This window comes from Nothobranchius furzeri, chromosome 17 (genome assembly GCF_043380555.1).
Source record: "Nothobranchius furzeri strain GRZ-AD chromosome 17, NfurGRZ-RIMD1, whole genome shotgun sequence".
NCBI classification, from domain to species: Eukaryota; Metazoa; Chordata; class Actinopteri; order Cyprinodontiformes; family Nothobranchiidae; genus Nothobranchius; species Nothobranchius furzeri.
The window spans coordinates 42,846,315-42,990,493 of NC_091757.1; the positions used below are offsets into that span (position 1 = coordinate 42,846,315).

General features: G+C 41.1%; 3 protein-coding genes across 6 annotated transcripts; 2 read left to right on the forward strand and 1 right to left on the reverse strand.

Moving 5' to 3' along the window:
• Positions 1-359: 359 nt before the first annotated feature.
• si:dkey-40c11.2 (drebrin-like protein A) lies at positions 360-47,479 on the forward strand. 3 transcript variants are annotated; one of them, XM_015972470.3, is made up of 17 exons: positions 360-682; positions 30,607-30,662; positions 30,808-30,920; positions 33,829-33,903; positions 40,754-40,897; positions 41,064-41,141; positions 41,534-41,685; positions 41,775-41,829; positions 42,008-42,082; positions 42,361-42,466; positions 43,128-43,652; positions 43,760-44,179; positions 44,311-44,409; positions 44,497-44,630; positions 46,595-46,646; positions 46,761-46,903; positions 47,339-47,479. In XM_015972470.3, the coding sequence occupies exons 1-16, from the start codon at positions 591-593 to the stop codon at positions 46,895-46,897; spliced, it is 2,313 nt and encodes a 770-aa protein (XP_015827956.3). In that variant the 5' UTR covers positions 360-590; the 3' UTR covers positions 46,898-46,903; positions 47,339-47,479. The 3 variants fall into 3 exon arrangements, with proteins under 3 accessions (XP_015827956.3, XP_015827955.3, XP_015827959.3); XM_015972469.3 differs by lacking the exon at positions 47,339-47,479 and having other exon boundaries at positions 46,761-47,033; XM_015972473.3 differs by lacking the exon at positions 47,339-47,479 and having other exon boundaries at positions 43,790-44,179; positions 46,761-47,033.
• A 72,470-nt stretch (positions 47,480-119,949) lies between these two features.
• Positions 119,950-124,983, forward strand: LOC129155859 (uncharacterized). The gene is made up of 6 exons (XM_070546615.1): positions 119,950-120,135; positions 120,216-120,475; positions 121,802-121,992; positions 122,089-122,182; positions 124,304-124,503; positions 124,659-124,983. The coding sequence occupies exons 1-6, from the start codon at positions 120,046-120,048 to the stop codon at positions 124,847-124,849; spliced, it is 1,026 nt and encodes a 341-aa protein (XP_070402716.1). The 5' UTR covers positions 119,950-120,045; the 3' UTR covers positions 124,850-124,983.
• Positions 124,984-125,232: 249 nt separating this feature from the next.
• Positions 125,233-128,554, reverse strand: LOC139061589 (uncharacterized). Of its 2 annotated transcripts, none has more exons than XM_070546617.1 (6): positions 128,238-128,554; positions 128,039-128,167; positions 126,726-126,919; positions 126,447-126,594; positions 125,973-126,119; positions 125,233-125,731 (listed from the first exon to the last, which is right to left on the reverse strand). In XM_070546617.1, exons 1-6 carry the CDS (start codon positions 128,448-128,450, stop codon positions 125,462-125,464), a joined length of 1,101 nt encoding a protein of 366 aa, XP_070402718.1. In that variant the 5' UTR covers positions 128,451-128,554; the 3' UTR covers positions 125,233-125,461. The 2 variants fall into 2 exon arrangements, with proteins under 2 accessions (XP_070402718.1, XP_070402717.1); XM_070546616.1 differs by having other exon boundaries at positions 125,915-126,119; positions 128,238-128,537.
• Between the last annotated feature and the right edge of the window lie 15,625 nt (positions 128,555-144,179).

Here is a 144,179-nt window from a genome sequence, read left to right on the forward strand (position 1 = left end):
AACTAAAACGAAACGACATGAAAGCTCTTTCAGCCTCGCTAAGCAACATTTTAATTTGAGTGGAAATATTTAAATTGCACCAGAATTAATAAGAACCTTTAATGTTTAAGTTGCTTTTTATTTGCTGGCTAAATGGTGAACCAACAAAACCCTTCATTTTGTGCGCAGAGGTTGCAGATTTCTACACGAAACTAGCTGACTGTGAATATTAGAGCACGCAGGAGGTGTTAAGATCAGAGGGCGTTGCTGATTGATTGACTTAGACGGTGTAGTGAAGTCATTATGCTTTCCACTCTCTCAACAGGAGGTGGGGCTTTGCAGTGAAAACTTATGCTACCCAGCTGCACAAAGACCAGAGCGCGCAGTCCAAGTCTTCTGGCGCTGAGTGCGCAGCGCCTGCACGGATCACTCTCGTTTGCGAACCACGCCAAACCTGCTTAAAGTGCTGCTTTTTGAGTCCGACCTCCGTTTCTAATCCGATTTTTCACTGGTAGTCCTCCGTCCTGCAAACTTTACAAGGACTTGTGAAGACTGAAGCTGCGGGAGTGGTCTGGAAACTTTTTTTTTTCCTTTTTTTTCTCTCAGACACCATGAGCAGGCAAACGGTCAACCTTGACACCTACAGCCTATCGCTTCTCACGGCCAAAGAGGACATCCTCAACCCTCGATCCTCCACTAACTGGTAACTCAGAGCCCCTTTTCTGAACAAACACACTCATTTCATCAGTTCTGTTTAGTAAAACAAGCGAAACGTGGCTTTATAACGGTGCATTAGTCTAACGAGACAACAGGAACACATACCCCCCCCCCCCCCCCCCCCCCAACTCAAAGTATTCCTCGGTTAGGTTTTGCAAAATAAGTCGGTTTATGCGCAACCACAGTTGCGTAATCGGTGGTTTGTTTTGAATTGATCCATTCGCGGATGCAGAAGTGGCCCACAAAGGGGCAGCACGCAATATTACGCATCATACTTACAACTTCCTCAGTGTCAAATAGACAGATCTAGAGATAAGGTGATGCCTTTACGGTCAAATATGCATGATGGGATCACCTGGAACCTGCAGCCAGCTGGCCTCACCCACCATGGCCTGGCGCACTGACACATCCTCCCCCAAGAGCTGGAAGCTCTCGTGTGGGATCGCGTTTCTGCTGATTTACTGATCGCTGACAAGACTTGTCTTTCAGGGAGAGACTTTTAATTTGACAGATTGAGCTGCATGTGCAAGAAGCGTTTACAAAACCAGCACACGACAGTAATTACAAGATGCGCGCGAGAAATAAAGGATGTGAAGTGCAGAAATAGAAGCAGCATCCAAACCTAAAAGTATGAGCAAGAACAACATGAGCTTTAGTTGGAATTGAACAGATTTGAACTTAAAGTTCTTAAAATTCTTACAAAGTTGATGCAACCTGATCACCATACACTGCTTATTCTGTCTTTTTGTCACACAGATTGACTGCTCTGTCACCATGGTGACACATGCATCTTTCCAAACAATACCAGTGTGCATGGCTCTAATCTTCTATGGTCCTTTCTTTTTCTGTTTCTGTGTGGATTTCTATCATGTCCTGCTACAGATACATCATTACTAGTTAGTAAGAAAACTTCAATACGCCCATCTTCGTCTTGTTTCATCCTCCTCTGCATTTCATAACTTCAATGTTTCTTTGCCCACGTTCATCCCACTTTCTTCCTGGCATCAATTTGAGACTAGTTCCATTCAGGAAATGAGCTTCCCTCCTCCATTGGGGGAAAAAAGTGCAAATGCAACAGCTCCACGCTGACACCTGATCATTAAGCAGTTTCTTGATTCAGAGCATTTCCCTGATGTTTGCCTCTGCTTAGCCAACAAATAAGAGTGGAGAAAAAAAATCGAAGCAAACATCCCACATCTTTAGTGTATGTTAAGGACTCAAAGGATGGGAAGAGGCCTTGGTGATGTCATACTGATGCGACATGAGCCACAACCAAGTTTGTGTATTTTGGAAGGATTTGAAGGTTTGCAAAGATTTATTTTCTAAAGAGCAACTTTGATACTCAAAAAAAGATTATTGGCCTAAGTAAACACAAGCTAATACTTTCATATATGATTTAGGCTAACTCCGGATTTCTAAATCACAATTGTTATTTACCAAAACAGAAAAAAAAAGAAATATCAAATATTCTAAGATTATGTTTATGTTTATTTATTTGGCAGATGCTTTTATCCAAAGCGACTTACAATTTATAACCTATAGGGCATGTTGTGATCTGTGGGGCAAACCGGAGTACCCGGAGGAAACCCACGCATGTACGGGGAGAACACGCAACTCCACGCAGAAAGGCCACAGCCGAGTTTCGAACCTGCAACCTTCGTGCTGCGAGGCAACAGTGCTAACAACTGTGCCACCATGCAGCCAAGTTATAACCTAAACCAAGCTAGCCTGACCAGCCATGCTTCCTTATGGTAAGCATGGGGCTGGAAACTCTTCTATTCAAATAACCCCACCACCTGAGAATTCCAACCGAGCCAGTCGGCGATTAACAGCGTACGTCACACAACGCAACGCTGAGTTTTCCATAAACACCGAAGATGACATCTGAAGCTGAGTTCGCTGCGGCTCCTTCCTCTGTTCTAAATGACTTAAACGTTACTTCAAAACCACAACAAGTAGAAGCGCTAAAAGCCTTTTTTCTAAAAAGAAAAAAAGAAAAAGAAAAAGATGCTTCCGCTGTCGCCAGACGCCATTTTTGACTACAGCTGAAAAACGATAGCATCGCGGGATGCAGTCAGTATTTCCGCCTTTTTTCTGATTGTTTATTTTTGAGCTGGCTAGTCCCGCCCCTCATGTGCCTCTCTGCCTGTGAGTAACCAGACTAGCTCTCTGTGCAGAGTTAAACAGGGGACGAGTCTGGCAGGCCAGGCTAAAACCAAGCATGTTTAGTAACCAAATCCCATTTTTAGGACCTTTGAAGAATTTGCTGGGGGGCAGCAAATCCCCAGTGTGTCACTTGTACTTCATTTGGGCTGAAGAAGAAAAAGAAGGAAACTCTGCATGCACCAGATAACTTTTTAATGTAAGATTTAACTAACAATTATAAAACTGAAACTGTTATTTATTAAAATAGTTAAGCACAGTTCTAATAAACATAAACATTAGAACAGGTTACCTTTAAAGTGGGTATTTCATTGACTTTATGTAATACAACTACATGGGAAATTTACTTTGGAATTAAATTACACAAAGTCTACTTTTTTGACCAATCCTTTTTTCCAGTGCAGAGATAACGGTGGCAAGCTCAAGATACTAGGAATTGCATGGTGAAGAGTTGGTGGGTTGTTTTGTTGAAAGACACCCTCCACCACACACACACACACACACACACACACACACACACACACACACACACACACACACACACACACACACACACACACACACACACACACACACACACACACACACACACACACACACACACACACAGTGTGTGACCTTGGGGTTCTTGTGTGTATTATCTAATGATCTTGAAAAGGGTCTTAATGTCAGCGAGACTCTGAAGAAAAGAAGAACAATTTCAATGCATCCTTCATTCAGAGCCTTTACCTTCGGATACAGCTTTGGAGGTCTCTGTTGCTCCGACAAAGTGAACACTGTGATTAACAGTTGGCTCGGAACATACAGCCAAAAAGAAACGGCTAAGATCCAAGGTCTGCACGATTCCTAGCAAAAAAAATGTAAATTAATAATAAATAAATGCTTTTTAATTTCTTTATTCGTGTCAAAGTCTTAAAACAAAAAAAGTCTTGTGTTTCTAGGCCAGTTTAAATACATACAAAGCTGCTCAAATGACTTGGGATGCCCTCCTGTCTTAAGAATAAAGCATTTTTTTAGCCAAATATGTAAAATAAAACTATTGTTTCAGTCTCCCAGAACACACCAGTCAGGATTTTCTATCCTTTTCTTGAGCAATGCCTTAGAATGGCAGATGATTATACGTAGAAATCTTTGGGCCATGGCGAGGTTGTACACATATTCCTCAAAGACGTCTTTCTTGCAGACCACTTTGATTCTGTGTGCCAAGTTTGTGGAAACTTTTCTCTGGTAGAGATTATTGCAGTCAGGCACTGACACATAAAGTAAATATCTGATTTCATTAGAGAAACACGGTTACTCTGTTTAAACAGTGTACTCACACATCAATCTAATTTTCTCCTTCTAATCTGTTGTTGATTGAATGTTACATAAAAACCTTCTAACCACCTTTTTTCTTTACGATTTGCTTCCAAGAAGCCACACAGTTTCTTATAATTTCTTGCAAGTTAGAACTGATATTCAGACCAGGCTTTGTGCTTAAAGGATTTTTTTTTCTTTTTGGACAAACAGAGGAGAAAAGACAAAGTGGCAAACGTTAAAGTACCTTTGAAATATTATTACCACAAAGAAATCTTTAGAAATGGCAAAACAAGTTGGGAAAATGCTACAGAATGTGAAATGTGTGCATCTTATTTGGTAAAATAGCACCAATCATTGCACATGAATAGGACTTAAAGAAGTTGAATATGTGACATGCTGCTAATGAGAAAGTGCTAAAAGACTGATCTGGAATAGCTCTTTACTTAGCTTGTCTGGTATGTAAGTAGACAAGGATGATTCATTCCTTAACTCAGTGTGCTTTTCTTGGGTTGGATCTTCATTAAGCGGCTTCACAAGCAAATACAAGTGCTGGACTCTGCAATAAATGGATTGAAAATAAGAAATCAAGCAGCCAAAGTCCAAACTGAAGGTCTTTCTCTAATAACTGAGGTCATATTGGTGAGATGTTGGATTTGGTTTTTGACAATGAGATGATATATGATAGAACATAAAAATACATATTTTTTATGTTTTTTGTTCCCACAGCTACCATAGTAGGTCTTTATTGTGACAAATTTTATTTTAATCTATAAAATATTGAGAAATGTAATTAAGTATTGTGTGGACAAATTCCCTCACATGTGGTTTAGCTTCACTTTTTAATGCTCCGATCACCTTTCGGAGTCTTCTGTGAAGTTGACCCATTTGCTTTTACAAGCCATCGCTCTTCTTCACCTCTCTGATCTCCTGCACTAACATTTTTGATAAATGGAGGACCTTCTCTTACAGAGCAGGCCTGGGGTGTGTGTGTGCTGCTCCTACTTGTCAGAATTTCCACAGGTTCATGCATGATTAACTGATATCCAAAGAGTCACAACGTTTAAAGTTACTTGTTGGGTGGAAGACACCTGTGGGTTGTGTGCGCGTGCATGTGTGTTAATGCTCATGCTTGAGCGTTTCTGCTTGTCTATAGTTACACATCGGGACACAGTATCATCACAAAGCTATTTGCTGGAACTTCCTTCCACAGGTTTTGCTTTTTCTCAGTTATGTTAAAACCACCTTGTGACCCACGAAATGTTGGTTATCATTGTACTTTAAAACCTTTTTATCAACTGAAATGCTATGAAACATTCACTTCCTTGTTAAAATAAGGGTTCAATGACTGAATAATCATATTCGTGTACCACGGAGAGAAATTCTATCAATTGTTTTTTTCTGTAAGTCTCCATCTTTGGCATCATCTTAGATTAGCTATCTTAGTAACATTCACTGACTTCCATCAAAGTATTCCTGTTTCCACCATAAAATCCAAGCAAAACCAGTTTACAGTACTTTGCTTGCTTATGTAGGAGCAAACTAAAGCTCTATGCAGATGACTTCCTTTACTGATACTCAAAGCTGATTTTGGCAGTTGAGCCATTGGCATATTTTTGTTGTGAGAGCATGTTACAAACCGATGCAAACAGACGTCTTATCAGGGCAAATATCTTCTGTTTTGAAGATTTAAAGATACCGAGCTTCACCAAGCAGTCTGTGTGAGCCAGTCTTTGGGTGGCATGTTGGAAAATGATCGTGATAGAGCCATAACAGATATTATACAATCCACCTTTGTTTGGATAAACTTAGAGAAGGATTTCAGCAGTTATCGCTTAACAACTGCTTACTTCTTTCTTAACTACTGTTTAGATTAGCTGAAGTGTCCATGATGGAGTTGCAGCATAATTGCAGGTTTTAAGCATGATGAGACATGACTACGAAGTGTACCTTGGAAGGCGTGGGGTGTGTGTTTATCTCTAGTGTTTCTGTTTTGGTGGAAGACCAGAAAATGACAAAAGTGTGCCTGCTACTCGGAGGTACCAAATGGTAGCTGATTAAAGTTTCATGACTTTGTGGTGCTCCTGTCTGCCTTCTTTGTTCTGGACTCAAATGTCTGTTAGGAAAATAAAATAAACACATCCTGGCTCAACTAAAGGCATTTTATCCAGCAGGTGTGGCATTTCTGCTTTTGGTGTTGTGCAGGTTTTATGTCAACAAACTAGATCATTTATTTTTTATTATTATGTATGATGATAGCCCAAAAAGCTACAGAAAATACGTGAGTTCACTGTTATTTATTTTTATTTTTTTTTTCAATTATACACGAGTGCAATGCTGCCAAGAGTGTCTAGTAAAACACCTTTTTCCTTCCCCGGACTGTTCCATTTGAAGCCTTTTGCTTCTCTTGGATTTCTAAGTTGCTGCGCAGGCCAGATCATCAACAATAAAGAGACTTAATGAATGTTGTGCAAGTACCAAGTGCATTCTGAAGCATTCTGTCATTTTGACTGCCTGTGCCAAGCAAAACACAAATAGCATTCAGTACCGTTTCGCTTGTAATTGCAAAATTACGAAATCCTCACACACTCACACTCACACATGCAAAAACATACACTCAGCAGACACAATGTCAAGTCAGTGGAGACACACCCCTCTCTCATTCCCATGGCTGTCCTGACTACGTAAACTGTCATAAACTTTTTTTTTGACTTGTTAAATTGCTCATGTCACCATGGTTACAAGACAACATCCTCACGGTTAGCTAGCATCTAACACCAAAGTAACGCTGAAAGCAGGGCCTTGACTGGGAACTTCATTTACCTTTTCTTGTCGTGTTTGTTCACTGGCTGATAGTGGGGTTGAGATGTGGGTTCTTGTGAAGAGCCCTAGGGGGTTGTGTCCCGACGACCTGCTGGGAAAGCTGGGTTGTTTGCCAAAAGAGACTGAATGAATTGAGGGAGATGAGTGGAAATGGATGGGAAAGACTGGGCTTGTAATGAATAGTCAAGGGCATTTGGTTGGAAATACTGGGGCTGACATGGGGAGATGTGGGAAAAAGAAAGAAAGAATAGAAGTAAACTGAAGGCAAGATTTTGGGGCTTTTGATCTGGATGAAAAGGTTAAAGTGGAGTCATGATAGAATTAACACGGCACATAGCCCTTTTTTAGAAGACACACCATGCTGGCAAATAAGTGTAATACTGCCGCCACGGTGTGTCTTATGAACGCACCATGCTGGCGTAGAGTTGCGGGAAGTTTGCGATATTTGTGCTGCCACGCTTGGTAGTTATATTGCCACAATTCAGGACTTGTGAATGCATATTACGCCTTGGCACAACAGAGGGAGGCGTCAAGATAACATAGAGTTACTGTCGAGATCCGGTCGGAAACTATACAAAAAATGTAAGTAAGTAAGTGGCAGTAAGTTTCACTTTTGTAAAACTGTATCGATGCAGAGCTCCATGAGCTTCTCTCCATTTGATCTGGAGGATTGTGATTGAAAAAATGTAAGGAAAGGGTGAGAGAAAATGAATAGGAGAGAGGGAAATCGGTGGATCCTGGGAAAGACGAAATAAGGGCATAATAAGGAGAGGGTGGTGATGAAGGTCACGCAAAAGCCAGCTTGAACAGGTGAGTTTTCAGCTGCTTTGTACAGGAGACCTCTGAGCCCACTGATCTCAGGCTTAGGGGGAGAGAGTTCCAGAGTCTGGGGGCCACAGCAGCAAATTATCTGTCACCTTTGGTCTTTAGCCTGGTGCGCTGCACAACCAGTAGGCTTTGATCACTGGACCTCAGGGACCTGCTGGGGGTGTAGGGACTGAAAAGATCACCAATGTAAGATGGTGCTTGTCCATGTAAGGCCCTAAAAACAAGAGCCAGGATCTTGAAATGAACCCTGAAGTTGACTGGCAGCCAGTGAAGCTGGAGGAGAAGCAGGGTGATGTGGGTGTGTTTGGAGGACTTGGTCAGAAGCCGCGCACAGGCATTCTGAACCACCTGTAGACGGTTCAGGGAGGTTCTGCTCAGACACGTGAAAAGAGAGTTGCAGTAGTCTAAGCGTGAGGAGAAGAAGGTGTGGAGAACTGTCTCAAGTTCAGAGCGGGACAGAATGGGACTCAGCTTAGCAATGTTCCTGAGATGGAAGAAGGAAGAGTGAACAAGAGAACTGACATGAGAATCCAGGGTGGGAGCTGGGTCAAAGGTCACACCAAGATTCCTGACAGAGGGTTTGGTGTGAGAAGAAAGCTGACCAAGAGAGTCTCTGACTTTGGGAACCAGCTTGTCTGCGCAGATGAGGATCTCAGCTTGTATCCCAGACAAGGTGGTTCCTTACAGATTACAGCTTGTGAAAACCCCAAATTCAAAATCTCAGAAAATTAGAAAATTAAATGAAATCAGAAAAACAAGGATTTTAAACAGATGTCAGACTTTTATGTCAGACATCTGAAAAAGCACAGTCATGCATATGCAGCCAGTACTTGGTTTGGGCCCCTTTTACTGAAATAAATTAACTTTTGCACAACATTCAAAATTTTCAGGTTTCACCTGTAGTATGAACCAGAAAGTGAACATGATAATTCAGGTTTTGTAGGTTAGAATAAATATAAAAAAAAAGATGTTCTTTTTGGTCTTCTTGGTCTCTAATAACAGCAATAGAGTAGAAGCTTTTCTGTGTGTTTATGTAGGACAGCATGTACAGGAAATGCCAAAACAATCCCAGGAGACCGTCATTTTAGGGAATTTATCATAATCCATGCTTGTTTTCTCCCTCTAGCTCTCTTTGTGAGCACAGAAAAAAATAGTTTCCATCTCCGTAGCTCTGTGAATGAACCACATACATCTGAGTCATAACTATTTACCCCATGTGGACACCTCACATCTACATCCATGTTTTTTTTTCATCACAAACACTTGCCCCTGTTAACCATTTCTTTGTGGTCTTTGAAGTCTCCATCACACTCCAGCTCTTTCTCATTGTGATAGCTTTGTTAAATGCTTTCCTTGTGGCTAACTCATTTATACCTATCTAAAGCTCCTGGTGCTCCTCATCATTTTCCCAGTGGGAACACTTGTGTGGCTCCCCCCCCCCCCCCAGCCTGAAGGTATTCCTCCCTCCTCCTATGGGCCCTATCCCATCTTTGAGAGTCAACTTGTCCCAATGAAAGGCCCAGTTTGAAAGTGTTGTTGTGACATAGGGGGTAAATTGTACTCAGCAAGACTCACAATACAACCCCAGAAAACACTATTAGGCCCAATAATGTGCCAGTATAAGTACATAATTGGTCGTTGGTAAACTTAAAACTTTTCAAATTAAAGTGACTCTAGTGACTGTTGAAGGATGTTAAAATATTGGGACATGATGAGGAATGAAGTTGAACACCACTGAGATGGCATCCAGTGGTCGAATCAGTATGTATTTAAAAGGAAACCAGGTTACAAAACCTTGTGGTTCTTAAAAGATAAATGTTAGTATCAGTTATATTAAAGTGGTGTAAAAACCTTCTTAATGTCTTCATTTTTATAAAACTAAATGGTAAATGGTAAATGGCCAGTATTTGATATAGCGCCTTCTAGAGTCATGGAACCCCCCAAGGCGCTTTACAACACAATCAGTCATTCACCCATTCACACACTGGTAGGGATGAGCTACGATGTAGCCACAGCTGCCCTGGGGTGCACTGACAGAGGCGAGGCTGCCGAGCACTGGCGCCACCAGTCCCTCCGACCACCACCAGCAGGCAACGTGGGTTAAGTGTCTTGCCCAAGGACACAACGACAGCGACAGACTGAGCGGGGCTCGAACCTGCAACCTTCCGATTACGGGGCGAGCTCTTAACTCCTGTGCCACCGTCGCCCCATGCTTGTAAACTAGTAAAAATAGTTTAACTCGTAGGTCACCATTGTTGTTAGCGTCGCAATGCACTCTGGGTAATGACGTCATATGGTTGTACCTCGGTTGCACCACCTGTAGTGACTGTTCAGCCACATCAACATGTCATCTGTTCAGCCTTTTCAATTTGAACCAGAGTGAAGCATTAATGAGGACATCACTGATGGTGTTTCACAAAACGAGCATCAAAATGAAGAGCAAGAAGGGTGGGATGGTGAGTGCAGGACAAAACCGGTGGTGCGTGTGCGGTAAATGTGTCTCCATGGTAACAGAAAGGGAGAGTGTTTGTTGTCAAGAGCTCACATTTGTGTCAGCAGAAGTTAATGGTAAGCTAACGTGTGATCCAACTTATTCAATTATGAATGCTTTTGGAGAACATTAGCTTCCAGAGCTGTCGTGTGCTTTATAGATGATTAGGATATTCAGTGAAATGACTTTAATCATTTTTGCAGATATTATAAATTTGGAGAACACTGTATTGCTACACTAACTGCTTGTTTTACTGACGGGAGAGGTGAATGTTCAGCTTAATCCGTGATGAGTGGCATGTCCGATGGTTCGCTGAACGTGACAAAAGCGGCAGCTGCAGGAGCGGGTTGTCGGCTCAGGAGAGCGTCCAGCATCTCTTGTCTCTCCATGGGCTTTTAGGCTCCTTGTGTGGGAAATTGGTCGGTAAAGCATTTAGTTTCCGCCTTCTCTCATACCCAGCTGCTCCGGTGAGCTCTGTAAGTATTTGTGGTCGACTACAAGCCTCAAACGCATCAGGAAAAAAAAATGTTGGGAACACAGCCGCGGATCTTTGGGAAGTTGTGTCTGTCCACAGGCATCTTCCCACTGCTTTCTCCTCAGTGGGAAAGCGGTGTGAACTCACATCACTCCCCTTGTTCCCATCTGACTGGAAATTACATCCAAAAGCAGCATAATGCAGCATTTTACTTAATTATTAATATGGTGAGCGCCTAAACAAACACTAGCGTCAATAGCTACTCTTCCAAGCACAACCAATATACATCATCGCCCCTAGAGTGCATTGTGTGCGGAAAACATGGCGTACTACGCATGTCAAAAATGTACTAAATATTATAGATTTATAAATAAACAGCTATGTTTTGTGTGTTTCTATCAACATAGTTTGGTACAACAGAAAACTTGTGGCTTATTAGGGCATACACGTCCTCATAGCCGGCGTTCTTTTTAAGAACAACTTCACTTGCGTTTGATTCCTTGTGCATATTTACATGGCTACCAAACAATAGTTAACAGCAACTCCATTTGCCAGTTTTCATAATAAAAAAAAAACACACACTATGGGGTGGTGCATTACCCATGTTAACAGAAAAATGCTTCCATTGTATTCACCAAGCCCAGATAAATAAGTGCAGGGAAATGTGTCCCTTCATCGAGTTGTATCCCACTTTGCACCAAGAGGCTGATGCTTCACTCATTTCAGTTCAGTTAACTTATATACTGCCAAATCACACCAAGAGCCAACACAAGACATTTTATAATGTAAACATTCTAAGTGAACTTACTTATCAGTGCATTGATGTCAGTTCATTATGCCAGTTAGTTAAACGTTTCCAACGTAAGAAAACCCAGCAGATTGCATTGAGTCAAAGACTTGTTGTGTAAGAGACTTTACAGCAATCCTTCAAACTTAGCAAGATTGTAGTGATAGTGGAGAGCAAAACTCCCCTTTAACAGTAAGACGCTAAGACTTAAGTCATTTGCGATGTAGGAAAATATTAATATGGCAACATATCGAGAAAAAATATTCCTGCAATAATATATCAATATTCAAAAGCCGTGCATCAAATTTTTCGAAGAATTTACATGTAAACATTTGAGTATTTTCTTTTCTTTTGGTGCAATTCAAACACCGACTGCTAGTTGGCAGCAGTGCACAATGGGTTTTGTTTCCACCATTGAAATGTAAATCCCTCTATTATGGTTCAGATACCTTATGTTAAACATGTTACGTATCAGTTTGAGCCGTTTATTGAATTTTTCTACAATGAATTCAATCTAAAAAAATTGCTAATATTGTGAATGTATCGCAATATATTGTGATATATCATATTGTCTGCCCTGTATTGTGATACCGAATCACCAGAATTTTACCAACACACATCCCTAGAAGTCATTGTACTTAGCCCTGGCATGTTTGCACGCACCTTTGATGCTGTGGACCTGGGCCCTTTAGCGCCTAATGTGAAGACCACATCTGAAAATTGGGAGTACAAATGGATTCGGCCCTTAAGTTACATGCACAAATCAACCAAGTTGTGCGATCGTGCTTTTTTAAACTTCCGTCGACTGGTCAGAATTAAGCCCCTTTTGTCCAGAGTACATCTAGAGTCTTCACCCATGCTTTTATTCTCTCAAGGCTTGACTACTGCAATGCATTGTATGCCAACCAGTCAGGTCACAGCAGCAAGCTTGCAGCTAGTACAAAATTCAGCTGCCAGGTTTGCGATAGGGACAAAATGCAGGGACGATACCACTCCTGTCTTGGCATCTCTTCACTGGCTATTGCAACATGGGGCAATACTTGGTTTCATTGCCCCGGCCCCCTATTCCTTTTGCTGTATCTTATTGTCTATTTTCACTTCTCTCCTTGAATGTTTCTATAATGATTTTACGATTGTGACATTTTACATTTTATTTGATGGCTTTATGTTCCGCTGGGAGTTTTGAGTTGGGTTTGAAATGATTGGCAGTTGGGCTAGCTGCCAAGGAGCCAATGGAAAACTGAGCTCCAACCAGAACTAACCAATAGCTTTAGGCTATCACTTACATGCTTTAAATTGAAGGATGTACCGTGGCTGATGCAGAGTTGATGAACTTTTCACAGACAAGTAAGTGTTTAAAATATAAATATATGAAAACACAACATGCCATAAGAATAACTTGTAAAACAACGTTTTAGCTCTGTTTGTCGGCTACAGATGCACATTTATAAACAAGAAACGTGAAGTTGCCATCTCGAAAAAAAACCAATCGACTGACTATTTGTGTGATATGCTTGTTATCCACTAGATGATGCCATTGGATAAGAGAAATACTCCAGAAAGATACTTTAAAAGTAAGTAGAACGTAGAGTGGATAGACTTATGACAGACATCCCAAAAATAGGTTCAAGGTGCTTTGTTTGCCATTTTTGCTAAAAATTTAATTTTTCAAGGCTATCAGGGACTTGTTTTGCAGAAGGTCTCTTGATTAATAACACAATCTAAAAAGATCAGTAGGTTTAAAATAGCATACAATACCTAGAATAGTAAAAAGAGAAAACAAAGATTAAAAGAAGAGGATAAGAAAGCATGGAGGCCTATGTAGAGATAAGCTACAAGAGATAAGATAGGTATGGTAAATGAACATCAAACACATCCAACATAATATAATATGAAACAATCAATGCCGCATAAGTGAAATCTAGGCCAATGATGAAACCTCAGTTGAGGTAGTAATATAGTTTATTTTTGCAGTACTAGAAGAAGGGATACATTGGGGTATTGTGGTCCGTGTGCACAGTTCTAGTGAGTTAGAGTATTTTGGAGATTTCAGTACGTGTTTGTGAGATTTGTGTTAGCTTGCTGGGTAGAAACAGCAGTAGAGGCATGTGCTACAGTTAGCAATGCTGTCTACTCTGCTGCCTGCTTCTGAGGTAGTATGGTACTCTTTGTGTTTGAGTGTGCTGTGTAAGACGTGGGTACACATTTAGAATAAAAAAAATAGAATAACCTTTATTGTCGTTGTACAGGGTGCAGCGAAATTGGAGTGCCACTCCGTTTGGTGCGAAAAGAAAGAGAATCAAAAAGTTATACAAAAGTAATATTAATGTAAAATCAACAGTGATGTGTACAGTGTAGCAGCATTTATATTGTAGCAGCATCAGTTGGGTTATGTGCAGGTCACAATTGGGACAAAACACACACACAAAAATTGACAAAATGCTGAAAAGGAAAGATTTGGCAAAGTGACAAATCATCCTTGAGCCGCTTGACTGTTTGGTTCGTTGTGACAGACACATTGGCCTGTTTATTTTTTATTTATTTATTTTTTCATAAATGACCGAAGGGGGTTAACAAAAGGAATGCATCATGTCATACTTGTCATATGGAGTCTTTCTATGGATTTGTTGAACTTGATAAAAAGTGAACACTATGAGCCGCTTCAGTACTTTAAAGAGTCCATGTCTAGTAATATAGTTCTTGTATTGTGTTGTGAACACAAAATAATACTGGATCTGACTTTTGGACAAGACCACACCAAACTGACACACCCTTTTCTGTCTTGATGGTGATAATTATACCACATTGACAGAAACGGCAGTTTTATGGAATCAATGGTTGTGGTTTAGCTTCCACAGTGATTGGCAAGTTTACCTGTGGATTATATATAGGCTGTAACATTAAACCTTTTGCTGTCCACATGGTGTCTCCTCACTGTCATTCTCTTGCCAGGGTGTTTAGCCTGTTTGTTGCATGCTTGTTATCTAAGGACTCTTTGAATTGACATTCAGCAAGCAGAAGTTTACTTTTTGTCTCTCTCGCCCCCTTTGTCCATCCATCCCCCTTCTCATTTCCATCTGCCTCAGCACAGGGAGGGCTGTTTTCTTTCACTAGTGCTTGGCAGAGATTTAATTACTTATTTGTTTAGTTTGTCATTTTCCAAACATCTCTGGTTCTTAGTTTTGCTGAGAATGGAGATTTTCTTCCCTCTTCCCCTCCTACTTTCAGCATTCCATCCAGTTCACTCTGCCCTTCACTTCCTCACCCCACTCTCTGATATTGTGTGCAATCTATTGTTTACATTTTCTTCCATTTTTTCCAACATTTACGTCAGATGCATGTTCTGATCTTTCTTGTAATTTTATTGTTGTCTCGCTCTCTTGTGCTTCCTGCTATTTTCTCTCCAAATAGCTTCATCGGTCTGTAATAGTCTCCAGGGGAGTCTGATTTGCCCTCCACCCCTGTCAAGTATTATACAGATCAGTCAGCGTAACTCACAGGGTGGATCTGAGCAAAAGCTGTTTTGGTTTAAATAGGTGACCCACTTACAGTATTTTTCACATGTGCGCTGCTGTTGATGAATATAGAGGTGAATTGTGACCTGCTTGAGTGGAATTCTAGTCTATGTGTAGGGAGAACTATATTTTCCTAACATTTGAGTCAGTCACTGCTGCTAGTAAGGCCTTTTTTTACACAGAATAAATGTTGATAATCACTGATAAAATGCTTCTACGTCACATGGAAAATTAGCATTCATTGACTCACCCATCTTGGCTCACGATGGGGAAGGCCGTTGATTTAGCCTCCAGGAGAAAGCAGAGCTTAGAGAATCAGCTCCTCTAAATCTGAGACCATGGTCTTGAGTCGGAAAAGGGTAGAATGCCTTTTCCGGGTCAGGGATGAGGTCCTGCCTCAAGTGGAGGAGTTTAGGTATCTCTGGGTCTTTTTCATGAGTGAGGGAAAAATGGAGCGTGAGGTTGACAGGCAGATTGGTGCTGCATCTGCAGTGATGCGGACATTGTACCAATCTGTCGTGGTGAAGAGAGAGCTGAACCGGAAGGCAAAGCTCTCGATTTACCAGTCAATCTACGTTCCCACCCTCTTCTATGATCACAAGCTTTGGGTAGTGACCGGAAGAACAAGATCGCAGATACAAGCAGCTGCAATTAGTTTTCTCCACAGAGTGGCTGGGCTCTCCCTTAGAGATAGGATGAGAGGCTTGGTCATCCGGGAGGGGCTCGGAGTAGACTCGCTGCTCCTCCACATCGAGTGGAGCCAGTTTAGGTGGCTCAGGCATCTGTTTAGGATGCCTGCTGGATGCTTCCCTGGTGAGGATTTCTGGGCTGCATGGTGGCGCATTTGTTAACACTGTTGCCTCGCAGCACGACGGTTGCAGGTTCGAAACTCGGCTGCAGCGTTTCTGCGTGGAGTTGCGTGTTCTCCCCATTCATGCGTGGGTTTCCTCCGGGTACTCCGGTTTCCCCCACAGATCACAACATGCCCTATAGGTCGTAAATTGTATGTCGCTTTGGATTAAAGCATCTGCTAAATGAATAAACATAAACATAAACGTCCAACTGGGAGAAGAAGAAGACGAAGATCATTTCTATAGCGCCTTTCAAGATAAAAATCACAAGGCGCTTCACAAAAACAAAAAATGTAAAAAAAGAATTTAGAAAATGATTAAAATATATTTAAAATGAGCAAAAAATAGACAGTGGTGATTAAAAATGTAAAGAAAAAGAGAGAGTGAATAGGAAAGAGGGAAATCAGTGGATCCTGAGGAAGGTGTAATAGGTAGGTAGAGCAGAACAAGGAGAGGGGGATGAAGGTAACACCAAAACCAGCCTGAACAAGTGAGTTTTCAGCTGCTTTTTAAAGGAGTCCACTGAGTCCACTGATCTCAGGCTCAGGGGAAGAGAGTTTCAGAGTCTGGGGTCCACAGCAGCAAATGATCTGTCACCTTTGGTCTTTAGCCTGGTGTACTGCACAACCAGTGAGCTTTGATCACTGGACCTCAGGGTCCTGCTGGGGGTGTAGGGACTAAGAAGATCACCAATGTAAGATGGTGCTTGTCCATGTAAGGTCCTATAGACCAGAACCAGGATCTTGAAATGAACCCTGAAGTTGACTGGCAGCCAATGAAGCTGGAGGAGAAGCAGGGTGATGTGGGTGTGTTTGGAGGACTTGGTCAGAAGCTGAGCACAGACATTTTGGACCACCTGTAGACGGTTCAGGGAGGTTTTGCTCAGACATGTGAAAAGAGAGTTACAGTAGTCTAAGCATGAGGAGATGAAGGTGTGGAGAATGGTCTCAAGTTCAGAGCGGGATAGAATGGGAATCGGCTTAGCAATGTTCCTGAGATGGAAGAAGGAAGAGCGAATAAGAGCACTGACACGAGGATCCAGGATGAGAGCTGGGTCAAAGGTCACACCAAGATTCCTGACGAAGGGTTTGGTGTGAGAAGCAAACTGACCAAGAGAGTCTCTGATTTCGGGAACCAGCTTGTCTAGCGCACAGATGAGGATCCCAGTCTTATTTTCATTCAGCTGTAGAAAGCTCCCAGCCATCCAGGCTTTAATAGAGTCTAAGCAGGTGTGTAACAGCTGCAGCTTAGACATCTCATGGGGCTTAAAGGGACTTTACAGAGTTTTGAATTTTTATGCTCACAATTGCCCCCTCAGGCCAAAAGCGTAACGGCAGCTTCAATAGTAGGCTTGTGCATGAGGCGTGCATGCTGTACGTGCACACTCCTTAACGAAAATAACAGGTGAGACAGTCCCATGTGTGTGTGTGTGGCCTGGAGGACAGAGGACAGGAGAACGCGCAGCTAATTAATTAAATAATTTGGTTCTGTACCTTTCTCCAGCACAGTCGACAAAGGTTTAAGATGGGTCAGTCCTCCTGCATGCTCAGATCATGCCCTTTCCTTGCTTGAAAAATTGTTCCAAAATGAAAGTTGAACCCACATCTTTTTTATCTGTGAATTCTATGCTGTTCGGCGAGTCTCAAATAAAAATTTGGGCATCTTACTGTAAAAAAAAATATACGATTAATGTAAAAAAGAAATTCTAAATAAAATATGTTCACATCCAGAATCAAACCCAGGTCTTCCGCACAGGAGTCCGCAGTCTTACCGGGTGAGCTATAGCACCAGTAACATCTGTTGTATCTGTAATATTTATATCCTTGATGACAGCTGAAATAACGTTCAAAGAACGGTTCGGAGCAAAAATGGCTATTTTGTTGCTAATTTGCAGGAAATATCTAGAAGAAAGTAGCTAAGGGTCCTCAGAAATGTAGCTAGGTTCATCACTAGGCGTTAGGAACAGCGGCAAAGTCGCTGAGTTGGCACTACCTCACTCTCTGCTGCTAAAGCTACTGATAGCAAATGCTACAGGCTATGCCTGAGCGTGAACGTGCATGACGCAGCCTGCTCGACCCCAGCAGCTCGACCCGAGCAGCTCTCTTTTTCTGTGATTTTACAGAAAAACAGGCAATCACAGTAAAAATGCCAGGGCTCATTCTACAGGACCAGGGCATTGCAGGAGAATGTATGAAGAAGAAATGTATTATTTCTATAGATGTTTTGGCTGTCAAACTTCCATAATGCCCCTTTAAAGGAGATGTACAGTTGGATGTCATCTGCGTAAAGATGGTAGGAGATTTCCTTGAAGGAGCTCAGGATGTGCTGAAGAGGAAACAGATAGTGGAGGAAGAGCAGTGGCCCCAGCACAGAACCTTGTGGGATACCATGGGTAAGAGAGGTGGTGGAGAACCTAAACTTGGAGACAGCCACAGAAAAGGAGCGCTCAGAAAGATATGAGGAGAACCACTCCAGGGCAGTTCCTGATAGGCCTACCCAGTCTCTCAGCCTCTCCAGTAGCAGGTGATGGTCAACAGTGTCAAAAGCTGCAGTCAGCTCCAGCAGGACCAGAACAGAACGGTCCCCTGCATCACGGTGAGTCACAAGGTCATTAGTGACACTAAGAAGAGCTGTTTCAGTAGAATGAGCTCTTCGAAAACCTGACTGAAAGCTATCAGAGGTTATGTTGATCAAGAGCAGCTGTGAGTTGTTTAGCCACAACCTTCTCCAATATCTTGGAGATGAACGGAAGTTTAGAGATGGGTCTGAAGCTGCTATGGAGAGAGGCGTCAGGACTCGATTTTTAAAGAAGCAGATGGATTACAGCGTTCTTAAAGTAAGCAGGAACCTGACCAGAAACCAGAGAAGAATTAATTATAGAGAGCACGCTGGGACCGATGGACTGAAAAGCGCTTTTAAACAAAGATGAGGGTAAGACGTCGAGGGGCTTGCAGAGGTCTTCATTGCGTTAACTAGTTTGGTTAGCTCAGGCAAAGAAACAGGAGCAAAACTATCTAGGATGATGGGCCAGATTAGAGTCGGGAGAGGCAGAGATAAAGCTGAGGGAGAAATGCTAGATCTGACCTTATTGACTTTATCCACAAAGAAAAACTGAAAGTTTTCACAGTCTGCAAAATAGTGGATGGAGGCTGTAGGAGAGGCAGGAGAGGCAATGCTGCTGATGGTGTTAAACAGCACCTAGGGGTTCCCTTTGCTCTGGGACACCAGGTTGGAAAAATAGGAAACCCTTGCATCTCTGACTGCTGAGTTAAAGGATGTCAGAAGATCCTTTAGGTGCAGCAGATGGACATGGAGATGAGTTTTCTTTCACAAGCGCTCAATTTTTCTGCACTGGCGCTTTAGGCTGTGATTGCTGTTGTTAAACCAGGGAGTAGGGTTCACTGCAGGAACTGATCTGGTTCTGACAGAACAGATGTTGTCCAGGATGGAGAGGCAGTGCTCGTTAAACTGAGAAGTTAAGGAATCTGGGTCATTATCAGAAGAACAGGGTGGATCAAAAGCAGCAGAAACATTTCTAGCTGTGCTCTCATTAAGAAAACGCGAACTAACCATAACACAAGCAGGAGGTGGGGATGCAGAAACTGACAAGTTAAAGAAAATGCAGTGGTGATCTGAAATATAAACGTCCTCAGGACAAACACTGTTAGCATTTAGACTTAGCGTAAAAACAAGGTCCAGAGTGTGTCCCCTGGTGTGTGTGGGGCCAGAAACATGCTGGGTAAAGCTGAAGGAGTCCATAAGGCTGGAGAAATTCATGGCAAAGTGGTCTGAGGGATCATCAACGTGGATGTTAAAGTCACCAACATTCACCAGTCTGGACAGCTTCACAGTGGAGGATAGAAAGTCACTAAACTCCTGACGGAAATAATTGTTTGGACTAGGTGGACAATAAACCACAGCACAGTAAAACGGGTGCTTACACCCAACTTTAATCAGCTGCAGTTCAAAGGAAGCAAAGTGACCAGGGGTTGTAGAGCTACATGGAAGATGGTCTCTAAAAACAACAGCTAGGCCTCCACCATGACCAGAACCTCGGGGCTGGCTAAGAAAAGAAAAACCACTCGGGCAGAGTTCAATCAGAGCAGAATAATCAGATGTTTGCTGCCAAACTTCAGTCAGAAACAGAAAATCCAGGTTTTTCAAGATAATTAGATAATTGAGCTGGAAGGACTTATTGTTAGCAGAGCGGGTGTTTAATAGAGCCATGCTGAGTGAGGTAGAGGAGTCAGAAACTGCAGAAACATCTGGAGTTAGTGGACGTAAATTAGTAGGGTTAGATCCACGGTGTTTATAAAAACCACTTATGGAGGGAACATGAGGAGAAACCACTGAAGAATGAGGATAAACTGACCTTAAAAAACTTGGACAGAGAAACTGTGCTGCAACGCGGCTTTGGCGGGAATGCGGAAGTGGCGCTCAGGTCGCCAAACAAAGGACAAGAAGCTAGAAGATCATGCCGATGTTTAATAGATAAACCACACTTTGAATGAAGTCTTATTCTCACCTGGATTCCTGCTCGTTTACCTCTTTTCCTCTGACGTTTTCCGGGGACCGGATCAACATCGCTGGAGGCATCGTGGTAGGAATCGTTTGGCTCTGGGCCAGCGCGCTGCTCAGGTAAATAAACAGGGAGGTAATTACTCGGTGCATCTTGGGCGATCGTGAACGAACGGAAGGACAAAAGAGTGGTGATCATAGGAGATGGTAGCAGGGACACTACTGAAGAGGGTCGAAGACAGGAGCAAGGAGGAAAAGAGGAGATTAGTGAAGAAAAGTTTGAAAAAGTGGCCGGTGACCGCGGCTAAGCCAAGCACAGGCGCCATCTTGTTACCAACCGGAAGCAGAAAAATAGGGAGGATACTCAAGGGAAGACCCAAGACACACTATGTCTCTCAGCTGGTCAGGGAACGCCTTGGGATTCCCCCCGAAGAGCTGGCCCAAGTAGCTGGAGAGAGGGATGTCTGGGCTTCTCGACTTAGGCTGCAGCCCCCGTGATGGATGGATGGAGAAAGCTTGAGTGCTTCTCGGCTAGTAGTAGCTTACTGTTAGAATTAGCAACTCAACAACATGACAGAAGTCCTTCAGGCTTTGTTATTTGTGGAGATAAAGCATCAATGTTACGAAGCAAACCGAGTAAAGTAGCTGTTAGCCAATCGGAGAAGAGATGTCAGAAAATCTGGAAATAAGACTCCAAAACCTGCTGGTTTCTTCTGTTCTCTCCTCTGGCTGACTTCTAGTTCTTGAAACAGGAGCACAAGAGCTTCATTCCAACAGATATTGACTCACAACACAATTGTTTATACTAGATACCACTGCGAATGTGTTGAAACGATTAGTGAACTTGGTGGTCTTCACCATGACACAAAAACAATGTTCAAAGTACACAAGCTACGGGCCCAACACGACAAGTTAAACATTATAACTTCCCCATTTTTACAGATGGAAAAAAAAGAAGCTCCTCTGTTATAAATAATGTAAGACAGCTGCAGACGGCTGGAAGTTGGAACAGTGACAAGTTGATTTATTTTAATAATTTTTACGTGAATGAATGCAAACGGGTAACATAAATGTCAGTTTTGAGTTAGATTTTGTCTTTTTCTAAAGAATATCAGTTTTTTTGCAGCAGTACATTGAAAATTATTATAAAATCGTTAAACCTGTGTTTAGACTGCATTTCAAATCTGTTGAGTGAGACCTGATTTAGTTTTTGGATGTGGCTTCATTAGCCCAATGCTGCAATAGCACCTCTCGGAGTGAGCTTTACTCTGGACACATGGAGGAAACTAGGGTTCTGCAGTGTATGTGTCATAATGAAAACATTTCTCTGCTTTTTGTAGAAAATTATTCTTCACTCGTATAAATGTTGCAATTTCATTCAGCTATAAGAGCACTGCTGGACCTGAAACAAGGCCGAATCTTTTCAAAAGTGAAAGAAAATATGCTAATTTTTACATAGATGATTATCATTTGGCAGGAATTATGTAAAATCTCTTAATCTCAAAAGTATAGCTACAAAACAAAACAGGAGTAATATGATGCAGAAAGAGATGAAAACCCCATGAAAGGACTCGTACCTTTATTGAATTTACCACCAGCAGTTCTCATTAAGTCTCGTCTTCAACAGAAACGCTCACAGCAGGATATATCTTTCTGGTTTATACACCACAGCATTGCTAGAAAGTTATTGAATTGTTTTCAAGAATTTTCCAAGAGCACCAAAAAAAAAAAACTCTGTAATTTATTTTCCCACTTTGTGTCTTTCTATCCATTTTTTTCTGAGCACCAGATTTAAATCCAGATCATTTTTCTCCTATAAAATTTGGTTTCTTTGTTAAATGTGTTTTAAGGTTTTATGTCTTTATTCCACTCAGTAGTTTTCACTTCACCATAAGTGCCTTTCTGCAGAGCACGTGAGTGCTTGTGAGTTTTGAGTCAGACCTGAAGTGTTCCGTTACACTCACGCTCTTTCTGGATGCCGTCCCATCCGACTCTTTCTCTGGGATTTGGGTCGTGTTGTTATTTAATGAACACTGTTTTTGCATAAACACCAATATGAAACTATCCTTCATCACTTCAGCTCACTCACTTGGCTGGCTGCAAGTATTGGTTTAACATTTTTGAGGGTTATAACCATATTGTGTATACATTTTATAAAAAAATAAAAAATTAAGTTTTTTTAATGTTCTCCTATGTCAAGGGCTCTGAAGCAACACAGATTTTTGACAAGTACTCAAAATAACTTGTCCTAAACTTTGTTTGCATGACACAATAATTCGACAAACACACGTTTGATTAAATATATGTGACACTTTCATAGCTTCTATCATAACTCATCAGTTCCACTCTTGCTGAAGGAAGTTTTCCCTTCTTCAGGGCTTTTATCCCCCTAGAAGTAAACATTGTTGAGCTCTGCGTAGATATTTCTTTAGGAACAATGCTAACTTCTGTCAGGTTTAGACAACATAACATTCACGAACAGCTAAAAATAACATTATGTTGGTAAGAGAGCAAAATCCATTTGGAATTCAAGTTTCAGTAAGACAACATTACACCGATTCTCCAATCTCTTCACTGGTTGCCGGATTAAAATTCTTCTTTTAGTTTTCATCTTGGGCTGCAAAGTGGCAAAGTGGTTAGAGCTGTTGCCTTGCAGCAAGAAGGTCCTGGGTTTGCATCCCGGACTGGGGTCTTTCTGCATGGAGTTTGCATGTTCTCCCTGTGCATGCTTGGGTTTACTCCGCATACTCTGGCTTCCTCCTACAGTCTAAACACATGACTGTCAGGTTAACTGGTCTGTTTAATCATCCTTAAGTGTGACTCTGTGTGTACATGGTTGTTTGTTCTGTGAGTCTCTGTTGCCCTGTGATGGACTGGCAACCTGTCCAGGGTGTACCCCGCCTGTTTGCCCGCTGACTAGTGGAGATGGATGAATGGATAGTTTTCAAGTCCTAAAATGGTCAAGCCCCCTCTGAGTATGTTGCTCCACTGCTACAACCCTCCTCGTGCCATCAGGTCAATGGATCAGCTTCTCCTCTCTGTCCTAATGTTGCGGTCTATAAGTGCACCACAACTCTGGAACTCTGCCCCTCCACGTTAGACAAGCACCTTCAATTGCCACTTTTAAATATCGTCTTTATTCGTGTCTTTTTAACTGTACTATTGATGTGATTATTCAGCTTGTTGTTTTTATTGTGCAGCACTTTGGTCAACTGTAATGCTGTTCAAGTTAGCAGACTCCGCAGACACCTGTTAATCACCTTCTGATTTAAACCAGGTGTAATGGAACAGGGACAAAACTAAAATATGCTGGTTAGCGGCACTCCAGGCCGCCAACCCCTGTGATCGAGTGTTTAAATGTATAAACAAATCAAACCCAATCCACAGAGACATCAACCCACAATGTCCAATCATCTTTCATATCCCTTTTCAAGGTTGCAAGTAGTTGGCACCCATGTCTGGAACATGGGCAAGAAGTTGGGTATAATCTGGACAGGTTTACTTAAGTCATCAGGCCCAGAGATGTAAATAGTATTTGCACATTCCCAAAATGATTTTATTGATGCAAAGTTTGTGAAAACTTTAACAGTATGTCTATGCTAATGTCCGGGGGTTCAGGACCTCAGGGTTAAAGTGCTTTGTTGTATTACTGATTTGAGTAGTGTCCCTCTCCCCTTAGATCTTGTTGTTCATCTACTAAATGATGACTCACAGCTATCACCTACAGAGAAAACCCGTAGAATCTGGCTTGCAGGTTTGACTGAAATGACTATAACCTAACATGTCTTTTGTGCATTACCTTTGATTAAATACGGATATTGTTTATATAGAACTGTCATCAGCATATTGGTTTTCGGTTCTTATCTAATGCACACCGTAGCAAAGTTTTTACCTTGTTTTGCTAACTAGCAAAACTAATGTTTGCTGAATAGGGATGAAGGGGTTTACACACTGGATCATTCATGGGACGTGGTGATCGATTAACATTGGTTAACGGTAACGGAAGTAACACTGCCAAAACTCTGATGAAGGCAACCGGAAGGTGCCAAAACTGTTAGAAAAATAAGGTAAAAACTTTGCTACTCTATGTGTTAGATAAGAACAGAAAAACAATGGAACTAGAACTTAAATACAGAAAAAACATAACTGTCACATTATTGCTCCCCTGTGCCTTGAGTTTTTCCTTAATTGTGTCCACCTGCCTCTTGTTACCTGATTACCCATTCCAGTGTGTATATAAGCCTTGTGTGTTGCTTGTGGTTTTGTCGGTTCGTACTCGTTACATGTCAGTTTATGTTCACATCCGTCTACCCTGTTGTGTCTGCACTCCTGACCATTAAAAGGAACCAAATGTCTGCTGTTGTCTGGCCTGGGTTGATTTACCTGCCTGAAGGATCCGCTCTTCCTCCCTCACCTTCCCTCCACATCGTGACAGAACGAACCGACCAAAAGGATCCTGCAGTGAGTTGCCCAGGTCTTCTGGGGATTTCCTGTGCTCAAGATTAAGGAGGACGCGACGCTCGATCGGTGCATCCACAACTCTCCGGGTGGTCGATCTGGTTGTTCTCCTCATCTCCATCTGCTGTTGGCGCTGCTGGCCAGGCGCAGCGTAACCTGGCGCCACCTCTGTGTTCCTGGTGGGTCAGGCTTCGAGGTGCTGCGTCTTCGCCTTCTGGGTCTGCGCTTTCGGTGCGGTGTCTCTCCTCTGGATGCCTCCTCTCCTTCTGGTGGGTCAGAGGGGCGTTACGCCGCTGCTGCTGGATTTCCCCATGCCTGACAGAACGAGGTCTTCTGGGGATTTCCTGTGCTCAAGATCGAGGAGGACGCAACGCTCGATCGGCGCATCCACAACTCTCCGGGTGGTCGATCTGGTTGTTCTCCATCTCCATCGGCTGTTGACGCTGCTGGCCAGGCGCAGCGTAACCTGGCGCCACCTCTGTGTTCCTGGTGGGTCAGGCTTCGAGGTGCTGCGTCTTCGCCTTCTGGGTCTGCGCTTTCAGTGCGGTGTCTCTCCTCTGGATGCCTCCTCTCCTTCTGGTGGGTCGGAGGGGCGTTACGCCGCTGCTGCTGGATTTCCCCATGCCTACTTGTCGTCCTGCTGCTCCTCTGGCTACCTTCGTTACAGCTGGTTAGCGGAGGTTCCTGCTTTGCCCCGCTTGAGAGATCCTGTCTTTCGAGTTTGTATTCCTGTGCTCCTGGTTCCAGTGGTCTCGAATCCCTGTGGCTTTGCCCCGCCCTTGGACGCTGGTCCCCTGACTCTCAGTGACTTTGGTGACTTGTGTTTTTGTGTTGCCCGTGAGCGGGTGCTGCTGGGCGTCAGGAGCCGCCCTTGAGAAGGGGGTAATGTCACATTATTGCTCCCCTGTGCCTTGAGTTTTTCCTTAATTGTGTCCACCTGCCTCTTGTTACCTGATTACCCATTCCAGTGTGTATATAAGCCTTGTGTGTTGTTTGTGGTTTTGTCGGTTCGTACTCGTTACATGTCAGTTTATGTTCACATCCGTCTACCCTGTTGTGTCTGCACTCCTGACCATTAAAAGGAACCAAATGTCTGCTGTTGTCTGGCCTGGGTTGATTTACCTGCCTGAAGGATCCGCTCTTCCTCCCTCACCTTCCCTCCACATCGTGACAATAACAAGCAGTATCATCAGCATAAAGTGATAATGCAACCTCCGATACCGTGGAATTTTTGATGGCCTTATCGAGACTACTCACTGAATAGAGTGGAACGGGCTGACTGGTGGAAGGGTAGGTTTTTAATTTGTAACAAGTTGTAAACAGGAAGTTTGTTGTTTGGCATATTATGGTGGTGTTGCAGCTTCCTAGTAAAATACTAACGATAAAAAAAGGTGTCTATGCTGCTTATGTAATCACGCAGGATGTGTGTGTGTGTGTGTGTGTGTGTGTGTGTGTGTGTGTGTGTGGGGGGTCCATGTTCCCGAAAAGCCTTGAAATGGCCCTGGATGTTTTCTGTTCATGCCCTGACTGGTCAGGTGTTATGGTGGCAAATAAGGATTAACTCGTATAGTTTGGCTGTCTCTTTTGCGTGTATTCAAATGTTCTTAATTATATTACAAGTGTTATGAAAATCATTAAATATGTACCTTCATCATAATAAACAAATACAAACTTATTTAATTATCACATAAAATGTCATTATTTTGACATGTTATACATTGTAAACTTAAACCTCCCGCCTTACCAGTGAACCTCCATGAGTGTCTGAAGTCCTGACTCTGGTAGGAATCTGTTCACCATTGTAGTTACTCCATGAACCGTATTACTATTAAATGACTTTTTCAGCAGTCAAGTCATACTAGGACTTTTTTGACCATGTTTGGAAAGAGGAAATGAGTGAGTTGTGCTTTGGGGACGTCTCCGAGCTCCCCACTCCAACACAGACGGAGAGGTAGACTAAGAAAAATGCTAAAAATAGAAGTGGGAGTCCAGGCTGGATTTAAACAGGGAATAAGGATTTGGGGAGGGAAGAGGAGGGGAATAAAATACAGCTAATGTTGAATGATAGAATCACACATTTGACAAATTAACAGCATGAGAGTTGGAGACCAATAGGAAACATGGTCTGGAATGAGAAATGAAAAGTAGAAAGTTGAAGCGGAGCTTACCCTGGGCACATAATCTTAGTGATAGCTCCGAGTTACTCATTTATTTTCTGGTATATTTTTCTTCATGCACACCTTATCAACCTGCGCTAGGGTGCAAAAACAAACAACAAAAACGTCTCTTATCTCTCCTGTTAGCTAAAATGGAGTGAATAAATATCAGCTCGCACGAGCTTTTGGCTGCAGAGACAACAGTTACATGTGGTGAAGTTAAGGGAGTAAAAAAATGGTGATAAGAAATGTGATTTTGTGAAAGGTATGTGCAAATGCAGCAGGGGTTAGAGTAGAGGTGAAACACATGCTTCTGTTGATGCCAAGTGTCAGAATAACTAAAAACAGAGTAGTAATTGTGACATATTACAAATAATTCTTTATGTTTTTACACAAAAAAGCATAAAAAACTGCACATTTGACGACAAAGTTCATGACAAGGTTCCTCCAGCTCCATCAGTCGGCTTCTGTTGAACTAATCTTAAGAACCCTGAACTAATGGCGAATACCATGTTTGAGGTATAAAAAGGGTTTTGGACGCTCAGAATAAATAATTCAGTAACAATTCCGTAACTTCCTGTTTGCAAACATCTGTGCTCAGAACCTACACAAATGCACTTGAATAGTAATTATTGTTTAATATTTAGCAATACTTTGGAGAAATCACCTCAAATATGCATTCTTAAAAAAAAGTCAGATTATGTCTTTGCTTTTCATTTCCTCGATTCCCTCAATGGTGGCCTCTTTCCCTACTTTTTAATTCAGCTCCCTTCTCTTCCCTCTGAAGTCATAGCTGGCTACGTTTGGAGGTGGGCTGGAGTAGACACAAGAAAGTCTGTTTTTCCCATCTGGTGTGTGTGTGTGTGTGTGTGTGTGTGTGTGTGTGTGTGTGTGTGTGTGTGTGTGTGTGTGTGAGGGGGTCTATCTGGCCTGTTGGCTTGGGAAACTTACTGCTTCTGAACCTGCTTGTGCTACCAAAGCATAGAAGTAATTAAATTAGCAGTGTGAGCTGCAAAGCTTCATTTTGGTTTATTGCTCTTCATCAAATACCAACCGCAAGTTTTTACTATAAGGATCTTTGTCAAGATTTACTCAGAGCCAGAGGTTTTCTAAGCTATCCAATTATAACTTGTTATGTTATAAATAATTGGAATTTTACCTGCAGCCCCCCCTCAAAGGTGTAAATTGAGAACTGTCCTGCTCTGAAACACCTGATTCAGGATGTTTTCTCTCATTTCTGCAGAAGCATGTTAATCAGCCATCTAAAACATGTAAGATAGTGAATCTTGAGGACCCGTGACATATCAGGTGTTCCTGTTTGCAATAAAAGCTGAGTATGACTACATTAAACTCTAATATAGGGAGACTTATTTCACCAGTTAACACTAAACTTCACAGAAAACTCAACAATGGCTATAAATTAAGAATAACATGAAATGTTATTTTCCCAGTGAACTCGATCTGGATCTCACTTGTTTAGTGCATCCTATGGAGTTAAACAGCCAGAGAACCCTGAAGCACTCAATCAGTGCCTGAATCGAGCCTGATGAGCAAATTGTGTTGAATTGCTTTTAGAGGCTAAATGAGAATAAGCTTGTGAGGTGAATAAGGCCCATTGGCTAAAGGATAGAACTCTGCAAACATCGGTCCAAACAGAGAAAAAACTCAGAATAGTATTTAACTTTATCACCTCAACATTTGGCAGAGCTACTATTATTACTATGCTATAGCGACTAAAAATGAAGCTGCTGATTTTTAAAGTGATAGTTTATAAAACTGTTTTTTTAAGTAAGAAGTCCTGATTTTTATTCACTGAATATGTCTTTATTTCAACCCCTCCTTATTTTTATTTCTACCTTAACTTTTGTGTTTCCTTATCTCTATGCTAGTTGAATTTCCGTCAGTAAAAGCTCTCTGACTCTGATTCCGTAATAATTTTTGCCTGCATCAGGTTTTTATCCCCCCCCCCCCCAAAAAAAAAGAAAGCACATAACCTTTACTTGTCATGGTGTGTTTTCATGACGCAATTTTGTTTCCTCAATTCAAACTAGAGAAGTGTCCTAGTGGTAGAGTGTCCACCCTGAGACTGGGAGATCAGGGGTCCGATTCCTGGTCGGGTCATACCAGAGACTTTGAAAAAATGGGACCCAATGCCTCCCTGCTTGGCACTCAGCATTACGGGGTTGGATTGGGGGGTTAAACCACCAAATAGTTCCCGAGCGCGGCTGTGTCTGCAGCTCACCGCTCCCCCAGGGGATGGGTCAAATGCGGAGAACAAATTTCGCACACACACCTGTGTGTGTGACAACTAATGGGACTTTAACTTTTAAATGTGAATATTTCTTCATTTTCAGCACATCGTTTCTGCAAAAAACACTCAGTGCTGATTTTACGTATGAAGAAAGTTACCAAATGTAATGTTTTACTCCAAATTATTGTTTTGTTTGACGTTATGATCGATACACTTATTAGCACCGTCAGAGCAGCAAAAATCAAGAGATAGTCTGCCTTCTCGCATATTGGACAACTTACAGAACAAAGGACACAAACATGTTATTGTGCCTTCAGTACGCTCACACACTGACTTTTAGTGCACTTTGTACAGCGGAGAGCGAGGACAAAAGCTGACTTGTTGCATCAGGAAAAAATAAAGAGATTCAGAGACGCTTGCTGAGTTAACCGTTCTGCCTTCAGCCAAACTGCGGTTATTATGTATGGTGGACCAGATCATTTTACTCATGTTTGTCTCTCTCTTTTCTCACATACACACATGCACACACACACGCTCACACGTGCACAAACACACACCCAACACCTTTGACCTGCTGTAATAGCTGCTCGTGGCCTCTTACTGCTCAGCTCCAGATGTTATTGACACAAACCTACAGAGATTTACACCTACACACACATTCAAGCACACGTGCACATTCTTGGGCTCTCACACAGGCCTACGTGCACAGTTATTCAGTTTATTTTTTTATTTTAAGCGACTTTTCAAAGTGGCTTATGTTCAGACCAGGATAAGGAACATCAAATCGACTCAGATTCTACGATATTGCTCATTAATCCTTTATTTAGCTTCCCCTTCTTCATCTCTCAGTTGTGTTTTGGAAATTTGACGACATTAATCATTGCTGTCGTAACCAAGTGATGAGGCTGTATCTCAGAGGTCTCGTGAAAACACATCACGAGTTGCCACAGCAGCAGTAGACAGACTAAAGGGTAAAGGGTGTGGTAGGGCAGGTTTTCACCTGCAAAATGCCTAAAACCTCAGATCTGTGAGCACCACTGGCTGCATTAGTTTCACACTGAAGAGCCATCCAAGTGTTGAGGCAAACATAATGAATGCTGGTTATTGTGCTGCAGCGCACCTTCCTGTTTTACACATTTACAAAGATACTTAGAGAGAGAGGGAAAGGGCTGGGAAGGAGACAAACGGGAAAAATGAAGAAAGGTTCCAGTGTCACAGTTCAAAATAAAATCTTTCAAATGCAAATTTATCCGTCATGTGTCTTTTCATCTAATATGTTTCTGTTTTTATGCTTGCAGGGCGTTATTTGCATATGATGGGGTTACCAACAAGCTCAAACTGGCTGACTCTGGAGGTAAAGTAAACTTTTTTTAGGCAAAATTAAACTTTTAGCTTTTTAATGTCTGAAAAAAAAATCGATAATTTTTCATTTTGCGTTACAACGTCCTGCGCCTCCAATGGTCTGTCTAACTTTTCTTTACATTTCTCTTTTCCAACAGCCGGAGGAGTGGCAGAGTTGGCGGAAAAGTTTCACATCTCAAAACCTCAATATGGACTCTGCAAAATGAGCAGTGTAGAAGGAGCAGCGCCTGAGATTGCTATGATAATCTGGGTGAGCAGCAGCAGACGGAGCTGTAGAAGTAAATGTCATGCTTTCAAAGTCAAAAAGTGAAAAATAAGTTGTGTACAAATTCAAAAACTGCAAACATTGATTATTTTTTTAACTACAGTCCAGTATAGACAGCATTTTGAGGCAAGGAAACAACATCGGGCTGTGACAGGCACCACTGGTCTGTCAGTGTTTCATGAGACAAGATTGTGCATTTCAGTAAAAATTTATTTTACTGAAATAATATGGTCTAAATATTCCTCTGTCTGTGATATTTAAAACAACCCTCTATACCAGGGGTGTCAATTATGCGGCCCGCGGGCCGGATCAGGCCCGCACACAGTTTAAATCCGGCCCGCGAGATGATTGTGTAAACCTTATTTTCAGACGTTACAATGTAAAGTCTGAAAATAAGCTTTCATTTTTCAATTTTAAACTGCTGGTGAAAGCTAAAAGATGTCAGGTATCAGGAGTCAAAGACATGCATGAAACTGATGTAGCCATGTGATCTGTGAATCAGTTATTTGAATTGCTGAGGAATAGTTTGGGTATTTTTTTTGTGTTTCACATTTTCAAATACACTCCAGCTGTTTTATTATTAATAGTGATGTTGTGGTTAAACTAGTTTGGATACACCGTCCTCAGGCTCCAGCCTTGTTTTATGTTGATCGTATTAAAACAAAGAAAACAATCTGAAGCAGTTTTTAATATATACATACCTGGTACTTTAATTTTACTGGTCTGGCCCACTTGGGACTAGATTTTCCTCAATGTGGCCCTTGAGCAAAACTGAGTTTGACACCCCTGCTCTATACCATGATTGCATTCATTGAGCAGAGACACATTATTATTGGGCTGGTGTCATCTGGTATCTGGCAGTATTCCATTAGCTTTAGCTTAGCATAAACTATGTAAGTGAATGGTAACAGCTAAAGTTACAGCCCCAAAACTAGCAGTTCACTGTCAATAGGGTGAAATGTTATAAATGTTAGTGAAATCTAATGACAGTTACGGTGAGTTTTGGGGCCACTGTGCCACATTGTTTGCAGCTGAGGCTTCTGGCGGTGTTTTGTTATTATGGGCATGTTTCCATTGTCGGATCTTCAGAGTAAATTCTGGGGCGGGAAATCGACAGGGAGATAAGATGACCCGGTCGTCTTAGCTTCTGTGTCTTACAAATTCAGCCCTTTCAGGACTTTATTAAGATGACAGCATACTGCGACTGCTTCGGCAGTGAGTGATGTCACTGACCAGCACCAAAAAGCATCCACAGTAACAATAATAACAGTCAAAACTGTATTCTGTCAAAGTACATCCTAATGTAATCGATTCGCTGTTGTGGGAGAATTCCACTGTGTTTTTTGGTGTTGGAAGTTTAATAATGGCGATTTAAAAGCAACTCGATCTGCGCTTGCTGTCTTTTGCTTCCATTCTGCTTCACATGCAACTCTTGGTGATTTTGGATGGCGTTCACTGATGTAATTTCCTACTGTGTTTCAGCCAATCAGTGTGATTTAAACAAATGTTCCGCTCCGCTATTCCACCAGGCCATTCCGAGTTCCTACTCCTGTTCAGGTACTCTGAAACTTCCTGAAAATGGTCTGGAAAACAGCCTGTTCAGCCAGCCCGGTGAGGTGGAGACATTGGTGTTGCAGGAAGTTTCTGTAAATTTACCCTGAAATTCTGGTAGTGGAAACACGCCTAATGTATTCCCAAGTCTAAATCGGCTCCTGTAATTTCTAAGTGTTACTTAATATTTTCATTTGCTGTCAGTCTGATTATTGAGGCCACCAAGAAAAATTAGGATAATTTTCGAGTAATATTGATCACTTTTTCACACTTAATGCTATCGGTTACCATTCACTTTTCATGCTAGATTAGAAGAATGACTGGGCTGGCTATCCAACTCTGGGGTGTATGGCAACGGACTGAATTTCACTTAGGGGTAGAATAATCCTTTAAAAGTAATGAGAACTATTTACTTTTAACATAACAAATAACAATGAGTATTAATCTATACATTTAAGCAATTAGTGAAACCAGTGCAAATAACTTAGTAAGGTAAATTCAACATGTCTTTTTTAGAGTGTAGATTTTCAAAATGCATTGATCCTTGGACTTAAAGACTTTGAAAAACTGTAGTTTTACTGTTTTCTTCCAGAGGTGTGGACCCGAGTCACATGACTTGGACTCTAGTCAATATTTTAATGACTTCTGACTTGACTTGATAAAATCTGTAAAGACTTATGACTTGACTTGGACTTGAACACCGATGACTTGCGACTTGAATTGACTTGCATCTGTTGACTTGATGATGACTTGAGCATTTTTGATATTTTAGCACAAAAGTGACACGACATGGACAAAAACCAGATATGATTCTTTGTTCTGGGTTTGATGTACTGCTAAATGCAGCAGCACTTAGTTTATAACCACTTTCAGTTGCACTTTCTGCTTGTTTGAGAAAATGAATGAAGCTTTAAGAAGCTTTATTTCTGGAATTTATTTATTATCATCATTAAACTGAAGTTGGATAGATGACTTGATTATGACTTGAAAATTCAAAGTTAAGGACTTGGACTTGGACTTCCACATCATTGACTTTGGACTCGACATGGACTTGATTGTCTTTGACTTGGACTTGACTCGAGACTTCACTGGAAAGACTTGTGACTTGCAAAGCAGTGACTTGTCACACCTCTGCTTTCTTGTTTTAGCAAAGCAAATGCATTTTCTTAGCCTATTTTCCTTGTTGGTTGAGAGCTGAGATGTTAGCTAAACGAACATTTGGGGTGTTAGGATAGAATCAAGGATCTCGCATTGTCCTTTAGTTTCTTTTCCCTTCATCCTTTTTGGTCTTTAGCAAGTTATGACATGAATGCTATCGTTTACATCCTGTATTTGTTTGCAGGTTGGCCAAAATGTGGATGACTACCGGAGAACAGAATGTGTCAGCCACATTCCAGCCATCAAAAACTTCTTTAAGGTACTCTTTATATAGTTTATATGACTAGATCGAGAACTTTATACTTGTAAATAAAAAAATCCACATTTTCCCTTCTTCTAATGATCACATATCTATCTGATGCAGCTTTTTCTAAACCAAATTTCCTATACAGAGCAAAAGAAAAGTCAATTTGGCTTCATCCTTGGACTCCACAATAGGCACTCACAAGTCTATTTATACTTAGTAGTTTACTCAGTATTGTTGTGAGAGTTTCCTGCTCTCGTCTCCTTCCTGTTCATTTGGTGTGCTGGTCTTGTCTGAGCTTCATGCCGGAAGAGATCCGTTAACTCTAAGGCTAGAAGCTCCCTTTTTCACTGTCCAACCTAGATCCACACATGAAACTTCAACATCAACTTGTTTAAAAGCAGCACACGAGAAACCATGCCCTTTGTGTTTGGTGCAATCCATCTCTTCTGACTTTGCCCCTGAAATGGGGTTTATTGTTTCAGTCTGAGCACTTTAGCTGCTGCCTAGATTTTCTAGTTTCCATATAAAGGCATCACCCCATCAACAGCACAGGCATCTGTGGAATGTTTGTTGTTTTTGTGATATTTGTCTGGGGTTTTGCAAGCCTGTCTGAAAACTCACCATTGCACACAAGTGCTTTTGTGCTTTTCCACATTATCATGGGAGATTTAAAAGCTGTAGAGAAATCATAAAGTGGAAAACCTGGAAAAGATTGAAGAATTACACCCCTGCTTCTGTGAACTCTGAGAGAAATGTGACCTTTAACCTCAGCAAACATGCACATGTAACAGCTGGACCGGTGCCACAGCCGTGCCAGTGACTTATTCTCTGATTTAACTTGTGTATCTAACAACGTTAAATTAAAACCAAATTCTTGTTGACTATTATTTAAGGATAAACAGGAAGTATAAGCAAGAATGTTTGTGTTTTTCACTACTTGGAGATTAAAACTTGGATTTGTTGAATATTTTAAAAAGAACATATTTAAAGAAAGTCTTGATAATGGATTTTTTTTTATTACCGTGTGGCTAACATGCAAACCTAAACAATTCTGTTTCTTTTTTTTAATCTCAGAACCACATTTTCCTTATTTCTCTTTCTTTCAAGTGCACATTTGCTCCTGAACAAAATAGCGTTGTTCTGCATCATTTATTGGTCACCGGGCATTAAGATGTTAAGAAAGCAAACAGAGCACATTTCATTACTTTTGACAACAATTTCAGAGGTTGGTTTTTGATTTAAAGTTTGAAAAAACAAATTCTTTCCATGACTGTATTTAATGTCTGTTGATCTTTAGATAGTCAGTATGACAGACGCCACATATGGTGTAGAATGTTTTATGAGACAAGCTGATTTATGTTTTATTAGTAATTCATATTTATCTGTCAGTGATATTTAAAGCAATACTCCGTATGTTTACTGAGCAGGTGTAAGAACATCTGTCAGCATATTTTATAATCAAATTAAAAACACAAATATTCTTTGCATTTTGCAGGGAAACATAATATTGTGTTACATTTTCTTTTAGTTTTTTCCACTTTTTAGACTTTTTCTGATCAGTTTTTGGAACTAAAATATTGGATTATTGTTGTAGCTTTACGTAAAAAAAATAAGAGAAAAGAGACCAAATGAAATACTTTTCACCCGTGTTGCTCATAATAAACAATAAATTACATGAAAACTAATTCATTACATGAAAACTAATCCATGCATGACTTGCTGATGTAACATCTAACACAGCTCCACCCTGCCCTCTAAATGTCCTCATTTTTACCAAATCATAATCAAAGTTGTCTTTAAAAGATTAAATTCTTGGCTAAATTCCTGCTTGACTTTGATGTGATAAAAGAAGAAAAAAAAAGTCACACACACACACACACACACACACACACACACACACACACACACACACACACACACACACACACACACACACACACACACACACAAAATCTAACCAATAATTTTCTTGAAGTTGTGAAATCCAGTTAAACATGCTCTTTAAAAAAATTGTCTTTTATTTGAATTAATTTCTGTTGTTTTATATTTTCCATCTTTCTCCTTGTTTTTATTTATTTATTTTTTTATTTGCAAACTCACATTGCAGAGTTGCATTTAAAGAACAAATAAAAATGAAAGACTTACTAAGCAGGATTTTTTTTTCTTAAGTTGGATGAAAGACTCTGGATAAAAACTTGAGTCTTAAGCCTGGGACACACAGAAGACAGATGCGTTGCACCACGTCATGCCTGCGCCACCATTTTAAAAAGAAGCCATTGTAGTTACTGAGAGTGGCGACACGGGGGGCGCAACACCACATCCCAGAAATGCTAATTTGCACGGAGGTGTTGAAGATAGGCTGTCCATCCATCCATATCTGGAGTCGGGTCGCGGGGGCAGCAGCCTAAGTCGAGGGGCCCAGACTTCCCTCTCCGCAGCTACTTGGGCCAGCTCCTCCTGGGGAATCCCAAGGCGTTCCCTGGCCAGATGAGAGACATAGTCCCTCCACCGTGTCCTGGGTCTCCCTTTAGGCCTCCTCCTGGTTGGATGTGCCCGGAAAACCTCACCAGAGAGGTGTCCAGTTGACATCCTGACCAGATGCCTGAGCCACCTCAACTGGCTCCTCTCGATGTGAAGGAGCAGCGGATTTACTCCGAACCTCTCCCGGATGACCGAGCTTCTCACCTTATCTGTAAGGGAGAGCCCAACCACTCTGCGGAGAAAACTCATTTCGGCCGCTTGTATCCGCAAGCTCGTTCTTTCGGTAACTACCCAAAGCTCGTGACCATTGGTGAGGGTAGGAATGTAGATTGACCTGTAAATTGAGAGCTGAGCCAGAAGGCGAAGCTCTCTCTTCACCACAACAGACCGGTACAACTCTCACATCACTGCAGATGCAGCACCAATCCGCCTGTCGATCTCGCGCTCCAGCTTTCCGTCACTCTGAAGATAAGCGCCAGTTCAATTTTAAGCACCGTGGTGCAGCTGTTCACAACATTGAGGAGTACTTCACAACAGACAATACGACGCGGAACAGCTCAAACCCAACCGCCAAAACATGGACAAGGAGCTTATAAATGCTACTCGATTACGGCATTGATAACTTTAAAGTCCTATTGATCTTAAAATATTCAAATAAATAGTGTACTTACCCATTTTTAATGAATCTCACAAAACACGACGACAAATCTGATCACGCATAAACAAAAGAGCCATTTTCTGCTTCCTGTTCTCAAGTCCCATGTGATGTTGTGACTATCGTGCGATTTTCCAAGAAGTGTTTGCGGCGCAGTAAATCCTGTGTGACCATTTGACTCCCCAAAATCGTGGTGCGTCTGTGGCACAGCACATGTGTCTTCTGTACCGCAGGCTTAACACTTTGTGAATCTTTTGTCAGATACAAAACATCTTTATTTTAATTTTTGTGAATATTTCTGTCATATGTCCTTCAGTTTTTTTTGTAATTGTTGCTGACTTAACCTGTAAAAGAAATTGTTGTTACATTAAACGTTAAAAAAGTTTCTAATAATCTGTTTCTCATTTAAATTCTGATGTTTAATTACAGTGCAGCACAAAAACATCAAATCAGAACATCAGGAAGTATTGGAATCCCAACCGTGGCATGTATAATAGCACATCTGCCATCCGGGACCAACCTTTACAGGAGAAACTCAAACTCCTTCTCTCACTGAACTGAACCACAGGGAGACTCCAGAGCACAGAGACAGTTTGTGTGGAATTGAGTCCAATTATAGCTAAAATCCTGTCACATCACCTTGGACTCCATTTCCTCCCAGACAGCTCCTAGTCTCGTACCAACAGTGAGTTTTTTATTCCCCACAGGTCACAGATGCCACAAACTCTTACACGATTAATTCATGTGCATCATCTCACTTCATCCTGCTCGCGAGCTTCTGCTGTAGCAATATCCACAGCATGGCACAGTCACTTCTGTATGAGCAGCCATATGGGCCTCATAGATTCAAGAACTGCTCTGGTAGGAAAATATGTTCTGCCAGTTAGATTATATTTTTAATCTGGAAATCAGAGGGGAGTTTTATAGTCTCACATTTATGCAAAATAAATTAAAATAGAGCTGAAGTGTGGGAACGTTTTGGCACTTTTGTCCTTTTTTATTCCCCTCTTCCCACATCAACATGCCGTTACCACAGTAGAGACTTCATCGTGATGCATTTATTAACTTTTATTTGGACGCACGTTAGCATTCAAAATAACTGAATATTCATCATTTTCTCATTTTTATACATGTCTAGTGAAAATAGGTGTTTATTTGCCATTGTTTACATTTTAACATATTTGCAGTTGTATAGCTGTTTATTTGCAAACTTTGGTAAGCAAGTTGGTATGAAGGTATAAGGTCTTGGATGAGTTGTAACTTCAACATAGCTAGTTACTGGAGTTTTCCTCGTTTTTCCCTTTAGTATCTGTTTATTTGACCATAAAGCCCTTGTTCAATACCTAAAGTGAAAAAGAACTTGTCAGAACAGTGTTTAGCACCATTTTGCATAACAACATCCCCCACCCACTGTGGTTTTCCCACTGTCGCATGCAAAACCGTAGACTTCCTTTCTTTAAGTTGTAAAATGTGGTTGACATCTACAGTCAGGTGGGTGTGGACTGCATATGTTTATCCTAAAACCCGCATAATACTGTGTTCCATGTCCAGTGCTTTCCAGTTGGAAGGGACAAACTCGGCCTTCAGGATCAATGTTTGTGTTTATTTATTTGGCAGACGCTTTTGTCCAAAGCAGCATACAATTGTTAACCTATAGGGCAAGTTGTGATCTGTCGGGGAAACCAGAGTACCCGGAGGAAACCCACGCTTGCATGGGGAGAACATGCATCTCCACACAGAAAGACCGCAGCCAGGTGTCGAACCTGCAACCTTCTTGCTGCGAAGCAACAGTGCTAACAACCGCGCCACCATGCAGCCCAAGCCTGGGATTATTCTCTCAGGAAATGTTTGACGCTATATGCAAACAGAGAATCTGTTGTGGATTATTTATTTATTTGTTTTATTTGTTAATGGGTTTTGGCCATCAACCACCTGAAAACGTCTATTTCCATTTTTCACCATTTTTATGTTGTTGAACAAGTCGAACCTCTGAGTCATCCATCGCATCTGTTTGTGGTTGTGTGGATGCCCATCAAGTGTAACATGTCAAAAACAGCTTGTGACTGAGGACCACACAGACATTATACAACAGATGTTTTTCATTTTCTGATAGTTTACATTTTTGAAGATACAAAGAACAGCAACAATATTCAGAAATAAACTTTCTACTCTGAACATGATCTCAAATAGTCAAATTAAAATATTTATTCCAAATTTTAAGAGTTCTATGTATTCTTCAAGATTTATATTGTCCCTATAAACAAGCTGCCTATTTTATACATTTATTTTTGGTCTAATGGTGAAGTACAGCTATTGGAGAGTACCAATTTTACATATTATGTAAATTATATAATTGGTACATCATCAACCCAAAAAAATGTATAGATGTATATGATAAGATAAAGTTCACTGAGAAACCATGTTTTTATTTTATTTTATTTTATTTATCTATTCATTTTTTGATCAGGCACTCAGAGGTTAACATGCAGGCTATACATGAAAATATTCTTCTACCCTTATTTCCTGCATTAGCCGCTGATAGCAGAAATATGGGAAATGCTCAGATTAGGCACTCAGATCCATGTCACATTGAACATTCATGGATATGGACTTGCAAAGGAAACCTGTTGTTGTTTTAGCATCCAGGAGAGAGTAGAGCATGTCTCAGCTAGTAGAAGCTAACGGTTAGCATTAGCCACACCACAAAATGACAGAACTCCTTCAGACTTGTGTTTTTGTGGAGGTAAAACATAAACGTTGCAGAGCAAACGTAGTGTGTTAGCCAATCAGAAGTGAGATGTTTAAATATCATGAAATAAGACTCAAATCCCTGCTTTGTTCTGGTCACCTGTCATCTGCCTAATTTTACTTCCTGAAACAGAAAAGCCAGAATTCCCCCCCCCCCCACAGAGATCAACTCACATGCCATTCATTTGTACTAGAGACCACTGAAAAACAAGTGAACTTGGTCTTGAAATTCTAATAGTTCATTTATGAAGTTCTTTGCACTAATTTGCCCTCACGTAAAATAATTTCATCAGTTTCATTCTTGACCTTTCTCGCAAGAGACCCACATGGTGGCACAGAAGGATGCAAAAAGTGAGCTGGCATATATCGCTTTTAATGTGTTAGGCTCATGTAAGTGTTAATCCTTAACAAAAGAACTAGAATCTGTAGAAATTCAAGTTCAAAGCTGTACTGTTTATGCATCATGTAGTAAAGCAGGCACGTTTTCCATTCACAAGGTCCTTACACTTTAAAATCTCAGGGTTTTATCCTTTTATAATATTTAAAATTTACAAAAATTAATTAAACCACCTTTGCAAATAAAGCTGCAGTGTTTTGTTGTTTTTTTAAATTACATATGTCCTCTTTTTTCTGGAAACACAATGCATCCTCTCATATTTTACTTCTCATCTTTTTTTTCTCTGGGATCCATAACTGCTCAAACAGATGTGTTTTCATCCTCCCTCTAAGGTGCTGTCAGCTTTTGTTCTCCTCACAGCTGAAGTTGTTGCACAACTGTTTGGCTCCAAGTTTTCATAACTCGGACTTCTAACTAAAATCATGCCAAGAGGCCACCAGAACGACCGCGTACGTTGTTGTCTTTGTGTCTCTGTGAATGCCAGCAGAGGCTCCAGCGCAGCAAACAAAGGGTGGATTAAATCCACATCTGTCTTACTCTGCTCACCATCCCCTTTTTATTCCCTGTCCTCCATGTTTTAGGAAGCACATGCCTTTGTTGGTGCCGAAAAGCCAGAAGACCTGACAGAGGAGAAGATAAAAGCTGAGCTCAGCAAGACCCAGGCTCCTGCTCCAACACAATGGGTGAGAAGGAGCTCCAAGTCTGCAGAAAAGGAGGAGATTGTGGTGAGTCTCTCACACTATCGCATCTGTCCAATAGATGGTGACAGAGACTTTTATTTATACACAGATCATCAGGTTACCAGTTAAGTAAAGAACAGCCATAGGATGGCTCAACACATAATTACATTTTAATAAAAATGATGTCATCAAAACCATATATTCCTTATAGGGTACAAACTACAGAAAAACTAACGCTGCAATGGAAATGCGACTAATAAACAGAGACTCCTTCTGGGCACGTGCAGAGGTATGTGGAAATACTTTTTTCTTCAGCCTCAGCTAGAATTTATTGAACCAGTTTTAACTAAAACCATTTTAAATTAAAATAAAAAGCAAAAGTACCCTCTAAACCTGAAATAAGTTCATTTAGTGAGATTAAAACTTTAGTTTTTATTGTTAAATGGTTAAATTAATGATCTGCTAAAAACATCTGTATTAAAAATAATATCAAACTAGTTCAGACTTGCAAGATCAAAGCAGAAAAATATGCAATTGTTTTTATTTGAAACTAAAATGAAGGTAAACTAATTTTGATGTTTTTGGTGTGTGTGTGTGTGTGTGTGTGTGTGTGTGTGTGTGTGTGTGTGTGTGTGTGTGTGTGTGTGTGTGTGTGTGTGTGTGTGTGTGTGTGTGTGTCAGCGTGAAGAGGAAGAAAGAAAAGAAGAGGAAAGAAAAAGAGCAACAGAGGAGAGACGACGCATGGAACGAGAAAGAATTCTAAAAGAGCGACGGGACGAAGAGGAAAGAGACAGAAAAATGAACGAGAAACTTCAAATGATTGAGGAGCAAAGGTGTGAATGTTGCACCTTTATAGGATGTATTGTTTGGAAGGAGAAAGTATTTTCAAGTGTTCAGTTTAAGTTACTCTTCTTTCTTGCAGAAGACAACAGAGAGAACAAGAGGAAGTGCTTCGCAGAAAGGAAAAGTTGAAATGGGTGAGTGGGAATATCTAGCGCTAAGTAAACGTTTTAAATGTAAATCCATCTAAAGTTGTTGGAGGATGTCCGAGTTTTGGCTAAAGGAGGTAATTTGTTATTTCTCTTTAGGAATATTTGGACTCAGATATTTCAAAGTGACTGAAATGTTTATTTATTTATTTATTTTTACTCACAGGAGCAGCAGGAAAAGGAACATGAACATGAAATGAGGACTCGACTTCAAAGGAGTGAGTCGATAGAGAAAGCAGCGGTGAGTTATTAGTAATTAAGGGGATTTCGGGGAAAATTTTAAAAAGTCTTTTAGCAAAAAATATGGAATATTACAATTTTACCCACTGTAGAAACCTCCCTGAACAGTCTTGTTCCAGAGAAATAAAGCCATTAGTAAATTTGCACAGGAAAACTTTAACATTCCCGAATGTATCCTTTAAAATGTGCTTAAAATAGCAGCTTGTAACAGATTAAAGCTAAAAAAGTTAATATTTTATCTGCTGAAGTTGATGCTATTGTATGGTTACTGATACGTAGGAGGCAGCGGCTTTAGTGTCCCAGCGCTCCATGAACCCGAGGGAATTCTTCAGGCAGCTGTCCTCATCTTCATCAAGAAGTCCCACAAGTCCTGAATCCCGCACAGGTATGACCTTCCACAGATAATCTGATTACTTATCTACAGATGTGGTTTATTCGTTTAATACATCTGCAGTGGTTTCTAGTAGAAATGAATGAGAGGATTGCCAGATCAGAGGAGAGCTTCAGATGGCAGGAGTTAAGAGACTTACTTCCTGATATTTGGACATCTCACCTCTGATTGGCTAACAGCAATGCAACTCTAACACTGAGTCCATTCACTTTGCAACATTGATGTTTTATCTCCAAAAATAACTCAAGCCTGGAGGAGTTTTGCCCTGTGGTGAAGTTGCTAATGCTCACGGTTAGCTTCTACTAAAAACATTTTCTGCTGATTCCTGAAAATTGAAACAACAGCTTTCCCGTTCTTGAGTCAAGATGGGCGAGTCCATGAATGTTAAGTGACAGTGTGATGTAGATCCGTCAAATCCTAGAATTTCACCGTCGGTTTTCTATCAGAAGCTAGTGCAGGAGATATGTAGGAGACTAATTTCCTGTTCAGCTTGCATGAACAACTCAGTAACCAAATGAAATTATTAAAAAAAATTTTTTTCAGTGTTCCACTCTTTTAACTTCAGCTCTGTACAAAGCATGTTTCTGAATTCGAAGCCAATGTGTTCAGATGTTTTTAATGTTGCGTGTTTCTTTGCTTTGTTTTGTTTTTCCAGGAAAACCATTCAGACGGTACCAGCGCAGCCTGACAGACACAGCCTTCATCTTCTCTAAAGCAGAGGAGAACTCACCCACCTCCCCACGCAGTTCTCCTCTGGTCTCCCCCTTCTCAAGGGCTCCCCCCTCCCCCATTTACCATGCCATGTCTCCCCCCAAGAGCCCTGACTTTTGCCCAGTTACCTCCCCACAAAGACGTACAGCCCCCATGTCACCACCCACATCGCCCCTCCGCCCTGCGCCTCCAACATCCGCCCTGCCCAGCATCCCTCAGACTCAAAACCAAGTCCAGGCTGCTGCCGACCCCACAGAACCCTCTGCACCACCGGCCTCCCCCACCCTCTTGGCTACTTTTCCCCCCATCTCAATAAACGAGAACCCCTTTCAGTTGCACTCAGAAGATGAGCCAGAAGCAGCCCAGCGATTCACAACTCTGACAGAGCGCTCAAGTTCAAACCCGGAGTCTGGTTCACCTTCACAGGTTCTAACAGACACTCCTTCTGGGAGCCCCCTTCTGGATTCAGGTAAGGTTTTCAACAAGAAAATGTATTTTATTTTTGTCCATCTCTAAAATTTTCCCACATGCAACATAATTTTAGATATTTGTTCAAATTAACGTATCTGAACACAGCAGGTAAAGCACACATTGATCTGGTCTCAGACACTGGCTTTAAAGTTCAAGCTGTCCTTGTGGAGGCGGACGAGGAGGAAGACGTGCCAGAAATTGAGGACGACGAGCCAGAAGCCCTGCCAGAACTGTGTTCCATTACTGCAGAAGTACTGCGAAAGGAGACAGAGGAGGTAGAAGAGGAGGTCGAGGTGGAGGAGTATCAAGATAAGGAAGAGGAGGAGGAGGAGGACCAGGACAAAAATGACAAGAAGGAGGAAGAGGAAGTGATGGAGTTAAAAAAGGAAACTGACCTTGTGTTACTAGAGGAAACAACTGAGCTGCCAGATGAGGAGGAGGAGGCTGGGGAAGATGCAGAGGAGATGAAACATTCAGGAGAGAGTCAGCCCCCCACTGAGGATGAGGAGGAACCAGCGCTTACAGGTAAACATCATGTTTGTGTGACTGGGTACTTGTATTAACTGTGTTACATTGCCACAACCATTTGAGAGGTGCGCTACAGCTTCCTAACTGCAAATCCCATGAAGTTATTATTTATGTCATTTTCCTTTCAGATGGTGAACCAATTTGTCAAAATGTCAAACACGAGGCTGTAATTCTGTCAAGCAGTGGGATCACCAACGGAGACGGCTCAGAGGAGCAGAATGGAACAGGTGTGATGAAAAACACCAAACCATCCAGCAACATCCTAGCACGCCGGTTCTGTTATGGTCAGAACATTTTACTCTGCTTTTCCTCAGCGAGATCTTTGAGTCCGTCCGACACCGAGGGCAGCACTCCCGAGCTGGCTGTGTGCTACAGTATTCACACCACCAAGGATGACGATGGCATAATCGAGGATGAAATTCAGGAGATCTCAGAAAACGGACAAGAGGTTTTTCTTTTACTGGTCAATATATTTTGTCCTGAGGGGAAAAAAAATGTTATTGATAAAATCTCTTAAAATTAAACATCGCCAACCACTTTTAATGTTTGATTTTGGTCAAATTTTCAAAAGAAATGTAATATGCAACAAAATATATGTAAGATCTGATATGCCTTGGAATGGCAGCCATCTTGGATCAGTTTAACTCTGCAGTAAATTTGTTGTACAGGTGAAACTGGAAAAATTTGAATATCATGCAAAAGTCAATTTATTTCTGTAATTTTACTTAGACTGAGAGACCATCTAAAGGCCCAGGAACCCTTTGCAGGTGTTTGGATTCATTAGCTGATTAGAGTGTGACACTTGAGTCTAGAAAAAAAACTTTCACAATATTCTACTTGTCTGAGATTCTGAATTTAGGGTTTTCATAAGCTGTAAGCCACAATCATCACAATTATAACAAATAAAGGCTTGAAACATCTGGCTTTGCATGTAGTGAGTCTATTTCATTGATTAGTTTCACCTTGTAAATTGAAATAGTTTATACATGAACTTTTGCACTATATTCATTTTTTTTCAGTTTCACTTGTAGATTAATGTTGAATAAAGACTTTATCACGCAATTAGCTAGAAATCAAACCAAAGTTAAGAACAACACTTCATGTTAAGATGTTGAGCTCTCACCGAGTGTTAGGCTCTCTGACAGATGATTGTTTGGCTGCATAAGTGAAAGTTGCACCTTCCTCCCTCTCCCTTTTCTTCTTAAAACGCTAGCAAAACTAATTATTTCGTGGTACAATAATCTTTGAGATGCAGCAGGTTGGAACATGTTTTTCTGATGGCAGTGCACAAAGTTAAGACGAAATAGCAGGAATAAAATGTGACAAAGAGAAAGAAAACCCTGTTTTTACATGAAGAACAAAATCTCCTTCAAAATCAATAAGTAGACTAGAGCTCGGTGATCAACTTTTAGCTGTAATACACAATGAAGAACTAATATTTCACACCGATGAGGCCTGTTTCCATTATTGGGATTTCTGGGTAATTTTACCAGATGCATGTCTCCTTTTCACCGGGCCGGCTCAAAAGGACCACATTCTCGGCCATTTCAGGAACCAACCTGGGTCCTTACTCGTAAATGGCTCAGCTGAGTCACTTTGCAGTAATTGTGGTTAACTCATGCTGGTTGGTTGTAACTCAGTGGGAAACGATATCGGCAGACGTTGCCAGAACAACCAACATTTGTAACATTTTTAAGAGTTGCAGGTGAAGCAGAAAGGAAGGAAGAGGAAATAAGCTAGAATAGGCCCGTGCATGATTATGAAGCATCATTTCTTCTGGAATATAAGTTATTTTACTGAGACATTTTTTCAACCCGGAAATAAAACATTTCGATTCCATGAAATCCAGCCCCCATCCCTGTAAATTCCACCTATCTCATCACATAACCCTAGATCATCAGTAAAGCATCACAGACCATGAAGAAAAGGAAGAAGAGGAAAGCAGCAACACACACGCCAGCAGAGCACTGGGACATTTCTGGCCCACTCAGCAATTGCCAAGTCTTTAAATCCTGAAAGGGCTGATTTTGTATGGAGACACAAGGGCTGAGAGGACCAAGTCATCGTATCTCCTGGTCACTTTTTTCCCTCCCAGCCATTTCCCAGAACTCCTGTAGTGGAAACATGGCTATGATGTCTTGATCAGAATGGCTCCTCACCAGTAGGAAGCATATTCATCTTTATTTTCACTGTAAAAAAAAAAAAGCAGATTAAGGCACATTTGTCCCGTTGCTAGGGCTCTACAAGATGGAGATGCTAAACTCCACATTGCAGTAGAAACATGCAGGTTGTTGGTTACTAAGGAATGAATCTGTGTAAGAATATAAATGTAAACACCAAAGTTTTGCCATATTTAAGCAAGCATTTTATGATTATAGTCCTTTTTTGACAAAGTTTCTCTGTCCACTCCAGGATTCAGTTGATCAACGTGTGTGCGTCCGAGCTCTGTACGACTACCAGGCAGGTAAGCTGCCATTTGAAGGATAATTACCACACATGTGCACGTAAAGTGCCTCCATTTGCAGTAATTACACTGTGATTATCTGCTCTTCAACATGTTATCTTGTGGTTCCCACAGAGGACGAAACCGAGATCTCCTTTGAACCGGGTGACATCATCAAGGACGTGGAGACGGTGGACAAAGCCTGGTGGAGGGGGTGGAGCAAAGACGGCCGACAAGGCTTATTCCCTGCCAATTATGTGGAGACCATATAGGCAGATGTAGGCATACGACACAACACACACACACACACACACACACACACACACACACACACACACACACACACACACACACACACACACACACACACACACACACACACACACACACACACACGCACACACTCAGGGACACCTTCTCCAGTCTTGTTTCAGCATGTTTTTACCTTAATTCTCCCACTGAGACTTTATACTTTCTCTTAAGTTGAAATAACAAAAAAACAAACAAAAGAATAAATTAATTAAATAAAAAACACGTGACTCCTTGTTTTGAAGAAAGCAAAAAGAAAAGTGTGACTCTCTGTTTTGATGTTTTTTTTTTTTTTTGTTGTTGTTGAGAAAAAACACAAGAATGCAGAAATTACCGAGCCTTATTTTCATGGATATAATAGCAAAGACCTTTTCCTGGACCAAAATAACTTATTTTCTTTTCAGATGTTGCAGAAATGTTGATGGGGGAAGATGGGATTGCGACAACCAATGATCACGAACTTTTTTTTAAAGTAACATGAACATGTTTTAAGAGCAGTGTTCTTTTTGATCCACACGTATAACAAGCGTAGCTCTGCTCACTAATTGTATCCACACACCAGGTATCGTCTTATAATCATCTTTCTGTACGTTCTTCATTATTTTGATTGCTCTTGACATTCTCCCAGCATAGTCTAATAACCCAAAAACATAAAAAAGGTTAAAATAATGTTGACAATGATATTAAATGACCTGTATAAATCTAACTTTTTGGGTGGGCTATATTCTGTTGATGTATTGATGTCCTGCTATGATTTTTGTGTTGATTTTTGTAGCTTTTTCCTAGTTTTTAACAATTGAATGCATTTTTTCCAATACATGTTGTTTTAATAACCTGCAACTTCAAAAAGCACTACAATGTATAAAGGAATGTATAAAAAAAGCATGCTTTGTGCTTTTTCCTTTGTATTTTTTTATTTTTGTTTTGTTGCATCAGTTTTATGTATTTACTCAAAACTTACAAATATAAAGCATTTATTGACCAAATTGCCTTTAAACGTCTCCGTGCAGCTTGATTTTTTTCATTATAATGATCAATAATAATTATTAAAATTATTATTATTATTATCCTGTTGTGCAATATTTTTAAATGATTTAAATATTTCGCCAGCCTATTTCTGTCTTATCCTTGTATTATTTCTAAAGATAACAGATATTACCCTCTTAGTCTTATTTTTAAAGCAATTCAGACATTTCATTTTATATGAAGCCAAATGTTTCAATTTGAACAAATAAAAATAGATTGTGCCCATCTGACTTACCTTTTAGACAACTTGTTTTCAAAGCTAAATTTGTAAATATGAATATTTGATTTTGTTTGTGAAATCTAGCAGGTTTTATAACTTTATTTAGTATAAATTATTAGTTTTTTTTTTGCATTCCTCGACCTGTGCATTGAATCCTTGAAGTGTGGAAAATGAAGGTTGTAGTACTCTCTTGCCACCTATAGGTGGAGACATTGCCTTTTCCAATTTGCCAGCGACAACCTCGAGAAAGAGCGGACTGAATTGAACAGATTTCTCAGGACAAAAGGCAAAATATTTTGACAAGCAGAGAGGAGGCTCATTGTTAGACACATTTCAGGAGCAGGATATCCTGACATTCCTAAAGCTAAAAATTGCTAATGCTTCTACACCTTAAACAGGATTTTCCCCTGGGGTAATAATGATTGATTGGATATGACATTAATATTTCTTAACCATGAACCTTTAATACTTGCAGGGCGGCTGGGTTCCGCTCTTGTAGTGCCAGTTCAATAATAGTGTTTGGCAGATGTGCCTCTGTTCTGGAACAGAGAGGTAATGTTTGACATGGGTCTCATCCTGCTTGAACTGATGCCTGTTGACAGACTGACTAAATCTATCCAGGAGACTATTCTGTCAAAATTGCCCCAGAAGGTTAATCACCAGCGAGGTGTGCATGGAAGAGGTGATGAGTCTCTTACGGAAGAGTAAGTGGTTTGTTTGGAGAAGGTGGCAAAACATCAAATGAGCAAGATTTGGACAAAGAAAGAAAAAAAAAATAACAATAATTTAAGACATAAAAAACATCATAAATCAGCAGTGGACGCTGCTTTATATTAGGTTGTCTAATGACGATCAACAACCATAATTATGAGACCTCGACACTTGTTTCTCGCCCTCTCTCGCTGTGGTTCCCATGGTCATCCTCACAACTCAAGAGATCGCTTGTCTCTTCCAATTAAGCCGACAGATAAGGAGGCACCAGCTAATGTGCCAGTCAACCTTCCCTTCCCTGTTCTTTCTTTGCCTTCAGGCTGTTGTTTGTGACCCTCACCACTAACAAAAACCCTCTCGACTGCGGTGGTAAACCAACAGAGAAGACCACCCCCTTGACTTTCCCTTTATCTCTTCTTTAACTGACAGACCCTATCTGAGCGGCGGAGGGCTGACAAGTGTGGGATGGCCAAGGTAACACGGCGGTTAGGGAAGTGCCATTCATTGTAGCGTTATCAGCACAATGGCAATGGCAGAAATCTAATCTGACCTGGCTGCTGATGGCTTGTGGCCTGTTGGCTAGTTTCTGTTCTACAGCAGATTCTGGAAACCCACCGAGACGCCCGCTAGCGAGGATAAGCACAAACAAACACATGGATACAAGAGTTTGGTGATGCCCGTCACTCCCTGCCTGTTTATGCAGCAATGCCAGTCTCCTTGGCGTCACTCAACTTCTTATTATAGTCAACAACTATGAAGTTGCAGCATTTTTGTTAATTAATTCACCAAAAGACAAAAATAAAATCTTACCACAGCACTTGGTGAGTTTCAGTAAAGCCTTGCATTGTTACTGAAAGAGAAAAAACTAGACTCATTTATTTGTTTTGGTTCAGATAAAAGTATAAAATGGAGCAGAAAGGGAACACTCATAATGTGCTGGTTCGGCTGTTCCAGCCATTGCCTACAGTCATGAGACTGTGATAATGACCAGCATTGATCGACCTCTGTATGACGACCAGCTGTTTAATCTGGAAGGTGATTGAAACACTGATCATTTGAATCAAAAGAAATCAACTGAGGTGGTTTGGACATCTGACTAGGATGCCTCCTGGTGTGTTTCACAGGGTAAGGACCGACACACACTTGCTGGGGTGACTGTATATTCTCTTGCTCATAATTTCCAATTTTAGCAGAGCATGGGGACCTTTCCTTGAAACACAAAGCTTCCGGTTTGAGTCCGCACTGCATTAAGTGTTTGCAACATCCCTCCTTGGAGAAAACAATTTTCCTTTAGTTTCAGATTTTTTTTTATCTTTGAACCAAACTTTCGTGACGGTTTCCACCGAACAGAAACTCCATTGCTGCTCTGGTTTTGTATCAAACTAAATCCAGTTCTGAGGCCATTCGCTTTTGAGACAATTCCAGTGCAAAGACATTTTTTAAAACAGTTTTCTACATAAATCAGCTTAAGCTTAGAGATAATTCCATCTTGTGTAAGTCCTGATAAAACCATTGCTTTTAGACAACTATCTTGTTCTTAACATTGTCATTTTCCCTTTAAGGATAATCTTCAAAATCGCTGAATGCTTTGGACGCTGAGGATGGCTCCAGGCAAAATTTTCCTGTCAGTATTGAAACCGGCCCATTAACTTCTGAAGTCCTCTTTGGCAAAGCTTCCTATCCCTTCCGCTGCCATCAAAAAGCCATTTTCCTCGGCCAGTCCCGCGAAGCCCGAACAATGCATGGAGGATTAGAACATTTTACTGTCTTGAAGCAAACAAACGAAAAAGGATGTTAAATAATTCTCTTGTTTCCAGTCGCAGCTGGCAGCATTTCTACTTCTGGATTTTTCCTGACTGGATTCCCAAGAGGTGGTTCTTGCTATTACAATGTAAATCCTGCACTTGCAATCAGCCAACATGTGGCATTGTGATCCCATCATAGAGATTGTTTTGTTGTTATTTCTATCTTCTCCCTCCTTCAGTTGGTAAACGGTTAAGTCTGGCAGTCTATTGTGAAGGAATCTTCAAAGAGGATGGAAACCACAAGGGACAATGGAAGCTGTTAATTAATACAACAGAATCTGCAAATGTTTTATTTTTCTGTTTCTGAAAGTGAAAAAATGAAAGAATGGAAATTATGCTTTAAGTTCAACAGGGATGGATAAATCTCTCACTTCCTCTGCTAGACATGGTCCCGGACAAAGAAAAGCTGTTATCACTAAATCTCACATGAATTTTATTTTTATTTCATTGGTTGTATCCTTGTAAATTACATCATTCTGGTTTAGATTTGTTGAAGTTTCATTTGAAGCGACACTAAATACATTTTCCCGCTTCTTAATCCTACTGGTTGAAAGCAGAATTTAACGCGTCATAAACAGCCTTGCCGCCCCTGCTGAAAAATATAGCATAAATTAGCATTACTGGTTACCAGTATATGTTGTGTTTTGGTGCTGGTATGCTGGTCCAGCATGATATATTGTTGATGGGATGCTGGACCAACATACTGGACCAACACTGTGTTCTGGTCCACCAGCAGAAACCAGCACCAAAACACAACATATGCTTGTCTATGCTAATAACGAGCTAACTCTAACACAATCCAACTGAAATTAAACAAGCCACAAAGTAAAAGATTCACACTGTTGTACTAAAATATATTTACTTACAAGTTTACTAACAACAAAGCTAGGTCATCATCAGTCCAAAATTCTGTAACCTTCAGCTTCGTCAAACAAACGTAGGCAGTGCTGATGTTCATTCTGGTTTTAGCACTTTGCTTCGCCTCCAAAGATATTACTCTCTGACTTTTACTTCCAGACTAAATCATGATGTCAACAAAACAAATCAAACTTCATTTTAATCTTCTTGTGTTTGTACTTGGCAGTTAGTGAACTGAAAATGCTAACTGCTAGCTTTTATATTATAGCTACCGATATAATGAACCACTAACAACCGTAAAGCAGGTAGAGAGCTCCCCCCTAGTAACTTACCTGTGCCACAAATGTGTTAAGTGCTGTTTGGGGTCAGCTGAGGGCTGCAGAGTGCAGTACAGTCTGAAGTTGGTGAAGTTTCTACCTCAAGAATCATTGAAAACACTTTCAAAGCAATACTCTGCTGTTGCTTTAACTCCTCTGCCACCATTGGACAGTTACTGTTGCTGTATATGCTACATCGATGGAGGGTACTGTGATTGAAGTTGTCCTGAACAGACAATTTTAATACAAAAACTTCTCCAAAACAGTAAATGTAAAAAAAAAACAAACCTAATTTCAATCATACAGCACATCATGAAAGAGAAATTCATGAACAAATAAATAAAACTGAGTGAAACCAGCATTACCTGTTGTATATGTAGAAAGAAGTGTCATACAGAACTTACTGAGACCAAGCTGCAGGAGTAAACAAACACACATTTTCGAATCAGATTTGATAAGCTGTCAGCCTTTTGTCAACCTTTCCACCCAAACAGAAGAAGGTTATTGCTTGATAAGGTGCTTATTACCGTATAACCCTTAATACTGTGCAAGCATTAACGGGTTGAAATGTTTATCAAATATAGTTGAGTCACAAATTGAGCTGAAGTGTTCCATTCCTTAGAATTTATTTTACGTATTTAATTGGTTTATTATTTTTTTGCTGAAGCGATCTTTATTTGTCCTTAAAAGATCTAAGGCAACAGAAATGGACTGTCAGCTAAAAGGTAACTTGAAGGCAACGATTAAGGATTGTCAGGTTACTCTGGAAGTCACTGAATCAAAGCAACTGCAAAATGCAAAAACTCAAGCTTTTCATTAGACTTTGTAAAATTGCCTTATACCTTGATTTGATACTAAGCTTTACTGCTTTGTGTTTTGGTGTTCGCTTTCACCCGAAAAGCACATTGAATTGCCTCCGTGCATGAAATGTGTTACACAAATAAACCTGCCATATATGAAGTTATGGGTTAGTTTGACATTACATATGATTTCTCTTTTTTTTTATTCATCCATCCATCCATTTTCATCTGCTTATCTGGAGTCGGGGGCAGCAGCCTAAGTCGAGAGGCCCAGACTTCCCTCCCCCCAGCCACTTGGGCCAGCTCTTCTGGGGAAATCCCAAGGTGCTCCCTGGCCAGGTGAGACATATTGTCCCTCCACCGTGTCCTGGGTCTACCTTTAGGCCTCCTCCTGGTTGGACATGCCCGGAAAACCTCACCAGGGAGGCGCCCAGGAGGCATCCTGACCAGATGCTCGAGCCATCTCGACTGGCTCCTCTCGATGTGGAGGAGCAGCAAATCTACTCCGAGCCCCTCCCGGATGACTGAGCTTCTCACCCTATCTGTAAGGGAGAGCCCAGCCACTCTGTGGAGAAAACTCATTTCATCCGCTTGTATCCCCAATCTCAATCTTTCGGTCACTACCCGAAGCTCGTGGGCATAGGTGAGGGTAGGAACGTAGATCGGCCAGTAAATCGAGAGCTTTGCCTTTTGACTCAGCGCTCTCTTCACCACGACAGACCGGTACAACGCCCGCATCACAGCAGATGCAGCACCAATCCGCCCATCAATCTCACGCTCCAGTTTTCCCTCACTCGTGAACAAGACCCTGAGATACTTAAACTCCTCCACTTGGGGCAGGACCTCTCTTCTTTTTTTATAAATATATAAAAAAATAATTAAATGCTTTCTACAGTGTTGATGTTGAGCGCCGAATACAGGTGCTTTACTTTGATGAACTATTGGAAACACTTGGATAGCTAAAACTTTAGCAAAATCATTTCAAGAGAAGGTCATTTTAGTAGTGGAAGATGTGAAAGCCACAACATCCGACATGGAAGGAGCCTTAGTTTGACCTGGCAACTCACTGGTTACAGGGCAAATTCCTAACCCCTGAGCCACTAGCCCATTTTACAAGACACACCGTGCCAGAAAATCAGCGTAATATTCCCGCTATGGTGTTTCATATAAACGTGCCATGCCAGCTTGGCGATGCATGAAATTTGCAGCATTTGTTCTGTCTCGCTTGTAGTAAAGTTGCAGGACTTGTCAGTTTTATAAATGGCGATTGCACCTTGGTGCAACAGAGGGAGGGGAGTTACTGCTAGCCGGCAACTATATTGAAAATGAAAGTAAACACAGACAATAAGTTTCACTTTGGTAAACAGAATCAGCTGAGATGGTAAACTGGAGCAATGCAGCACTCCTGGAGCTTTATTCCATTAGAGATGGAGCTCAGATCACCAGAGGCTGCACAGGGACTGTGGAGGACAGTCACCTCTAGGAGTGGCTTGTCAAAAAAAAGTGGCTTCAGTCGCAATAAACAGCAAGTTATGTCCAAGATAAATGAAAGTCTGCGGCAGTGCCTGGACCACCCCATAACCCCTTTATGCTGCCATTGCATAATCTTTTACAAAAAGGACATGACTGTGCCACATTACTGCCATGGTCTGTCCGCTTATAAACAACCTAAGGCTCTCTGATGCCGGCTTGGCATTACGACAAATTGACGAGAAAACAGCTAATGTCTCTGATTTGGCAGTCAAATAAGTTCAATATAAGAAAAGCAGATTTATGCCTTAAAATATGTGGTTCAGTCACTTTTTCAGTGCTCTCTAGCAGTAATGAATGCCTTGTAAGTCATACTCTAGGGGAAAAAGTTGTCAAGAACTAGAAGTGAGCCACATCAGAGTTGAGCTCCAGAAGACAAGATTTGGACAGGATTTCTCACCTATGATTGGCTAACAGCAACGCGACCCTACAACTGACTGTTTGCTCTGCAATGTTGGTGTTTTATCTCTACCAGTAACACAAGCCCGGAGGAGATCTGCTGTTTTGTGGAGTTGCTTTTACTAATGGTAATGGTGTATCTGATTTAGCGCCTTCTAGAGTCCTCGAACCCCCGAAGGCACTTTACAACTCAATCAGTCATTCACCCGATCACACACACATTCACACACTGGTGGGGATGAGCTACGATGTTGCAACAGCTGCCCTGGGGCGCACTGACAGAGGCGAGGTTGCCCAGCACTGGCGCCACCGGTCCCTCCGAACCACGACCAACAGGCAAGTGGGGACAAGTGTCTTGCCCAAGGACACAACAGCAGCAACAAACTGAGCGAGCTCAAACCTGCAACCTTCCGATTACGGGGCGAGCAACCAACTCCTGTGCCACCACCGTCAACCACAGCCAACAACAGCCTCTTTCGTAACTTTAACTTTCAAAAAGCACGTTGTTTTAGAATGATCTAAAGACAGTAAACATTATGTCATGTAAAGAAAATTTAGGAGATAAATAATTTAAAAAGTCTAAAAGTTGAAAAATCATGAGTAACGTACCAAGTTCCAACCAGAGAAAAAAGGCCAAATGTGCAAACTACAAACAAGGAGTAAACTGGACAAAAATACATAAGTTATGGTCCAAAGCATTCATGCAACTGATAATTAGTAAAGCAATATTGTCAGTGAAAATCATGGTCTTCATAAAGGCTGTAGTTTGTTGCCTGGCGACTTAAATCATCATCCAGCATGTGAATAAGGTTCAGGGCCTGGAGTTGCGTCATGGGATAAGATGTCACTTAGACCCAAGATTAGCATGGTCAAAGCCTTCTACACACACACACACACACACACACACACACACACACACACACACACACACACACACACACACACACACACACACACACACACACACACACACACACACACACACACACACATACACACACGTTTTGTCTGCAGAACCACAATCACTGCCAGATGTTGTGATTTTCTGACAGACAATTCATTCCACAAGTATCTCTCAAGGAGTGATGCTGATGGTTGTATTTGAGCGAGACAAATGTCTGTGAGTGTGTGTGTGTGTGTGTGTGTGTGTGTGTGTGTGTGTGTGTGTGTGTGTGTGTGTGTGTGTGTGTGTGTGTGTTGAGAGGAGATGTGCCAGTGGCAGTGTGAGAAAAGAACGCATATGAGATCAGATAGAGTTAAGACTAATTCACAGGCTGGCCTTAAGGACAACATAAAAGATAATGTGAGACTTCTTCTCTCACATCGTTTAGGCTACGCCCATGGGGACAGAGTCTTAGTTTTCGAGCTGTTTTACATGATTAAGGTCCACAATATGTCGTGAAAATTTTAAACCGAATAAGCGTGTCGATTTTACTCATTCATTGTTAAATTGCACGGGAAGTAAACTATTTGATGCTTTCCACTGGTGTTTCAGAGAGTGTGATTTTAATCGTGCAGATTTATAGTGAATGAGACATCCGGCCCCAGCCCTGGCACCTTGTCCGCCCCAGGGGAGGAAGATGATGGAGAGCAAACATCTAATAATTAATACCATGATTACACAGGCTGGAAAAACACTGGAAAATAACATTCATTCACACAAGCAAGAACTTGACCAAGACATATAGCCCATACATAAAATCTAAAAAGCAACAGGAAAAGCACACAAATCTTCCATATAAGGAAAGATCAATAGGAGAGTATGAAGTCACTGTACTGTTTAAACTTTTACGAGAACCCCATAACACTCATTTGAAACCCTCTCCTAATCTGTTCTGTTTTTATGCAGAAATGGAAAAAAAAGACTCCCTTGAATCAGTTTGGCTCCTGTGAGACATTTAAAATAAATAAATCCAGCTTGCTAACCGACCGCTAAACCCCACCTGCCATGTGTAGAACTGATACTATAATTCTGAGGCTAAAATGACCATAAAATTGTGTTTAGGCTGGAACAATACTGCCAGGAAGACTCGAGAGAGAGAGAGAGAGAGAGAGAGAGAGAGAGAGAGAGAGAGAGAGAGAGAGAGAGAGAGAGAGAGAGAGAGAGAGAGAGAGAGAGAGAGAGAGAGAGAGAGAGAGAGAGAGAGAGAGAGAGAGAGAGAGAGAGAGGATGAAACCTACCATCCTTTCTAGCCATTACCTAAGCCACACAGTAGGATAACACCATAAAAACGTCACGGTCGCCCTCATTAGCAGGTGGGGTTGGGTTGTTTTCATTTGTATGTTCATGCACAGGCTCCAAGATTGCTTCCACATGGGCACCCCCTTATTGTTTAATATTACCAGCATCATGTTACTCCACGATGAAGTGATTCCAATTTCTCCAAAAACCGCAGATATTTTTCTAAATCTGCTCGACATGTCCAGGATTTCCTACCTATTGAAGGGATGCAGGGAAGGAGTGTTATTTTTTTCACTACGGTGCGGCTTTCCTATCTCCCTCACATGTGTATGTATGCCAAATCCCAGAAGAGAGAGAGAGAGAGAGAGAGAGAGAGAGAGAGAGAGAGAGAGAGAGAGAGAGAGAGAGAGAGAGAGAGAGAGAGAGAGAGAGAGAGAGAGAGAGAATGTGGTGTGAATAGAGTGCGGGTAATGTGTAAGTGTGTGTGTGTGTGTGTGTGTGTGTGTGTGTGTGTGTGTGTGTGTGTGTGTGTGTGTGTGTGTGCGCGCGCGCATAAAAAGATGCCAACCTTGAAGGGGCCATTGAGGCCCCAAGGCCCGCAGCCACTGGCCACCACACCGGCCGTGCCACATTGATTCTGTTTCCATTACCACAGTGGAATGAACAATGAAAGGCTGAGGTGGGTGTGTGGTCTGCTAACACAGGAGGTATGCACACCCCAGGACAGACTGGTCTGAGCTTAGCGAGACCTGGAAAGCTTTGTGCATGCTTTTGTGGGTTTCTGGACGCTGATTTTAGGCTCCTTTTGGGGACATTTTCAATTACAAACAAGGCAGTCTCACAAACAAAGCTCAACAAGAACACAAGAGACACTTTAAAGCTCATCAGATCTCAAATTGAAGAAAAAAAACATGAAGGCTATCTATATTGATGTCCATACTGAAAGTTCAATGGCCTAATAATGAACCATGAACATAACAAGGCTCCTAAACTCAAGTCATTTGGACAAACAGATAAATTAGAAAAACACACATTTAAATGCAATTTGTAAAAAGAAGTTTTATAGCTAATTTTAAGAAGGATTTGGTCACCAGCTTTGGGAAGTGAGCACAAGAATGCAATCACGGATACTACTCACATTCCAACAAATCGTATTCTCCAATCTGCAACAACAAATTCACTCCAAATCCCCAGAACCAAGTTCAGCAGCTTGGGTAATCGGGCCTTTTCAACTGCTGCTCCGAGGCTATGTGCCCTACCCGTCCACCTGAGAGCCCCACAAACTGTAGACGCTTTTAAACAGAATCTTAAGATGTAACTTTTCAGGAAAGCCTTTTGCTAAGAACATTTTATTAACTTTGTAGCACTTTAAGATTGCTAAAATATAAAGTGCAATAAAAATGAAATTCATTATTATTAATAGTACTACAAGTGACCAAAATGAGTTTCCTCTGCAGGGTGGCTTAGCTCTCCCTTAGTGATAGAGTGAGAAGCTCGGCCCTGGGAGGGGCTCGGAGTAGACCTGCTGCTCCTCCACATCAAGAGGAGCCAGTTTAGGTGGCTCAGGCATCTAGTTAGGATGCCTCCTGGATGCCTCCCTGGTGAGGTTTTTTTGGTCATGTCCAACTGGGAGGAGACCCAGGACACGCTGGACAAACTAGGTCTCTTGGCTAGCCAGGACTGCACTTTGGGTTTCCCCTGGAGGAGCTGATTAGGGAGAGGGAAGTCTTGGCTTCTCTGGTTAGGTTACTGCTGCCATGACCCAACCCAGGATTAGCGGGCCATAATGGATGGATGGATGTTTAAGATGACACATACAGATTATTTCAGCACAAAGATGCTGATTCCCAAAAAAGCTTTTAGCTGAAAACTTGACATAAAGTAGCTCATAAACTGAATGATGGTGCATTTTTCAGGGCCTGTGCAAAGTCTGCTGCATTTTTGAATAAATAATTATGTACATTTCAGAAAGCATTGAGGACTATTGATCAAAACCACATTGCAGGAAGGTTTGGATCATGGGAGGAAAATACCTGTATAAACAAAATAAGTTTGATTTAAAAATATTGAAAGTAAAACTATATGTTAAACGGTAACGGTAAGTGGTCTGTATTTGATATAGCGCCTTCTAAAGTCTTAGAACCCCCCAAGGCCCTTTACAACACAGTCATTCACCCATTCACACCCTGGTGGTGATGAGCTGCATTGTAGCAACTGACAGAGGTGAGTCTGCTGTACACAGACGCCACCAGTCCCTTAGACCTCCACCAGCAGGCGAGGTGGGTTAAGTGCCTTGCTCAAGGACACAACGACAGCGACAAACTGAGTGGGACTTGAACCTACAACCTTTCTATTACAGAGCGAGCACTTAACTCCTGCACCACCATTGCCGCGATTGACATTGTAGGTCTAATTTTCCCAGAAATCATTAAAAAAATAGAAAATGACTAAATTAAATTAGTTGATAAGCTAATAGTTCTAAACAGATTGTAAAATTAGCTCGCCTTTCATGAGATTTTCTACTATAAGTTTCCGTAAGCAAAAAGGAAGAAGATGGATTTTGAAACATTTCATCACATTGGTTTGAGCGCCGTGCTGCTTAAATAGATCTTCCTGTATTTCTATTATCATCTGTTTATGATGTGTATCCATCCCAACGCTGAAAGTTGCCCAGCTGGTTGAGCTTTCCAAAGTGTGAGTAATGCCCCTAACAAAACCTTTAAATCCAGACAAGAAGATGATAACAGGGCGGAATCATGACGGAGAACAAAGAGGAGTGTGTTTAAACGGTTCATAAGTGATGGGAGATAATGTAAATAGATGAGTGATAAATGACCCGCACTTGTATAGCGCCTCTCAGAGTAAGGACTCCAAAGCGCTTTACACTACAGTGTATCATTGATCCATTCACACACACACACACTGACGAGGCGAGGCTGCCAAACACAGGCGCCACTGGTCCCTCCGACCACCACCAGCAGGCAAGGTGGGTTAAGAGTCTTGCTCAAGGAGACAACAGCAGAATTCTCTGTTCGGAACCGGGATCGAACCTGCAACCTTCCGATTACTGGACAACCCGCTCAACCTGTTGAGCTACTGCTGCCCTGGGTTTACTGGCCATGTGCAAAGGCCATGTGCAAATAAAGCAGAAAACCTTGCAGCTCAGAGACAGCAGAAACCTCAGAAACACATTATTACTGTGGTTCCCACTGAAATATAGCAGGAGAAACGTATTCCCGACACACACACCTTTCTATGCGACTGACAGAGTGACAGGAGTAAAGAATGAGGGGTTGTAGTGTCTTTTAACGACAGATGGTGGAATCCTGGATGTGCATGTGTGAAAAAATACCTATGCAACCCTTGCATAAAACTGTTGCAGACAGATTCTGTCCATATCATCTTACTAAAGAATCCACCGGTGTTACCTGCCAATGCATCATGCATCATTGTCAGCTCAGCTGTTGTCAGGCAGCAAATACAACTCCCTGATGCATTCATGGTGATCTCTGGAGATTTGAACCACGCCTTTCTCTGCAACACTTCCAACAGCAACAGTAACTTCTGTTTAAACAATTTAGCTTTCCTTTAAGGACCATTACAATATCCAGTTTATTCTAACGCCACACAATTGACAACAATTAGCTTTTACTGCAGAAAAGAGTTTCTCATTTCTTTGTTTCTTTGTCTGATGACACATTTGATCCTGTCTTGTAGCGTCACGTCAACCTCCTCATGCCCCGTAACTCTGACAGCTCACAGCCTGCAAGGCAAAGGATCATGGGTGCTGTGTCAAACAGAGGGAGGTTGGTGGGAAGGCAAGCTCAAGTGCAGGATGTGTGTTATGCAGCATCACTTCGTGCATGTATGTCTTTGTGGCTAGCGGCGTGCACTAATGTGTGTCGCTCCAAAGGGATGGATGCATGCCAAAGGCAGGAGTAACACCATGTCAGAGTGCTAGCAGACGATGCCCATTTCAGATACACTAATACTAACAGTCAGCTCAGCCATGAGACCATTTCCTCTTATGGTTTCTCCACTTCCTTCTTCTTGAATCAGCAAGGTGCTGCTGCAGGGACACCCAAGTCTCCATTTCAATCAGAATCAGAACAAGAATGTTAACATTTAGGTCACAGGAACTAAAAGTTATTTGGAGCCCAAAATTTTATGTCTGCATCAGGGCTGTCCTGGGAGAGGTCCAGGATGAGCCAGTGCCGCCCAGAGAGCAAGCTTGGACTCCCTTGTGCCCCCCTTCCCCTCCACTGAGGGTAGAGTCTGAGTATTAATACATGCTAAATAGTGATAATTTAGCCTAATACCAGATGTGGAAATGTACAAATTTGTTCTGTCTGACGTTAAAGGTGTGTAACACTGAAAAAAAACATTTTTAAAATTTTATTTCTGATTATATTTGGTCACTCTGAGTTTTTCATGCAGGTTAAACATGAAAATAGTCTCCTACACCTATCTCCTGCATTAGCTTTTGACAGAAAAGAGATGGTGAAAGGCTAAAATTTTAAACGCCTTACAGATCTTTGTCAAACTGTTAAGACCCAACATATTAAATAATATTCAAAAGACTCAAATTTATTAAAATGTATGGTAATGATTATATAACAGTTAGTAACTTTCATATTAAATTTATCAATCTATTCTCACAAGAACCCCACTTGATACTTAAGTACATAAACAATCCATAAGCAGGCAGAAAACCCTTAAAAGGTTTAAGACTGCAGATTGTTTTGGAAAATGCTAATCTTGCTAAAGAGATACAGCTACTACAAACTTAGAAATGTGTGTATCACATACGATACAGTGGGCCTTATAGGTTTAACAACAGTCACCCATCTTGACTCACAACAGGGAAGTCCGTTTTTGGTTCAGTGCCCAGGAAACAGCAGAGAATGCCTCAGGGAGTTTAAGCTATCTGTTAGCATTAGTAACTTCACCACACAGCAGAACTCCTCCAGTCTTGTGGTATTTGTGGAGATAAAACATCAACTTGCAGAGCAAACAGAGTCAATGATAGAGTTGGGTTGCTGTCATCCAATCTGTGGTGAGATGTCCAAATACCAGGAAGTAAGACTCCAGAATCTGGCCCAATCCTAATACTCCAACTTCCACCCATGCGCCCTTCAACTGTACGATCCTGACGAGGGGTGCCAGTGCGTAGGTTGCCCCAATTCTCAAATTGATAACTCCCCTTTTGCACCATTGATCCGCACTTCACCGAAGTCCACATCGATGTGGACTCGCGTGAAGTGTATTACTCACAATCCATTGCTGCAGCGGAAAAGGCTCAAGTTCCTTTTCTGAAAATATGTATTTTCTAATGATAGTTAATTTCAGGACAATTAGTTGATACTCTGAATGTTTAGACAAAGCAAATTTCAATCAATTTCAATTTATTTCAAATAACTGGTTGTTTGAAAGTTGTTAACGAAGGTTTTAGAAAAAAAAAGTATCACAGCGACCAGCATCCCGGCATGCATTGCGATAATGACACATTGCTCCTCGTCTCAATTCGGCAATAATTTGCACACTTGTGTACCACACACTCGAAGCCTTACTGCACACACAAAGTGCACTTTGCTGAAGACTGCAGGACGCTTATTATCATTGGGCCCGTGTTGTCTGAAGCTCAGCTGTGATGCAGCTCACTTCTAGTTCCAGGAAGTGGAGCACGACTTACAAGGCACTCATTACTTGAGGCTACTGCAGATGAATTGATTGAATGAGTGTTCCACACCTTCTAAAGGGATGCTGAGACAAACCTTTGCATGTTTTCTTTTAAATAGATAACTCATATTTTAACTTCTATTTAGCAAAATTGTTATATTTTTAAACTTTTTAAAAATCTGTTCTATATTTTGTCACACTTTCTACAAATGTGCAGCCCCCCGTTAGTTTACAACAGGGCTTTTCAATCCGGGCCTCGAGGGCTGGTATCCAGCATGTTTTAGTGGTTTCTGCTGTCCAGTACACTTGATTCAGTGGTTGAATCACCTGTGCAGCAGCTCATCGGGCTCTGCAGAAACCTGTTAATAACCTACTAATTGAAATGAAGTGTGATGAAACAGGGTTAAAACCAAAATGTGCTGGACACCGGCCCTTGAGGCCCGGAATTGAAAAGCCCTGGTTTAGAACCTCCCCTGGTCTTCTTGCATTACACAGACATTGTTATGATATCATTTACGTAAACATTTATGATCAACAAAGAGATATTTAGCCAACAATCAACATATTTGTGAGGTAATTTTATGCATATCATCTATTTCTTTGAACAATCCTAGTTGAAATCGGATTGACAAGCTAACAGCTAGTAACAGACTGTTACTTATGACATGACCAGTTCCAAAGTCATTTACTGCTATCTCATGTATTGGTTCCAATCTCAAAAACCTCATAGCTTTTCATGCAACTAATTTGAACCTTTACGTCTCTGTAAATGTCACAATATATCTACATGCATTTCACTCACTTCTGGTCAGAATTTCCAGAAAATCTGTGCAAAAAATGCATTATGAAATAAAGTAAACATTTATGAAATATTGTTTGTATAGATTGCTGTGAAATTTGAAAGTTGTATTAAACAGTGAAAATCTAATTTTATACCTAGCTCCATTGTGTCTAACTTGTACCACATGTGTTTTACTAGAACTCATCTCTATTTCTTAAGCTGGGCAAGCTTGCAACAGGTAAGAAAAAAGGTAAGATGTTGATTGTTCATAAACTTTTCACAGACTTCAAAAAATTTGATTGAAGCGAGTCTGTGCATGTAGTCAAAGTAAACATTTAGCCATTTTCTATATTCTCAAATATACACTAAAATATGTTTTTAAACCTGTTGCCATACTGTAATATTTTAACACAGAGACACAAAAAATGAGAACTTTCTTTCTGTAGGATTGTGACTTTTTTTTCTTCTTCTTGTACAAACTTGAATTCTATGTACGAGCCAGTATGAATGAGAAATCATTGCCATGGTTGCAGAGGAATTAAATAAATAAAGGACTGGGTCTTCAGTGTAAATGCTTATTAGAGGCTGGAACATTGCACACTTATGAGGCATTCTCTAACAAAGACCATTCTGTAGTTAAAACCAGAGAGCAATCATATTACATACGAAGCCCGTATGGAAATTGTGATGGCTTCGTACAAAGATAGGAATAGTAGGCCCATAATAGTTGTGGCTTTGCCTGAATGATCCCTTTTGAATGAACAGTTGGTAAGCCCATTGCCTTCAAACCATTTTCGCCATCCGCCTGACTGTCAGACAAAAACAGTACCAGCTACTTTCAGTGTTTTGGGCAAGATATAATATATTTTACAGGTGTAAGAGGCTTGGAGTAATTGCTAATGGGCAGCGGCAACTGGGGCCCCTGTGTGCCACCTGGAGAATCACACCAACCCTGCCAACCACCGCTCAATTACCCCTCCATCAGTCATGCAGAGTCTCTCTCTCACACACACATGCAGTCACAGAAGGATGTTCGTTGGAAGCAGAGAGAGAAAAAACTGGCTCTCAAAGAGGATATATAAATAGTCCCCACACAGCACAACATGTACTGTTTTTATGTAATTATGGAGCAGGAAAGGCCCGGTTTAGTGAGGAGCGCTTTGGGGCAACCACCGGGGTCCTAACAAGCGATTTGGTAAAGAAAATGGTTGCACCTGGCTGAGTCTGGTGTGTTTTCAACTCTGGAGAAGGGAAAGGTAAAAAAGACGGAAGAGAACGTGAGACAGATTGTAGGATTGAAGGGCGGCTGAGTGGTGAGGAGGGCACTCTCTCTCTCCAGCATGCTGAGTTACATCCACACTCATTCACACCTGGTGCTGATGAGAGCCAGATGTTGTAGCCAGTAACGCTTTTGGTTAAACACGCTACAATCTTCTTCAAATTGATGATTAAAATTAAAAAAAGAGGCATTTTATTGTCTGATTTTCTTTCTTTCTTTTTTTAGAAGTAGGAGTAAAATGATGACGTGGTCTCCTCTGTGCAGGGATTTATAGTGATTAAACATACAGGGCGTTTTAAATTTGCTGTGGTGACAGAATAATAGTGTCCAACAGATCGGGTCAGGATTGGAAGCAGAAGTACGTCCTGAACACAAGGGGGAGCAATTAGGCTTTCGCTGTGTTTTCCAGGCCACACGGCCCAACGCTAGTGCAAGGCAATCTTTTCCAGTCCATTGTTCCCCATTAGAAATCAGGAAGTACTGAGTGCTTGTTTGTCCCTCTGTGTGTGGAAATATATGGAACAAGACCAGTGAGACTAATCATCTCAATCACACCAACCCACACATGAAGTATGTAAAGTAAGAAATAAGTAAACTAAAACTTTTCTTGTCCAAAAATTGTATTTTTAACGAAAATAAGAAATTAATCAGGAAAGTGAAAAATTAACTGCATATATTACATATGTGTGTGTGTAGGTCTAGGTGGTGTGTGTGGAGCACAAGTCAAACACTGAAATTAGAGCCATAACCTCTTCAGGACGTGTAAAGAGCCGCAGTAAAACCAAAACACAATGGCGCTCAACAAGCCCTCTCTTAACACTCGTACAGGCCTGTGGCATTGAGTGATTCGAATTCTTACTCTGCGACTTTCCCCCTTCCGTGAATTAATTAGTCTTTGCCAAAGCGGGCCACATTTGTCATTTGAATTTATGCTAATGAGTGCCGAGGTCTTGTGAAGGAGCTGATAGGCCGGAGCAGCTGCTCTGTCCTTGCGGGGCCTAATTGCCCCCCCTCCCCTAACTGCTTCATCTCGCTGTCTATTCCTCTGTCTGGCTCCTTATCCCATTCCTCTTTTTGCAAGTTTTTGTCTAGTCTCAACCACCACCGCCCCCTCTTTTTCTCAATCACACACACACACACACACACACACACACACACACACACACACACACACACACACACACACACACACACACACACACACACACACACACACACACACACACACACAGATCATTGTCTATTCCTTCAGCTTCTCGCTCCCTCTCCTTGTCTCTCCTCCTGTGGCCTTATCGTTCCTTTCTCCAACCTCCCGCTGGTTCCGGGCTTCATGACCTGTCACTGAAGAGGAGATTGCCCGTGTCCCGGGCTGATAGGCCAGCTAATTACCCCACACTTCACACAGAGAAACAGATCTGCGAAAAGACAGACACACATGCAGAACTATTCATGCAGCCAAAAAAAAAAAAAGATGGCATACATGCAAAAACCAGGAGGATATAAAACAAAAAAAGTTCAACACTAAGTATAGAAAAGATGGATATATGTGGTGATGAAGCTAAACACGCTCAGAAAAGTAGAATGAAAACAGAGACCCCTCTCCTCCACTCCTGTATTATGTTGTTATATCTGAAAGCTGGTTGAGAAGTCAGTGGCGTATCTTGGCAGCAATTTTTGGGAGCCGTGCACTCCAATCCTGCCTCCCAGGCTCCCAATTTTGATGGAGCAGAAATAAGCACTTTGGTGCTCTTTCTGCAATGTTCGAAATGCAGCATCGGCAGAGTGAGTGGTTCACGTTCTGTAATGCTCCATTTTTGAAGTTTGCCTTCAAGTTGCAGCCAAGTGGTTAAGGCAGTGTGTTAGAGGACAATCCAGCCAGGCAACTTAATGCACTTGGCTTTGTAGGCAGCGGTGGGTGGATGCGGATGGACAAAAGCACACAGCGGTGTAATTTTCTGACCAAATTCCTTACAGGTGTTAGTCAGGGGGTGTGATATATAGATTTTTATAGATTAAATGGACTGTGATCAAAGTGACCAACTGTAGTGGTCTGCAATTCCCCCATAATATTGATAACTGACTTCCACGATGGTGTTTTAAAGAGCAGGTTCACTGAGAAACCACGTTTTACTTATTTTTGAAAGTGATTGGTCACTTTGAGTTTAACATGCAGGCTGAACATGACAACAGTCACATTACTTGTTTCTTTTTAACAGCAAAAGGTTGTTTTTACCTTGTGTTTGCTGACGTCTCGACTAACACTGTAGTCTTCCTCAGAGCTTCGCCGCTGTTGCCCGTTGACTATGACAATAGTCTCCTACACCTATCTCCTGCATTAGCTTCTGAAAGAAAATAGATGATGAAACTCCAACCCCGTTTTCACACTGAAAGCTTTAGCAGCGTGGAACGGCAGCGGAACATCTTCAAATAGAATCCATTATTGTCTATGGAGTGTGTCAAACCAGCGGTGTCTCAGAAGCGGCACGCCGCACCGCTAAATATATTTTTGGGGTCCGTTTTTGCTGCGAGTCGCTTCTGGGACATGTCACTTTTCATAATTATTATTGGGATAGACAGGAAATCACACATGGTTTCAGTGTAAAATACCCGGTAATTTTCAAAATAAAAGTACTGAAGCAACGCAATTGCATATAGATGTAGCTTATGTGTGACCCAACGGCTTATTTATTTACAGCATTGTTCCAGAAGTACAGAAGTGTGTTTTTCATGGCCTTAGTTCTTCTCAGTCCCTACACCCCAGTCCCCGAGGTCCAGTGACCAAAGCCTACTGGTTGTGCAGCACACCAAGTTAAAGACCAAGGGTGACAGATCATTTGCTGCTGTGGCCCCCAGAGTCTGGAACTCTTTCCCCCGAGCCTGAGATCAGTGGACTCAGTGGTCTCCTTTAAAAAGCAGCTGAAAACTCACTTGTTCAACATGGCTTTTGTGTGACCTTCATCACCACTCTCTCCCGATCCACTGATTTCCCTCTTTCCCTTTCCTTACATGCTTTAATCACAATCTTGATTTTTTTTCAATTTGACCATATTTTTAAATCTTATTTTAAAATCTTTTATTTATTTTTTTTTGTTCTTGTTCTTCTGTGGAGAGGAACATCATATATGACATCAAACTGTGAAATCAAACATGATTTCCTTCTTTTTGGTTTAATGTGGATTGCATAAACAAACCTTTGAAGTCTCCAGGGATTTTGTGATCTGCGTCCAGTGAATAGCACAGCGAGGAAGTCATGTTGTGATCAAAACTCTACTGGTGGGAAATGGACCGCTTTGAAGTTTGCGAGTAAACCGTCCCGCTGCCGTTTTGCACCGCTGATGCTTCCAGTGTGAATCCGGGGTAAAATAAAAAAAAAACTGACATATCACTTAACATTCATGTACTCACTCATCCTAACTCACTACCAAGAAGGCTGTTGTTAGTTTAGTATCCAACAAACATCAGAGAACATCCCAGCTAGTAGAAGCTAACCGTTAGCGTTAGCAACTTCGCCATACGGCAGAAGCTTAGCATAGCATAGCATAGCATAGTTTATTTATATAGCACGTTTAAAATGCAGCATGGGAGCTGCCCAAAGTGCTGCACAGGCTAAAACAAAACACAACCATTACAAGGAGCTAAAACAAAGGATAAAAATCTCAATCAAAGGCAGGTAAAACATTATGAATACTAAGAACACAATTAAAACAATGATACAATAAAACACTAAAACGAGTCACTGTCTAAAAGCCAAAGTGTAAAAGTGGGTCTTTAAACGAGATTTAAAAACCACCAGAGACGGAGCCTGCCGAACTCCAATGGGCAAAGAGTTCCAAAGCTTTGGGGCAGCATGCACAAATGCTCGATCCCCCAGCGATTTTAGTCTCATCCGCGGCGTGTACAGCAGCAAAAGGTTAGCCAACCTCAACGTGCGAGTGGGCACATATGGAGTGAGAAGGGCAGAGAGGTAGAGAGGTGCCAGGTCATTGAGTGCTTTAAAAACAAAAGTCAGTAACTTAAACTGCACTCTGAAAATGACAGGGAGCCAGTGAAGATGTTCCAGGACAGGGGTAATGTGGCTACGTCGGTGTGTACCCGTCAAGAACCGGGCAGCAGCGTTCTGAACAACCTGCAGCCGATTCAGGGCAGAGTCCGGAACACCAACGAGGAGGGCGTTTGCATAGTCCAGGCGAGAGGTAATGAAGGCATGAATGACTCCAAATGCCTCCGTTTCAGGATTCGTCTGAGGTGAGTAAGGCGGCGAAGCTGATAAAAACAAGACCTCACTACAGAGTTTATCTGTGGGGCCAATGTGAGTCCAGCATCCAGCTTGACCCCGAGACTCGTCACACACTGTTTGGGGTTAAGGGTTAAAAGGTCACAAACAGGGTGAGAGCCATGGTGGTTGCAGGGGTCAAAAACAATAAACTCAGACTTCTTTTCATTCAGTTTTAAGAAGTTGGATGCCAGCCAGCCCTTCACGTCATCATACATGCAGCCAATTTCGAGCCTGCATTCTTCTCGTCCATTTCCACGTATAGCTGACAGTCATCTGCGTAGATGTGCTAGCTCAGGCCATGCTGATTCAGGATATTGCCCAGAGGCAGAAGGTAGATTGAAAACAGCAATGGCCCAAGAACGGAACCTTGTGGCACCCCCCAAGGCAGTGGAAGACTGGAGGATGCACAGTCACCAATCTGTACAGAGATGGTACGGTTTGATAGGTAGGAGCGGAACCATTTATGCGCCACCCCCGTCACCCCAACCCAAGACCCAAGCCGATCCAGTAAAATATGGTGATCGACCGTATCAAAAGCCGCTGAAAGGTCCAGCTGGAGCAGCAGTACCCTAGACCCAGAGTCAGATGCCACCAGGTTTGTGTTATATGTGGAGATAAAACTTTAGTGTTGCAGAGCAAATTAATTCAGTGGCAGAGTTACCTTGCTGTTGGCCAATCAGAGGCAAGATGTCCAAATATCAGAAAATTAAACTCCAAATCCTGCCATGTTCTGCCACCCTCTCCTTCCGCTGACTCCTCCGTGCTGATACGGGCACTTCTGCTCCCCTCCCCGGGTATTTATTGGCTTAAAAGGTGTCGAGGTGAGTGGACCATAATTCTGCCTCTGTTATTAAAAGCTATTTTGGTGCTTATATCGCTGTTTACATTGAAACTACAGCTGAGGAAAATAATCAAATAACTGATGCATCGAGATGCACACATGAACGAACCAGAACCCAGTACATCTTACGGGTTCAGTAGGATTTGGGCTAGTGAATTACGTTAATTAAGCGGGTTGAGCCGCAGAGAGCGCAGACATTTTCCAGGCTTATGTTATTTGTACAAAGCAAATGGAGTCAGAGGTATAGTTGCATTGCCATTAGCCAATCAGTGGAGTAATGTCCAAATACCAGAAAATAAGATTCCAAATCTTGCCGTGCTCTGGCTCTTTCCTCTTCGGCTGACTTTTACATCCTCAAACAAGTGCACTGCAGCTTTTTTTCCTTAAAGAACGACTTGCAAGGCATTAATTCCTACTAGAAATCACTGCGACTGCATTAAAAATATGAGCAACCTTGAGCTTTAGGTAGTTCTCTTGCAAAACTTGTATAAAATGATGGAAAGTTTACTAAATGTTCATTTTTAAAGATGTTTCTATTGCTTAGGAAGTTGAGTTCAGCTGCCGCCTGGACTAAAAATCATTTACTGTAGAGCTTCTAATAGGCTTACCGTGGAATGATGAGAAGATACCATATTTATACTTTTTAGACTTAATCAAATTACATTGGGAACTTTATGTGTTTATCACATCGTTCCCAACACCCTAGAGTGTCATCAGTAATTTGGCTCGCACACGCCCCACCTACTCAAAGAGGAGAGTGAGGACTAATGTCATTTCGAGGGGATTATTGTGATCTTTCAACACATCTTTGGGGAGTTAAGCATGTTGTTAAAGAGAGGCAGGGAAGAGCGAGAAAAGTGATAAAACCTCACCACTGAGCTTCTGTTTTAACTTTCACCCCCCCCCCCCCCTCCTCCTCCGATCTCTTCCGTTTTCTCCCTCAGATCACCAAAAGCCATATTATGTGCTTGTCAAGATGGATAAACCCCTCAGCCAAATGTTCAAATGAAAACAAATAAGTAGGAGACGTTCATGTAATCGCTTCTGCCAGAGAAAGGCTTTAAGAAGAACATAAACACTTTCTGGAAGTGTGCCTCGCAAATTCTAATTCCCTCACGCTTTTGTCTGAGTCTCATTCAACTTCAGGACCATTTCATCCAGCACCGTGATGAGATGTCACCACCCGAGACACGGTTAAAACTACTTTGCAACACAGTTAGCAGCACTAAATAAAAATGAGATCATATTACCTTACCACTTGCGAAACTGTCAGGTTTCTATTCTGGGGAATTAAGAGGAGATTTCTTTAATTTACCTGGCTCCAATTGCAAACACGGAAACCGACAAATAGGGAGGGAAAAACTGATGGAAAGAGTGTAGTGGCACTTGTTTTTTTAACACAGTGAAACTCGGATTGCCTCATTATCAGGTCATGGATGCTCTTTGTTTGTAGTGGTGTGTTTTCCTATGGAATTTCTGGGCTCTTTTCACATGAGAAAAGTCCCCCAACTGTCACCAGACTCCCACAGTCTTTCCAGCCAGCCCCTCTAGTGAAGTTCCCATGGTGGTCGTTGGACAGCTCACAGACTTCTGTGCCAAATGCCTCAGTCAGATAGGGAGTTTGCTTAGGTCGTAGCACCACAGTGTGACTGCAGATTTTGCAGGAGAATCACGGAGATTAGAATAATTGACCCACTTTGCACACATTACTGCACCAGGGAGAAGTCCCAAACTTTACGTGTAAAAATATTCATTTTATAGCAAGTTCTTAATCAGTATTAGTAATTTCAGTTTATTCTCTGGACAAGTGAGGTTCAAACAAGGGTTGTTCTTTTGCACTTTCTGCCCTCCTTTTGGGGTGATGCAGAAACGGTAAATGCGGCCAGTGAGATGGCAAAAATACACAGCAGCCGAAAGATGCTGAAAAGTTACAGAGAAAAAGCTCTCCTGTTGTTAAATATTAACATGAAAGAGCATGCAATATTCTGAGTTTCTGAAATTCACTCACTGTGAGAACATAGAATCCATTTCTCATCTTAATCCACTGAAACTAAAAGCTTCAAGCTTCTTTTGCCTCAGTTCAGTGACCTCCATCAGCATCATCTGTTGCATGTAAACATCTGTGTGGAAAGATTAAGAAATTGTGTGTAGCATATGTGAAATTTTCTATGAACTTTGTGGATTTTTTTCCCAATGAAAGTTAAATATCTGAGTAAAAGTGTTCTCCCACTGAATTTTTGAGTACAATTGCGCTGTGGGTAAATCCCCACATTGTTTCCATGATTTAAAAAAAAGAGAAGGTAGATTGTGAATGCTGTTCAGAGGAAGTGTGGAAGTTCTCACCCCTGGAGCTCTTGTGATATAATGAAATGCCAACAAAAAGAAAAGCAGCATTTCATTAAATAATGGAAGTGCACTAAAAGGGAAATTTGGACGTGGAATGCACACAATTTACTTAATTATGCTTCAAGACTGTTAAATTTATTATATCATTTAAAATTTTAAACATTCAGAAGATAATATGAGACTCAGTCAATGCAAAGGTATGAAATAAGTGATGACATGTTTCTTGTGTAGAAGTTTGGCAGAGCAGCACACTGTAACTTGTTATAAAACAGTGTACGTTTTATCCAAAATGTAAGTATCACTGTGGAGAGCATGTCAAAATCTGAGCTCAGGATGGCCATGCACGTCTGGTTTTAGGCCTGTGGTATTTTAACTGATATGCAGACACAGCATGTCAAGCTAGTGGGCCAGCTGGCAGGACTCTAGTGTTTGTGTTGTGCTAGTTGGGATGTCAGGACTATAGTGGGCTGAAAGGGGGCTGAAGGGGGTGTAGGAGCACCAGGCTTCCTCCAGACTTGGCTGCTCTGACTAAATGTACCAGATCAATCACGCCGGACGGCACTGTGACAGTGAGTTAAGGTTCTGCGGCGCGGCACAGCGTTTTTGGACACAGCGACCCTCAGCGAGGCTAGCTGGCTGACTGGCAACTGCTCGCAAAGCATTCCTCTCACATGCCATGAGCTCACTAAGCAGATGGTAATGGCAAGGACGGAGGCGGCTGTCCTGCTGTCAGTCCCAAGCCTGCATCCATCCAGAGACAAGTGATGAGATGAGAGTGTACGAGATGTGGAGAAGGATGAAGTGCATGGTATGGATGGAGGGTGGTCCTACGACAGCTAGGTCTGGGCTGGATTACACACAAATGGGCAGGTCAGGCATGGTCCGAGCCCAAATCGCTGAGGCATAATGCTGGGTGGAGGTTTGGGGAGTCTGGAGGCAATAGAGCTCCCAAATAGTGAAGTAAGGTAACATGTTTGAGATCTGCCTGGCATGAAATCAGTCAGAATGCATGTGAGGCTGTCTTTATGTGCGTGTGGGTTGTATGTATGGTGGCATCATGAGATGTGGCATGCTGAAACACTCAAGAGGCTGAGCTGGAGCAAAGTATTACCTACATTGCCATACGAGACGGAGGACGTTTGGCTTTCAGAATGTTTTGCACAATAAATTCTAATGTTCAATGTTTTTTTATGTGAACCACGCGACGTGCACTTTCATTTTACATTTTCACATGAACTACAACACATGATACCATAAGATGTGTGCTTTATGACCGAAAAAGGACTCAAATCTCTCATTCACTGTTTTTTTCAATAAATCTGCTGTGGTCTTTATTAGAAACAAATGCATTGTGGGGGACAAAGCTCTGGTTCTCCTCCTTCAGAAAGAAGAAGTTAGCCAAAGGAGAGGGGTCCAGAAAATGGCAGGATTCAGAGTTGAAACGCTGTATTACTCGTAATATTTGGACATCTAGCCTCTGATTGACTAACGGCAACACAACTCTTCCACTGCTTCTGTTCGCTCTGCAAATTTGATGTTTTATCTCCACAAATACCACAAGTCTGAACAGGTTCTATGTTGTGGAGTCGATAAAGCCAACGGCAAGTTTCTACCCTCCAACCTCTGTTAGCCTCGGTAAGTTTGGTTAGCTCGTAACTACATTGTTTAGAGTTTGTTGGGTGTCAGCCATCTGCCCCATTCTCTCAGCTCCCGTTTTGTATTTTCTGGGAGTGACGAGATGTGTGACGCCACCAAAATGGCGGTGGTAGAAACTGCCCAATGGGCTTTAATTAAACTCTTCAGAAACTAAAAGGTGATGCCACACCTTCATCCCTCAGAATTGTAAATGAAAAGAAGTTGCACACAATCCTTTCAAACAACAACACATTTATTTGATGTGCTTCGACAGGGGCGGCGCTAGGCCCGGCTACTTGGGCTCAAGCCCCGAATCTTTAATGAAAAGCCCCGGATCTCAAACGTGGAAGTAACATGCAGTACCAAAGTCCAACAGAGAGGGAGCAGCTAGCAGTAGTTTATATACAGCCTGCCTGAGCCTCCACCACTGAAGAAGAAGCCCTTCAGCAGCCGGTTTCTTCTACAGTCTCTGCCTGAAACGCATGAGTGAAGATGGACATAAGGATGTTTTTTAGACCGAAAGTACCACGACAGAACCCCAGCTTTGATGATACGGGTGTTGACTCAGGTTTGTGAGTCTTATTTGAAAATATTTGTTGTGCTGCTGGTTTGCCTAAAGTTAGCTTATCAGGTAAAGTTCTTGGAGAAAGAAAGGGAATATTTACTATCATCTCACACTAAACACTAACAGGAACAATACTCTGCCCTGAAAATGCTTAATATGTAGCTTCAGATTAAAAATTAGGTGGTACAAGACAAATATATATGATGTTGACTAGTGCGTGTCACGTGTGTGTGTGTGTGTGTGTGTGTGTGTGTGTGTGTGTGTGTGTGTGTGTGTGTGTGTGTGTGTTAAGCCCCGGATCTTCTTCAGTCCTAAATCCGCCCCTGTGCTTCGATAAACTAGTTTCTGAGATACACTCATTTATATAAACTGTAACAAAAATGAAAACATAAATAATATTTATAATATGAATATTTGTTGCCAATTTTTCAGTAGTATATAGTTTTTCTTTTCTCTCACTAATAATTACAACAATAATAAAGAATGTTTCATGAATATAAACATGAGGAAACAGAAACTCCATCATCATCCGGCGTTGTAAGAGCATAAACTGATCCTCGAGGACTGTTTGGCGGGTCCGCGATTCATCAAAACATTCGTAGTGGTGTGTGTGTGTGTGTCGGAAGTTTGTAGTGAGTGTGTGATGTGTGTAGGATGTGTTTGTCTAAATGTATTATTGCAAAAAAGCACAATAAAAAGCCAAATTACTGGGACTACAAAGAGCTACCATTTGCGGGAAAATTGCATCAAAGCAGGTGATTGGGTGAGTGATAAACATGTGGCAGTTCACATTGACAACGTGATGATGTTTATTCTAGCGTGTGAAGCCCTGTGAGCTGCAGATCAGAATGATACAGCGTCAGTGTCTGAATGAAAACTTTTCCTATTTGCGCATTTTTGTTGTTTTTTGCAAACTCATGAGTGGAAATACATGGGGCATGTTCAGTGTGTGAGATAATACTGTAGCTCCTCTGGTTTAATATGCAAAATAAATTTTGTTCTATCTTTAATAGTTTCAGTTCTACAAGCATTTGACCACAGATCTGCAAATGGGAGCGTCGGTGCTCCCGCCGGTCTTGCAGGTTTTTTAATTTTTTGTGAAGACAGCAACTGGGGAATTGAACTAAAAAAAATCAGAGTAAAATGAATTTTGAAAAAACATTTGAAATACCTGAAAAGTATTTTTCTGAAATGTTTGTTTTTCTCAAATTTGAGTGAAGTGTTTTGGGAACATGTTGATTTTTTTATTAAAAAAATAAATAAAGGAGCATTGCAATGCATTGCCTAAACTCTCCCAGAGTCACCACAATGACCCATTTGGTGTGCCACCCCAACATTTTCTTTGACCACCTTATCAACATTTTCTGGGGGCGCCCCTGCACGTCACAAGCCAAGTTGGGTGATTCCATGAATGCTAACTTACAGTGTGACGTAGATCTCTGACACTTTTCTGACTTTGGGCATTTACCTGTCTATTTTCTATGAGTGGATAACACAGGAAATGGAGGTAGAAGACTGCTCACTTTGTTGACACTCACCGTGACCGACCATATTGCTTAAAGAAAAAGTGAAAACTGCTTCTGAGTGAACTTATTCTTTAATTATCAAGTGTGTGAGGAACAATTTCGCAAGCTTTAATCCATACAAACATTTTGGTTTCACTAAGACAAATACAATAACATGTCTTCGTGAGAACCAATGAACGCTTGTACTTTTTTCTACTTTCAGCGAGTAAAGAGCTTTTCAGTCTTGATCTACATTTGATCTGATTCTTCATTGTGTCGCAAAAGCAGTAGGAGGAGTTTTGGCTTGTCACAGGGCTTTGTTAATTTCCTAATAACAAATCCTCCCACCTATTGCCTTTTGTATGACAATAAGGTTTATTTTCCCCTTTGGAAACCACATTTCAGAACTTCCACATTTGTTTGTTCATAATGAAATGGAAGTTTTGATTTTTAAATTAACACTCGCTCTATGTTTGAAAGTAGAATCTAATCCAGCTTGCCTACGTGCCTTTGGTTTCAGCATGAAAACTGTGTTTGAGGATTTTATCGACTCAATAGGAAGTCAATACAAAAGGTCTTTAAACAAAACCAGTAATGAGTCACACCTTTGCCTTCAAAATGTAAATAAAGCTTGTTATTTATGTGTTGGAAAACAAAGAAGCCAGTGTAACTGATAAATGATGAACTTTTATTAACCCAACGTTTTAACCCGTCTCCAATGAGCCCAGGTGATTCAAACCATAAACAAACCAATTAATCAGTCAAACTAAAAACTGTTCATTAGAACAGCCCAATTAACCCATGTCACATCACAGGAGATCTTTTTTCGTGGTCATCTGTCTTTTGGTGTTTGAAATGTAAACAGGGTGCTATAAAAGTGCACTTTTGGTGTGTGTGTGTCAGGGGGAGGGTCATGCATGGACACTCTGGCACTTACATGGCATGCCTTATAAATAAGTAATGGTATTAGACGTGTAGTGGTTAGTCGTAGAGGAGGAAGGTCCACACATCAACCCCACCTCTGTTTGCCTTGTACATATTTCATAAGATTCTGGGCTGGAGAGAAGTTGGAGGTTGTGGGTTATATGGGAGGGTGGCTGAAATAAAAGGCGGCACACACACACACAGGCTCCTCTCTGTTCACTGTCATGGCTCTGTTACTATTAATACTGCTAAGTGTCCACTCTCACTCTCCCTCTCCCTCTGCTGATACGAGTTCATGGTGTTTTTCTCCTCCCCGCCTTCCTGTATTTGACAACAAAATAGAGCCGGCTGCCGCCGTACCGACTCTGGTGCCGAGGGAACATACTACAGGTTGCGCAGTGTTAGTTTTAACAATTAAGACAAAGTTTCCTTTACATAGTCCAGATGACCGTGTTCTTAGGTGTTCTGATCAAGGGTGGCGTGGAAAAGAACACAGATGCTTTTATGCTTTTAAGATATTAAGCAGAGTACGTAGCTGGTAAAAGTGACACTTTGGTATTTTCCATCTTTATTTTTTCTGTGTTAAAATGATTATTGTGTCCTTTTTATTTGGTTATTGCACTTTTGTTACAGTAGCTTATATTGATTAGAAACCATACGGGCTAGTTGATCTTCCTACCTCTCCATTTACCACCCCTCAAACATCAAGATACAGAAGAGTCAGCCTGACAGTCGCTAATGATTCTCCGACAATCAATTCAGTCTTTAAGATAATATGATGAGGATCAAATTATTCAACAGGACTCAGGGTCCTATCCTCTGCTTACTCACTGCTCAGCTATTGATTAAAAATACAACGGAATACCTTCAAATATCATCATTTAAATTGATAAGAGATGCTGTAAAACAAATAACCTCGCTAAAAAAATAAAGCAAATCTACTATTTGACACCTTTTGGTTCATTGTCTTATCCTTGACAGATAATTAAGAAAATATATATTTACTGATAACAAAAAAAAAATACAATTTGGTTTAAGATGTGTAATTCTGTAGGCTGAAGTCAGTCAGCTGACAAAAATGAAAAATGTTTCTCCCATGCAGCCATGTTTTTGAAAAGAATAAGACAATGGTTATAGTTCTGAACTTTACCTTCCAGAATGATGAATAGCCATTCCCAAACAAAAGCTTTGTCTCATAAATGTGGACTTTGAATAATAATCTAGATAAAACATCAGCTGGGTGGAGTGCTGCAAACACAAACTTGCAACAATGAAAAGAAGAAAAACAAAAACAATTAGAATATATATATATATATATATATATATATATATATATATATATATATATATATATTTTTACAGAAAAATAACTTTGCAATGAAGATATTTCACATCATAAACTGATTTTTCAACAAAAAACCAGAAAGAAAACATGAATTTTTTGTAACGTGACAATATTGTTAAGTGACAATGTGTAATTTTACATTTAATCTCTGGACATATTCATTGAAAATTCATTAAATGTTGTTGAAAAATATTGGCGTCTGTCACGAACTCTTCCTCCTCCTGACCTCCTCTGCGGGCCGGGTTGGTGCAGCACTCCATTTCCCAGCATTCCCGTCACCGACGCTACTTGGTGACGTCACCACGCGGAATCTATGTAAGGAGCTGTCATTCAGTCATCGTCTCATGACAGACGCCAAACCGACCGAACCAAACTATTCCAAATCAATCCAGGAAAGAGAACTTTCCATGCTGTCTGCACTCCATCACGACAGCTCCCTACCTAAAGGAACCACAGTTCAGCCTCGACTCCATGCGAGGGCTGTATCGCCGTTCCTAAAAGCAAGCTGCGTTCCTGTTAGAACTAAACGCCAGTCACTCCGCATCTGGGTCACACAGCCACGCTACAATCACCTCTGCTACGCTTCAGCTCAGCCCCTCCGCCCTGACAGCGTCACACTAGACGATTGGCTGGGTGTTCGACTTACGGAAGTTACGTTACCACATTTAAAAATGTTTAGATAGAAAGAAACATGAATTCAGCAACAAAAGTTCTAAACACTTTCCAATACATATGTGAAAGAACAGAATCAAAAAGAGATGCAATATATTTTGGCTTAGTGGCATTGCCGCAGTATGATGTCATCGGCAGGCGCAGGACCCAGAGGAGCTCCAGAAAACTACAAATTGGCATTGCATTCTCTCGGTGGACTTAATGAAAGGACCATTAAAGTCTGAGGAGCCACGCCGAGGTCACACGCTTTCTGCTCCATAGGTAACAACATTTATGGTTATGTTTTTTTAAACTAGCAACAGTTACGGCAGTAAGCTGTAAAACTCTCCTGAAATGTATGTACTGCCCCCTAGCGCCAGGAAACGACACACTGCCACTTTAAATAAAACGGCAAGTATAAAGGAATCAGTTGAAAGAAAATATTCAATTTGTGATTCCTATTTTAACAAAAGTGTAAAATACACGTGAACACACTAAACCACACTTACTGGAAACCCATTTAAAAACTTGAAGTCAGTCAAATAAATGGAGCAAAGATTTCCTTTTCTGTGGGTGACTAAGTGAGACAGGTTCTTTACTTGTAATTAATTAAAATATTTAATCAGCAGTTTCAATATTTTAATTAATTTAATGAAACAAATGTTTTTAACGACCTGTCCTTTTGACTAAATAAAACATCCAAATTAAAATCATCCATACTGACTTTCTTTCTAATCGTTTAAAAGTTGCACTTTTTCATGCCACACCTTTGAAATCACAGGCCACATTATAACCTGCAAGCTCTCACCCCACCACCTTTCTTCTGGTTTCCTCTCCCTTTGAGCTGACTGTGCTTCAGGTCTTCAACCTCCCGTTTTCCATCTGCCAGTGTTCCACTGATAAAAGCATGTCTTGGACATTATTTTTGCCCGAGGAGTGAGAGAGCTTACCTGACTTTCTCAACTGTGTTATACAAGCATATTTATATAAATATATTTTTTTTTTCATAAAAGCCCACAATAAATGAGGAGTACCTAACCTGTTGCCAGGTAACTGCTCGCCTGCAAGCACTGCCTCTCAAGGTGGAACAAAGGCAGAGCAGATAGGGAGCAGAGCCTCGGCAGAACACCTCTAAATATAAAGTCTTCAGGTCTTGTCTGTTTGCAGTTCTCTTCCCACTCTTTGGAGAAGGTTAATGGGAAGTGATGGTCATGCAGCATGGTGCCATGAGCAAGTAGTCTGAGGCCAGCACACAACTGGCTGCCCTTTGTGTGGGTCTGAATATGTGTAATTGACCAGTATATAAAAAAATGTAGTAAAAAGGTGTGAATTAAACCCTTTAAGAACAAAGACACAAGCTAATATTTCAAAGGCTGTCAGCTATTTGCCAAATTACTTCAAAGGCTGCAGAAACGAAGGTGATTATTGCTGCTTTATTATGTCCTCAAAGACTAATGGGTCATGTGAGGACACTTTTCAAGCATGCTATTTCGGTCATTTGCAGCAATTCAAAGCCATTCGCTTTGCAATTTCAAGAAAACAAGTGTATTCAAGCTGTTACGTGGAGACAAAATGTCACCAGAAGTGCTAGTTCAACTAGAAGTAAAGTTCTATGAAACTTTATGTGTGCAGTTACTCTGTGGTACCTTGAGTTGAGCTATGTGGGTCAGACATTGTGCTCCTGGGGGCCAATTCTAGCCTGCAGCTGAGGGATTTGGCTTAGTCAGCATCTCCACCTCATTCTCTTGGACCAGGATGCAGCACCGTGTTCCGCTGTGACTAGGCAACCAGCCTTAATCTTCTGTGCACACATGCATCTGCTGTACCTCTCCTCTGATTTCAGTCCGGCTGTGTCCCACTTTTGTCTCATGGAGTCTGTTACTGTTTTAGTTCAAGTGGTATAAGGGTTTTCTGCTAGATACACTATTTTCTGCTTTGTTCCCTACTTTTGCCTCTTTTTTGTAAAATCCTTTTGATGTTTAATTTACTTTTAATTATCATATTTCCGTCGCAGTTGAAAACATTGCTTGTGCCTAATGTGTTTTAGATTTAATTTAAAGTGACAATGTGTAGTTTTTACCACTAATATCTGGAAATAGCCATCAACATGTTGTATGTGAATGAAAAGATGCCCAGTTGTTGAAAAAAATTGGCAGTTTCATAACATATAACCATAAAAATCTGTTCTAAAATACATGGAGCAGGCCTAAGTCTCTGAGCGACGCGATATTAGAAAGAAGGAAAGATAACACTCTTTTATACAGCACCTCTCAAGATAAATTTGAATGCTGTGTTTCCTTCTACGGAAGCCTGTGAGGACATTATGCATTTACTGATTTGCAACAAATGGTTACAAACTTTCACTATTAATAAACACTGTTGCTTTACACATTTAGGACAGCAGTAGCTCAACAGGTAGAGTGGGTTATCCAGTAATCGGAAGGTTGCAGGTTCAATTCCGGCTCCGGACAGAGAATTCTGCTGTTGTGTCCTTGGGCAAGACACTTAACCCACCTCGTCTGCTGGTGGTAGTCGGAGGGACTGGTGGCGCCGGTGCTCGGCAGCCTTACCTGTGTCAGTGCGCCCCAAGACAGCTGTGGCTACATCGTAGCTCATCACCACCAGTGTGTGAATGGATGAATGATACACTGTAGTGTAAAGCGCTTTGGAGTCCTTACTCTGAGAGGCGCTATACAAGAGTGGGTCATTTATCATTCATCATTCACTCATTGCCAGTCATAAAAGGGAATCTGACGATCTTGTTATTTTGCTGGAGGTTGTACTCCCAGGGTTTTTTGACCCTAATGGCCATCTGTTGTTAAGGTCTTATTTGAACCACAAAAATAATGCTTGCTTGCAATGATTTAGGAATGTACTTCCCCCTAATCCCTAGGGAAAATACATAGTGTCCCTTTAATGTGACCAAAAAGGCAGAGTTCAATTGTTTTTGCAGTGATCTCTGGATTAAATGAATGCCTTGCAAGCCAATTTCTGTGGGAAATAAAAGCTCTGACACTCCTGTTTCAAGAACTAAAATTGAGCAGAAAACGGCAGGATCTGGAGTCAAATCCTGAAATTCTGACATCTCACCTCTGATTAGCTATCGAGAACACAACTCTACCACTAACTGTTTTGCAACACTGATGTTTTTATCGCCACAAAAACTCAAGCTGTCATGGTCTGTATCTGCGTCCCCCCTCATGTGTCTCCTTTTGTTCTCCATCCCTCTCTAGGTTCTCCATTTGTGTCTCCTAGCACCCTCATGTGTCCTTGTCTGCGTCTCATTTATGTGTCTCTTTGAGTTCCTCATGTGTCTCCTGTTTGCAGCCCTCCAGATCATTCCTCCTAGGTCCTGTGTTCCTTCAGTCATCCCCAGCCCCTCCAGGTGTCACTTCACGTTCTGTGTCCTTGTGGCTCCAGCCCTTTTTGTCCAAAGCTCCCTCCTGGTTTTCTTCATGTTCTCTTAATCTCCCCGCCAGAGTTTCTATAGGTCTATTATTTCAGTTTAGTGTGTGTGTGTGTGTGTGTGTGTGTGTGTGTGTGTGTGTGTGCGTGCGTGTGTGTGTATGTGTGTGTGTATGTGTGTGTGTGTGTGTGTGTGTGTCCTTCCCCAGTCAGGTCTAGTGTCCTCCCCTGCTCCTTTCTGCTCCTCCTCTCAGTTATTGTTTTCACCTGTGCCAGATCCTCCCCAAAACACCTGCTCCTCGTCTCCTATCACTCCAGCCCCAGTGTATAAAACCTCGTCCTTGTCTCAATGTTGTGTCGGTCCATTGATGTATTCTGTCAGTCTTGTCTCGCTTTTTGGATCTGTAGTGTTTTTAGTACTTCTCGAGTCTCTAGTGTCTTTCTTGGATCTCTAGTTCTGTGTTTGGACAGTTTTGGATTTTGGCTTCCAGCCTTTTGGATTTATTTTTGTTTTTGGTTCATCCTACAAATAAAAAAATTTTCTTAATCTCCACTCCTGCCTTGTGTCATCCTGGGTTCTGCATTTTGGGTCCTAACCTCCTCCTTGCTTGCATCGTGACAGAATGGATCGACCAACCCAGGACACAGCAGAACCTCCAGGTACACCAACGCAGATGAACCGTTACTATGGTGACCCGGACACCTGTTGGGACTTCATTCGGGACTGTGCCCGTTGTTTGGACCTGGAATCCTCGGAGTTTAACAAAGTCTCGTTCACTGTGCTTTGTTTGGGAGGTAAAGCCATGCGGTGGGTCGCAGACCAGTTCGACGTCAAATCTCTCAAGACTGTGTCGTTCTGGAACTTTTCCACATTACTACTCCACACCTTTGGCCGTGATCCTCCTTCTTCTGCTCCTACACTCCTGTCCCATCCTGCGTCATTTCAGACAGTCAGAACCAGCTTCATCTCATTCTCCCCTGTGCATGTTGGTGCCGTTTCAGCATCTCTGATGGGCCAAACCACCACACCCTCACCTGGTCCTGACAGCGCCACCACTTCCTCTCCGGTGGGCTGTAACTCATCCTCAGTTCCTGCCGACATCACCCCCTCACGTCCGAGGAGCCGTGCTCTTCGCAGACGTCACCGCCATCACCCACAGTCATCTACAGTCAGAGTTGTGCTGCCTGACCAAGAGGCCCCTGCTCTGCAGCCCAAGCCAGAACCCATGAGACAGTCCGAAGCCAGAGTTGTGCCACCTATTCCAGAGGCCCCTGCTCTGCAACCCAGGACTGAGCTCAATAAATCATCTTACCCCAGAGCTGTGCCGCCTACCCAAGAGGCCCCTGCTCTGCGCCCCACGTCCAAGCTCCATCTGCCATCTCCGCACCCTGTTCCAGTGGTGAATCCAGTAGTCACTCCGCCCACTCCGGTCCAGCCCATCCAGGAGGCTCCGGTCCTGGCGCCTCCAGTCCAAGGGGCTCCGCCCAGTCCGGTGCCTCCAGTCCAAGGGTAGACTCCTCCAGAGTCTACGTTCCAGCCTGCAGAGTGTTCACCAGCAAAGTCTTTGTCTCCTGAGCCGCCACCAGCAGAGTCTTTGTCCCCACCAGAGTCTTCGTCCCCACCAGAGTCCTTTACTCGTCCTCCTAAGCCCCCGATCCCTGGACTTCCCAGCTCCTGGTTCCCTGTCGCAGCCCCCCAGAGTTCCCTGTTCCAGGCTCCTGATTCCACGTCGCCGGTGCCTTGTCTGTGTCTCATTTATGTGTCTCTTTGAGTTCCTCATGTGTCTCCTGTTTGCAGCCCTCCAGATCATTCCTCCCAGGTCTTGTGTTCCTTCAGTCATCCCCAGCCCCTCCAGGTGTCCCTTCACGTTCTGTGTCCTTGTAGCTCCAGCCCTTTTTGTCCCCAGCTCCTTCCTGGTTTTCTTCATGTTCTCTTAGTCTCCCCACCAGAGTTTCTATAGGTCTATTATTTCAGTTTACTGTGTGTGTCCTTCCCCAGCTAGGTGTGTGTGTGTGTGTGTGTGTGTGTGTGTGTGTGTGTGTGTGTGTGTGTCCTTCCCCAGACAGATCTGGTGTCCTCCCCTGCTCCTCCTCTCGGTTATTGTTTTCACCTGTGCCAGTTCCCCACACACCTGCTCCTCATCTCCTATCACTCCAGCCCCAGTGTATAAAACCCTGTCCTTGTCTCACTGTTGTCAATTTATGTATTCTGTCAGTCTTGTCTTGCTTTTTGGATCTCTAGTGTTTTTAGTACTTCTCGAGTCTCCAGTGTCTTTCTTGGATCTCTAGTTCTGTGTTTGGACATTTTTGGATTTTGGCTTCCAGCCTTTTGGATTTATTTTTGTTTTTGGTTCATCCTACTAATAAAAGGATTTTCTTAACATCCACTCCTGCCTCGTGTCATCCTGGGTTCTGCATTTTAGGTCTTAACCTCCACCTTGCTCGCATCGTGACACAAGCCTGAAGGAAATCTGCCATATTGTGGTGTTGCAAATGCTAATGGTTAGCTTCCACTGGCCGTGTTTTTGTTTCAAAAACATAAAAAACTGTTTCTGAGGGAACTTGACCAAATATTGTATGAAACAACCGTTTAACTGCAATATCTGAAAAGGAAATAATTAATTAAGGGACAATTAAAAACAATGGAATGAATAAGCAATTTTATACAGCAGTTATGCCCATACTAAAATAATCTCTAGTCCTGGGCAGACAGAAGCCCAGAGCCCAGAAAATTCAAATTTATCTTGAATAGCCAATTGTCACTCAAGGTTAACATCCTCTGAGAGTAATTGTCTGCACATCACATTTACTCCACAACCAAATTAACCAAAGCCGTTTTAGTTTTAAAATCCAAGTTAGATTTTTTCTAATTATAATGCCTCGGAGAAACAGTTAATTGTAACTGAGGTTTTAAATCATTTAGATTGTTTCCACAAAAGTTTACAAAAATAAATAAATAAATAACCTATTTTTCTAATTTTGTGGAAAATAAATGAGTGAAAATGTAATTGCATAACACGTCTTCTTATAAAAAGCAAATTTCATTTGTTGTAAATAAAGTGAAAAGAATAGTTTTGTGGAAGCGGTGGTGACCAGAGCTGATATGCTGAGCTCAGTTCTTAATAGTGCAGATGACAGAGGCCTGAGTTGTTAGGGGGATGCAAATGGATATATTGTGTTCACTAGTTGGCCCTGCCAACTATGTGATGAATAATAAAGTAATTTTTTTTTTCATTTTCTACAAGCCTGACCCCTGTGCGATGAAGCTCAAGAGTGGCTTTCCTTCATTTCTTCTTTATGATATAATTCATGCAGGTGTCAAAGAAGTTCATGAAAATGGAATTTTTCAAAGCAGCGATGGTCATCCATATCTGGACAACAGAAGAGACTGAAAGGGAAAGATCTGACTTAACTTCACACTTCAGCATATCTACCCCACATTTCTATTCAGACACGTGATTGTAAAAATGTAGCATATGTATCGAGTTATTTCACATACATTGTATAAGACCTCCAAATGTGCCACGGCATTGTTCACCGTCATGGTACAATCTTTAATCGCCAGATTTGTTTCAGCGTACTACCATGAACTTTTACTGGACTTATATGCAACAATCTATTTTCATTGCCAAAATATCACATCTCCACAACTCCAACAAAACTGGTGTGAAGTGTTTCCTATAATTGCTGTTGATTCGATAGCCATGTATATTTATTTTGTAGGGTTTTTAAAATAATATTCTTAATGTTACCACTCATGTCATTTCTGAAATATTAAAGTGACTGTGTGCATTATCTCTGGTGAAAGGGGGCAGTGTATACCTAAATGGTAAATGGCCTGTATTTGATATAGCGCCTTCTAGAGTTCTTGAAACCCCCCAAGGTGCTTTACAACACAATCAGTCATTCACCCATTCACACACACATTCACACACTGGTGGGGATGAGCTACAATGTAGCCACAGCTGCCCTGGGGCGCACTGACAGAGGCGAGGCTGCCGAGCACTGGCGCCACCAGTCCCTCCGACCACCACCAGCAGGCAACGTGGGTTAAGTGTCTTGCCCAAGGACACAACGACAGCGACAGACTGAGTGGGGCTCGAACCTGCAACCTTCCGATTACGGGACGAACACTTAACTCCTGTGCCACCGTCGCCCCTAAATCATTGCAAGCAAGCAGTATTTTTGTGTTCAAGTAAGACCTTACCAACGGATGGCCATAAGAGTAAAAAATCCATGGGTGCACAATTTTCGAACGTGTACTTCATTCCAGTAAAATGACAAGCACATCAGACCCTTTTTCATCACTGACAATGAGTGAAAAGAACACCAACGTTTCTGAATGGAGAAAGTTTTGTAACAGCTATGAATCAGTAAATGCATTTTGTCCTCACGGGCTCACATAGAAGGAAATATGGCAACTAATATGGCACTGCACAGAGACTCAGACCCGTTCCCATGTGTTTTTGACCTAATTTTTATCGTAATATGTTACGAAGCCGCCAATTTTTTTCTAAACTTAGGCATCGTTTAATTCATTTTCAACAACATTTTGATGGACATTTCTGGTGATTAATGGTAAAAACTACATATTGTCACTTTAACATTAAAGCATGATGGCATGGTGACAATTAGTTATTATTTGACGAAATTGACATTAAATATTAGCTTGTGCATCATTTAGTGAAATAACATTGGGTTGGCTGAAGTGAACAACCATTCAGGAGATTACTTGTCATCCATCACTTTTTTCATATTTTTACTTTGGAAATCCCAGCCATGGTCAAATGAGAAACAGTGTGACAAGAGGCTACCAGAGAAATGGGTGATTCAGGGGAAGAGTCAGGTCAAAGGCTGCACCAAGCAATGCAAACTCCATTGAGAGTCTTTGGGATGAGCTGGAGGAAGTTTTGTGCAGTGGTTGGACTTTCCCATCATCAAGACCAAGATCTTGGTGAAAGATTTATGAACGATAATTGATAAACTACCCGAGCTTGTATAGTGCCTTTCTGAGTCAGAGGATTCTAAAGCGCTTTACATTACATCATTCATCTATTCACACACACACACACACACACACACACACACACACACACACACACACACACACACACACACACACACACACACACACACACACACACACACACACACACACACACACACACACACACACACACACACACAGGTATGAGCTACAGTGTAGCCACAGCACAGCTGCCCTGGGGTGCACTGACAGAGGCGACGCTTCCCAGCACAGGCGCCTCCGACATTGGTCCCTCCGACCACCACCAGAAGGTAAGATGGGTGGAGTGTCTTGTCCAAGGACACAACAGCAGATTTCTAGAACCTGCAACCTCCAAATGGACAACTTGCTCTATCTCCTAAGCTACTGCTGCCCCAACAGCAACACTGGACAAAAATAAATCATTAAGACATTGTTGAAACCTATAAAAACAACCCCGCAGCAGTTGTGTGTCGTAATCAAAGCAGCGGTTGAACAAAAATTAGACCTTTTCTTTGTTGTCGACTTTTTGCTTGGCTAGACGCTGAATGCCATTTTGTTAGTCTCTTGCTGCTTTATTCTGATCAGAGCTGCAGGATTTCTGCACCCTCAGCATTAGCCTTGAAGTAAAAGTTAAAGAACACAGTTGTCATTCCATCAGAGGGTCTAAAATCTGTTTGTGCATCAGTTTAGAATCTTTAAGGAAATGTTCTTGGAAAATAGCAAAACTTCAAACAGAAAGCTCCCAGACATGACCTTTCAGCAGAGAACCAGCAATTGTGGAACTGTCCTGTAGCAGAAATAAAGTTTAAAATTGTTTAAGAAAAAAACAACTTTTACACGCCAAAAAGTAAATAAATAAAATGAAAAAATAAAAAACAAAACCCTCAAATATTCATTATGATCAATTTTCTTTTTTGTTGCGTCTTAGATTCTGATCAAAAATCCCATAACAGTATCACCTAATGTTACCATGGATACAGTGCTATTACTTATGTGGCATTTGTTGCCATAGTTAGCTGCCCCTGTAATTACTCCATTTCAACATTTCTAACCATTGCACTTGTTCGGATGTGATTTGAATAATTGCGCGGTCAACCATCCCTGAGTGAAGTGGATGCTGTTGAGGGTCTTTGTGATTAAGAGGTTTCATGTAATTCTCAGAGCTTTTGAGTAAGCCGAGGGCCGCAGCATCAGCTTTCATTAGCAGTTTTTCAGTTTTGCTGAATCAACATAAAAAATGACAGACGTGTAAAAAAAAAATCTGTGCAGAAAACGTTTCTTTAGATTGAGACAATCTTGCTGTAACAGGACTATTGACTGGTATTCTTGTGTTAATCTGTAATAATTCATAGTTGTAATTTTGCATATGTTTCTTTCACCATGCCAGGATCTGACGTCTGAGGCTAAACCTTAAAAAAAATGTCAGTGTAGGGTTTTGATTCACCGCAGGAAGAATATCATAAATGTTTCTCATGAGATGAGTTACATCATGAAAACAATAAGTGGAATCATTTCATGAAATTTTATTTACAACCACTAGTTCACCAGCGCTTCTTTACTGACACTAGAGTTCCCTTTATAGTGGCTTTGTCGTGGTAACTTTCCTGTATGTGTCAAGAGCTGGAATTACTGGGGCCTGTCTGATTTTTAAGTAGCTCTTGATGACAGCACCTTTGTTTTCGAATTATAAAAGCTATTGTTTCAGCTTTCCTCAAAGGAAAAACAAATTACTTCAGCAACTAAACACAATACCATCATAAGGCCTCGTTACAAATGTAATCTGGTGCATTCATATGAAGACCTAAAAGAAATGCTCAAGAGGATTCACGTGACAGCTGCTTTTTCAAGTGAATCTGTGAATAAATTAATGTTACAATATCCAGCTGAAGCATTTTACTGAATTGTTGCATGGAAAATGTGCATTTAGATGTCGGTTAACCCTTCTCTACACCAGACAAAAGTAGCATGTAACATAATGGCGGTGTTTTACCCAGAAGCTGATTCCCAACCGGGAGCGATTCTGACACGAAACGGGAGTAACAGTGTTCCACACAGTGGATCCCGTGAGGTCACAAAATCACTGCAGAATTGCAACACCACGCGTGATTTCAGAAGTTGACACTATGAAAAGCAAGGCGAAAGACAGCTGCACATCTCCAACAAGTTCTGTTTACATTGGTAACAGAAGTTTCAAAGAAAACGACGTACTGCACGGGACTTATTTAGAACATTTCTAGAGATTTTACATTGATTTCGTGTTTGACTTCCTATCTGGCTAGATCTAAACTGTGGAGTTGGACGTGTTTTGAGAAGTGTGTTAAAAATTTGAAACTGGAATAGAAATCAAATCAACACTTTCCTTTTGGATCCCCTTATTTTGTTTCCACACAAGAGGGGGAGTCTTCTTACTAGCAATGTTCTTCAGTAAAACTTTATTTTAGCTGAAACTAATTGTTTCATGCCAAAACAATGTCTTTTTGACCCAAAATCCACTTGAGTTCCCACCAAGGGCATGAGTTACGGCTCTCCGCGGCTTGATGTCACAGAAAAAAGCTCTGGGAAGTAGAAATCCAAGGAAAAACAAGGAGCTTGGCAATCGATTTCTCCTTGAAGGAACTCAACACAATCACCCTCATCACCTTTCCTCTTTTCCCACTTCTTTGTGCCCTCTATTGCTCTCGGTTTCTTCCCAATCTAGATTAAGCATTTGCTGGTCCGTTCTTCCCACCTGCCAGTGGCATAAACGGTGGATTTTTAACCACACACTCTTTCCCCGAGTCCGACAGCTCTGGCTTTGTGAATGTGGCCTGACCCAGCCCTAATTAAACACAATTAGGTAAATCCCATGGACTGTGGCCTAATCCATTGGACTGCAGCAGGAGCAAGTGAGAGCAGCGGCACACCAGATAGTAAAAAGGAAAAGGGGGAGACTTGGCAGAAGAAGGGCCAACACATCCCTGCAGAATTAAGCCAAGAGGAGCGTCTAATATATCAAACACATGGATTAGTGGTTAGCAGGGGAGAGCTGGGGGCTCAGCGAGTGCCTGCGGTTTCCAGCTTTCTTTCTTGGAGGGTGGACTTGGCCCACTGACAAACAGCAGGCCACAGTTAGTCTTGTGGGAGGCCGAACTTCCTATCTAAATGTGCAAATGAACAACTAAAGAGAAATATATCACATCATTTTCTCTAAGTTGATTTCCTTTCCTCTATAAGAGGTGCTTTTACGATTTTCAAATGAAATATGGAAAAATGAAGACGGTTAGGTCTGCTTCAGTTAGAAGAGAATAAAGTTACGTTGCACCACATTTGTTTGGGAACCTGACTGAAGGTTGCCTGAACGCTCCAGCACACATGCTTTCAGACAAACATCTCATGAGCACCCTGAACAGTTTAGCTAATTCTTTACATGAAGCCATGTGTCATGCCATCATCTTCTCACCTCTCCTATTGTTTTACAAAAGCTGTAATATTTTAATATCTGTGGAAAAATAATCTCTCACTTGACTCCCGGTATTGAGTCATTTCAACAGACCCACTTTTGGCCATGTATTATTCACGGGTATTCAAGCCTCACTCTGGCCCAGAGAGGAAGTGCTCTCTCCCAGTCTCCGTCACAGGATATCAGCCTCTAATTCATTATTTAACAGGCTGGAGCAGGGCCACTCAGTCTAAACGAGATGCTGCCTGGACAGCAGAGGAGTGTGTGGGACCACAGAGAAGCTGGTCTGAGGCCTCCAGTGATTTATCCTTCTTTCTAAACACACTTTTATTTTTTTTTATTTTTGGCCTTTTTCTGTCTGAAAAGATGAATGAATAAATAGGCTGATGCTTGCATTCTATCTATGTTATCTTGTCACAATAATTATCCCACGAGCCACCAGACAATCACAGTTGTTTCCCACCTGAAGATGGCAACAATGAAACTATTAGCGGCTCTGATGATAATAATGATGCAGCTGTGGCTGCTGCTTCATAATAGGAGAACAGAGATGGCAGAGATGACAGCAGTGGTAACCGGTGAAATGATATTATCTAAAATATGAGTTTATTACAAGCTTTTCATAATTGAATGCACCAATGATGCCTTTTGAGTCTGCTTTATCACCTTCTGATGGGAAAACATGCAAGAAAAAATATGTGATGTACTTTTTGGACAGCATTTAATCATATAAGTAAAAAAAAAAGGACTTCAAACACTAATAAAAAAAAAACTATTCATTTTTGAAATTCAACATGTATCCCCAAAAACAGAACATGAGAGTTGTAGCTGAATGATAATATTTTGTGGGTGGGTAATGGGTATACACTCATTCAATCAATCTGCTGTGGTCTCTAATATGAATAAATACCTTGTGAGCCATTTTCTCTCGATAAAAAGCTCTGTTGCGGGAAGCAGAAGCTAGCCTAAAGCCCAAACACAGGATTGTTCCTGTCACATTGTGAGAACTCCAGAAAGATGGCACACTGTAAGATGCAAGATTTCAGTGAGGTAGTCTGCACGATGTCTCTCTCCAGCAGGGCACGCTACGTATGAGCGCACGATCCGAAAGCATTGTCACTAAGCAGAGCGCTAACCAAAACAAAGCCAAAAAGGTTAAAACACATATTTTTGGTGTCAGTTTATGACCCAACTCATCTTCCTCAAAGAGGAAACTTCGTTGTAAAACCCTTGCTTTGGCGTCAGACTCAGGCTGCGGGTCTTCTTTTCCCATCGTCCAGTTAAACAGTTGATCTGTCTACTGGACATTCATCCTTCTTTATACACAAACACCCACTAAACTACAGTGTCTAGTGTAAAGAAGGCTTCACTCATTAATACAGATCCTTCTCAAAAAATTAGCATATTTAGATAGAGTTCATTATTGTCCGTAATGTACTGATAAACATTATACTATATATATATAATATTCATTACACACAACTGAAGTAGTTCAAGCCTTTTATTGTTTCTAATATTGATGATTTTGGCATACAGCTCATGAAAACCCAAAATTCCCATCTCAAAAAATTAGCATATTTCATCTGACCAATAAAAGAAAAGTGTTTTTAATACAAAAAAAGTCAACCTTCATATAATGATGTTCAGTTATGCACTCAATACTTGGTCAGGAATCCTTTTGCACAAATGCCTGCTTCATTGCGGTGTGGTATGGAGGCAATCAGCCTGTGGCCCTGTTGAGGTGTTATGGACGCCCAGGATGCTTCGATAGCGGCCTTAAGCTCATCCAGACTGTTGGGTCTTGCATTTCTTAACTTTCTCTTCACAGATCCCACAGATTCTCTTTGGGGTTCAGGTCAGGAGAGTTGGCAGGCCAATTGAGCACAGTAATACCATGGTCAGTAAACCATTTACCAGTGGGTTTGGCACTGTGAGCAGGTGCCAGGTCATGTTGAAAAATGAAATCTTCATCTCCATAAAGATTTTCAGCAGATGGAAGCATGAAGTGCTCCAAAATCTTCTGATAGCTAGCTGCATTGACCTTGCCCTTGATAAAACACAGTGGACCAACACCAGCAGCTGACATGGCACCCCAGACCATCACTGACTGGGTACTTGACACTGGACTTCAGGCATTTTGGCATTTCCCTCTGCCCAGTCTTCCTCCAGACTCTGGCACCTTGATTTCTGAATGACATGGAAAATTTGCTTTCATCCGAAAAAAGTACTTTGGTCCACTGAGCAACAGTCCAGTGCTGCTTCTCAGGCACTTCTGCCGCTGTTTCTGGTTCAAAAGTGGCTTGACCTGGGGAATGCCGCACCTGTAGCCCATTTCCTGCGCACGCCTGTACACGGTGGCTCTGGATGTTTCTACTCCAGACTCAGTCCACTACTTCCGCAGGTCACCCAAGGTCTGGAATCGGTCCTTCTCCACAATCTTCCTCAGGGTCCGGTCACCTCTTCTTGTTGTGCAGCGTTTTCTGCCACACTTTTTCCTTCCCACAGACTTCCCACTGAGGTGCCTTGATACAACACTCTTGGAACAGCCTATTCGTTCAGAAATGTCTTTATGTGTTTTACCCTCTTGCTTGAGGGTGTCAATGATGGCCTTCTGGACAGCAGTCAGGTCGGCAGTCTTACCCATGATTGCGGTTTTGAGCAATGAACCAGGCTGGGAGTTTTAAAAGCCTCAGAAATCTTTTGCAGGTGTTTAGAGTTAATTAGTGGATTCAGATGATTAGGTTAATAGCTCGTTTAGAGAACCTTTTCATGATGTACTAATTTTTTGAGATAGGAATTTTGGGTTTTCATGAGCTGTATGCCAGAATCATCAGCATTAGAAACAATAAAAGGCTTCAACTACTTCAGTTATGTGTATCCAATATATATATATATATATATATATATATATATATATATATATATATATATATATATATATATATATATATATATATATATATATATATGAAAGTATAATGTTTATCAGTACATTACAGACAATAATGAACTTTATCACAATATGCTAATTTTTTAGAAGGATCTGTATTCATGATATTCAAACAGCTCAGCTCTGACTGGCTAACAGCAAAGTGACTCTTTCACAGTTTCCATTCGCTCTGCAACGCTGATGTTCTATCTGCACAAATAACACAAAACTAAGGCCTAGTCCACACGTAGCCGTTTTTTTTTTAAACGAATATCCGCCCCTCCAAAAAATTGCATCCTGTCATGGGTGATTCTGCAGGTTGAGTGCTTTGCAGTCTTGTTTCTGGTTTTATTGTATTTTTGGTACTTCCTGTTTTATTTTGTGCATTCACTTCCTGTCTCATTACAGGCAGCTTCACAACATGAGGCTCCTCACTAATCTGCCTCATGTCTTGCACCTGGGTCCTGGCTTCTCCATTTAAGCGTCTTTGCAACAGTTTCCTTTGCCAGTTTGTCTTCTTCAGTTGAGTACTGTGAACCTGCTCTCAGTAACACTTTGTGAAAGTGTATTTAGTTAGTTTTGGACTTGTTCAGTTGTGCTGTACTGCCAGGAATCCCTTCTGCTGATTAAAACTGTGTGAGCTCTGCATTTGAGTCCTCTTTGTGCTGTGATACATCCACACCACCGCGTTTTAAAAAAAACCTCTGTCCACACATACCCGGATAAATACGTTGTTGAGGACATGCCAGACCTGTAGGCGGCAGTACTTCCCCCGTTCTTAACCTCGTCCTTTGTCTGTGGTCTTCCGCAAGGAGCAGTAATTCCGCTTGCAAAAACAAACAAGCAGAAGCGCTTGGACAATTGATGGATCGGGAAGTGACAGAACGCAGCTCTGAAGGCTTCCATGATGCCGGCTAGTGTAAACACAGGTCGCACACGTGATGTCAGCATTTTTTCGTCGTGGAAAGTGACGTTGCGGACCTTAAAACTCCGGTTTTGTCCGTCCACACGCAGACACCCAAAACGGAGAAAACGCAGATCTTCACTTTGGCCGGAGTTTTTAAAAAGATCCGTTTTCATGTGAAAAAACTCAGTTTTCGTGTGGATGACAGGCCAAAACGTAGACAAATATCTACGTTTTGGCAGATCCCCGGCTACGTGTGGACAGGGCCTAAATGAGTTCCGGCATGCTGTGGAGTTGCTAATGCTAACAGTTCTAACTCTCTCCTGGATGCTAAATCTACAACTGCCTTCTGCAGTCACAAACTAAAATATGAAAGTAAATGAATGTAAATTTACAGTGTGACGTGGATCTGTATGGGTTTTTCTGACCCAGTATTACCCCATCCATTTTCTTTTGGTGACTAATGCAGGGAATAGCAGCAAAACGTGGAAATCACATGTAGGTTATATAAAGGGGAAAATGGACAAAGCCATAGGTGTATTATATAGAGTCAAGTTTCTACTAAATTTGTCGGGGTTATTAACATTGTATCACTCACTGTTTGAACCATATTTATTTTATTGTTTAGAAATTTGGGGTGCCACTTGCAAAACTTTTACACAACCATTGTTCAATTTGCAAAAAAGAGCATTGAGAATCATTAATAACAGTAACTATAGAGATCAGACTAATCAATTATTCATTAGATAAAAAATACTGAAATTTCCTGACTTGGTAGAGTGGAAAATATTGCAAATAATGTACAGAGCGAATACGAATAATCTACCAACTAATATTCAGAAAATGTTTCATAAGAGAGTAAAGCCGGGCGTACACTGTGCGACTTTTTCACTTTTTTGAGCCGATTTTCCAGTCGTGCGAGAATCCACAACATCGGGGCGAGTTTTGCGCCGAGTGGTCATGTAGTGTACAGGGGGTTACGAGAGGCGATTAACACCACGTGACCAGCTGCCGATCAGCAGTCGTGAGCTCGCACGGACTTCTGGCGTGTTTAAAATTTCACTCGTCCCTCGTGAGGGTATCGCACTGTTGAAGTGGCGCTGCGAGCAGCTGCGACCCAAAAAGTATCAGAACCGCTCACGGCACATGCGCAATCCTGCATCAACGCCGCTTGCTATTTCCCTAATAACACACGCTGTTCGTTTTTGTTTCTACACGTTTTTGACTCACAAAGATTGTCAAGAAAGCGTGTTTGTCGTGTTCATGTCAAATTAAACTGATCACAAAACACAGATTTACTTTCTTTATTTCGTTTTCCTCATCCAACCCCCGTAAATCCCTGTGTGTCCTGCAGCACTCCCAAAGGACAACAGGCAAGACAAGACAAAAAAGTCTGATGTGTTGAGTAAAAACTGCTATTTTTAGCATATTTTTAGGTCCGACGTGTTGCTACCAGACGTACAGTGTGAGCAGTCAGGTCGCATCCGAGAACTGGATCGTGCAGTGTGAGCACATGACTCGTGAGATCTGCCCTGTGAGGAAGTCGTACAGTTTGAGCTGAAGCTGAACGCTGCGAGTGAAAAAGTCGCACAGTGTACGCCCGGCTTAAGTGGGTACATGTTAAAAGGAACTGATGTCTTTAAGAAACCTAGATTCAGAACCAAAGTGAGGGAATGTAGCAATTCTGTAAATGGTGTAAGATTGTGGAATGCCATTAACAAGGAATTTAAAGAATCAACTTCACTTGTTATATTTAAAAAATTGTATAAAATCTAATGTATTTAGTAATTATGAAAAGGTGAATTATAATGTCAAAGATTTGACATGAAAATATTAGAAAGTGACTGAGGTTATATTGTGTTTGTTTGGCGGATAATTTTATTTCATAAAAAGTGGCAGTAATCATAAGATTTTTTCTTCTATCTGCTACTTTTCATTCAAATGTTTTTTTTAATATGTTAATGTATCCTGTAGTTGTTTGTGTTTATTCTATAAATTGTGAATGAAATAAAAGATTTAAAAAAACACTAGTTTCACCTTCTACATGAAACCATTTTGATCCTATGTCAAAAAGAACAAGTATTTCACATTTCTCAGTAACCCCCATCTTCAAGTCCCACTCTCTTTTGTTTTTTCTAACCGATGAGCACAAACATACCTTCCTTATTTTCGGTTTGATATCAAGCTGGTTAATATCTAATAGCATTTTTTAGTACATTTCATTTCTCTATCATCCTTTTTTGGTCATTTTTTAGTCATGCAGGACAACAATACCAAAACAAACATCACTTCAAAATAGATGCAAAGTGTACATTTGTACATCCTTGCATCAAAAATGATTGTGAATTAATGAACATTTCTGAAAATAAAGTTCTAAATGTAGGCTTATAGTTTAGTAGTAGAGAAAAGTGGTGGAGGGGTCAAACTTGACGGCTTGGAAGATGATCAATCAGTATAAATTAGGTCAGAGCAAAGTAGGTCTCAGGAGGTGTACAGCAGGGAGAGTCTCTGGTTTTGGGTCACCAGTACCCTTGACAGAATGAGCTGTACACAAGTGGGGACATCACTGACCATCCTTCCTTTGCTTTCTGAGATTTTTCTGTTTTTATACAGCTTTGCTCACATATGCACTGCCATCCTACATTTATTCACATTTGATATTCATTTTGAGTCATAGTTATGCAAACTAATCAGCCTTATATGTGCTATATACATATGTTTGAAAGCTATAATGCAATTCAGTTTCCTGTGAGACAACATAAACAACAATACTTGATATCAAGCTTCATTTCCTCATTTTCTAAAGAGAATGAAACCATTTTCAGGGTGAATGTTTCCCCACAGTAGCTATTGACTGACATTTGAGATGTAGTTATGCTAGAAGATACATCATTACCCGTCTTGGTTTACATTTGGCTCAAGTCCATCTAAAAGCAAGTCCTACCACTTGGCAGCAGAGTTGTAAATGCACTGAACAGTTCTTCAGAGTCAACACAACCAGAATCCTATGTAAACAGGGAAGAAGTCATAATTGCAAATCTTATGCTCAGTGGGATTTAGTCACGACAATAAAATACATCTGCTACCTTTAGGTGTATGCGTGGTTTTATGATATCACCCTTGTTTATTCCCAAGTAAAATGTATACCGGTATGTGGAAAATGAAAATGAATAAAAAATCAGATTAAATGAATGACTGCAACTGCCAAGTAATATGTGATCATTTCATCTAACAAGTGTTTATCCATCCATCCATCCATCCATCCATCCATCCATCCATCCATCCATCCATCCATCCATCCATCCATCCATCCATCCATCCATCCATCCATCCATCCATCCATCCATCCATCCATCCATCCATCCATCCATCCATCCATCCATCCATCCATCCATCCTCTTCGGGTCACTGGGACAGCAACCCAAGCAGAGAAGCCCAGACTTCCTTCTCTCCAGCCTCTTGGGCCAGCTTCTCTGGGGGAATCCTAAGGTGTTCCCAAGCCAGACGAGAAACACGAGGCATGTTTCCATTGGTGGAACTTCAGGGTAAATTCTGGACGGGGGAAATGTACCACGAGACTCAATGTCCTTGTCTTCTCAGCTGTACACAGAGTACTGAGAAGCACCAAAGAGCATCCATTTTAACATTATTAACATTAAAAACTTTATCCTGTCAAAGTACATCATACTTTAATCCATTCAGAGGACGAGAGCAGCTGCGTGATGTAAAACGTGGCGTTCAATGACCAGAAAAACAATAGTTTTTTATGTTGCTCTGTCAGACAGCAAAGCCCTGTGAAATACTGTGTGGGGATTCCGCAGCATTTTTTGTGTTGGAAGTGTTGTAACGGTTTAATAGCAGCTCCGTCAGTGCTTACTTTCTTTTGCTTTCATTCTGCATTACAAGCAACTCTTCTCATTTTACTAATGCCAGTTATTTTGGATGGCGTCTACTGATGTCATTTCCAACCATCAGCAATAGTTAACCAAAAGTGCCCCACTGCACCGGGCCATTACGAGTACTTACCCCTGTTCAGGTATTGTGAACGTTTCTGAAAATAGCACAGAAAACGTCCCGTTTGGCTAGCCTGGTGAAGTGGAGACATGCACATGCCAGGAAGTTCTGGTAAATTCACCCTAAAGTTCTGGTAGTGGAAACATGTCTCCAGTCTCTCTGTCGTGTCCTGTGTCTTCCTTTAGGTCTTCTCACAGTTGGCCTTGCTTGGAAGATCTACTCTGAGCCCCTCCTAGATGACCAAGCCTACTACTGTACTCTGTCTCTAAGGTAGAGCCCAGACTCCCTGTGGAGAAAAATTATTTTGGCCACATGTATCTGATCTCATTCTTTTGGTCACTACCCAAAGCTTGTGACCATCAGTGAGGGTTGGAGCATAGATCGAACGGTAAATTGAAAGCATCACCATGACAGACACATGTTCTACGGATGCAATGTGAGCACCTGTAAGCAGAATATTTTGGCTTGACATTTGAACAACCACTGTTTGGAGACATGTTCCTCATGAACTTGGTAAATAGGTGAAGATATCTTAAAGGCCTTTTGCACTGCAAAAAATAAAGATAAGAAAACTAGATGAAGAGCAAAACTGCCTGTAAACTTTAGAGAGCACATTATTTTGTTTCTGCATTGGACCGATTCATATCATGTAACCATTACATCAAACCTACTTGTGTCTGACTATTACTTCAAATAACTGACTTATGTCATTTCAAGCGAACCTTGTACCTCGTTGGCAAACCACTTGAGTCTGGGTCACAGAGCAGAAGCCCTAGCAGGGAAGCCCAAATTGTCATTCTTCATCAAGATGTTCTTTGGCCTAACGACACAATCCCACCAGGACAAGCCTGAAACACCGAGGACGGGTTCAGGTGGTTTGGGTTTTCCAACTAAAAAACCCAAACCACCTGCGTTGGCTTCTGATGTCCCATCCAGATGTCTTCACTCCTCCTGGAAACTTACTGTTTGTGAAGGAGTTTTGGAGTCCTAATGATTCAGGTAACTGTTTTCTGGAGCATCTTGCACTGTCCTCCTGGCAGGAGCTCCCACGGCACCTCAGCCTGAGAGAGGTTTAAAAGACAGTGAGTACCTAGCTCAGAGAATTACTGGGGTTTCATTGTTGAGCCAGGCCTGGCGTTTAGGACCCGTGTTTAATGCCTGGTTGCCTGGCTTTCTCCAATTGGGCTCAGCCTGGCCCAGTCCAAACCAGTTACATGTGCTCAGTCACATGAAGGTAAAACACGAGGGGTCTAATGCAATGTGGGTCAAGTAGCATTTTAAAAGTGGTGCATAAATATTACTTTTATCTAAAAATGTACCCCTGCAGTCCCATCTAGCCTGCTGCCCCGCGACCCAAATCCAGAAAGGCAGTTGAAAATGGATGGATGAAAGTACTCCTGCATTGTTTTAGTTAAAAAGCACCATAGTACACAGTGCATCAAACATGCAGCTTTGTTTAAAAAAAACAATCAAAAGAAGGTTATATAGTACATTTCTAGCCCTAGAATTGACATATTGGCTGCATAGCTGAAAAAAACACCGTGTGCCACCTGGCAGCTCCACCCCAACAAACACTGAAGTGTTACTGCGACTGTCTTCCTGTAAGGTTTGCTTCTTTAAGAGCTCGTTAAATCAAGAAAAAAAGAAAACTCAATGAGGTCATGTCATTACAAAAAAGTTGAGGATTAGATGTTAACTTTAATACACTGAGTGATCATTATCTAATCAATGCTGTGATGTTCTCACAGGCAACATGTTCGATTAAGTGCAAATAGACTGCGAAATCATAAATATTTGGCCTTTTTCAAACACAGGATAATTAGATAGACATGCATTAATAAATTGTTTACTTGCCTTAGCAGGTTCCTTATTGCGCTAATAGGGCATGACAGATTTTGCTTGTTAATAATTCTGCCTGTTGCCTGCTAGAGATGATGGATGGGGTGCAAACAGCTGTGGTATCAACATGCATTTCATGTAAAACAGGGACATGAATACATGCGGTGTGTATGTGTTTGTGCATGTGTTTGCACTGTGCGTTGTTTGGCACATTTTCACAGAGGGGTGTGTGTTATCCTTGTCTTTTGGAGTCAGACCCGAGGCTATGTCTAATTGGAGTCTTCACACTTTCAGGCTTGACTCACACTGACACGCTCGACCTTGGCTCTCCTCCTTTGCCATGAAAAGAGAAAACAGAGACACAGAAGCATGCCATCTTAGCTGGGAGAAACTTTGCTGCTGCTAATTTCTTCTTGTGTTTTCCCTTTCTTTGCAGTTATAACTCCTGTCTGCTTTAAGACATCACCATGCTCTTTCCTCTGTATGATTAGATGAACTTTTCAACCACGGAAACAGCATCTAAGAGACGTACAGTAAAGTCATTACTGTCTCTCGGCACTATGCTACTGCTGGACATGCAATCTCAGAGGTGTTCAAATGGCAAATTAAATTTTTTTTATTGCCATTATTTGGAAAAAAAGATTTCAGCTCTCTGGGAAATTCTCAACTGTGTTTTCCAACCAACTGCCCGGTTTGTGCAAAACCTCATTATCAGGCAGATGACCACATACATCTGATGTGTAAAGCTCGTCACTTTTCCGCATACATTTGCCAACACACGTTCAAGCATAAAGCATGTGCATATACAGTGTCGGAAAGTGTTAAGGTCAAACACCTCTAATTCTCGGAATTCAGCCATCAATATACCTCTCACCATACATTTCAAGGCTTGGTCCCTGAGGTCTCGCTCCTGTTTTAGCATCCAAAGGCCCATTTATGGGCTTGATTTTCCCCTTCCCATCAGGCAGCATTGATCAAACAGCACTCTTAGGGTTTTTCAAGGTGGACATTATTACTGATGGCAACCAGTACTTGCAACGACAGTGTAAAAAACTACAGCCATTATTCACCTGATTGGCCTCTCCTCCATCTCTCAGTGGTAAGTATCTTGTGATTCGACAGGTATTTATATCTCCACAGGACCAAATCCCCCTCATGGTGTCAGCGGTAAAGTGCATGCTGCTTTCTGGTGGTATCCATTTAGTTATTTACTCATGTTCAGGGGCAGGGTGTGTTGGTGATTGTAATGAAGCGTTAAAGCTAAGCTTGAAAACTTTGGGGACTGAGTTGTCTATTAACCTGCCAACTGATCAAAGTGACATGTAATCATGTCCAACCAGTGTTTACTTGTAGTTTGTCAACTTTGTTTGCAAAAGTAATCTTATTAAGACGTGAGGTGTCACAGTCAAAAAGACTTGTTTGATGCAAGAGAAGGGCTAGTGCAGGGGTGTCAAACTCATTTTAGCTCAGGGGCCACATTGAGGGAAATCTAGTCCCAGTAAATTAAAACAACTTCAGATTGTTTTCTTTGTTTTAATACAATCAATATAAAACAAGGCTGGAGCCTGAGGACAGTGTATCCAAAATAGTACAAGTACAACACCTGAAGTGTACTTGAAAATTTGAAAAAAATAAAAATTAATAAATCAATTAAAAAAAACATTCCTCAGTGATTCAGAGCTTACAGATCACATGGCTAGATCAGTTTCATGCAGCACTTAAAATATATTCGACTCATTTTACTTAACATCTTTTAGCTTTCACCAGCACATCAATATCAGAAGTCACATCCTGAGTGGTAGCCAACTTCAGGATGTGATTCAAGTTCTTGTGTGAGCCTTGAGCGCATCTTTGTTTTATTTATACTCATTACAGAGAAAACTTGCTCACAAAGATAAGTTTTATTTTAACTCTACATTGTAAAGTATGAAAATAAAGTTCACACAACCACCTCGTGGGCCGGATTTAACCCGCTTGCGGGCCAAATCCGGCCCGCGGGCCGCATTTTTGACACCCCTGGGCTAGTGCCTTTAACATTAAATAAATGTTTCAATGAAAGTAGGAAAGCTGGTACAAGCTCCAAATCCTGCCTGTTGTTTTAAAATCTGGTAGTGGATACTAAACTGGACAGATTCAGGCCCAGCTGTGGACTGCTGAGTTGTTGACTGATCCAAGAAAAATTTCATGCCTTGTACAGCTATAAATATTTTGTGGAGCTTAAAACACACACACACACACACACACACACACACACACACACACACACACACACACACACACACACACACACACACACACACACACACACACACACACACTATAAATTTTGGGGTTCTCTTGCATTTATCTAAACCTCAGCCAATAACACAGCGTGGTCCAAAACCAAGCATTGGACCATTTGAATGTCTGCCTCACCACCATGCTTCTGCATTTACCTGGGTCCCCCACTTATTAAGCGCTCATGTATTTTGCAAGAGAACACCACTGGTGTGAGAGGTTGCTTCCATTTCAACTTTAGGACAAACTACCAGTGTTCCAAAAAGTAAAACACCATTTGACACCATGGAGAACAGAAGACGTTGGACCTAGTAAACTGCGACAGATGTATAGCATGCTCTCTCGTTTACTGTGACAATGCATGCTCCACTTTCATGGGCCTAGCAATGATAGCCGACAGGAGGGTTTAGAGTTTTCTGTTTGTGTTTAATAGCTAGCTTGTGTTGGAGATTTGCTGCTTTAAAATAAGTTTAAAATGTTCATTTATTTTTAACTGATTTTTTTGCTGTGAGATTAACCCTCCTACAAAGAGTCAATGCAGAGAAAGCAACGAGCCACACGTAGCTCCAGAGCAGACCGCAGATTTAGAAATGTGGTTTCTTCATGTAAAAACCCTTTTTTATTTCACTTTAACTTATTTTTAAAGTTGTTCAACCAAAATAAGGAACAAAATAGAAAAATTCACCAATTAAAAAGTCAAGATATTTTCAGAGAACAAATTCAATAGCGGTTCCTTGGGAGGATTTACCATAAAGACACCGCTGGGGTCTTCTTGTTGTTTGAGAACTACTTGCCTTTTGTGTTTCGAGCATTTATACTCAATTTGGATGATGTAAAGTAGATATAAACAGCAGACGATCCTCATATGCACCAAGTGCAGAACGGATCCAGGTCAGAATCCGTGCAGCTTTCCAGAGAGCCATTCACACCAGCTGCGGATCGTGTGCAGAATGTCTCCACAACGTTGCTCACAATTTTACGCGATAACTTCTCTGGTGTATAGAAAGGAGCTGTTAAACAAAAGCCACACCCATCTTCCAGAACCATCATACATTGTGAACCAATATCCCTTCATTAATAATAGTAAAAGGTGTCATACTTGGATCCAAAACAGGTTATATTTTTGAAATAAACCAGATGTACCTTGCTGACACATCTCACATAATTTCTTTAACTTCATGATGACTCGCATGAAACAAATAGAAACCATGCGGAATGATTACGCAGCTCAGCATCTGGATCTGCACCTCACCTCAGCCAGTGTCAGTGCTCTGAAAGGATTTTTGGTCATCGTGGACGCCTCAGAGATTCTGATCTGGATCCGTTCTGCACTCTGTAAATGATCTGTATTATACCCAAAACCATCACAACCAAATATTCTAAAACATTTGTTTAATCTCACACAAAAAGCATGCTGTTTTGTGTTGTTCTCTAAGGCTAATTATCAACTATCTTCCATTCCAGCCAGAATAAATGCATATTCATGCGCTTGTGCTGATGATGTAATTGGGTTGATAGTTTCACTGATTGAAGCAATTCAGTTATTGACTGACTTGTCTTTGAAGAAAGCATGTTGTTACCAAGGAGACCATCTTTAAACATTCTTTTCCCTTGTCAATGGTTTATTATGAAAAAACAGTAAAGAAAAAAGAATTCCTCTGCACCCCCGTGCCCCGACAGTAGTCCCAATCCACAGCAGTCCCATTAGGCATACACACTCTGCTTGCGTGGGCTGCTTTCTGTAAATGAAGGAGCAACATACAGCTGTAAAAGTCTCAAGAAAAAGTGAGGAAAGAAAAAAAAAGAAAAAAGAAAATGATGCATTTCTTCTTCGGCCCCAGGACTGACAATCCAAACATCCAAGTCTCGATATCGTGAGTGAAAGGTTGACAAACATCAAATCAACAGCTGGCCAGAATGAGAATGTTAAATCTATTCACAAAAACTGTACAGAAAGGATGAAGACGTATAATAACCAAGTCTTTTTCTCAATCAGTCTTCACCACGGATGCAAGGAGCGCGACTGAACAGAACCAGGCTGTGTTCTCATACTGTAACAAAGTTTTGGTGTAATAGATCTGCATCACCGTGTCCTGGGCTTACAGTGACATGGTTCACCGTGACCTAAGCCTAGACAACATGTGCTTGTGCCACAAACTGCCCTTTCTGGCAGGACTTTTTTTTGAAGGGTGCCCTATCTTTTCACAGGGCATTGTGACACAGATTAACACCATGATCTGCTGGAACCAAGTCAATGTGCATGAATATAGAGTGCATTCAAGCTGTGTAAATGTCAGGGCATGAAAAAGTACCCCCTAAAAGAGTATAATAATAGGAGCACCACCTTAAACACACATAAAATCCACAACTATATGCTTCACATGAACATGTGTCTGCGTGTATCCCACCGTGCTCGAAAGACATTAACATATCTTGATGTAAATTTCACTTCTAAGTATCAAAACCACATTTGCTCTATGTAAGACTCAGCACATGCAAATTAAATGGTGCTGATGCTCAGTAATCCCACAGAAAGACCTTTTTCATTTCCTTTGAAATTTCAGAAAATTGAGTTAACAACGTCTCATTACATTTACGACTGAAGCAAGAGACCTCAGGGGCTCAATCCATGGATGAGGACGAGGACTCTTGCTCTGTCGTGTCTTGCAGAGATGCACAGAGAAAAGGTCCTTAAGAACATCTCTTCTCGCACTTGGACAGGAGGCGCAATTATGCCTGCCACGATTTTCAGCAGAAACGCAGAGAAACCCGTCACGCTGAGTGGGTCTGCAGGCTGTGGGCGGCATGCCAGGGGAAGGTCAGAGTGCCCATCTTGTATCCAGATTTGTCGGCTCTGCTCCTACATGTGTTTTTGTCAGAGCTGCGCAGTCTGGAGGCATCCTGAAGTAGGAGTGGTGATTGCCATGCCGCAATGTATATTTCTCCAGAGAAGCACAGATTTGAATCTCTCCTGTAACACTTTTTGAACAAAGGAGCATTTTTTTAAATGGACATTTGAATAACTTTATGCAACGAAACACACAATCCAAGTCAGCTTAAAAAAATACAACACCACGGACCAACTTTCTTTCTTTTACTAAAATATGCTGATGCACAAAAAATACATCAACTCTATGTTAGCATATAAACACAACACACTGAGCTTTACGCTATCATTCTCTGGGTCTGTTCATAATTCATACGGAGTAGGGCACTAAACACACCATGAAAGTGGGTGTCAGAACAAGGAGGAAGCTCTCAGGGGATTCCCGTTCCTGCGTTCGTACCTTATCCATACCTTTTCACAGGTCCCATCTGTTTGCCTGCTCAAATCCCCCTGGCTTGTGCTAAGCACAGTGCTGTGCTCCACGACTGGTGAGGGAAAAACGAATGGGCGATATTTGGTATTTAAATGCGGTCTATGTGATGCATGGTATTGCTCTTTTGAAGCCATTTCCCCAGAGTAACATTTAGCTACTGCTGAGCAGGTTACACGCGCGGGCCGGGTGAGTTAGCAGCACCCACACATTTAAGTTGAATAGACTGGAAAATGAATAGCAAATAAAGCTGAGACGGAATAAGTAATGCCTCAGCAGCTGAATCTGGTTGTTGTGTGTACGAGTTACTTTGTAGGACTGATTTTTCTCTGAGGATGCTCGTTTCCTCGTGACTCAGTTCACTTTGTGAGGCAATTACACTTCCAAACCCCGAGCACATACTGTAGCCTCTTCAGCTTCAACAAAGACAGACGCTTCTATCAAGGCTGAACGACTGATTATACATCTGGAATGGAACACGTAATGATTACTGTACACCTCAGGAGAGAGGCGTTCCCTTGTTACAAGTGTGACACTCCGAAACCACCACCCTGCTGCATCTGACAGGTGCAGAGAGTCGATGTTTTCTGGATCCTCACAGGGACTCCGGACAGGATATCACCGCCCTCTGATCCCAAACATTGTCCCCTGCTGACTTGGAAGAAGTCTGCCTTTTTTTTGTTTCAAGCCCACTGTTGACAAGTACCTCTTTCCTTCTCTGTGCTCTCCTGGGGCAGCTGTCATGGTGAACACAGTCCCCACCACAGACTACACCGTATTAATACCTACAAATCATTTTACACCCATTAATAACACGTGGAGCTCGCTCCCTGAGGAGGTGCTCATCGTCATGGCAGCAAAGATTTATTTGATCATTACAAATAAATTGAAAAGCAAGTTTATTATGTGACCAATTAGAGAAATAGGGCAAATCTCACATGTAGTAAGAATGCTTATGTTGCCAGACAGAAAAAAAATATTTACTTTTCCTTTCTTCATGGCTTTTAAAAAATTAGGATGTAAAAGACAAATTAAGTAATTTTTTTGCAAGCATCCTATCAAACTAGTGATGGTTTGTTTCTTAGTGTCATGATGGGACTTTAAAGTTCTTTAGATTAACCTTTTTTTTAAAACTAAATGATGCATTTGTGTTTTGTTCCCAGTTATTGAGGGCTAATGAGGAGAAGAAATGTGGTTTCGCCCATCTTTTCCATTTGCCTGCCTGCCTCAAACGCTCACGGTTGTCACGGTGCTCCGAACTCCTGATGCGGCGTATTAGGCAGGACAATCGTTATTAAGCACATTTCAAGCTCAATTACCACTCAAATGCACAGCCATCAAGGCTCCACCGTGGGCTCCAAGCAGATGGTTGCAGGTGTAGGACAGACACGAGCGACAAAGTCTTTGTCAGGTCAGATGAGAGGCTGATTTAAAAAGAGAAAAAGAGGAAGAAATTAGCACCAAAAGAAGATTGTAAAAATGTTTGCAAGGGCTTAATAAAGCAGAGGTGTGTGCATTTTTAAATCAGGTTGTTCCGAAAACTCCATTTCACCATGTCTAGGTAGTGTGAGTTTGTGAAGATTAAGTTAAAACAAGTCGTGCTTAATTCAATATAAAAATAAGGTAGTTGTCTCCATTCTATACAAGTTTCTGTACTAAATTAATCAAGACAGTGGTTGTGGCAGCCAGCAGGGATGGTGTTTGATGGTGTTTCCACATGTAAAATAAAAATGTGGATGGTTTGTCATTTTACTGAGGACATGTTTCATGTCATCCCTCAAGTCTGCAGATCAGTTCTTCCTCACTGTTCCTAAGGCATGTTTCAAGACCCATGGTTGAAGAACTTTCTCTATATGTGCACCAAAACTCAGGGGGGGGGGGGGGGGGTCTCAAAGTCAAGGCGCCTGGTCTTGCGAGGCCAGGTGCCTTGCTTACGAGGACACTGCCCTTCCTTTGTCAAAGAAAATGGTTAAATGGAACAGACTTGCGGCTTCCACCATGGTCACGTAATGTCACGTGACACATCACGTTATATTTTATACATATTAGTTTCAATATAAATACATAACGAGCCTTTAACTTTTTAAATTGTGTATATGTTTATTAAATTAAAAACATAAATGAGTTGCTACCCGCTAGCCACCGAAGCTGCAACTACTAAGCAACTAACCAACAATAGATAACTTCTTTGGATCTAAAAAACTATAACATTTTAAATTAGTTAACTTACTTTTAAATTTGAAAATTGTCCCCAAGTAGCTGACGGCTTCTGATCTGCCTTCCTTTTGAAAATACAGCGGTGTATTCTGGGTAATTTTTGACCAAGGCTAGGCTACAAGACACTTCCCGTGTATCCTTGCTCAGCTAGCTAAACGGTTAACAAACGGAGAACACACACCTCGGTAGAACATGAACATTGGAACATGTCTTGGCGGCTCGCGATGACGTATCTCCTAGGCATTGAGAAACACCCAGGAACTCTTTGTGTGCAGCATTGTAGCTCAAAGCAGCTTCACCCTGTTTGGTTATGACCCGGGGTTCTACCAACTGACCTCTTCCTAAGGATGTCAGAGCCCTGCTGGGCATTTATACCAGAGAGACCTCTGAGTCAGGCTATTTGGTGACTGATAAAAATGCTGATTTAGTTATAGCCTCAAATTGGGAGTCAAGGCATGTGTGGAAACTTATTTCATCCACATTTACTGTCAGAAAAACGCTTCTGAAAGAGGCGTTGCCTGGCAGACCAAGACGGCACCCCTCTCAACCCCACCCTGCGTGCGTTGTCAGAGTTTCTTAAAAAAACAAGGCGATAACGAGCGCGTGCGTGCATGCACACACTTACCGTTCAGGAGAAGAGCAGACACAGGCCCTGTCCACACGTAACCGGGATCTGCCAAAACATAGATATTTTTCTACGTTTTGGCCCGTCATCCACACGAAAACAGATCTTTTTAAAAACTCCGGCCAAAGTGAAGATCTGCGTTTTCTCCGTTTTGGGTGTCTGCGTGTGGACAGACAAAACCGGAGTTTTAAGGTCTGCAACGTCACTTTCCGCAACAAAAAAATGCTGACATCACGTGTGGGACCTGTGTTTACACTAGCCGACAGCATGGATGCCCTCAGAGCTGCACTCGCTTTATCAATTGTCCAAGCGCTTTTTGCTTGTTTGTTTTTGCAAGCGGAATTACTGCTCCTTGCGGAAGACCACAGACGAAGGACGAGGTTAAGAACGGGGGAAGTACTGCCGCCTACAGGTCTGGCATGTCCTTAACAACGTATTTATCCGGGTACGTGTGGACAGAGTTTTTTTTGAACGAGGTGGTGTGGATGCAAGTTTTTGGAGGGGTGGATATTCGTTTTTAAAAAAACCCGGTTACGTGTGGACTAGGCCACAGATTCTGCAGCATTCTAGAGGATTTCCTGTTAACTGCGATCATTAGATGAAAAGGAGAGGAGGGCGTTTATTTATTTTTTTTCAAGGAGCCAACCGGCTTAGAGCATCAACGTGTCATATCGGCAGGTGTGTGGTTAAGCCAGGTGGAGGTGCGGCTGCCTCAGCTGGAGACCGATGCAGTTCAGCCACGTAGTAATTTGCTGACGTCACATTTTTCATCAGCCATCAGCTGTGGCTGATTCTAAATAAAAGTGGAACAGAGTTTAGGTGGATATGTAATTATGGTCTTGGGCTCAAATATTACATTTAAATGAAGTTCCACTAAACTGCCACACTAATGATTACACATGTCTACAGCACCATTTGACACTCATCTATACAAGCTGTCAGCCAAAAAAAAAGTTAATTTAGGTGTTAGTTGTGGGCTTTTTCCACTGCCCAGACTGGCATGGAATGGGAAGGATCGGGTTACTAATGTTTCTGTTCTGATTGTAAAACCGGTCCAGACAACCGACCCAGACCACGCCAGTCACGGGACTTTTTCTGTTGTAGGTCGAGAAATTCCTGGAGCGATACGGTTAGGGTGTAGCAACAACACAGTCCACTGATTGACAGAAATATGTCACTACTTGCAAAAAGGAAAACAAACGGAGTTCTGTTGTTTGTATTTTGATTAGCTGTACATTAAAAAGTGAAAAAAAATTGCAGCAAGTTTTGGTCACCTTCAGGGTTCCATTCATTTCTCATCTTCATCGTGAGAGTTCACAGGAGGAGGTATACCATCTGTAGTTTTTTTTTTTCTGAGCAGAAGGCAGCTTAAGGATCAGAGTGGATTTCGGCTAAGTGTCGGGCCAATGTCTAACTGGAGAAAGTTTGATTGCATCCAGTCGTTAACTTGCTCCAAACACTGCCAGAGTGAGTCTAGGGGACCAGTCAGTAGGTGGAGCCAGGTAGATCTGGGTGTCATCTGCAGAACTATGATAAGCAATGTTGTTATTGAATACGACCTCACCCAGGGGAAGCATGTAGAGATTGAAGATCTCACAAGTCACAGTGATCTGCTTTGATTTGTGATCACCAATACAAACAATGGAACCCCTGTCTGCAAGGTATGATTGGAACCAAATTTGTGTCTGATAGTCCCACCCAGTTAATGACACCATCAAGAAGAATGTTGTGCTCCACAGTCTCTAAAGCTGCACTGAGACTGAGCATCACCAGAACAGCTTGAATATGTATCGATACTAATACTTAATCAGTGCAGTCACAATTGTCTAAAGCCTGAATGAAGCAAAAGTAACTGAGGACAAAACATCATTTGTTTAAAGACTTGCTAAACAAAAAGTAACAGTTTTATTTAAAATCAAGATTTGTTTATCTTGATTTGGTAAGTGTGGCAAACCAGTGAACTTAAATAGACATTAACTAAAACAAACAAGTGATCACATCACAGCAAAAGGAACCAGGAGGAATGGTGGTTAAACAGCAGTGATATGGAAGGGCCAGCCAGAAACAGGGAGCTTTTAAACTGTAGGATGGTGATTACAAAGTGAGAACAGGTGAGTAGATTAACTGATGTGAAGCAGGTGTGAGGGGAGCTGAGAAAGACCCACAGCTCACGACACTTAAAGTGCATGCATATTAATCATAACCCTGATAACCGCTCAAATTTCATAAATGTCCCTCCATATTACAGTTTTGCTCACAAAGAAACTAGTTTGAGAAGTTGTTTAAGTGGTTTTAGTTCAAGAGAAATCATTTTCTTATTCTAGAATTGCCAAACCATTGTCAAACCCTGTAACTGGCAAATAAAGCTTCAGATGAGCTGAATAATCTCATTAAGAAAACGTTAGACACATGTTCCTAAAATGAGTGAAACTTGCTAAGTAAGAAAATGTTTCGCTTTTAGAAAAACATAAGATAAAATGTCTAAAAGCAAGGCTTTTTCACGTTGTTGAAAATCAGTTTAGCGGCATAACTAACAGGATGTGGTGTTGACTTTTTATTTTTGGAAAGCAACAGAAAATATTTTACTCCTTTATTGTGATTTATATATTTGATTTGGTTTATTTTTGTTGGTATATAATTATAAAATACATAAACTCATGATGCTTTACGGATGTTTTTGCTAACTTATCAAGATCTGACTTTTTTTCCCACCATCAGGACATTCTGCTTTGAATCTTAAAGTTTGTGTCTAATAAAATAAATAAGAGAAAGAAGCCTTAGGTGGTGACTCACAGTCTAACAGTCAAAAGTATGTAAAGTTATGCACATTCAAAGATAATCCAGCTGCAGATTTACTCAGTGCAAGCAAACCTATTTATTTAGTTTACCGTCAGGAAAAATTTCCTATGCTAGACGTAAAAAAAAAAATCTAATCTATAACTCAGGGCATTATTTAAAACCTCAAAACTCGAAGGGTAAAACAAGCATAATGTCTATACTTATAACAAAATGTCAACATGTATGTAATAATTCTAATATGTTCTAAGACCATACAGATATTTAATCAAAAAGTGTGTCGGTTGGATTTGATTTTTAATCATCCCAGCAGGTTATGAATCTTTCACTTATTCAAAACATCCAATAAAATCAAACGTGTAGTTTATCCATGCCCAAACACTTCTGTGTGATGCAGCAAAGATGAAAATAACTTAAAGAGCTGCACGGTTTGGGTGATTATGATAATGCTGAGCTGCTAATGTCATTTTGACTCTGAGGCTAAAGGAGCTATCGCTGCATGTAGCAGTAAACCCGCTAAATCATATCAAAAGCTTTGGTTTGTCTCCAGAACATCCTAGAGATATAGCAGCTCGCAATCTTTGAACTGTAAATCACATTTGAAAGCTGCTCACATCTCCAATTTGCCTTGTTTTAGCTGCTTATCAGGATATCTCCTGTGTAAAAAAAAAGTGAGCGTGTTGGAGAAGCTTCAGTTAGCCTATTTAACCACCCACCTGGGTAAATACCACCCACCTTGGCATCTGAGTCACACTCTGCTTTCTCTTTCACACAGACTGAGCAGGAGAATCAGCAGCAGGAGAATCAGCAGCGCAGCACAGGACAGCTCTGTGCAGCGAGCGAGTGTGGGTGGAACAGCCTCATGGCTTCAGTCATTCAGCCAACCATGAGGGCATCAAAAAGACCCAAGAAGAATCCGAGAAGCAGCGAAAGCATGAAAGAAAGAAGGAGAAAAGGAGAGGAAAAACAACAACTCAAAGCAAGATGTCAAATAAAGAATAGGAGAATATGAAGTGGAGGTGGGGGGATGCATAGAGAGAAAGTGAAATAATAAAAAAGAGAAGAAAATCCAAGGAGGAGCAGTACAGAGAGGCCAGACACAAGTGAGAGTACAGAGATGAGTGTGCACAACAAACAAAAGAAACACAACAAACAGGCTCTCCTCTGCATGCACAGCCTGACACAGGAAGCCACCGATGAGAGCAGCAATAATACCTCGGGCACAGCTCAACTCGGATACCCCACAACTTCCTTCAGCACGATTGTTGGGATGAAACTCAGCCCTGAAGCTTTTGTTCTGCCAAGTAACATTAGGAAGCAGAAGTGGCAGGTCTGGCTTGTTAGATGGCACTGATGTCGGCAAAGAGAGTGAGACTGGTAAAATACGAAAGAGGAGAGGATTCTACAGAGATGGCAAAAGTTAGCTTCATGTAGTGGACATTAATGCTATCAGAAATCTGTAGTTCATGTACATTTAATTTTTTTCCATTTGGGTGAAAATTTAGTCTTATGTCACGAAAGGCTTTCAGGGAATGTTCACAATTATGTTTATTTATTTATTTTTTCAATCGAAACTTCCTTGACGTGTTCCATATCAGGAGCTTAAGACAGGATATCAAATGTGGACAGCAACACAGTTCCCCATCGTCTTTGTGTGCTCTTATTTCCCTAAAAAAAAATTCAATACTGCTCTTTTCTCCTCTGGCGATTGCAGTCAGAGCTTGAAATGCTATCAACCACTAAGCTCCTCAACACAGAGAGCATCTCAGTTCTCAAAAATTGATCCCATCTTACTTTCAGACAGGCCTTCCCTATCTGCAAAAAAAACTGTCTTTTGCTTCTTTTTGAACAATATCTCTGTGTATTGTCTGTTTATTTGAAATTTCCTTTAGCAATGAACAGATGAGAAATCTTTTAAGCTAACAGTGAGACCAGCTCCTCCTGATCCCATCAAGGAATCTTTGTTTTAAAAGCTAGTGTGATAATGCTTCTGTCTAAGCGAGAAAGTGAATGGATTCTTAAGCCACAGAGAGAAGGCTTGTTTCATCCCCTACTGGCTGTGTTGTGTTGTGTTAATGTGATTAGTGAGACTTTAAAGCCTGCCAGGCCCAAATGTTTCTTCTTTTTTCATTCTTTACTCCATAAAGTATTCCAATCCTGCACTCATGAGTAAATTTAAGTTTAATAAGGAAAATCTAGTATTTTTTAAATTTGAAGTATAAAAAAGTCATGCATGAATACATATTTAACTGTTTCTTATTTGTGTGTGTGTTACGGATCCTGGGCTCCTGCACCCTGAATGGCCCAGTTCTGCTCCCTTCTTCTGTTCAGGACCGTGGACAGGTCGTCCGTCAGGCTGGCTTCCACCTCTGCCCACCTTCAGCACCCCAGCTGAAAGCCGTCAGCTGATGAGAGCTGATGGCTTAAGAGACTGCAGCTCTCAGTTCTCTGGGAGAGAACATCAGCGTAACACCCTGTTCTTCCCTCCTCGGTCCTTGGATCGTTTGCAGCAAACGGTTTTCGAGTAGGATAAGAACTTAGATAAATTCAGTGATTCCGATAGATAGTTTTGGTAAATCATTTTGTTATTAATAGCCGTTTTCGTTTATTGATCCATTTGATCCAGAAGCTCTTCAGCTTAAATTTCAGTTCCGTTTTCAGCTTTAGAGCTCGTTTTAAGTTTAGTCTTTAGAATAATATTTAGAATAGAAAAAGCCGTCGAGATTTGTTATTTTCCAGTTATTTAGCTCAGGCATTTTTGTTTGTTATCGTGTTTTCTTCCCTGAGGCCTTTTGCCTCAGGTGTTTTGATTTCTACCCATCGCCTTCATTTAGTTATATAGAGTACCTTTTTCGTTTAGCTATTAATCCAGTCAAGGGCTGAGTATTTGTGTTCATTCTCTTTTAATAAAATACATTTTATTTACACTCCCCCCTTTCTCAGCACCAGTTATTATGTTACCCCTCCACCACAACTAACTAACATCCTAGGGTTTGTAACATAAATGGGGGCTCGTCCGGGATTTTACCTACATCAGACCATGAAGGAATGTACAATCCCTTGGTGGTGGTATTTTAAAGGTGTTTTATTTGTCTGAAGGTTTTAAGCAACAGATGGCTTCGTGGATGACTGACGGCTACTTCTGGAGGCCCCGCTCCCGCTGGAGGATCCACTGCTGGATGGGCTCTCAGAGCCTTCGAGCCTGATCCAGCCTAGCAAGAGGAGGGGAGATGTTGGATCCAGAGATGGCCCCCGCAGGCAGGCTCAGAGGCTCTCCATCTTTAGGGAGAGACCTGTTTTTACCAAGTGTTGCAGTGAGGAGGGTAGTGTTGGTGTCCCTGTGGGTACCAACTCGGGAGCACCCCAGGGAGTCTGGGGGATGTGCTAGTCAGAGGCCTTCTTCCGACCTCTGCTGGTTTTGTGCTTAATATGCCCCCCTCCAATATTCTGCATGAAAACTAGGGATTCATATAGCCTCTTTTATTGTTTTATGTCGGGGGCTGTCTTTGCTGTTAATATAGGATCCTTGCTTTTAATGAAAAATGTTTTAAAAGTTGGTATTGTGTGTGTTTTACTAACTTTTATCCTTTTTTTATGTGTGGGGGTGTTACGGCTACCAGCCTGTGGAAATGACTCTTTAATGCTCCTTAACTAAATCTACTATGCTTTGATTTTACTTTAACAGTGACCTCATGGTGATTTATTTGCTCCTTCTGCAGCATTGTGGGACTCTAAAAAGGTGTATTTTATACTTCAACACCAGCGTGGGAAATCTATTTGGTGCAGCAACAGAAAATTAATAGAACAGCAGATTTTTTAGGATTCAAAATCATTGAAACAAAACAGAAACTTCTTAGGTGTGTTCTTGCTGTTTTGTATTTCTAATTCCATGCTGTAGTTCTTTTTTAAAACAAAGAACAGTTTTGTTACCTGTTTTCCCGCTACGTTTCGTTTGCGGCTGCAAACCATGAACAGGGAGTTTACACGTTGGACCGCGCATGGCACTGCATCGTCGGAGAGGGGAGAGCGGGCAGCAGAGGGCAACAACGTCCTCTGCTGCCCTTGGATAAACGGAGAAGGAAGTGACGCCACCATCAGCCTGAGGAAGTTTGCAGCCGCAAACGAAACGTAGCGGAAAAGCAGGTAACAAAACTGTTCTGTGTTTTAAAAAAGAACTACAGCATGGAATTAAAACAGAAACTTTTCATTAAGAAAATGAAGAAAATCTAGTGAAAGCAAGAGAAAAGAAAACATGGTTAAGACAATCTTATCAGATAATCCTATGATGTGTCGTGTTATCCGAACACTCTGGCTCTGCTCAGAAGGATGTTGGGACCACTCCAATCATAAATATGGGCTTTCAACCATGTCGGATTATCTTGGTCAGTATTTCAGGGACAAACAAATGGTAAATGGCCTTCATTTGTATAGCTACTTCTTAGAGTTCTACCCCCCACCCCCCCCACCCCCAAGGTGTCATCCACCCATTCACACACACATTCACATTCTGGTGCTAATAAGCTATAGTGTAGCCACAGCTGCCCTGGGGCAGACTGATGAAAGTGAGACTGCCGAACACCCGTACCACCAGTCCCTCTAACCTGCAGCAGGTAAATCAGGTTAAGTGTCTTACCCAAGGACACAACAGCAGCATTCTCTGGGAGCTGGGATCAAACCTACAACCCTCCAATTACTGGACAACCTACTCTACCTCCTGAGCTACTGCTGCTTGATGACATCTAACAAATTAGAAATCAAGGTGACAAGTGCAGCACACTCTTTTGCCATGTTGGTTTAATTCAAAATTGTTTGTTTTATCTCATAAAATTTCTTATCTAAGCAGGGGTTATCTGTGAAAGAAAGAAGTTCATGTGTAGTGTGTACTGTTTGTTCAGTTACTGCATACTACACACTGTATGACCAAATCTGGCAAATCCGTGATTTTTCATCACCATATGAGAGGTCTCTCTTGCTTCAGAAATCCAATTATTTAACAAATCCTGTTGTGTGAACCAGGCTTTACTAAACTCAGTCCAGTTAACTCTTCATTTTTTGTTTGGACAATGGCACCACCAGAAACCAGTGTAACTGACCTTGCTACCAAACACAAAGCATTTTGATCTGCTCAAATGGCAATGCCACCAGATGTGAATATTCCATCCATCCATCCATCCATCCGTAAAGGTGATTAAAATGAAATAGATTTTTTTTTGTGTTCTTCTCTGAACGTGTCACTGAACACTGGTTCATCTGCACTGATGTTGTATCGCTGCAAATGAACAGACCATGTGAGGAGATGTTGTATCACATTGCACAGTATATAAGACAAAGCACTACGTGCAAATGGATACTTTAAAAAGTGAGAAAGAAAGCGAGACAGAGGCATGACGGTGCTGAAATAAAAGATGCCACTTGTACCCACTTCATCAGAAGGATGCTCTTAGCTTTTACTTTTCTCCTTCTATAGTAAGAGCTCCAGATCTTCCTTCTCTTTTACATTTACCACTCGCCTTACCTTTCTTTTTTCTCCATTCACTCATTTTCCTTCTTTCTTTTCTTCCAGCTCAATCAACCCATTCAGCAACCTTAGCTACTTAAAACCTTTTCATTACGTGGTACAAAGAAACCGATCAAATTGAGAATGGAACGGGGGCTGGCCATCACTCTGAAGGAGGTGCAGATACAGTAGAGTTAATCAGATGGAAGTCTTGAGGGGATACAGGGAGAGTGAATAGGAAAAAAAAGAAGTATAATTTAGATGAGGTTGTACAGTGGAGGTAGAGAGTAATATGCAGACTCAGAAAGTCAATGTGAAGGCAGTGGGGCGTTGTTTGTTTTACCATTGCCTCGCTGGCGCTGTGGGATGGGGTTTGAGTGAAGGCCAGTGGCCACAGATTGCCATGGAGGGTCCAGTGATGAATGTTCACAGGCAATCTAGGACACTGCAGCAGTACCACCATCAATTCAGGAGCTGCATCACAGCACGACTGGGAGCAGCAGCGGAATGCGTCTGGTCATATCTGAACCACAGTGAGTACCTACAAATTCCATTGTGTTGAAAAAGTGTGTGTGTGTGTGTGTGTGTGTGTGTGTGTGTGTGTGTGTGTGTGTGTGTGTGTGTGTGTGTGTGTGTGTGTGTGTGTGTGTGTGTGTGTGTGTGTGTGTGTGCGCGCGTTAAAACTCACATGGGGGAAAGGGGTTAACGTATTACAGCAGCCTCTTGGCTGTGGGAAGTAGCTGAGCAATGCTTCCCATTGGTTATTCCCATGAACTCTCACCCTGTAAGGGGCACGGTGGGAGGCAGAAGTAAGGACAAGGGGGTGGATCATTGCTGACACCACCAAAATACCAGCTAGGCTGATGATATTTGTCTTTGCCTATGAATTACATCAACTCTGCTGTTGACTTGATGCAAACACAGACGTTTTAAGGCACTAAAATGTCATTTCTACTATCATGCATCTATTATTCTCATTTTGTCTCCCACTAAGGCTTTTCCTTGGCCTAAACCCAAAATTCAACTCCAGGCCTTGACGCTCGCCCCATTTCAACAGGTTTTGTGAGGTATGAAGACCTGCCAGGCTCGCTCATTCTTACGAAGAGGGTATGATTAAGACCAGAGTGGGCATCACGGCTAAAAAACAACCAGAACAGAAGACCCACATGGCAAAAAAGGCAAACACTCTAAAGCACTTCATGGATTTCCAAGCGTGTCACAGTCTTACTCCCATCCCCTGTAGCAGAGCACATTCTTGCTGTGAAGGAAACAGCACAAATAATCATGTTGCCTTAGCCTTATCAAAATGTTCTTTGGGAGCTTCAAGAGGCAAGCTAAACTTCTCAGCCCCTCACAGTCACAGAAACTGAAAAGACTTCAGAGGTTTTCCTGGAGGAAAAATGTCTTGGCTTTTTTTTTATTATATATATATTTTTTTCTTGGCTCCAGCTAGCTGGATGTCTTTGTTAAAGCATATATCCCATGAAAAGTGGGCTATAATTCAAGTAATCTCTTAAAACTGGGTGTAGACTTGTTCACTGTGACAGTATTTAGGTTTAGATGTCTATTGGTTGCATATGAAGCGCCAAACAGCTGGCACTATGTCTCATTAACTGTAGGACAAAACAATTTTTTCACCAGCATGACATTCTGTTAAATCTGCACAGGGGTGCATTCCACTATCGATGGTGGCCTTTCACTTGGCGTGTTATTTCTTGGTATTTTTGAATTCACACCCAACTTTCCCACTTCAGAGTCAGAGTTTGAGATTTGTGACACAACGTTTGTTGTCCAGAGCAACCCGAGAAGCTATGCATTCCTTACATGGCTCTCAGATAAAGGTCATTAACAAATCAAAGATAATAAAGGTTCACAATGTGATACATTTCCAGGCAAAACCATGGTGAAAAAGATGAGGAGTAGATGGGTGCTGCACCATCATTTTAGGTGCGAATCTGTGATGTTACGAGTCAACATCCACCAAGAATTCTACTTATAATAAAAAGAAAGTCCAGTCTGGTTCTATTTAAAGGTTTTTAGAGGACAATAGGAATCATTCAGGCTCTTTGTTTTGTGAATAATGTAAACATAATAATCAAGTTTATTTATTTAGCTTTTATTTTAAAATCCACGTTGGAATCTTTTATTTTTTTAATTGAACAGGTTCAGCCTGAATGGCAGAAACATGGTCACCTTCTGTGGTTCTAAAGTTTGTTAGATTCAAGCTCAAATTTGTCCTTGAGTGGTTTATCTGTGCAGATGTGAAACCAGTATAACTCAGTACATCTGTATTCTACCTTTTTTATATTGATTTTATTCTGTTCTGGGTCACAAGAAATGGCAGTCAAGAGGAGACGCACACCTTGGACATGCACACTCAGTTCAGTACTTTCATTCTTTTACACTGTAGCAGACAGCTGAAGTAACTTCAGTAAACCCAGGGAGAATAGGCAGATTTGACTTGTTTTAGCACCCCCTAGTGTCTATTTGAATATCCAAAAGCAAAACCTATCTCCTGGCTGTGTGTTTGTCTTTTTAACACCTTAATCTAACAGCTGAAATGTCTCCTCAGCCTTCATTAGTGTCTACAGAAGTGATTCATCACTAAAGTAAACAAATCAGCAAATCATGAACCTTGTAAAGGGTCCTATTAGCACAGACTGGCTCACAAAAATGGTTTAAAATATAAAAAAGTAACAAAATTATGAAAGAATATTCATAATTGTTTTAATTGTGTAATTTTGTTGTTTTATTTATGTCTTAAGCATGTTCTGAATTGCTTTAGCTCCTTTGTAACTTGTAATGTGTGTTTTATGTTTGTTTTATGTAAACTGGACTGCTGATGGAAACTAATCCGTGTATCATTCGTTCTTTCTATTTTCGATTGAAAACAAACAATCGAATAAGGAAAAATTGATTTGTTTTTTTGTTTTTTGTTTTACAAACAGATTTAAAAAAAGAAAAAAAGTCGTGTTTTTCGTATTTTCTATTCTAGTCTCGGATCAAATATGAGATATGGAAAAATGGCCGATGGACCGAATTTGATTTTAAAATTTCGTTATTCGGGGTTACGTGACCCGGAAGTTTTTTTTTTCTTGCTAGTGTTCGAAACTTTAACGTTAGCTTCAGTCCTCGTCAGATAGATTCACCGACCAGCAAACCAACCAACATGGACAGTTATGTGTTGTTCAAAGGAACAAAACGGCTGACTCTAAAGGAAGAAGACATGACGACCGAAAAGATAAGCAGAATCTTCCAGGTAACCTTTTATTCTAAAACGCGTTTCACTGATGTTGCTGTGCAGAGAACATTTTTAAATACTTTTTACTTATTTCAAAGGTTCATTGCACCAGTCTGTATATTACTGATGACAGCAATGTAGCCATTTTTCCTGGTAATGACGGACGCTTCAGTACATTGGACCTCTTAGTGAGAGGGCATTACGAAGTTCATGGAGAAGGCATGGAGGAGTCATCAAGCGTGCCTGCATCTTACAACCTCACTCGCTTCTCCTTCCACCGACCACAGAGTACTGCTGGAGCTTCCACTTCGTCTGCAAGACCATCTCCTAGAGTGACTGTTGCAAAAACATTCCAAAGGTATTTATGAAACTCAACACACTGGATTAAGGGCATTAGGATGTGAATAATTGTATTGATGGTGGATTGATAGCCTTATGATGTGTGCATTTTTGGATTGCTGAACTGCATTAGTATATTTTTTTACAAATGTGACTGCTGCATGTGACACTGAAAACTAATTTGTAGAATGTTTTGTAAATGTAGTTACAGAGGTGTAAGCATTCAAACCCACTGCCGTGTATTATTACTACTTAAGTCTCTCTCTCACACACACACACACACACACACACACACACACACACACACACACACACACACACACACACACACACACACACACACACACACAAAATATGTTCTCACTCCCTCTCTGCCACCACCTCCTGCCCTGAGGAGATCGGGGCGTGGATGAATCAAAATTTTCTGCAACTGAATGGCTCTAAAACAGAAGCCATTCAAATCGGAACACCCCACCAACTCCGCTCTTCTCCTGTTACATCTGTTTCGTTCATTGGCAATACTGTTCCCCTCTCTCCCTCTGTTACTAACCTTGGGGTCAAGTTTGACCCAGAACTCTCTTTTGACAAACATGTCACCTCAATTTGCAAAACCTAATTTTTCCATCACTGTAACATTTCCAAATTGCGTTGCTCTCTTTCCCTTTCAGCCGCAGAGATGATTGTCCACGCCTTTGTCTCCTCCAGGGTGAACTATTGTAACGCACTTCTGTTGGGAATACCTGACAGGAGCCTCCAAAAGCTCCAGTTTGTCCAGAATAGTGCTGCCAGGGTCCTAATGGGGGTGCAGAAACATGAGCATATTACCCCCATCCTCCACTGGCCCCCTGTACACCTTCATATAGAATACAAGATCCTCCTGCACACCCACCACTGTCTGCACAGTGCGGCCCCCATATACCTCACTCATCTTCTTTCCCCACACACCTCTACCCGGACCAGAGCAGGCCAACGGCACCTCTCGGTTGCGCCCAGGACACGGCTTAAGACCATGGGCGACAGAACTTTTACAGCATCTGCTCCGTGTCTGTGGAACACTCTTCCTGAACACCTCAGAGCCCCCCAGACCGTCGATGTTTTTAAAAGGGAACTGACAACCTTCCTTTTTAGAAAAGCGTATTTTTAAGTGTCTGTGAACTTTTGTTGTTGTTGTTTTAATTAGTTTTTATCTGTTACTTGTTTGATCTTTGTAGCACTGTGAGATTTGATGTCCAATGTATAGTGCATTATAAATAAAAATTATTATTATTAATATTATTATTATTATTATTATTATTCTGTCTCTATTTCAGGATTATATGAGTAATAAAATTATTGTCATTATCAGGACTATCTTCATTGCTGAACTTGTTGATGGCAGATTGGAAACAAGCAAGACCCTGACGGTGCGTTTCTCTGAGTTTGAAGCTTCTGTAGTGGGCATCACCAGAAAAGTCAACGAGGCCCTTGAACAAGAGGAGTTAATTATCCTTACTGATGGTCAGGGAAACAAAATCTTGGAAACGGAAGGAACCAGAGGTAAATGAACATTTTAAACCTCTTAGTAAAAAAAAAATAATAATTTCTGTGAAAAAAAATTTGTGTTGTGAACTGAATCGACCATTTTACTTACAGGATCAGCATTTTGGAAGCAAAATGCAAGGAAAGTCTTGGCTGTGAGAGAGGAAGACTTCTTGCAGTTACAAGGAAGTAAAAAGAGGAAACTGAGGTATTTACACAGGAATTTAATTTGGTGTGAGTTTAGACTGGACATTTTGTAAGTAAGTTTCTTCTTTGCGAAAATGGTTTTGCCAAAATAGTTCAGCTCTGGAAGTTCATGCACAAGTTTGGATTACTGTGGTTCATTTGGTGGGGCGACAGTGGCACAGGAGTTAATAGCTCGCCCCGTTATCGGAAGGTTGCAGGTTCTAGCCCCGCTCAGTCTGTCGCTGTTGTCATGTCCTAGGGCAGTGGTTCCCAAACTTATTTAGCCGCGCACTGCCTTCTATGTCCCGACCATGTCGACACCCCCCCCCCCCCCCCCCCCGGCCCCCACATCAGGGCATGGCTATATATATGTCAGATGTCAAGCTACACAGACAGGGTTAAAAAAATATGATCGACCTTTTTCCCCATCACTTTCATTTTTTAAATAGTAATAATAAACGTTCAATACCATTACAATTTCCTTTTATTTCATTTTAAATAAAGATTTAGAGTGCCCAGGTAGCACATCAACAATGCAATTTAACGGTTTTCTTAAAGTAGGAACGTTTAAGCTGTGCGGCCAGAGCGCTCTCCTTCCTTCTGCTCTGCGTAAACCTGAGCTGATCACCTACTTGTGCATAATCAAATGTCTATACGGGAAAAGATGGAAATGCCATGAGGTTCACTTTTGCCTCAGACAGACATATTGCTGTTTTATGGTGTGGCTGAATCTGCGATCCGCTGCCACGCGGACTGGAATAACAAATGCTGCAGTAAGGAGTAGTGGGTCAGTTTCATGAGGAGTCACTGGCTGGAGCGGACTCGACTTTAATACGTCATCCCAAAATAGAAGCTAATATCTTAATTTGACCTTGAATGAAAAATGTTATAAAACCTCTTAAAAGTTTTTATCACGGAGGAGGCAGCGCTCATTTCTGCCTTCAGTCTGACGGCGCGCCGGAGTTTGCAGCGTGCGCGCTTATTGAATCTGTGTGTGTGTGTGTGTGTGTGTGCGCGCGGCACAGCTCCATGAGCCGCTCCAGTCACCGCGTCTCGTTATTGGCGCTATTTAAACCAATGTTGTAAAATTCATTCTGCCCAGCCCAGATGTGCTCACTTGTGCACCCGTGAGCCGTGGTTCCGCTGGAACACGTCTGACCTCTGACAGACGCACTCTGAACTTCAGATCTTCAGCGCGCTGTTAATAGCCTGAATGGGAATCACTTCTTGTTATTTAGTTACATCCACAATGTTCTGTGTGTGAGGTTTACAACGTCAGAACACCTGCATGAGACAGGTGTTAATTACAATCTGCCAGAATGACTCGCCACCTTCAGATTCCTCCAACACCGTTAAAAATGATCAAATACGGAACATATCGGCGTGCGCAGGCCAGAGTGCTGAAGCTCGGCGCATTATTATTATGAAGCTAGGGAACATGTGGAGGACACGCGCGCAAAAGTATACTTGTTTTCAACTACATTTATTGTGCCCACTTACTTTTTCTTAGGCCCACCCACAAATGAGTTTCTGGCTATGCTAATGGTGACATCTGATAGACTTCTCTGAGCTCTGCAGCCATTACACTTTTCACCTCGCGCACCCCCTAGCGGCAGCTCGCGCACCCCCGGGGGTGCGTGCACCACACTTTGGGAATCCCTGTCCTAGGGCAAGACACTTAACCCTGCTGGTGGTGGTCTTAGGGACCGGTGGCGCCAGTGCTCAGCAGCCTTGCCTCTGTAGTGCGCCCAAGGGCAGCTGTAGCTACATCGTAGCTCATCCCCACCAGCTTGTGACTGTGTGTGTGAATGGGTGGATGATTGTGTTGTAAAGCGCCTTGGAGGTTCCAGGACTCTTAGAAGGCGCTATATCAAATTAGCTAGTTAGGTTGACAGATCAATGGTATTTACAACAGCCAGACTTTTAAACTCTGAATTTAAAATATTGACTGCATCATAACAATATGACTAACACAGTTATTCTACTTTTAAACCACCAAATAGTTCCTGAGTGCAGCTGCAGCTCACCACTCCCCACAGGGATGGGTCAAATGCAGAAATTTCATTTCAGTGTTGGACTTTAACTTTACAAGTATGTTATTGAGAACAAGTAGGTTATAATGTATGTTTATCTTGCTTTTCAGCCGGCGAGATGATAATGGCCTTGATGCTGTGTACGATCAAATTGAGGAGGTCATTTTGGCAGCACAGGGGCTTCGAGAAGTGTCGACTACTATCCGGGAACTGACGGAGCTGGCTAATTCCAACCGCAGCACAGCAGTGTCCCTGAGAGCAGCCGATGCAGCAGCTGTTAAAGATGCCTTTGCCTGTGTTGTCTGCAAAGGTAATAAGAAAAAAAGGATTTTGTCTTTTGTTTACTGATTTCAGGGTTACTTCCATACTATCTGCTGCTTATTGAGCACTTAGAGCACAGTGTCCTGCCATTAAAACACCAATTGTATTTATTGTGTTTTACAACTGTTCTAACCAAATTTGCAGGCCCTGTGGTTGAGCCCATTGTTGCAACATGCTGCCAAAGCCTTATTGGCTGCCTGACTTGCACTGAAGAGTGGAAGAAAAATTCTGCGTTTTGCCCAAAATGTCGAGCAGACGAGTTTGGCATCAACACAGTAAGAGTCACTGGACTCTCTGATGCCCTGGCTGCATTGGGAAATGCACTCTGGCAGTAATATTGAGCTTAAAGCGTTATTTTAAGCAATTCTTTGTTCCCTATGTTTCACTGAATGTTGTTCATTAATACATGGAAAGCACTTTTCACTTAAACTATGAACGATTTGCTTGGTGACTTTGTTTTTACCTCATTTTTTACAAGCTAAATGACCTCGTTTGCACTATCTTACATAATGATTGTATTGAAAGTTCTCATATATTTTTATAATTACAATTGTCTGGGAATTGTTTCTACAATAAAGACTTGTTTACCTGTTTTGTATGTTCCAAATTAATCATCAAGCACATGACGTTTCTGTTCTAAGGCTCATGCTCAAATAAGAATTAGACCAAAATAGTATGTGTGGTAAAGAGGTAAGGGGGGGGGGGGGGTTACCTTAGTGATGCCAGACAGTTAACATTAATGTTTATTAGCTCATTTCAAATAACAACTTAAAGCTTTGGAAGAAATGTAAAACTGTTCCATACATCCTGATTTTTCAGTTGTAAAAATTTTTTTTTTTTGAAAAAATGGTCAATTAATTCTGCTACTGGACGACACCAGAAGTTGCAAGAAAGCAGTGCTATTACATTTTCTCAGACATATCTTTCAGTCACATTCATTAAGGAGATCAATGCATCCTGGAAAGGAGTATGGTCACCATTAACCACGTGATTAAAAAGAAGAGACATGTCAGGGTAGTCAATTGCAAAGTCCTGCTCTGCATGGATTCTGTCCTCTTCAGATGAAAACGGGTCTGTTCCAAAAGTAGACACCCAAGTAAGTGAGGATCCCAAGTCCTGCTCATACATGTTTGCAACAACAGAGGCACATGGCAGCAGCTCCTCAGAGACTTCAGTAAGACAGCGGTCTTCTGACAGTTCATTGGGTATCCCACGGCCTAAAAAACAGATTCAAGCAAATTTAGGTTGGATGTACCTGGAATGAAAAAGATCAATATATCTCTAATGTTACACAGTAAATTTGCTTTGCTGTTGTAACAAAATGTCCCCACAAAGGGACAGTGTGGAAAGTTTATATTCTATTGTATCTTAAAGAGTTGTAAATACAAAGTTAAAGATACCTGGGATCCTGTGTGCATTCCATGACTGAACAACTCGGTTAAGTCCTATTTGGCTTACTTGACATGTCAAATTTGATATGCAGAATCTAGTCAGGTTGTCCTCCAGGCTCACAGCTTCCTGGTCCAGCAGGTGCACCAAAGCCTGTTTCAGGGGGTAGTTAACACGATTGTTCACCTCTGGCCACAACCTTTCCACTCGAAGGTTCTGTTGATTACAAATTCAAATCAAGTATTCAAAAAAACTGCAATTTTAACAAGAGAAAATGTAACATTATTTTTTTTTTCAGAATCATAATTATTTGTCATGCAAATTTACAAGCTCAACTCCACTTTTACACACACAGACACACACACACAAAAAGCAAGGTATGATTTTTATGTAGGAAAAAGCACGTTTGAAGGTATAAATGTACAAAAGTGTGCATTTAAACTAAAGACCTTATATAAATGGCAGTCACAGTATGTAGTAGTCTACAGTAGTAAGATTAACAGTGAGTTGCTAATTTGCATTTCAGTAATACTAAAATCTCACCCTTGTTGATGTGGTTTGGAGGTATGGTGGCCTGCTGAGGTTGCGCCTATGTTGCGACAGTTTTTCTTGCATGTAAAGACACAGATAAAACTCTCTGCCATGGTCAACCCTGACTTGATCCCACAAACCATGGTTCATGACTGCAGGTCTGGAATAAACAATGTTTACATGACTGAACTGAAATTTACAGACTCAAAACAAAGATGTAGATATTGAAAAGACAATACAGAAGAGTAAGAAATTAGGAATTGCTCCACTGGTAGCTATGAATATATTTACCTGTATATTTCCTCATAAATGACGAGGTTGTTTTTTACTGGCATGGTGGAATGTGCAACAATCTTGCTGCTGTAGCCATCAACGGCCAACACGTGCGTCACACCAAACATCACCAGCTTTTCATTTTGGTCCAGATGTAGTTTATGACCCATATATTCGGCATGATAGGGAACTGGATTCAAATTTCGAGCACCCTATGTGAAAAAATAGTTTCAATTAATGCAAACTTCCATATTTTCCATATTAGCTAACAATCTTCATGAAATTTTTTAAAATAATAAATGTTTACATTTACAAACAACACTTGTTTAGAAACTGTTGTACAGGAAATAGTTATAACATTGCAATTTTTTTTGTTCACCCTTGGATTGAGCACAGTTGTATAATTTATACCAGCAAAACTCGAAAGCAGTACCAGTATTACAATTTTCCACATAAGAAAAAAACATTGGATTTTTTTCTTCTTTAAAAATCAAAATTGTGTTTTTTCTAAAATAACAAACAGCTTATTTTGGGCCTTTGTGCACTGTATGTAGGCGGGGCAGTTTGACTTTCATCCAAGTTTTCCATTTTTTCATAATAATCTTTTTATTGTCATGAATCTAAGAAAATTTTCTTTTTTTAATTTAATGTTTCCCCAATCCTCTTTCAGATATTTATCAAAATATATAAATTGTCTCTTTTCAGAAGGTCTTGTAACTGTTGCAGCTCCAATCCAGTTTCGGTGGACTGGATGGGGGAATGCCTATTTGGATTGTAGGTTGCAGACCTCTAATTTACATGTTGTTTTCAAACCCACAGACATATATACATAGATGCCCCGTGGACTGGAGCAGCAGTAGTGGCCAGCTGCCATTTTAGATGGGCCTCCATTCGCCCCCAGTGCATTCATTTCTACTGAGGAAGGTGCTTAAACAGCTAAAAAACACATTATATAATGTTTTTTCACAAAATCAGACACATGATATGGCATGATAATTAAAATATAAATATACTTAAACAAAATTATTAAAATAAAATCCTATCAGGTAGGCTAGAAAAGTCACTAGTAATCCCACATGACCCTTTTCTATTGTACGCCAGTTGTTGTAACCGTAGGTGGCACAGAAACAGGCCTAGTTGCTCGCTCTAAATAGACTTTGGAGAGTGATGAGACCCGTCCAATATGGCAGCAACGCTGTTTGGCTCTCCAGCACCCAATGGGGCGTTCATTTCAAGTTAATGTTATTAGTCAGTCTCAGTACTTAATTTAGTATGTAATTTTACAGCCACGTTTCAATTGTCTGTCAACTGCATTAATTTAAGTATCATACCTCACGCCGGAATTCATGGTATGGCTGATGGAGCTCCCTTAGGATTCTTCCAACCCGAACTTCTCCTGCATGCAGCCCCATTGATGACAGATAGCCAGTCATGAACTTACGGCCATATGAGGGTCCAGTCTGTCAGGACATTATACATTTAACTGAATGTTTTGGTAAATAAACAGTAGAAATCTGATTATAAACTTACTTCGTATATCGATCCAGCCACAGCTCGCTCTAATGCCTGGTCCGACACTTGTCTTTTTCTCTTTAGCCCATGCCGAGCACAGAATCTTCTGACGCTCATTTCTGAGCACGGTAGGATGTTCATCTGCTGCAGCGTGTAGGCGATTTGTGCGTGTGTCAAGCCGGTGTTGAATAAACTCGTAATCAAATTAGTGTGTGATTCTAGTGCTGCCATGTTGACGATGTCACCAAAATAGAGTACCCGCACTTTTCTACTCAACTTCCGGGTCACGTAATCCCAAATGATGAAATATTAAAATCAAATTCGGTCCTGCGGCCGTTTTTCCATTTCTCATATTTGATCCGAGACGAAAATAGAAAATACGAAAAATACGACTTTTTTTCTTTTTTAAATCCGTTTGTAAAACAAAAAACAAATAAACAAATCCATTTTTCCTTTTTCGATTGTTTGTTTTCAATCGAAAATAGAAAGAACGAATGATACACGGATTGAAACTAACTCTTTGCATCATTATGTACATTCATTATTATGTTGTGACTCATTCTTGTAAATAAATCAAACATTGTGCTCCCTTGTTTTTGTGTGTGTACTGGAACATAACATGGACAAAAAAAAGGTTAATGGTGTAAAAGGATCAAACTTGGGAGTAGACTTTTAGAACTCAGCTTTATTAACACACATGTCCACATTCCAGCTACACACAGAACACTCCACAGCTCGCACTCACCCCATGTCCGTACGGCTACCGCATAAATGCTCCTGTCGTAAAAGTCGCAACACAACACACGCAATCATGTGATTAACAGCAAACATACAAACCGGGCTCCATTTATGACAGATGGTATTTTGAAACAGCTACAAAAGGAGTGTTTTATATTAACAGGCAAAGACTGTAGTTCTCTTATTCTAAGTTTGTAAATTAATTTGAATTTCCTTTGCAAATGTAAATTTTTTTATTTTGTAATAATTTAATCATAACTGGGTTTTTGAGAATAAACATACATGAAAATAAACAAGCAAAAAAATTAAAGAATAAAGTAAAAAACACAAAAAACTAAAGCATAGGTGGGAGCATTTCTACTAAACGTTGACGATAGGGAAAAAAGAAAGCCTCTGCACATGTAAATTGTTAGTTGAGCAGAAGGAAGAGAGTCTATGAATAGATGCCCATTGAGGACCGAGTGTCACTGCCAGTCTCATGCAGATGCCAGAGGAATATTATGGCTCTGGCGGAAATTAATTGTGGGCAGAGAGGGTTTTCTCTTCAAGCCCAAGACAGCCCTGGTGTCAGAGGGGGAATAAAAGCAGCTGCCTCTGGGCACCAGCTCATGCCAAGTAAACATTAGGCATAACCTGCTAAAGGAATATTTTGTAAGGTGTCTTTCAGACCTCACCTAGAGGGTCTTTGATTTTTATTTAAAAAAGAAAATAAAGACTTTTTTGATAGTTTTAGAGGAGCTGCAGAGACAAGGATTGGACCTGACAAGAAAAACACTCATAAAAATGAATGAGGCTTTAAAAAGGCTTTGAAATGAGGCCTCTTTACATTGAACTGTGGATTATGGAATGGAAAACCCTAAAATGATTTCTTCTCTATGTCAGCGACTCATGAGTCAAACCTAACTGAAGGGACAGTATTAGGTATGGATGCATGCTGTTTTAACAGAAGAGCTTCCAAATTCCTAGAGCTTTTATCATTATCAAACTCAGAAAAGTGAATACTCACAGAGAAGGGGATAACAGAGGCTCTCTTACTGCATCAAATAAGGTCTGCTGGTCGTCGAGTGGCCTAAAGTCCTGTTGGAAAAAATCACTTCACTTTGACCACCACTGTCATGGCCCCACAGACCAGACATTATCATTATGTACCATCTTTACACAAAAAAAGACTAATTTTGGGAACAATCAGTGTTTGGTGTGGTAACATAAAGAAGCTTTTTGAAAAATGTGTTATTTTTAGGGATGCTCAATATCATCAGTTTACCATTAATATTGGCCAATATCGGCATTAAAATGTTGTGTCAGAAAATATCGGTATCGGTTTCAGTCTTTTACTAACACAACCTTTACATGTCATGCACTTATGATACAGAACTCTTCAGCTATGTCTCCTCTCTCTTAAAATGTCACCTTATGACCGATCTGAGGTCAAACCCTGTGTAGTGAACCTACACAGTGCTCTCATCGCCTAGCTATATGTAGCAATCCACCAAATCAAAAACAAGAATCTTCATCCAAGCCTTGCTTTTCTCATCTGAAGGTCTTTATGAATGATTTATCATTGTAACAGCAACATACAAAAAAAAAAAAATATAATACATTACATTGCTTAAACACACATCTTAGCGTCATGCTTAAGCTGGGAGGAAATTGTGCGACTTTTGAATCGTAGCGTTCAGTTCCATCTCAAACTGTACGACTTCCTTGTAGAGCAAACCTCACAAGTCATGTGATCACACTGTATGACCCAGTGCTCGGATGGGACCTGACTGCTCACACTGTGATCTGGTAGCAACATGTCGGACCTGAAAATGTGCTAAACATGGTAGTTGTTACCCTCTATATACTACACAACGCATGACGCAAAACTCGCCCTGATCTCAAAGACACTTGTGAGAGGGGAAAATCGGCTCAAAAATGTCAAATTTTTGAGCAGTGTATGCCCAGCTTTAGGAAGAATGAGATTTTGCTGCATGATGTTAGTAATCTAGAATATTGTGATATGTAGCTTTGGACAATGACCAGCAACCGGAAGATTGTAGGATCGATCCCAGCTTTCGGCAGAGAATTCTGCCGTTGTGTCGTTGGGCAAAACACTTAACCCACCTTGCCTGCTGGTGGTGGTCGGAGGGGCTGGTGGCGCCTGTGTTTGCCTCACCTCTGTCAGCATCAGTGTGTTAAAGGAAGAGTGATTCACTGTAGTGCAAAGCACTTTGGAGTCCTTTGACTCTTAAAGGTGCTGTACAAGTGTGGGTCATTTATCGGTATTGGTTTATACGGGTGTCAGAACTTAAGGTATATCAGATATCAATTAAAATAAGCCAAAATCAAGCATCCCTAGTTATTCTCCTTGTGTGCACCTCTGAATACTTGAATAGGATGCCAATTAGAAAACTTCTGGTGGCTTCATCTGTTAAATGTGAAAAATTTTATCAGGTATAGTTTTCAATTATCAAGAGCAGCAGTGTTTTATGCCATCTGCATATGTGATTGCTTTTGACATACGACATCGCCATTTGTCTCTCACCTGCCGGCAGACCACTGGAGAGAACACATGAAGACACCAAAGTGTCACCTTTTTTTTCTCAAGCTGACTTATTTGACATTAGTAATTCCAATGAATTCAATAGTTTGATGTGAGAGGCCTCTGTTAACAACTTTGAGCTTTTCCTTGTGACTTTGTGTACTCGCTGACAAATGAATGGCTGGAAGGAAAAAGGGTAAGAAAAATAAATGATTTGTTTTTCATTATTTCTAATCAAGATACATTTATTAATTTAAACAAACATGATTAGGTGATGGGTTTTGTTGTTTTCTATAAGGCAATAAACAACATGACTCTAGTCATGCCTTTCTCAGGATATAGAATATTATTTGCAATACATCCCACAAATCTGCTCTGGATTCTCCATTGGTCAATGCCCTCAAAACAAATACATGCCAATACATCCAAACACATAATGTTTATGTTTTTGGCTGACTGTTTGCTTGAAATAAAAACTTTGTTATGAAGAATTAAAAGATCACAAAAAAAGTTAAAACTGCAATTGTGTTTAAAAAAATCATAGTCAGAATACTCAGAGGACAGCAATGTTAATTAGCAAACATTTCGTGTTTTATTCACCAGTAAATCTATCTTCAAACATCTGTAACATCCACTGCCTCCTGCTAAAAACTACTTGTGCAAAAGTAAAAAGAGGGGTGCAAAAGACGACAGGATTTGCAGTCTTATTTCCTGGCATTTGGACATCTCACCTCTCATTGGCTAACAGTAACGCAACTCTACCACTGGCTCCATTTGCTTTACAATGTTGATTATTTATCTCCACAAATAACACAAGCCTGAAAGAGTTCCGCCATGTTGTTGAATTGCTAATGGTAGTGGATAGCTTCTACTAGCTAAGATGTGCTCTGCTCTCTCCTGGAGGCTAAACTAACAACAGCCTTGCCAGTTGTGAGCCAAGAAAGGTTGAGACCAATGAACGCTAATAATTTTACCTGCAAACGTCATCGGCTTTGCTAATTCCAGCATTTCCTCATCCTTTTTTATCAGCGGCTAATGCAGGAAATGGGCTAGAAGACTATTTTCACATTTAGCCTGCATGTCAAACACAAAAATCTGTCTTTATATCATAGAAAAACTTACAATATAAATCTGCAAAGCTTGTTTTTGGCAATCAGACAACAATTATGAAATATACCTTACTGCTGGACAACACACAGGAAACATAAAAATAAAAGCATGATCCAAACCTTTTATAAAATACCTGTAATTTTATTTTATACTTCTATTTCCTATTTACTGTTTTAATTTTTTGACTTTGTAAATGTAAATCTCAATATTTAATTGCTTTATTGCATTATCCACTGTTTGATGTCTCCTTGACAATCACTTTGCATATATTGCATTGGCCACATACGTTCTATTTTAATTAAATCAAAGGACCAATTTATTTATATCCCACTGTAGAGACTTACATTGGCCTTAAACAAAGAAATCAACAGATAAAACAGAGTTAGTTCCTTTCCTGTTTTCTGACTTATTCTACATCGTAAAAGTTAAGCCTCTCACAATTCTTCCATACTGCTGCTCATATTAACCCTATAACAAGTGTAATTTCACAGATCCTCTGCATTACAGTTCCTCAGAGCCACACCTGCACTACTTACACACCGGCAGTGCTGATTAAAAAAACAACAGACATAAGCAGTGGTAAAATGAACAAACGCCTCGTGTCACACTTCCGACCCCAGGGTGAAAGAGTGCAAATGAAGGGAGTGATCAGTTAGCTCACAATCCAATCATTTGTGCTATGAACCTTGTTGGCACTCACCTTTGTCAGCAGCTAAAGGTTTTTTTTCTATATTTTTTTTTTCTTCAAAATGTCAGGTGGTGAGTGCTCTGTTCCACCATTATCCATTTTGTACCCAGAGGTGCCTTTGTGTCAGGCTTTTTAGAGTAAGCCCTCCAGGTCCTTTAGACAATCAATAAAACATATTTTTTTAACCATTTACAGTCTGGAAGGAAAAGCAGAACCCGTGAGATTTAATTTATTATTCCTTGATCACTACTTCTAGTATATATTTTTTTTGTACAAAAACAACTTTAATTCCTTTTTGGTTTGATTTTCTTGAGAAAGTGTGTCTCAGGGACATGGAGTTTGTGGAGTGGTTAGCACTGTCACCTCACAGCACGAGCCTCAGCTGCCTTTTTGGGTTGAGTTAGCATGTTCTCTCCATCAGCTGCAGACAGCTGGCATGGGCTCAAGCACCCCAAGACCCTAGACCGGATGATGGGGGAATGAAAAATGAACAAAAAAGGAATGAAGGTTTAAGCAACTGGGCGATTTTACAAAATGTAATAGATAACATATAGAGTAATTCCACCCTTTTAAGAGAATGAAGCCTAAGCTGAGAGGTCATCAGGCGTTTGTAATGGTGGCTGTGAGAGCACATGAGAGGCGGGGACATTCTTCAGATTGCTTTTTGGGCTACACGCTGCAATGCCCAGCTAAATCAAAAAGGCAAGAAAGCTTTATTTATACAGGACATTTCATACACAGAGGCAATTTGGTATGTTTTCCATTAGCAAGAATAGCAAGAACATTAAAATCAATGTGACAGAAAATACATTTTAAAAATGAAAAGAAACAAAGAAATAACCACAGTCACCAATTCTTGTCATGTATCTTGCCCATGTATGTCTGATCTCTGAATTGTGTGTACTGAAACTCTAATTTCCCTATGGGATTAATAAAGTATCTTTGAATTTGAATTTGAATTTGAAAGTTAAAGGGTGAGCAAATACAGTGCAGAACGTGCAGCATAAGAAACATTCATTCAAAGGCTGATGAAAACATGAATGTTTTCAATTTTCAGTTCAGTTCATTTTTATTTCAAACATTTCACACATGTATCATTACAAAATATAATTCCATTATTTGTTTGAAAAGGAGTAGGCAGAAGTATTTACTTATGTGTCCCTACCCAAGTTTTACCTCTTATTCATTTAATTTTCTTTCAATCTTAAATTAAACAAACAACATATGAAAAAATATCTATCTATCTATCTATCTATCTATCTATCTATCTATCTATATCTATCTATCTATATATATATATATATATATATATATATATATATATATATATATAAACAAAACAACATAAGGAAAACAGATACTGTGTAAATCTGCAGATTCACCGGTTATGGAGAAAAAAAGAAAACCCAAACAAACCAAAAACACCGAAAAAGAAGCACAACAGCATAACCAGCCACATTTACCATCCTGGGTTAACCCTGTTTTCTTCGTTCTTATACTCATTTAAAATTAGGTTTTTATATTTTACTTTAAACTGGTTTATGTTTTTACTTTCTTTTATCTCTTCTGTTAGACTGTTCCATAATTTAACTCCTGCAATTGAGATTGACATAGTTTTTAAAGTTGTTCTAGCACTTTGTATTTTTAAATTCCATTTCCCTCTTAAGTTATACCCACCTTCTCTTTCTTTGAACAATAAACATATTTCTTTAGGAAGCAATTTATTTCTTACTTTATACATTATTTGCGCTGTTTTCAGCTTCACCAAGTCTTGGAATTTAATAGCTTGCATTTCGACAAAGAGTGCATTTGTACGGTCCCTGTATCCCACATTATTTATTATTCTAATAGCCTTTTTCTGTATTATAGTTATCGTCTGTATGTTACTTTTGTATGTGTTTCCCCAGACCTCTACACAGTAACTCAAATATGGCAGTAGTAAAGCACAGTATAAAATGTGCAGTGCTTTCTGATCCACATATTCTTTGCTTTCCCCAGGATAGCAATGGCCCGTGCCTATTTCCCCCGAACATAAGTCATGTGTGGCTTCCAACAGAGCTTATGGTCAGTGATCACACCAAGAAATTTTATTTCATTTACTCTTTCTAAATACACATTATCCACACAAATTTCTATTCTGATGTTTTTCTTTTGGTTACCAAATTACATAAATCTGGTTTTATCTAGATTACTGGAGTTGGGGTACATTTGAGGCCCAAAGGAAGTTGATCCCATCTGTGTGTAGCACAGTAGCTAAAAGCAGCTTCACCCTGTTTGGATTTGACCCAAGGTTCTACCAGCTGACTGCTTCCTAAGGATCCCAGAGCCTGGCTGGACGTATAGAGGAGATCCGATATGTATTCTGGCCCCATGCCATTGAGTGATTTATAAACTAGTAGAAGCACTTTGAAATAGACTCTGTAGTTTACTGGTACCCAGTGTAGAGATTTAAGAACAGGAGTGATGTGGTCGGTTCTCTTGGTTCTGGTTGAGACTCCAGCTGCATCATTCTGAATAAGCTCCAGTTTCTTCACAGCTTTTTTGGGAAGACCAATAAAAAACAAAACATTGCCATAGTCCAGCCTGCTGGAGATGAACACATGAATGAGTTTCTCTAGGTCCTGTCTGGACACGAGACCCCTGAGTGGTACTATTTAATGAAGATGATAAAACGCTGATCTAGTTATAGCCCTAATGTGAACAGTGAAGCTCAGGTCTGAATCAATCATGACACCAAGATTTCTAACCTGGGTTTTTGTCTTTATTACTCTGAAGCCAAGTTGATCAATAACGTCCATCCTATATTTCTTATTTCCAAAGTTAATAACTTCAGTCTTGTCTGAATTGCCTCTGTGTATGAAATGCTATATAAATAAAGCTGCCTTGCCTTTGTTTAACTGGAGAAAGTTTGATTGCATCCAGTCATTGACTTGCTCCAAACACTGACAGAGTGAGTCTAGGGGACCACAGTCAGCAGGTGAAAAGTAGATCTGGGTGTCATCTCCATAACTATGATAGGCAACGTTGTTATTGTGTATGACCTGACCCAGGGGGAGCATGTAGAGATTGATGAGCAGTGGTCCAAGAAATGAGCCTTGGGGGACTCCATATGTCATGATGATCAGCTTTGAATTGTGATCACCAATAGAGACAACATAACCTTCAAGATCAGATTGGAACCAACTATGGACTGTGTCTGAAGTCCCAGCTAGTTTATTGCCCTATAAAGAAGGATGTTATGGTCCACAGTATCAAAATCTGCACAATGTGATATCTGCACCCTTCTATCAGGAATCTTGGTGTGACCTTTGACCCAGCTCTCACCCTGGATTCTCATGTCAGTTCTCTTGTTCACCATCTCAGGAACATTGCAAAGCTGAGTCCCTTTCTGTCCAGCTCTGAACTTGAGACTGTTATCCACAACTTCATCTCCTCACGCTTAGACTACTGTAACTCTCTTTTCACGTGTCTGAGCAAAACCTCCCTGAACCGTCTACAGGTGGTTCCCTCTTTCCTGTTCACTCTCTCTCTTTCTTAACATTTTTTTAATCACAATTGCCTATTTTTGCTCATTTTAAATATATTTTCAAGCATTTTCTAAATGCTTTTTTATATTTTAACATTTTTTGTTTTTGTGAAGCGCCTCGTGATTTTTATCTTGAGAGGCGCTATAGAAATGATACTTTCTACTTTCTTCTTCTATGATGAAGCATCATTAGGACAGATGTTTTGGCTAAATTTGTATTTACGACAAATCTAATTTAATACGTTAATCAGTGCAGTCTCAGTGTTGTGGTGTTGTCTAAAGCATGATTGGAAACTATGTTCATCTCCAAAAAGTAGTTCAGCTGGATTGTAACTGCTTTTTCAATAATTTTCCCAATGAAAGGGAGATTAGAGATTGGTCTGTAGTTATTCACCACTAAGGGATCTAATTTTCTTTTCTTTAGAAGAGGCTTAACAGCAGCTATTTTCAGTGATTTAGGAGAGAATACTTGACATTAAAGAGCAATTAATAATTTTCAGTACATCAGCTTTCAAGCAGCTAAAAACATTTTAAAAGAAGTTAGTTGGCAGGTTGTCCAGACAAAAGGTAGATGAGTTTAAGGTCTTAACTAGTCCTCTAGCGTTTTAGCACTAATCCCAATAAAAGCTGGCATTTTAGGCAGATTGTTGGGGATGTATAAAAAGACAGAAACAATGTATTTGAAAAGGCACAATGACAAAATGTAGTCTTTTAACATTAATTATAATATTTTTATTGTGCTGCATCTGAACCAAGCCCCCGCAATTTGGGTCTGAAATTGAAGCCAACACGGAAGTGAAATAAATTGCAGTTCCACTCTCATCCGCTGGGGGCTGGTGTCAGATGCGAGCAAATCCTCATTGACTCCCATGTTAAAAACACCAATTTCACAGCAGAAATAAACATGTTTACAGCCTGTTTCCAAAACATTTATTAGGTTTAATGGATCTAGTTTACACTGATGACAACTCTGAGGGGGTTACATTTATTTTTGTCATTCTTCTGTTTAAGTGTATTAAACGCCTAAAATTCTAAATAATTAATGAGCATGAGACCCACGTGACCGCAGAGCTAGCTCCGGGGAAAGGCCTCAGTCTGAGCCTCGGCCTTTTCTGAAAACTGTTCCGCAATTTTCAGTCTCTCAACTTAGAACATTAGTTGTAGTGTTTGTGTATTGTTTTTTTGGATATTATTTGTGCAATTGTTGGACAAAATGACTTGCTGTGGTATTAATTTCACTAATAGAGCATCCAAGAAGTCTCCACTTCATTTTTTTTTCAGTAAGTAAAATGATAATTATGTACTTTAGGCCACTGCCACTCTTGGACTAGCTGAGCTTAGATTTTGACATGTACTGTTTAACCATGAAGTTTAAATGTAATAGGGTGAAACCCAGTGCATTTAACATAATGCTGCATTTTTGAAAATGGGTTGAAATATAACATGTTGATGGAGCTGGGTTGCGACTATTGGTATGGTCCCCTCCCCTCATCTGCAGCTCGGTGCATCTCTGATCGCCGCGGCTCCTGTCTGCTGCGCGGGCTGCTGGCTTGTGTAGCTCTCAGATGGAAACCAATGTTTTCCACCCGGTTCTCCCCAGCTGCAGCTTGGCGCATCTCTGATCACAGCGGTGCTTGTCTGCTCCCCGGCTGCCGGCTTGTGGAGCTCTCGGGAGACCTCTGTGTTCCACCCAGTTCTCCCCAACGACAGCTCTGACTCAGAAGCTCCAGTGTTGTGCACAGTTAATTCCGGTTATAGCTAGGTAGCTACCTCCGTTAGCTTAGCTCTCACCTCCGCGTTACCTTTGGGTTAGCTTGTAGCTAAATCGCTTCAGTTTGACAGGTGTCATCATTTGATCCCTGCCTTACAGCCCAACCCTCTGCTCCACCTCTTTTCCCATTTTTGGAATTGTCTAGCTTTGACGGAACCTGTGACACGGTCAAAATGGTGGTAGTGGGAACCTCCCATTTTGGCTCTAAAACTTATAATTGGAGCCTATGGAAACGAATTGTCCAGTATATATGTCAATGATCTGAACACAAAAATGTACTGCAAATGTCCCATGCACAGTTGAAATAGTTACGTTTTAATTTTACTTTGGAATAACAGATTCTCTTACTATTTTACCAATGCAGTTGATTGTGTTTAGTTCTGAACTAGGGAGAATTATTTATTACCTTTCTTACAATTTGTTAACTTCATATTAGTGCAGCACAGTGAAACAGTGGATAACACTTTAGCTCCACAGTAAGAAGCTTCTTACTCAGCTGGGCTGAATGCCATTTCTGTCGAGTCTGCAAGAGTCAGTTTTCTCTAGCTAACCCAGTTTCTTTCCACAGTCCAACAACATGCATGCATGTGTGTGTGTGTGTGTGTGTGTGTGTGTGTGTGTGTGTTTATATACATGGTTATTTGTCTTTATGTCTGCTTATGGCTTTAGTCTTGTGATGGACTGGCGGCCTGTGCAGGGTGTACCCTGACTTTCCTTGAACTTGAGCAGTCCTCCTCCACCTCACTCGTGTCTTATGTTTCCACTCGCGCTATACTTAGTGTGCACCCTCTTTTGTGTTTTGAATCCTCCCAACCATTATTCTATAGGTTATCTATACATTTCATTGCATCTCAGCCCTACTATCTTTTGGGGTTTTCTGGTTTTGTCAGCTGGTCACAGTTGTAGGTATGTTGTGCTCATATATTATTATCTTTTCTACCACATTATAATTTAACAATCAAAACCAAGAAATGGTAAAGTTCTTCAGAACATTTATCCACTTTTGGACAATCATGTCCAATCCAAATTTCAGAGACATCTGGACAAGACTTAAAGCCCATTTCTTCATTTGGAATGGAAATGTATTTATATTTGTAATTTGTCAAAGTTACTAAAGACAAAGAAACTTTAAAAGGACAGGTTGTGCAGAACACCTGATAGGGTAAACATGCACTTAGACAAGCATGCACATGTCCATTAACAGACCACCTTGACCTGATAAAAACACATCAAGCGTTGCGGTCCTGGTGGATAAGGAAAGGACCACAGTGGCAAAGTCATTGTTGTCTCTCCAGCTAATGATGCTAATATTTGTGTGGCCCATAAATAATGCTAACAAATAACCACATAAAATAATAAATGAAAGGCAAACAGAAGTGGAGCAGAGCGATGCATGGTTAAACTGTCACGACAAATTACCTTTGGTGGGGGGAGGTGGGATGAGACTCCTGTACAGTCATTACTTTGTACAGCAGGCACGGTCTGGTTTACACCTGTGTTTCCCTCCGATCTGCCTCACCCTAATTAGCCCACACACCCTGGGGATCCTCTGACAGATAAGACCTGGACTGGGGGAGGTGGGGTGGAGATGGGGTGGCAGACAGGGAAACGAAGAGGGCATGTAAAAGTTGAGGAGAGAAAAAAAAAGTCGAATGATATAGATGTGGATAGAACCAGGTAATATGAATGATCCAGGCTGATCTGATGAAAATACAACAATGAACCATTAAAAAGAGGGAAAGTTAACTGACATCTGCTGACAGTGGTGAGAACTGGAGGCTGAGCTGGAAAAGTAACGTTCCCCTCAGTTTCATTTGCGCTCTGCGGTTCAAGTGTGAAATGAAATGTTTGTTAATTTCGGATGTCACTTTTATTCTTGTTAGGAACACCTGGAACCCCTGCCCACATATTGCGCCCGTCCTCACACTTGCACTGATAACACAATTCTTCTGCGTTGTCCTTGACAACCACAACCTGTCGGTCTGTGTCTTTCACCGTGGCATCTTGGTGATAACCTCATTCTGTAACACAACTAATAACTTTGAGGTGTATTTTTTTATTTCTCAGCTATTAGCAATGTTACTTTCTCATATGTAAATATTTATCAGTGTCAATCAAAATGTTTTCTTTTTTAAGTAATATGTTTATTAGCCCATTGAGACTAGGCTTTCTTTTCTACTTGTATTCTCTTTCCCCCATTTTTCACCATCAGGAGGCAAATAAGGCTTGGAGCTGTGCAACACCAACGTCACTCTGAGAGCCTTCATTGCGAACTCGATGGGGCTGTGGAAAACCACCCTTGAGACCAACTGCACAAGTCTCCATCCAAATGTGGCATATACCAAGGAGACACCCTGTCCCCACTTCTGTTCTGCATAGGTCTGAACCCCTTCAGCCAAATAATCAACAGGACTGGCTGTGGATACCGAGATTGGGTGGATACGTCATACGTCGAGTGGATATGTCATTTGGACTTGAGAAGTGTGGTTGGATAGTGACAAAGAAAGGGAAAGTCCACACAGAAGGGGTCTCACTCCCAGAAGGAACAATGGGTGACACTGAGGACAGCTACAAGTACCTTGGTATCCCACAAGCAAATGCAACCAGGATGAAGCTACAAGGAATGGAGCCACAACCAAATACCTACAACGAGTAATGCAAGTCCTAAGAAGTCAGCTCAATGGCAAGAATAAGACCTGGGCGATGAACAGCTACACCTGCCAGTAATGAGATATCCTGCAGGAATAATGAACTGGCCAGAGGAAGAAATTCAGACCACAGATGTCAAGACATAGAAGCTCTTAACCATGCATGGGGGGTTCCATCCCAAATCCAGCACCCTGAGACTGTACACTAGCTGTAAGAAAGGAAGCCGAGGACTAGTGAGTGTAATAGCCACCGTTCGTGATGAAACATCCAAGATCCATAAGTCCATCAAAGATGAGGCCCCAACAGATGACACCTCAGTGAATGTTTCAGACAATGGTGAACAGAGGAGGAGACATTGGAAATACCATTGCGGGGAGACAAAACCCCTACATGGGATGTACCACCGACAGATAGCTGAAGTAGCTGATGTCAAGAAATCCTACCAATGGCTAGAAAGAGCTGGTCTGAAGGACAGCACAGAGACACTCCCAAGTTTGGAAGGATGAGTCCATCCATGGAGGGTGGGACGGGAATTTATATATGTTGTAAAATTGCTGAGGAAGCATCTGAATAAACAGCAACAAAAAACTGGGAATTTGCTTCACTCTGACCTTGCAAATCAGTGAATTTACAAAGAAAAAGAATATATATATATATATATATTTTTTTTTTTGTAAAAAATATTATGCACTGTAAAACTTCTAGAAAGTTGTTAAATTCTTATTAAAAATACATTGAAATATTTGTAAAAGTCATTAAGCATCTGGAACCTGTGAGTTTTGCTTACATTTTAAAGTCTAAACATTTAGAAACATGCATGTGTTAGACCTCAGGGGTCACTTGGTGTCATTTAAAATTCAAAAGGGAACATTTACAGTGAAAACAACGCAGAGCCTAGAAAGAAACCTTGCAGAAGTTTGTCAGAAGTGTTGCAGCTGTAGAAAAGCTCCTCTCAATTTGATGACTTGCTTTATCTTGTTGCTGTTACTGTTGCTGTATCTCATTGTTTTACCATGAAACTCAATGAGCTGAAATGAAGCTCATATAGGATCGTATGCCATAATTACGTACTAAAGTGCATCGTCTGCTTTTGGTAGTGCGCATGGTTCCTGCTGTCAATGTTCTAACAGCAGTTTCACACTTTTTTAACCTTCTTTCTCTTTAATCAGATTGTTATTTAGCATTACATATTCTCTATTGAACACCCACATTTTAATTCTACCCTTGTATATTTTTTGTGATTCCTTGTACCTGATGTTCATATTTTCTCCTCTTTGCTGTAGCTTTATCTGCTCATCCGCCTGCTGCTAACATTCTTACAGCTGAGTTGAATTCTAACTTGGCCATCTCCAGCAGACCTCAGGCTCTAAAACAGGTTTCGGAGTCATTTGTTGGTTTAAACTGGAAAAAAGGAACAAGATGTTTTCTGATTGCCGAATGGTTGTGTGAAAACTTAGCTTTATTATTCTTACCTGTTTCTACTGCCTGCTTGTGAGTCCAAATCTTTGTGATCTTTATGACACCTTTCTTTTTCTGCCACAGTCACTTAGCCATTTACCACACTGACACTTGAAACACAACACACACAACACAGAGACACTTTTCAAACAAATTAAAGTTGAAGTTCTAGCAATTTTTCCCCTCTCCATAAATGATACCTGCCAGGAAAATATGCCACTGAGTGTGTGTGTGTGTGTGTGTGTGTGTGTGTGTGTGTGTGTGTGTGTGTGTGTGTGTGTGTGTGTGTGTGTGTGTGTGTGTGTGTGTAGCATGCCCACATGCTGACTCCTAAGACACGGGTGAATCACGTGTTTGTGCTTGGGGACCACACACCCGCACAAAAACACAAACACAGATACTTGAAAAAATAATTTAATTTTACTATATGACGTACAAGTGCAATGTAAGGTGTCTTTCAGGAGTCGCTGTGCTGTATAAACTATTAGGTAAGTTACTTTTTTTTTTTAGATTAAATAGTAAATCCTCATGAATTGTCTATTTGGGTGGCTTGTGGTAAAGAGATGACTGTTTTTAAACACACAAGGTGTTAGCAAGTAAAACTGTGTTGATGCAGAATAATATGAGTAGACGCTGTGGTTTTCCTGGGCCTCCCTGCTTGAGGAAGCTACTTCATAGTGGAATTCACGCAGAAAATGCTTGCCTCATTTTGCAGAGTTTTTCAGACGTCAGCTGAAACTAATTTGTGCTCCAGCGTTTTATGCTAAATATCCCTGAACTGAGGTAAAATTAGAACAAAATTCCCACTTCCTCTTAAACGATCCAATTTTAACCTAAAACATTTCACTTCCACCTTACTTATTTTCTTATTTTTTTCCCATTTACACGTTTATAAAAAATATATTTTTCCCCCTGTTGTTTCCTCAAAACTGAGACACACGAGGCTGCTCTGGCAGTGACAGAAGTAGGCTGCATACGCCATGGAGCCAGCCCAATCAGTGACAATCTGCATGGTAATGTGTGGCAGGGGCGGGATAATGAAGTTCCCAGCTTGCAGACTGGAAGGCTATCCTCCGGTGTGCTAAGTGATTTATCTCCTCTGTCAAGAGCCAGGACAGCCAGGACTCGTCCTTCCCAGTGATACTCGGGAACAGGAGTTGAGTAGAGCTACATAAGAGATATGTAGGCCTGTGTTGTTTCAAAAGGTGAACATGCATGTATTATATTACACCAAACAAAAACACACAAACAAAGCAGTATTTTTATGCACTAGCCTTGCAGCTGAAAATGATACCTAAAATGCATGAGTAATGTAATGTGTACAGGAATTAGTCAGATCCTTTACTCTGTTGACTTGTTTTTCTGTTAGGGTCTAGGCTGATCCATCAAAACTGGGAAGTCTAAAGGGACAAAAAAGTCATTCTTGATTTCCAACTCGTTTGCAATGCAACCCTTAAAAATATTTAGAAAAGGAAATAAAAATGTTTAAAGAGGAC

What these genes read in the sequence shown, in the direction of transcription:
- si:dkey-40c11.2 (XM_015972470.3), top strand. Translation starts at nt 591, where the DNA reads ATGAGCAGGCAAACGGTCAACCTTGACACCTACAGCCTATCGCTTCTC. An exon ending in AGTCGATAGAGAAAGCAGCG is followed by an intron (nt 42,083 to 42,360) that starts GTGAGTTATTAG and finishes ACTGATACGTAG; the next exon opens with GAGGCAGCGGCTTTAGTGTC. An exon ending in GAGCCCCCTTCTGGATTCAG is followed by an intron (nt 43,653 to 43,759) that starts GTAAGGTTTTCA and finishes ATCTGAACACAG; the next exon opens with CAGGTAAAGCACACATTGAT.
- LOC129155859 (XM_070546615.1), top strand. Translation starts at nt 120,046, where the DNA reads ATGGACAGTTATGTGTTGTTCAAAGGAACAAAACGGCTGACTCTAAAG. An exon ending in AGATAAGCAGAATCTTCCAG is followed by an intron (nt 120,136 to 120,215) that starts GTAACCTTTTAT and finishes CTTATTTCAAAG; the next exon opens with GTTCATTGCACCAGTCTGTA. An exon ending in GGAAACGGAAGGAACCAGAG is followed by an intron (nt 121,993 to 122,088) that starts GTAAATGAACAT and finishes TTTTACTTACAG; the next exon opens with GATCAGCATTTTGGAAGCAA.
- LOC139061589 (XM_070546616.1), bottom strand. Translation starts at nt 128,450, where the DNA reads ATGGCAGCACTAGAATCACACACTAATTTGATTACGAGTTTATTCAAC. An exon ending in TGGCTGGATCGATATACGAA is followed by an intron (nt 128,168 to 128,237) that starts GTAAGTTTATAA and finishes ATGTCCTGACAG; the next exon opens with ACTGGACCCTCATATGGCCG. An exon ending in TCCAAACCACATCAACAAGG is followed by an intron (nt 126,120 to 126,446) that starts GTGAGATTTTAG and finishes TGTAATCAACAG; the next exon opens with AACCTTCGAGTGGAAAGGTT.